The sequence below is a fragment of the Lampetra fluviatilis genome, chromosome 21 (assembly GCF_964198595.1).
Source record: "Lampetra fluviatilis chromosome 21, kcLamFluv1.1, whole genome shotgun sequence".
NCBI classification, from domain to species: Eukaryota; Metazoa; Chordata; class Hyperoartia; order Petromyzontiformes; family Petromyzontidae; genus Lampetra; species Lampetra fluviatilis.
In genome coordinates, this window is record NC_136295.1 from 11,580,932 (window position 1) to 11,698,476 (window position 117,545).

Sequence of the window (117,545 nt, forward strand, 5' to 3'; positions counted from 1 at the left end):
AAATGTAACGTACATTTTTGTACAAATCCCATCAGCCCCACTGGGCATTGGGGGGTCAATGCCAGCAAAACTCCCCACCGGTTTCGACATTCAGTGCCTCATCATCAGCAGTAGCAGAATGGAAGCCTGACCGCTGCTGATGAGACACTTGAATATGGAAACCGGTTCGCAGTTTTTCTTGCACTCCCCAAGGGGCTCCCTTACAAATATGGCGGCCGATTAGCATGCGGCTTCAGTGCGTTATCGTCAACAGCTGTGCGATTACACTATTGGAACCTCATTTGCCAGTAAAAATATGATAATTAGTTTTTTACCCTTCTATCTGGCAACAAAACTGACAACTTTTTTTTTTAAACATGACTCCTTGTTAAAAAAAAGGTGTCAGTTTTGTTGGCAGATAAAAGGGTAAAAAAACAATTCTCAGCTGTGCGATTCTCTTGACCAATGAGCGAGGGGATTTGGGACCACGTGGGCAGCCTGGGCTGTTTTGGTTTAAATGCCCCCTGGCCCATCTTAAGGTTCATTTTCAATGTTTTATGGTTTACAAATATTATTTATTTGTATTTTAAATGCATTATTTTACTTACATAATACGTTCATTTGAAATAAAACAGTTATGTTATTTAAGTCCCACATTTTCAGTCGAGGTCGGTGAAGTTGTCTACGATTTTGTAGTATAAATTGATTATATGATTTTAAATCAACTAACACATTAGGGGTATATATATGGTATCTGGATGAGCGATGTTTACCTGCGAAGCCCATCAGGCCTTTCGGGGTGGATAAAGTAGTTATCACTTTGTTGAACTATGGAATGACTCGGCCCCGTCATGTCAACGTGGATTTTCCACCACTAACCCAGGGCTAAAATCTGTAATATTTTCCCCCCTGCGTTGTTAACGCACAGATCAACACGCACTGCACAGTGGCGTGTACGTGGCGTTCATTTGAAATCACTTAACATGGACAACTATTGTGTCAATCCACTGCTGGACGAGGATTTATTATGAGATCATACCTGACCACGATGGTCAGTGCGGGTTGTTTGCGGCTGGGGGAGCATAGAAGTACAGCACAGCAATGTTGCAGAACTACTTCCCCCTGCTGACCAGCACGGAGTCCAGTAAAAGACCTATGACAAACTATTTGTGTTCAGAACAGTGGTCACCCACCCAAACACTACCCAGGCTCAACTCTGCTTAGCATCTGAGATCTGACCAAATCGGGCACATTCCTGGTGATTTGGTGGCAATTGGTCATTGTCCTTATGTGTAGTGTTTATGTAATAGCGTCATTATAACAGGATGTTAATATGTTCGTGTCATTTACTTAATCGGGAAAGCCTCACCGAGTCTCAAGATGCATTTTTGGGAGGTGCCTGCTACTTAGGAATGTTTGGCCGATATCTGTGAAAACGATGAGAGAGTTGCGCTCCACGTGTGATCAAACCGCGATGGTGTTTGTCAATGTGGACTTTCTACGGTCCGCACAGAACAGGTTCATGAACCCAGCTGCTGTGCTGCCATCTGGCCACCACGCCGCAGCAGCCTCGCTGGTTTGAGAATTTTACGAATTCCTCCGTGATCCACCAACACTTGCAGATATATAAGAGCTATATACAAAATAGAGATTAATTGATGAAGGCGAGAGTACAACATGAAAGCAAACGTGGTGGAGCCGTGTAATAGGGTGGCTCGTGCATTGCATTCTGAACTCAGACGTCGGAGTTTTATTTCCGACAACGGCTAGCATCAGTAGCGAGTGATACATCAACCGGTCCTGCCTCCCACCCCCCCTTTCACCAGCCCAGCGTGGTGAAGCTTTTTTTTCAGAAGGGTCTCGTCACCATGACCCACATTGCATGGGCAGGCCTTCTTCAAACCGTGGATAGATCATGGCTGTTGATTAGTTTAACACGTATCTCTATGTATCTCTTTGTGTCTTTATGTATCTCTATGGGTCATTATCATCCATAATACAGGTTTTTTTGGGGGGTTTGATCGGCCGTGTCGGGTGGTGGAGGGTTACGACACATTTATAAATAACGCGATCTAAACCCAAAAACGTTGATTATGAAAGAGGACATTGACCGTGGAGACTGAGAAGCGATGAAATGAGCTCACGCACCAGGACGCGGTCGACTGTGGCATCGCAGGGCCGAGGCTTTCATCCAGCAGTGGATATACCATATCTCATGATGATGATTATAATGATGAAAGTAAACCGGCAGTAACGTCAAACTTGTTTTGGGTAGTGTTTATTTAAATCGTTTCTTCATTGACCGATTTCTTAACCCCTGAAAATTGCCTGAAACATGATGAACCGATGGTGTATCATGTGCACGCAAAGATGATCTAATGTGTTTTTGTAACTATTGCAATGGCAAAGATTAAATATATTTCGACATGCATTACATTTATTCATGTCAACAATGCACAGTTTAAACGGTAAATCGGTAAGAGCTCAAGTAGCTGTCACGTGTCAGTGTTAATCCACTGCTGGATGAGTGAGTGCCACCCTCCTCATGACACGCTGCATGTGGGTCGTGTGGGTTATTCGGCCATACTTCACCATGCTGTGATCAGTGCGGGTCGGTGGTAGGGACAGCAGACGTGGGAGCATAGAAGTACAGCACAGATTTGTTTTGCACCGTCCTTCACGTCGCTCTGAAGCCTATAGCACCTGCTGAACACATGGCGAATGTACATCCAGGCACTATCCAAACTAAAACCTGCTTCGTGTCTGAGATCTGATTAAATCGGACACATTCCTATGATTATCCGTATAGGGTCGACAAGACTATCAACGTTATGTGGAAATGCAAGTTTGTCTAAAAATATATACAGTACTGAACCCTGCCATAAGAATGTGGAATGTCCACCACTGGCGCAGACCTTGTCAATAGGGGTGAGTGGTGGTGCCCGAGGTCCCACACCGCACGACGAACCAAGGTGCCTGAGATTTTGATTCCTAGATTTGAAGTTTTCGTGACTGCAGGGATCCATAATCTTTGGTTATTTCGGTAAAGTCACGTAGGTAATACCTACGTGACTTTACCGAAAGAACCAAATGGTATTTTGATTCCTCACTTCGCCCAATGTCAGTGGCGAGTGACATCTGAACCTGGCCTGCCTTTATTGACCACCCTGATGAAGTATAGTCACATAACCCCCAACCCACCCTAACCCATTGTCAATAAGGCAGGCTTTTATCCAGTAGTGGATCGACAAAGGATTGTGGCTATTGCGCCGTACATTTACATCCCTAAATGACCTGTGAATTATGTAAATATTAGCCTTGGTTGCCATGCCAGGTTATGCAATAATGGTTAACGGCAGACGCGTGTAATGCCAGTTTAACACGTGGTAAACTGTATACCAGCTGACATAGGCAGGTAGGATGGAAACATCACAGTCAGTTAAGACTTTACCTGGTTAATAACGTCCTTCCAATGATTGCTCAGTTTGTACCCATCATCTCGGTTGAAGGTGTATCTGTGTTTATATATCTGGATGGCTTCATGAACAAATCGCTGAAGTTAGCCGGTAGGTTTGCAGAGTACCTCCGTCTTGGAAAAATCAATTTCGTGTGAGACCACAGCGTTAAAACAATTGTTCTATTGAATATTTCGGATTTACTGCAATATGCACCCGTCCTTGGACGGGCAAAAAAGCTAGTTCATAATAAATGTTTTCTGGTAAGATCGCGTAAATATAAATGTGTCATAACCCTCCACCACCCAACACAGCCAGTAAGGCTTGTCACGTAAACAACACGTGCAATTTAGTCACTACTTCAGCCCGCCGGTGTGTTGGAGAGAGGGTTACGACACATTTATACGTAGGCAATCTAACCCAAAAACCTTTATGGACGTATGCCACTTATTTACCCAAGATAGCCTCACTGAGTCTCAATACTCTTTTTCAAGAGGGTGCTGCTACATTGGAATGCTTTGCCAACATCATTCAGAAAACCGGAGAACACTCAACCACGCAGATCGAGGAGGCAACACTCCACACAGATGGATTTTATATTGTCCTACGAGGTTGATTGAATCTTCATGACATTTTTTTAAAAATCAGACAAGGCCCTGACGTCACTGTGGTGTCCTTATAATGTTGAATAATGTAATGCGTCACAGCTGTGCATTATAAAGATACGTATACTGCAGTAAAATAATATGGAACAAAGGCTGATTAACAGGGAGAGATGCGCGTATGGTTAACTCATTTCTTTAGACACTGCTTTTTGTTATTACACGCTTTTATTTAACTCACTCTGTCTGTTGTCGTATCCTCTAATCTTGTAACTCAATTTTAACCCACTTCCCAAAGTGGTATCGACTGCAAACTTCGTATACTTGTCATACTGATGACAATACTATATTCTATCATTAAAAATAAAATACATATTAAACCATCTTTTGTATGTTATGTTTCGGCTTGGGTCGAATTGTCCACGCTCAACTAACGTTGGCTGTAAATCACCACGGTCACTAACGTTATGGCAAGCTTCGGGCCACTTCATAGGAGTCGTGGAGTTTTGCCATTACGAGTACGGTACATTTCATTAAAGCGTGTTTTAAAAAAAGTATTTTTAAATATTACTTATTGATGTTAAGTTTGTCGTCCCTCCCGCAGCGCGCTTGGCTACGTACGGTGCGAAAAAAGTTCAACAGACGTACAGAACACACACAACAGTTAGATCCATAAGAAACATGGGACACGTCACGGCGAGAATTTATGTTGGCCAGTGGTCAAGAATAAATGACGGGGGGCGACAACCACGGAATAGAACGCGCCCAAGATCCGGACGTACCCATCGAGGAGATGGAGCAGCAAAAAAGAAACAGCTGATGTCGCTACGTTTGGATTGTTGTGTCGCAGAACCGTGAGAGGTGGTGACGGCTTGTCAAGGAATGTCTTCCTCCAGCAGTTGATTGATCACGACACACAACAGGAAGAGAGAGGGTGGGGAGGTGTTCATAATTTCACACGAAATTTTTATTTTGGAAAAAAATAACCGAGAAAATCATTGGGGATGATGGGGGCGGGGTATTGGGCTCGAAATCGGCTGGCACAGACCACGGGACTGTGTAAACACTCTCACACACACACTACTCTCCCCATCATCTCCTTACACCTTGACACAAACACGCAGGACCCCCACCCCCCCGGACACATTTCAACGACTCACGTATGTACACGTGTAGCTTTAAGACTCCCCAAAATGCAACGTATGCCCTTGTATATATACACAACAACGCTGCCCCCCCCCCTCCCCACACTTCCACAAACCTACTCTGACAAGCGTGAAGTATGGTAAAAAAAACACATGCCCGTCATGCGGCGTAGCACTCATCCAGCAGTGAATTGATGACAATGGCTGGAATTTATTTTTGTTACAAGCCAAGCTCGACGTAGACCCGCTGCCGCAGGTGATATAGGCTGCTACGTTGTGGGCAGCAGAGGGCAGTGCATCGAATTCCACTGTTGGTTTGTACTCAGCTCCCATGGGCGATGCTCTCCCCATACGCCTTTAAACGAGCTCCCACTGACCAGCAAGCATTAAGTATGACCAATATAAGCACCCACCTCCCCTCCCACACGACCCATCCTTGCGTGGGGAGGCCTTCATCCAGCAGTGGATTGATTTTTTTTGTTTTAAAGGACTGTACAGTAATACGTTCTGCGCTAAAAGCTCGTAGAGAGAGAATAAGAAACGCAACATACTGCACACACAACAGTATACAGTACTGTAGTATCGCAAATACAGTACACGAATGTGTATAGTACACATATGGGTGGGCGACTCAAACCAATCAATCGACACTGGAGAGGGGGTCGATAAAATAAACACATTTTTATCATCGTAGTGGTTGTCCAAATGTGTCAGATTCCCGCCATTGGAATGTGGAATTTCCATACATTTAAGACCAACAAGAGATGCATTGGGTGCAGAGCGGTGGCGCAGTGATTAGCGTCACTCCCCGATGTACTCCGCAACACAAGTCCCGAACCATCAGTGTCGAAGTCGACATCTGAACTGGATCAGAGCCGTCAAACCACCTCGGCCCTTTAAACCAAATCAGCCCTTTATTGACCAGCCCGGCAAAGTATAAAGTCAATCCCCACGATCGACACGGCGTAAACATTTAACTCATCCAGCAGTGGATGGGCAAGGGGCTGTCGATATACAACACGTGTACGATACAAACTTGCCGGGGTAATCAAACATTGTAATCGACACCAGGCGTCACAAACACCCAACTTTTAACTCTCGCTCAACGCTACGTCAACAAATTACCGTATTCTCAGGATTATCGAACATCTCTAGGAATACAAATTTAAGATGCATCCCAAACGTTGTGTCCCCGTTCTCACGAGTGAAATTACAAATCGAATTAAACACAAGTGATGGTGGTGGATGAGTGGCAAGTACGTCTTATAATCGAGAGAAAACGGCAGAAGCCATCCACGTCTCTTGCTCAATTGGCACATGTTTTAAGATATTTTAACCCCCCGACCCCGAAGCGCGACCTCAAATGTTGTATTCAAACAAGCAAATGTATAAATGGTCATTCTCACGACTTTTTGACCACCCCCCCCCCACACCGCCGCCGCCAACTATCCGCACGCGTGCGTAACGAAAATAGAAAACATTACGACGAAACATTACGACGAAAACAAAGACACGCGTTCGTTTTAGGATTGCGACACTCCCGCCCCCAAATGTTCGTCCATCCCGTGGCTTCTGATCATCCATCCCGTGGCTTCTGATCACCTCCCCCCCCCACAGAATCCCCAGGTCACCCTCACCACAAGGGGCGGTCACACAATGACCCAATGCCCTCTTGACCCACTGCCTCCACGAGTCCAGTGACCTTTTTTTCTGGCAGAAACTTGATCGGTCCATCGTCTCGTGTCTCGTCGCTCAGCAGCTGCGGGATGGTGGTGTTCGTGTTGGTGGCATCAACGGTTTTGGCCACGATGACATCTCGATCTTGACCCATTGACCCATTGACCCCAACCCACGAACTACGCCATCTGGGCCTCTGTACCGAGTCCCGCCGTTGCCGTGAGCTGCACCAGCAACTCGTGTTGCCGGTTGAGTTTCGCGTTGTCGGCTCGCAGTCTCTGCAGTTCGTTCTCCAGCTGCACGATGCGATGGACTTCCGATGACCCCTGCTGGGTCCAGCAGGTGACGACCTGCCCATGGGGCAAGGTCGAGCCGCTGGTGCTGGGACCCCCGTGTCCACCACCATCGTCTCGTCCAGCGGCGAGGTCTGCACCGCCTCCAAGATGCTCTGCGTGGCCGTCACTTCTACGGACACCGCTTGCTTCTGCTCCACTGGCGACATCTCGCTGAAGACCACCACCTCCATCAACACCACCACCACCTCCATCAACACCACCACCACCACCTCCATCAACACCACCACCACCACCTCCATCAACACCACCACCTCCATCAACACCACCACCACCACCTCCATCAACACCACCTCCATCAACACCACCACCACCACCTCCATCAACACCACCACCACCACCTCCATCAACACCACCACCACCTCCATCAACACCACCACCACCACCTCCATCAACACCACCATCGCCTCCATCAACACCACCACCATCGCCACCATCACCACCACCAGGGGCCTCCTCTCCATTCCCAGCTCCTCTGCCATCACGATCGCCACCACTGCCGTGACCTCCTCCATCAATACCACCCTCCCCGCCTTCGTCTTCTTCCCCTCCCTCTCCACCACCACCTCCTCCCCCTCCAACCTGCACGCCCTCCATACGCAGCCTCAGCAGCGCGTTCTCCTCCTGCAGACGCGAGAGGCATTTCTCCAGCTCCAGGTACTCCTGCAGCAGCTCGCGTTTGCTCATCGCGTTCAGGCTCTCGGTGTGGTATCTCTCATACGTCTCGAAGAAATCCCTCAGCAAGAAGTCACCACCACCACCACCACCACCTCCTCCTCCTCCGTCCGAGGCTCCGCTGTGGGGAGCGTCGTCCCCACCTGCCCAGGTGCCTCCACCCTCGTCCCCAGAGCAGCCGTCGCCGTCACTGCTGCTGCTGCTGCCAAGGACAGCGGCGGGTGCCTCTCCCGAACTTTCATCTTCCGTCTTGCAAGACGACGAGTTGCGGCGGCGTCGACGGCGATGGTAGCCACCGTGGTGGTGGTGGTGGTGCCCGCGGCAGCTGGGCGGCGGCTTGAGGTCTGGCTCTCCGAGGTCGTGCTCCTCCATGAGGAACTGCGTGGTGTTGTAGGGGGCCACGGGGAAGCCCTTCGCCTCCATCTCGGCGCGGATGCGTGCGGCGCGACGCGCGTCTCTCTCCTCGAGTTGTCGCTTCTCGTCCCACGACAGCTTCGTGAAGGGCTTCCAGCGGCGTGCGCGCTTCTGCCTCGACGGTCTCCGGCGGTGTCGCTTGCCACCACCGCCTCCTCGACCCTGCTGCTGATGATGCTGCTGCTGATGATGCTTGGGTCCGGAATCCCGTCCAAAGTCTTGACCTTGGATTTCCAGCGGATTGGAGTCCACGGTGTGGGGATGCTGCTGCTGATGCTGCTGGTCATGTTCAAATTCCTGCTGCTCCTGCGTTTCGCTTTGCTTGTGGCGATGCTCAAGCCGCTGCTGCTGATGAGGATGTTGAAGTGCACGTCGTTTGATCTGCTGACCATCTTCCAACGGATGCTGCCGTTGCTGGGACCTGTTCTTTAAATTCCTGGCCTCCACGTGCCGTCCGTCAACAACGATCGCCTGCACGGCTTGCAGCCCAGACTCGCCCCCTGCTGCTGCCGCTGCTGCTGCTGTTACCGCTGTTACCGTCGCCGTTACGGTGGCGCCTACCGAGGCTCCCATTGCCCGGTGCCCCGAGGGCGCTTTGCCGCTGGGGCAATGCGCATCCTCCTCTCGCCACGGAGCCGCTCGGCCGGGCGAACAAGCGTCGCCCATGACGGGCGGTTTTTGCTCGGGTCCGAGGCGTTTGTTTACAAAATGTCAAATCGGGGGACGAGCAAAGCGGTGGGTGCGTGGGGGATTGTTGTTGTGAGGGAGCTTTGGGAACGAGCGCAGCCACGCTGAGCAACCCGAGGCGTGGCGGGTGGACACGCCTTCTGAGGGCGGCGCTGCGGACGGGGTCCTTTTATAGGCGAGCTCTGTATCCATCCGCTGCCTGCTCACTTTGGCGCAGTCCATTTGCACTCAATGCGCGGGGGGGGATTCTGCAAGATGGTTTCGGCGTTTGCAGCGGAGCGTTAACGGAAAAGTCGGCGCGTACCAACTGGCCTCAGTGATGTGGGGGGGGGTGTCAAAGTTGATTCACAGTGTGAATTGATGCTGCGTTGGTACCTTTCAACCGTCTAGTCGGGTAAACAAAGTTCACCAAATGTCTCATCACCCCAGCGCAGCGTGAGCGGAGTGTGGTCAGAAACATAAATATGGGATGACCGAAAAAAACATTCATCCAGCAGTTGATTTGGGAATTTTTAATGTAAAAAAAATATGACAGTACCATCTTCTTAGGCTTTTTCGGTAAAGTCACGTAGGTAAAAAATATAAATAAAATTAATAGAAGTAATAATATAAATAAAATAATAAATCACGACGTTTCGGAGACAACACAAGTCTCCGTCATCAGGTGGGACCGACACAGCTAAAATTACTGAATCAAGTGAGGAAAAATTCCAAAAGACCAGCCCTTAAATACAAGCTCAGTACCGTCGTTTGGCCTGGTCTACCCGCTGGTGGATGAGGGCCTTCTCACGCCGTTCTAAACCGGCCACGGTGCGGCGATGCCACAATCCGTCTGTAGGACCAGCACGTGATTTAGTTTGTGTTTCAGTAGCAGTCTTCCAAAGTTTATTTTGGTTTGACGAGATTATCTGAGTGCTTTCACATCCGCGGTGGGCGTCTCCCTCCTTGGCTGCCATTCCGTGGCTAGTCTCGTCCAGGGGCCCATCAATCCTCTACCCCATCAACACGTACCCCATCAACACGTACCCCATCAACACCCACCCCATCAACACCCACCCCATCAACACCCACCCCATCAACACCTACCCCATCAACACCTACCCCATCAACACCCACCCCATCAACACCCACCCCATCAACACCCACCCCATCAACACCTACCCCATCAACACCCACCCCATCAACACCTACCCCATCAACACCCTCCCCATCAACACCCACCCCATCAACACCTACCCCATCAATCCCCTTCCCCATCAACACCTACTCCATCAACACCCTCCCCATCAACACCCACCCCATCAACACCCACCCCATCAACACCCACCCCATCAACACCCACCCCATCAACACCCACCCCATCAATCCCCTTCCCCATCAACACCCACCCCAGCAACACCCACCCCATCAACACCTACCCCATCAACACCCACCCCATCAACACCCACCCCATCAACACCCACCCCATCAACACCCACCCCATCAACACCCACCCCATCAATCCCCTTCCCCATCAACACCCACCCCATCAACACCCACCCCATCAACACCTACCCCATCAACACCTACCTCATCAACACCAATCATCTCCCTCTCCCATGCTTCTTTGCGCACTCGTCACGTTCATTCTCTTATCAAGAGTCCACGTTTTCGACCCACGTGGCATAGCAGGTGTAGTGGTGGTATTGACGTGCGCCGACTGTGACAGTGATGGATCACGGGGCGGCGCGGGGTGCGGGGTTGGGCACGCGTTGTGGGCGTGGTGTGGACGCGCGCGCCGGGAGTGACAGATGACGAGGCGGCGCGGAGTGAGTGGTGGGGCACGATGAGATGTGGGAAAAGAGGATCGTAGCCGGCACCCGGTGATTGGTCGAATAAGTGGGTGCTCGCAGCGACGTCCGCAGGTGGGGTATAAAGGGGGACGCGCGAGAGCACTCGGGGAGAGTGACCCAGTTGAAGACCCGAAGACGGAGCTGAAGACCTAGTGAAGCCGAGTAGCTCAGTGGCGTTAGTCGCCGAGTAGCTAAGTGGATGTTGGTCATCCGAGTAGCTCAGTGGCGTTAGTCGCCGAGTAGCTAAGTGGATGTTGGTCATCCGAGTAGCTCAGTGGGCGTTAGTCGCCAAGTAGCTAAGTGGGTGTTTGTCACCCGAGTACTAAGTGGATGTTGGTCATCCGAGTAGCTCAGTGGCGTTAGTCGCCAAGTAGCTAAGAGGATGTTGGTCATCCGAGTAGCTCAGTGGGCGTTAGTCGCCAAGTAGCTAAGTGGGTGTTTGTCACCCGAGTATTAAGTGGATGTTGGTCATCCGAGTAACTCAGTGGGCGTTAGTCGCCAAGTAGCTAAGTGGGTGTTTGTCACCCGAGTACTAAGTGGATGTTGGTCATCCGAGTAACTCAGTGGCGTTAGTCGCCAAGTAGCGAAGTGGGTGTTTGTCACCCGAGATACAAAGTAGGTGTTAGTCACCTGTAACCAAGTTTGATAAAATAAAGAGTGTGTTACCCGTGAAGTCGTCTCCCGTGGAGTTACTACATTACAACTGGCGTCAGAAGTAAACCTGTCTTCAAGAAGTATGGACACAAGGAAGACTACCCGTACCCACGAGCGAGGTCGGGATGACGACTGCGTACCGGGGACACCGACCTCGGGAGTAGAGGACGAGGAGTTGCCGCCGATGCAGCACTTCGCGGTGATGGCCGACGCTCCGCTTGCCTCCGACACCGGCCTCCAGGACGCGCACGCCCGCTTGGCGGAGTTGCTACTCGCCGCCGCCGCTGTCTTGGCCGACATCTCCGTTCCGGCGAGCGGAAAAACGGCTGCGGGGGTCGTGGAGGAAGCGACGGTGGAGGATTCCCGCCAAAGGGCGCTTCGCGCCAAAAGCCTGGAAGTTGCCGCCGTTTTTGGGGGGCCGCCACCGATTGGCGGGAAAGACGGACGCCACGTGGCCGGAGACCTCCGCGCAGCGCAGCCCACGTCATCGGCGCGCGCCGGAGCCCTCCATTTTGCGCCTGACAACCGAGCCGACATTTTACACAACTCCAGCGGAGCGCGGGAAAATCTCTCCGACGTCGACGACGATCGGGTCCTCCAGCAAAGATTGCCCGCGCTGTCGGCGTTCAAGGCGGATGGGGGCGACTGGGGAGCCTTCCAACGAAGGTTCCTCGCTCATCAGGAGATGTCGGGGTGGTCCGACACCACTGCCCTGCGTGCGTTGCCAGCGATGCTTGACGACGACGCGCTTGCAGCCTTCACATCTGCTGCAAGGTCGTCCCGCTCTACGCTCCAGGCCGCACTACACCTGATGGCGAAGGTGTTCGGGCCGCCCTCCACGTGCCGCCACCAGTTCTACGATCGGCGGAAGGTGGCTGGGGAAACGACGCTAGCCTACCGCACGGCACTGCTCGCCTTGGCGGACGCGGCTTTTCCCCGCATGGATAAGGAGGGGAAGGACGCCATGGTGACGGAGCAGCTGCTGGTGTTGGCCCACGAGTTGGGGGTCCCCATCAACGTGGCAGACGAGATGGAGATCTGCTCCCTGGCGATCGCCACGAGCATTCACGCGTACGAGGTCCTCAAACGCAAGCCGGGGGTCGTCTGCAAATGGCCGGGGAATGCGGCACTGGCCGCCACGATCGCCGAACCTCAGCCAGCTGCGGTGCAGGAGCGGGCCTTCGCTGCACCGTGTCCGGGGGAGTGGAGAACGGGAGGTCGTTCGCCCACACGTTCGCCCCGCAAGCTGGAGCAACCGAAACCTACGACGTCCGTCGTCTGCTACAACTGCGGCCTTCGGGGTCACGTCGCAGCCGGGTGCCGGGCCCCGCGTCCGCGCATCGCAGGACCACGTCGGGACGACGACCAGGGCCACAAGTCGTCCCAACAAAACCCGGTGCCTCGGGCTTGACGGCTGCTGACCATCGAGAGCCTGAACCCCGGGGCACGCACGAGTCCTCGATGCCTGGCCGATGTCTTCCTGAACCGCCGGCACCACCGGACGTTCAACCGCGTCTGGTGCCGTACGACGGACCGGCAAGGCGGACTCGGGCTAGGTCTCAACAATTTTCATGAGGACGGGTTTTGGTTGTGCTCTACACCGAGCTCGCCCGGTGTTCCCCTCTGCCGGGATAATGTCCCGTTGTAGGGACGCTCGGAAGAAATGGGGACACTGCACGAGTCGAAAGAAAAAAAAAAAATTTCCATTTATTTTTTTTGTATACACATTGCTATTGTCACTCGCCGGTTTGTATATATTGTTCTGTTGTCGCGGTGGCATTGGTTGAGGGTTGCGGATGGTGGTGTTCGCGTCGTGTTGTGTTGTTAGCTTAGTTGTTGTTCTTGTTGTTGTGTTGTGTTACGGGGCACACAGGGAGGGTTTGTAATTTTTGTAGCAGCCGGGGCGGCTGCGAGCTATGTGGTAGGGGGTGATGTAGTGGTGGTATTGACGTGCGCCGACTGTGACAGTGATGGATCACGGGGCGGCGCGGGGTGCGGGGTTGGGCACGCGTTGTGGGCGTGGTGTGGACGCGCGCGCCGGGAGTGACAGATGACGAGGCGGCGCGGAGTGAGTGGTGGGGCACGATGAGATGTGGGAAAAGAGGATCGTAGCCGGCACCCGGTGATTGGTCGAATAAGTGGGTGCTCGCAGCGACGTCCGCAGGTGGGGTATAAAGGGGGACGCGCGAGAGCACTCGGGGAGAGTGACCCAGTTGAAGACCCGAAGACGGAGCTGAAGACCTAGTGAAGCCGAGTAGCTCAGTGGCGTTAGTCGCCGAGTAGCTAAGTGGATGTTGGTCATCCGAGTAGCTCAGTGGCGTTAGTCGCCGAGTAGCTAAGTGGATGTTGGTCATCCGAGTAGCTCAGTGGGCGTTAGTCGCCAAGTAGCTAAGTGGGTGTTTGTCACCCGAGTACTAAGTGGATGTTGGTCATCCGAGTAGCTCAGTGGCGTTAGTCGCCAAGTAGCTAAGAGGATGTTGGTCATCCGAGTAGCTCAGTGGGCGTTAGTCGCCAAGTAGCTAAGTGGGTGTTTGTCACCCGAGTACTAAGTGGATGTTGGTCATCCGAGTAACTCAGTGGGCGTTAGTCGCCAAGTAGCTAAGTGGGTGTTTGTCACCCGAGTACTAAGTGGATGTTGGTCATCCGAGTAACTCAGTGGCGTTAGTCGCCAAGTAGCGAAGTGGGTGTTTGTCACCCGAGATACAAAGTAGGTGTTAGTCACCTGTAACCAAGTTTGATAAAATAAAGAGTGTGTTACCCGTGAAGTCGTCTCCCGTGGAGTTACTACATTACACAGGCAATATATAATGCACGTACAGGGTGGTCCCGATGTCTTGTGACTCCCACAATTAATTAACGCCTACAATTATTTCACCCATTTTTAAATATACTTGAAATAAATGTTACGTTTGAGATAATTAAATGGGGGGGGGGGGGGGTCACAATACATCTGGACCACTCTGTACACTGATTGAAAACTTTCTGCCGATCGACAAAGCCAGTGCATCGCCCACCCATGTACACCCATGTGCATCATACACCGATGTACACCGCGATGTGGCACAGAGGCGGAATGATGTAATTAAGAACCTGGCCCATTGTGTCAACTACCGCGCCGGGAGGTCGAACGGAGGCGACTTCCTCTGGAATAGAAATTCTAAACGTTGCTACCCGCTCCAGCACGGCACTCCTCGAAGCCGCCCGTGATGATGATAAACACATTGTCCTGCGGAGGGAGCTGGTAGGAACGTTGGGTTGCTCGGTCAACGGCCAGGGTCAACGGCGGCGTGGTGTATTCCGCAAATATGCCCGACTGTGAGGGCGGGCACAAGCCGGCGTGAGTAGGTTAAACGTTGAGTTTTATAAGGGCACCACGGGGTGACCAGCCCCTCCCCACCCAACCCCCCCCCCACCCAGCCCCACCGTCCCCACCCCCACCCAGCCCCACCCCTCCCACCCCCCACCCAGCCCCACCCTCCCTACCCAGTCCCACCCTCCCCACCCAGCCGCTCCCCACCCAGCCCCACCCTCCCCACCCAGCCCCTCCCTGCACGACGGACGGACGGACGGACGGACACAATAATCCCCTGTGGGCTGGTGGAACCAGAGGTTCCTACCAGTATAAGAGAGTAGAAAGCTCTCTCCCTTTACCCAGAGAAGCCTCGCCGAGTCTTAAAGACTCCAATCATTCGAGAGTCGTGCTATTAAATCAACATGGTAAACACACACACAGATAAAGATGTCTGTTAAACTCTAAAGAACAATTACGTTCAACAGTTCCAGCGTCGACTTGTTAAAGCGAACGCTGGGCCGGTGCTAACACCCTTTTCACAGCCCCGAGACAATGGTGGAAACTCCACATTACCGTGACGGGGCCGAGTCCTGTGAACATACAGCTGCTTGACTTGGCACACACTGAAACCATAGTTTGTGTGTGAATAGTGATGGTTAATATGGGGTGGGGGCGGGGGGGGGTTGGAGGGGGGATGGGGGGGATGCACGTTAGCCCCCCCCCCTCCACGTCTTGGGAGCCATTCCCTGACCACTGGGGTCGCTCCAGGGACGTTGCCTCTCCACGCCGTCGCTGTTGTGAATAGTGGAACTACTTCTACACGCGGAAGGATTTGGGAGAGTCCATACAGCCTTAGGGTTGAGGCGGGGTGGTTGGGTGGTAGGGGGAGTTGAAGGAGGTGGTGGAGATTTGCTGTCTGTAAAAAAACAAACTAAAGTTGCAATTATACGAATGACAAATTTCACCGCTTAAAAGTAGAAATAGCGACAACATGGGTTCAGTTCTGCTAATTTGCTTAAATTGTGTTCACGCCCGAAAAGCAACCAAGAAATATTAAAAAAACCACAACTGTCAAGCAAAACACTTGCGCGTTGCCTCTGTCTCGCTTTCTTGGCGGGGGTCGCTGTTTTCACTTGGCCGCGTTGACCACGGCTTTGGATTTGGGTGGCGAGAACCTGCACCGTAATTCTCCGAGCAAACGCGCCACGAGCTCGCAAGTTGCAACCACCGAGTCGCAGCTGAGCTGTCAATCACGGGGCGACACGCACGCTGCTGCTGCTGCTGGCAAAATGTGAGTCGCCAAGTACCGTCTCTTCTCCGGATTCTAAGACTGAATCCCCCCCCCCTCTCCTGTGTGATGGGCTGACACGGTGGCTAGGAGATGTTGACTATCTCGCCTGGTATACAGGAGGCTGTGGGTTCGTTCCCGACCCTGACGCCTGCTGTATATTTGGAGTTTGCGTGTCTCTCTATCTCATCATCATTATCATCACGGTGGCTAGGAGATGTTGACTACCTCGCCTGGTGTACAGGAGGCTGTGGGTTCGATCCCTACCCTGACGCCTGCTGTATATTTGAAGTTTGCGTGTCTCTCTATCTCATCATCATCATCACGGTGGCTAGGAGATGTTGACTACCTCGCCTGGTATACAGGAGGTTGTGGGTTCGATCCCTTTCCCTGACGCCTGCTGCTGTGTATTTGGAGTTTGCGTGTCTCTCATCATCATCATCGTGGCTAAGAGATGTTAACTACCTCGCCTGGTATACAGGAGGTTGTGGGTTCGATCCCTACCCTGACGCCTGCTGCTGTGTATTTGGAGTTTGCGTGTCGCTCATCATCTTCACGGTGGCTAGGAGATGTTAACTACCTCGCCTGGTATGCAGGAGGTTGTGGGTTCGTTCCCTACCCTGACGCCTGCCGTATATTTGGAGTTTGCGTGTCTCTCATCATCATCACGGTGGCTAGGAGATGTTAACTACCTTGCCTGGTATACAGGAGGCCGTGGGTTCGTTCCCGAAACTGACGCCTGCTGCTGTATATTTGATAGTTTGCGTGTTTCTCTCCCCGTGGTCGCGTGGATTTTTTTCCGGGTCCTCCGGGTTTTCCGTCCACGTTTAAAGTCAACATCACGCGTTTAAAGTAATTTGGCTGATATAAATGTCCACGTGGCGATAAGCCACTAAGTTCAGCGATCATTTGTGTCCAAGTCGTTTCTGAAAAAGAGCGATATCGCTCAGTGGGCCTTAACCTGGGTAAAATATAAAATAGAAACCAGAATTTTTATAATTTATTGACACTGGTCGTCACTGCAAAGGCGCGAATTACTTTCCCAAGGGTCTTATAGAATACGGTCGCAGTGTAAACGCACTGATCAATCGTTGATCTATTCCCGTGCTAGGCTCACGCGTGCGTTGAAGCGCGTGGGTAGGAATCGATGCTTTTTAAAAAAATGGAATCATCTTCAGTAGCCTCTCCCCAAGCCACCACCACCACCTCTAGCGATCCACATTCCATCTCGTGTACATCATACAACTTGGAACAACGATGACGACCATTTATGTAAACAACTCATAGCAAGACACCACAACAATCATCACGACAATCACAAACCATGCCAACAAAGACAAAGATTCCCCTTGTAGCCTTAACAGACTGTTGGGGCAAGTGCTGTTAGCGAGCACCTATGAAGACCGGAACGGCACACGAGGGGGTGGGTGGTCAACACCACGCCCGAACGCCTTTGTCTCCCCAGTGGCGATGTTTACGCACCGCACCAGGTACTCATTTGAGGCTGAGTCGACGTAGGGGAGGCCCAGGACCGGTTCAGATCATCGTCACCGGTGTGGCCGTGAGCGGGAATACACCCAACGATCAGGCTCCAACAAAAATCAGTGCCACACAACCCTACCACTACCACCACCAACAACAACAGCACCCATCACAACAACTACCACTATAACTAAGTCCATCACAACCCCCATCATCAACAACACTCACCATCACAACCATCACCATAACAGTTGCAACTTTCGATTGTTTTGGCGTGGTGTCACGCCTTAACAATTACAACAACAGCCACTTCTACAACAATCAACTCCACTAACACAACATTGGGCCACTGTTGGCAACATCAAAGTATGAAGAGCATGTCTGTTCGCATGTTCACCACGTGTGGTTAATGCAGACATGATTCCTCGCAAAGGGTTTATCTTTTATTACCGGAAAGGGTACAATGCTCTTCTTATTTTGTTCATACCACAACACCCATTTATCACAACCGCCACAACAATCGCGACCACCACAGCAATTAAAACACCACCTCAACACAACCACTGCCAGCCCTCCTGGTTGACTGCCAACATACAAAGACAAAGATCCCCCGTGTAGCCTTAACAGACTGTTGGGGCAAGTGCTGTTAGCGAGTAGCACCTATGAAGGCCGGCACGGCACACGAGGGGGGTGGGTGGCCAGCACCACGCCCGGCCGCCTTTGTCTCCCCTAGTGGCTATGTTTACACATGGCGCCGGGTACTCATTTGAGGCTGAGTCGACCTATGGGAGGCCCAGGACCGGTTCAGATATACGTCAACCTGGTGTTGGTGGCCGTGAGCGGGAATCGAACTCGGATTTCCGGGTTCATAGCGCAGTGGTTTAGCCGCTCCCCACTACAATACAATAATTAAACATACAACACAAATAAAAATACTATATATACACGTTGCAAAAAAAATACAAAACACAATTAATCAATCGTTTTATCGATCAGATAGATGTCGGTTAGGACTCTAAAGTAAAACAAAAAAATAACCAATCCGATTAATCGATGGCTGTGTTTCGTGCCAGCTGCGTGCATTGCATCGTTGTCAGATCTCGGAAGCTAAGCATGGTCGAGCCTGGACATTGCTGGGATGGATTCATCAACGTGCACGCCACGTTGCTGTAGGCTGTGATAGGAGGTGGAGGGGGGCGAATCTTTATCTTTGGTGAATAATTAACCCCATTCCACCTCGGTCTGCCTTGTCACTTGCCAGCAGCGAGCCTCCCACCCTTCACGCAACGGCCTCAAAGTGCACCCAGCCTGGCACGAGCGTCGTAGTTGACGTGCACCGTCGCTCGGTAGAGAATGGCGACAGCTGTTGGGTTGTTGCTGGTTGTGTGTGTGTGGTGTGTTGCTGACTGTGTGTGTGTTGCTGTGTGTGTGTGGTGTGTTGCTGATTGTGTGTGTGTGTTGCTGTGTGTGGGGTGTGTTGCTGTGTGTGTGTGGTGTGTTGCTGATTGTGTGTGTGTGGTGTGTTGCTGTGTGTGTGTGTTGCTGACTGTGTGTGTGTGGTGTGTTGTGGCGAGTTAAATTCCGAACCGCGGCTAACGGCAGTGGCAATTCGCGTCCAGAACCTGCGTCGGGCCCCCTTCGAGGTTGACTCAGCCTTCAATGCGTGAACAGTTGCGATTGTTCAACATCACCGCTGGGGATACAAAGGCGACAGGGGCGTGCGCCATGCAGCACTTGCCCCCAGTCTAGACGCAGGGATTGTGTACTGCACATATATACTGCATGTGATGTATGTACTGCATGTTGTGTGGGTGACTTTTCCATAATCGATGCCAGAACGCGTTTTTTTTGTTGTCAACAGCCACGAGCTTCCTCCCGTAATTGCACGTTTTGGTAGCTCCGCACTCTCAACAGCACCGCAGCTAATTCAGGACAATCCTCATACCAGCGAGTGGACGGGTGGTTGGGTTTGTGTTTGGGTGGGTGGGTGTGTGGGTGGGTGGGTGTGTGGGTGGGTGGGTGGGTGTGTGGGTGGGTGGGTGGGTGGATGGGTGGGTGTTTGGGTGGGTGGTTGGGTTTGTGGGTGGGTGAATGGGTGTGTAGATGGGTGGGTGGGTGTGTGAATGGGTGGGTGGGTATGAGACATACGTGATGCTGGTGGTGGTTGTAATGGTGGGGATCTCCTATACGGCGTCGCGTCCCCTTGGGCAAGCGGCTGACGCTACCACCACATCACCACGTGAATGAGCCCCTTTATCAGGCTGATCTTAGAAAGCTAAACAGTCTTGTGAGCCTGCTGGAGTAGCCTACTTGGATGTGAGGAATGACTGTAATAGCTGGTGTTGTTATAGGCGTGTGGGTTTGAGAGGTGGTCAGGAGATGGCAAGCCCGGCAGTGGATTCTTGAATCTATCTGTGCGGAGACGTTGAGCGTTTCCACGTCCGTCCGTCTGCGTGATGGAGGTTTCCTCCTCCCACACGAAGTCAAACTCTCACGCATGCACGGTCAGACATCTCAATGCAGCAACACCATCTTTGAGAAAACCAAAGTCTTGAGACTCAGGCCTTCCTGGATAAACGACGGCCACCGTGAACGACCATCGTTATAATTGCGGTGCATCATAGCCAGGGACCGCGCTGAGATGGACAAAAGAGACACGTTTTCGTGTGAAATCGTGAGTCAGATGAGACGAGCCAGAGGACGTCCACCGTGGAGATGGAGTGACGCAATCAGTTCGCGTGCAGACGCTGCACGGATCATTGTATCGTTGCATCTCAAGGGCGGCTTCGGGTGGAAAAGGGCATTCATCCAGCAGCGGAGAGAGAAGGATCGTGCTCGCTGATCGTGAAGATCGCAGCTGCGACTCGCTGACGATGTAAACACGGGCGGAAGAATGGTGGCTGGGTAATGAATAGCAAAGCCACGGTCCGAAACCCAAGTGACACGTGCGTTTGGCATTGGCTTAAAATAAACAAATAAACGTCGGTGGTTTTCGTGTGCAGGAGGGAGAAATAAAGAAGCCCTCGGGGTGTTTCATGGAGCTTATCTGTCCGCCAGGATCGGGCGACTTTCATAATGCATTGCTCAAACAGTGGAGTGGCTCAACAGCCGTAGAATATATGGAGACAGACCCACATGTGTTTGCAGTGCTGGAAAGGAATGGATTCTCCAGACCAAACAACGCTGAGGGAGCAGCGATTGTTCAAGCAGGCGAAACTCTTAGACAAGAATTGGGGGTGCGAAAGAAGCTCTCCACCAGTGCCGGATTAAGCTCGTGCGGGCCTGCAGCATATGTTACAAAGGGGCCCTAAATAAATAAAAACGTAAATATTAAAACACATGTTTTAATTGCACAGTAAAGTCATTGTATTTTTTCATTTGCTATACAGCCAGATAATAGGACAAATCGCGAACCTTAAACACCCAGTCGTTCGTAAAAGTCGAAGGCGGTATAGTACTATAGTAAGAGCAAGTGCAGAATCACTGAACCGGAAGTGATAGCTTGAAAGCATTTAGCGCGGGGCTCTTGAAAGTGCGGGGCCCCTAGCATATGTAGTAGCTACTACATATGTAGCTACATTTGAAGCGTTCGTGACTGCAAGGATTCATACTCTTAGTTCTTTCGGTAAAGTCACGTAGGTAAAAAAAAATTAAAATTAATACAAAATAAAATAATAAAAATCACTATTATTATTTTATTTTCAATCAAATATATGTTTTTTTTATTAATTTCATTTTTTACCTACGTGACTTTACCGAAAGAACTAAGAGTATATATGTAGCTACTTTTGCTCCGACGCTAATCCGGCACTGCTGTCCACACGACGTGGCAGGCAGGCTCGCAGGCCTTCATCCAGCAGTGCATTGGCCGAGCGGGTGCACGGCCTCATTATTTGCGAAGCGTGCAATGGGCGATTCACTTACCAGCGATTCAAGGGACGTCGTTACGCCACGGTGGCTCGGAGATGTTGACTGCCTCACCTGGTATGCAGGAGGTCGTGGGTTCGATCCCAACACTAACGCCTGATGCTGTATATTTGGAGTCTGCGTGTCTCTCTCATCATCATCATCACGGTGGCTAGGAGATGTTGACTACCTCGCCGGGTATGCAGGAGGTCGTGGGTTCGATCTCGACCCTGACGCCTGCTGTATATTTGGAGTTTGTGTGTCTCTTTCTCCCCGTGGTCGCGTGGATTTTTCTGCGGGTCCTCCAGTCTTTCCCTCCACGTTTATAATCAACATCACGCGTTTAGAGTATTTGGCTGCTATATATTTCCCCACTATAAGCCATTTCATTTGAGCTATCATTTGTGATTGTCAGCTCAGTGGGCCTTACTTGGTAATTTTTTTTTAATGTTTGAAGCTTAGTTACTATTCGAACTAGACAACATTCGCCAACAACACGGTGACATGAATATAAAAAATCTCACCTAGGCTACGTTTAGGGCAATGGCTCTTCTTCATAGCACATACAAAAAATAACATTCGAATTAGCTACTCCGTTTCAGAAAGTTCATATCTTTTTTGCGATATAAAACTTGTAGAGCTTGGTCTGTTAGCATCACCCATGGTAAATCCACTGCTGGATGAAAGCCTCGGCAAGACAGTCGTCACACTCGCTACTAAACTGTTATTATCGTACCAGGTAAAGCCAATGAGCCCCTTTTTTACAGAGGCGACCTGGCCACACGTGACGGCTCGTCGAAGCGGGTTCATCATCACACGAAGTTATTTATAGTCGCAGCCAAATCACCTTGAGGCAGTGCCAGATTATTGTAGTAGCACAAGTAGCTACACATGTAGTAGCTACACATGTAGTAGCTACGGGCCCCGCACTTTCAAGGGCCCCGCGATAAATGCTTTCAAGCTATCAATTCCGGTTCGGTGATTCTGCACTTGCTCTATTACTCTAGTACTATACCGCCTTCAACTTTTACGAACGACTGGGTGTTTAAGGTTAGCGATTTGTCGTATTATCTGGGCTGTACAGCAAATGAAAAAAAATACAATTACTTTCCTATACAAGTTAAAACATTGTGTTTTAATGTTTTTTATTTCGGGCCCGTAGCATATGTAGCTACTCTTGCGACGAGGATAATCGGGCACTGAATGCAGTGCGGCTTGTAAAGTAAACGGCACTGCTGCTCGTGTTTGCCACACGATCGCCAGGCGGCGCTGAGTCAACGCCTGTTGGATGAGAGACGCGACACCGGCATGCACTCGTCAGCGCAATGCGGAGTGCCAAGTCACAATGCCATCGCATCTTAAAGACGCCGTGCAGACACAGTCGGGCATGCCGACGTTATGGAGACGGACTCACAAAGGCAGAGAGGAGGCGCTACGCCTGGACTTGAGGGGGGAGGGCACGAGTCGACAACGCGGGTGGCTGGGCGAAGCGAGTTCGAGTTGGGGCGACCTTCCGACCGCGTAGACATTTGACTGAGAGCTTGACTGGGAGCCTCAAAAGGAAGCGTTGGTTGCCAGAGTGTGCGTGTATGGATGTTGGCCTTCTTTCGCACCGTACGTAGCCAACCGTGTTCATCGGACGTGTGCGGGAGGAGTGTAGAGTGAGGGGGGTTGAGAGGCAGTAGCGTGTGTGGAGGGGAGTAGAGTGAGATGAGAGGTAGGAGAGTGAGTGGAGGAGAGTAGAGTGAGATGAGAGTGGAGGGGAGTAGAGTGAGATGAGAGGTAGGAGAGTGTGTGGAGGGGAGTAGAGTGAGATGAGAGGTAGGAGAGTGTGTGAAGGAGAGTAGAGTGAGATGAGAGGTAGGACAGTGAGTGGACGGGGAGTGGAGTGAGATGAGAGTGGAGGAGAGTAGAGTGAGATGAGAGGTAGGAGAGTGTATGGAGGGGAGTAGAGTGAGATGAGAGGTAGGATAGTGAGTGGAAGGGGAGTGAGAGGCAGGAGTTCGTGGAGGGGAGTAGTTAGAAGACTGACACCACACATTGAGAGGGCAAGCCATAGAAAGTGTGCAACTTGTAAACAAGACGTTTATTTTTCTTTATAATTTCACGGGGTATTTTTTTTGCAATGCCCGATATATCAGATGGCTGACATTTAGCCCATGCTAAATGATACTCGCATTGTATTACAACAGTGATTATAAGAATTAACACAGGTTTTATTTAGTACCTTCCAGACAGTAATCCTTAACACAAAAAAAAACAATAACACCAATACCAACAATCCATATGCTCAACTGTTCGTAGGTTCGACAAATGACTTAACGTCTGCACCAAATTGGCCAAAATATCATTTACTTACGGCACCAAGCGGACGTGAAGGCACTCAAATTATACGAGGGGAGGCTTAAAACGATTTGAGAACACGCTGCGAATTAACAGGAGGAATGGCTCTTCAATTTAAAATTCACCTTTGCGACCCAACACCGACTTGAACTCAACATCAATAATGGACCGCCGGGTTCTTTAGGATGAGACTCATGGTTGGGTTAGGCACTGTTAAAATGAAAACCGGCCAAACGTTGAACATGACCTACTTTATAATTGGGATGAGAGCACGCCAGTTTAGGGGGAGGGTGAGCATATTTAGTCAACACACGAGTGACCCAGCCACTAGTACTAAACATAACCAAGTAGCTCCTAGTCCTGGCCTTTCCCAATGAGCCTAACCCAATAGCCAAGCAGCAACGCCTGCTCGCCTTCCATTTGCCCCAATCCACTCGCCAATTAGGCACGAGTACTCGCTCACTCTCTAATCAACCAGCCACTATTACTAGCCCTCCCACTAACAAAACATCCACTAGCACCAGCTCGCTCTCCATCCCTAACTCCAACTAGCCACGAATGCCAGCCAGCTCTTCCACGAAACTCTAACCCACGAGACAACAAGCCAGGAGAACAAGCCCTCCCTTTGACCCGAACACAGCAGCCAATCAGTCACGAGTACGACCAGCACTCCCTTGAACCACAACTCTAACCAACCAGTCAGGATTACCAATATGACCACTGACAGTAAGTAACCAACCCACCTTCCCTTCCCACCCACCCTTAATCTCTGCTGCTGCTTTGTCAGGGGGGGGGGGCTCCGTGTTTACGTTGTTCACGTTTTTAAATCGTTGGCATTGACGGCGCCACTTAGAAACGGCGGCTCTCAAAAGCGCATTCTCAAACCTCCCCCCGGGTATACACGCGATTGGACAGATTATAGAGCATCCCAAAAAAAATTAAATGTGTCCACTGATTAAATAACAAACGATCATCATAATAACAATAAACGGGAGAAATTCATGACGCTAAATTGGCTTGCTGATAATTGGCTGTTGACCAGTGCAAAACACACACACAAAGTCGCACACACTGTCACATGTCAAAGGGTTTCCTTTTCAAACTGCTCCTCTCAAAAACGCTCTCTTTCCTAACGAACATATATACAGTATACGCGGAATTATGTACTTGGCAAATGCCAGCATTCACGCAACATTTTTTTTATCGCAAGTTATTGCTGCTCTTTAAAACAGACCGGGGGGGTGGGTCCTTACAAGTCGTGAAACAAGAGTCGGTTGTCTTTGAACAAACATCTCCACTGTTGGTCCTGAAGCCAGTGCTGTGAAATTCCACGTTCCTTTGACGGGGACCAGCCTCACATCGGACAGACCAGAGCTGAATTTCCGTGCACTAAACTGTATAGGTAGTCTCAACATGTGCCCTGCTGTATGACACACAATGGAATGGCAGTGACGACGGTGATAATGATGGTGATGATGAATGGAATTGAGATAAATGGTTTATTTCAATGACACTAAGAAGGTTCAGTGGACATGGCGATGATGATTGGGATGGTGGTGGTGGCGGCGGCGACTGAACAAAATCAACCTTGGCTAGGATTGTGCGAAGCTTTTCCGCTACTCTGATTGAATTTCAATATATAAACAAACACAAGAAGCCACCTAGTAATCATTCCTGGCCGAGCAGCATGCCCCTACGCGCTTTGGATAAAACATCAAGCGTCCGAATGAGGTAGCCCCGATTAAGAACTACCCTTGCACGTCTAGAATCCGTCACTTGCGACAAGGTCAACTCTCAGTTTTCTGTGAACCGACCGACCGAGTGTTGATGGGGTCAACCGCGCCTACCACGGTTCATTCGCCGGCTGCTCGCTCGCTCACTCGTCCGAGGGTGAGCGATTCAGTGGCAAACGCAATGATCGCAAACCGCGTGGGCAAAGTAAACCGATGGCTTCGAAAACAAACGACACTCACCTCTTGACATCTCCCCCCCCACCACCACTCAACTCACGCAGGTAAATAAAAACACATTTCCCATCGGGCCCCCCCCCTACCATTTTACACTTTACTTTGCATTATCTGGGTTGCTCGTTTCGTCGCCGTCTGCACGCTGGATTATCTAATCGAGAGTTGACTCAACCCCTAAAACCGTTGTGGAGTTTAAAAAACCATTGGTCCGGCTGCCTCCTGCCACGTGACGTGGCCTGCTATCCCCGGCAAAAAGGGGGGTGGAGGGGGGGGGTACAGCAAACCCTCCGGTCCCCTTCGAGAAAATAAAATTGCTCCTGTGCACAGCAATGACAGCACGCTCGCCCCCCACTACCCTGATTTTTAGGACAGGGTCTTGGAGACGGCGGGGTCACGTTCATTTCAAATTCTCGATACCTTAAAACAAACACAATGGGAATACTCAGAACATTTACTGGAGGGGAGGGGGCTGGTGCGAGTTGAGGTCTGTCCTTTGTGGGTCAACGTGTTCAACCACCCGATGCCCCGACCTCGACAAAACGGCAAGCGGCCTTATTACCAAAGTCGCGCACGCGGTCAGGGTCTGTGCGTGCGTCGTATAGCAGCAGCCACACGGGGTTTGTGTTGGCAGCGGGCTTTTTTGCCAGGGTCCCCCCCACCCACCCGCTACAGTTGTTTACAGCAGTCATAAAGCACGACGTCGTGGAAAGTGCGGGGGGGGGGAGGTCAGGTCTGGTCCATGCAAACTTCGAGTCTCGTTTTTTGTTGTTGTTGCTATAAATACAACAGCAGCAGCAGTGCAACGACGTCGCAGACCACGAACCGAGGGTTCACACTCGAAGGCTCCCCACCTCTCCCCTCGTGACACGGAGAGTTGAGTGATAAGCGAGCAAAAATATTGAAAAGAACCTGGTAGTGGTGGGGGGGAATGGGGAGGCGATAGCCGTGACTCTTGACAGCTAATCCACAGCCTGGCCCTACCGCCGAAACCTCAACTCTAACCAGCTAGCTAACCAAACACTCGTCCCTAACCATTCGCCTACTGACAACCAGCCCTATCCCTAACCACTAAGTCCTACCCCTGACAGTAGTCACATGTCGTCGTCAGACAAACACCGGCCCTAGCCATAAACCACGCTAGTCCACTAAACACTTTAACCCCCAGCCCTAACTACGCTAGCCTAGCAAACACAAGCCCTACTCCCCCTCACTCTAATACTAAACGCACTCGCCAACAGACCATTAAACCACATTAGCCAACCACACTCCAGACCCGTAACCCGAACCAAATAAACAAACCCGCCCTGAACACGATCTCGAACCATAATTCTAGTTTTAAACTACTTTGTGTTTCGTTGTTTGTCCTTCCGCCGCACCTCCGATGAGCACCGTTGGCTTTGTACGGTGCGAAAGAAATTCAATATACGTACATTGCTAGCCAATCAACTTGCACTGAACCTAACTAACCACACGAGCCAACCACCCGCTAGCAATAACCCCAACACCTGTGACCTCCCTATCTTCACGCAGCCCCTCCTGTAGCGATTCTCAACCCAACAGAAGAAGTGAGAAGGGGGGGCTTTGTCCGCTCTTCACCTTCTCGTCGTTACGGCAAGCCCTCGCCTCACGTGCCCTGTTAACACTATAACGCGTTTTCGCTACTACGCTGTCCTTCCACGAGGGAACGCTTTTGACACTACGCGGAACGCGCTCCCCGTTATAACGGGGACGTGTTACAACGCGCTCCCCGTTACAACGGCGCTCCGAGCGGTGGACGAGAAACTACTTTCTTGAGCTGCGCGGCTTTGCGGTAGTGATCCGGTACGCGGAATGACCGAGTAGCACTGCGGCGGACCCACTGTTGTTTCCCTCGCCAGCTGTGTGTGCGGAGCAGTAGCACATCGTATCTTGCCAAACGTTTACCGTTGCATTATTTACGGAGAAATGGTTTTGCCTTAAACGCGGCACCTTTTAGGAATGAGTCTAGCCGCTGAACGAGGACTTTCCGTCATTTTTTCCCCTCCACCCACCACCACCACACTCAGAGCTCAGCACTTACACGGTTCAAATCCAACCCCCTGGTTGTCGCAGGGGGGGCCACGTGAACTCGCGTCCATTCACCAATCACGCGGCGTTTCTCGCAACAAGTCAAGTAACCACCCCCCCCCACCCGGGTCTGGTTGAACGTTGGGGTCTGATCCGGTTTAGAGACGATCCGCACGAACTTGAGAACGGCTCTCACCTGACGATGTATCCGTCCGACAGGAGTTTGTAGCTCCGTAAATTTTAGTTTTTTTCATTAAGTTAGGATCAAGTAAGTCATTGCGGCACCGATGATGTCACTCCGGTACAGTCATTTACAAGAGAAGCAGCGATGTTTCAGAGACCTCTATGGACGCACACGGGAAAGTGAATTTGACGACTTTCTACATACTCATTACGGATGCTTCAAACTCGTGGCAGACAGCCCATGACACAGCCGGATTGCGTACATAGCCACGGCACGTGCGATCCTACCACGCCATGCCCGTCAGTGTGCGGGTTGGTGAATGAGAGGGATAGACGTGGGAGCATAGACAGTAGAGCACAACACCACCACCTAAGCCCGGCACAGCTATCACGCATGGCGGTCAAACATCCCAGCACGATCCAGGCTCAACCCTGCTGTAGCTGCCGAGAATCGATGAGATCTGGCGGATTCTGGGCGCGTTGCTCACAGGCCTAGTTACGTGTCCACAACGGGGCTGAGCAGTTGATCTTTTTGGGTTGTCCTTTAGTTAAAAAAAAAGTTAAAAAAAGTAAAAAAAGAAAAAAATGGCTCTCAAAAATGTCCGCGTGACATCCCGACCGTCGGCGCATCGACGCCACGCGACGGTTCTCTTACGACTCAAATCACTCCCCACCGCCCCCCCCCTCCCACGCCAACCGGTGTGCAAATGAGAGGCGTAAACAGGAGGCCGTTTCCGAAACGGTCTCCAACAGAAGCCGGGCTTTGAGAACTGAAGTGGGCTTTCACCGTGCGGATGTCACCGCGGCAACCCAGTGGGGAAAATGTATTCCTGCTCCGACTCGAGAGTGAGATGGAGCATCTTTTTCTGCGCGCCGTAAATAAAAGGAACGCATGATCGTGAGCGGGGATCTAAAGTGGGACGCGGCAGCTTACGAGGAGCATTTGCAAACAGTCGGCTTCAAGTTATTCCTTGCGGTACCAGTTACGTCAACACAAATTTTAAACCATCCCACACGCGCACACACACACACGTACAAAGTCAAAGAACCACCATATAGCCTTAACAGACTTTTGGGGGCAAGTGCCGTGAGCGGAGGTATCTTGCGTCTTCGAGGTTGCTCCCGTTCTGCTCCGGCGGCGAATCGTTTCAACCCTCGAGTCAGTCCTTGGCCTCGGAGGCGTCTACGTCAGACATCCATCGACAGCGGCGTTATCATCCGTGGGGGGGGGGGGGGGTAGGAGGGAGGTGGAGGGGGGCTCAGAGACGCAGCGCAAACCCGGGGCAGGGGGAAAGCAAGCGCACACACGGCAGCGGAACGCACAAAAAGACACTCGCCTCTCCGTAAACTTGAGACACGCAAACATTACTTCACGTACATGTCAACGAAGAGTAGAAATCCTACCGAAGTTTCATGCAGAAATCCTCATTACGGATCTCCGGTTAGACATTTACGAGATACGCTTAGAAGTAAAATTCTCAGGGTAAACCCCACTAAGAGGCTGTTTGGAAGCTGACGTTTAAGATGTCTTGGGCAAACAAAAACTAATTTTCATCTTTGCAAAGTCCTTTTTGCCCTGGGTTATTTCTTCAAGTTACGTGACCCCCCCCCCCACATACATTACGGCCAGAGAGACGGGACACACATCTCATGCAAACGCCTTCAACCGTAACAGCAAAGCAAGGACAATTCAGCACAAAGAAGACAAGACGCGGCATTTTATACTCATAAAAGTTGCCATGGGGGGTGGAAGGGAGGTGTGGGGGGGGGAGGATGTGGTGTAAGCGCAACCCTAATATGCATAACTAATAAGATACAAATTGCTGGGAGGATGCAATCTACGATAAGGTCGCTCGTACTACTGCAGGTAAAGATGAGGGAGGCGATCACAGAATACGGAGGATTCACAGAATACGGAAGTGCGGGGGAAAGACGACAAACTTAAACGCAAAAAGCAGTTCTCTAAGAAACACGTTTTTAAAATAAATGGTGGTAACACAAGTAGCAGCTCATTTCATTTTTTATTTTCTATCTCCCACGTGCCAATGATGATCTTTGTCCCTCAGTTTCCACCTTTGAATGTTTAGCCAATGCGCGGCTGCGGGATGCTGAAAAAAAACCCTATTTAGTTGTACGGCCCAACCTTTCGATCTGTTGCTGCTTTTTGCAAAATATGTTTTGTCGAGACCCCAGTGGTTCGGTTTCAAGAAGCCTTCATTGGCGGCGGACGGCCTTCACGTCACCACGAAAACACGTTAAACACGGCACGGGAAGTTTTGGCCACAAACGGAGTAGAGGCTACAGTTTCGTACGTACGCACCAGACCCTGTTTCACGTATTTTCATCAATAAATATCGACAACGCTGCAAAAAGTTCCGCTCCTTCATTTCCATATACAACGCAGTACCTTTCCTAACTTGTGCCCGAATTAATTAAATAGTGGTTTTTAAATCTACACTCTCTTTTTCCGTTTCGTATTTACACACGTATGGTACAATCGGCAATTTCGTTCCCAGAACTCCGTACGCACCCAAAACGGTTAAACATTTCCGGTAAAAAAGAAAATAATTAAGTCGACGGGAAGCACTGTCGGCCAGAAGCCGCGGCTCTTTGAACGTCGAGTGGAATGTCATCGCGACAACGCTGGCCTCACGGACGCAGCCGCTGTTTGCCGCCGTCACCGCCGCCGCCGCCGCCGGCGTCTTCGCCACTCGTCGATACCGTCGGATCGTGCCACGTCGCGACTTTGCCGACACGTGGCCCAAAGCAGCGGATTCGCTCCTGCCTGCCACCCAGAGCCAGGGGGCGGCGGGGGCAGGAGCGGTCGCAAACAGCGCGGCCATGGGAGGTGCGCCAAAAGGAATTGGGCGGAGGTCCCTAAACGCACGACGCTGCACGGAGCCGATCGCTTCACGCGGCGGCGGCGTCCGTGGGCAAAAGTCGGAGCGCCGTGACGATGACCCCCGGGGGGCAGCGGCGAAAGAACGGCGGAGGTTTAAGTCGAGTCCACGCGGGAGGAGGCGGCCGGGGTAAATCACAAAGCGCGAGGGGGTGGGTAAGTTGGGAGGCAGTAGGGGGGGCGGGTAGAGCAGAGGCAGCGAGCGTCGCGCTCAGTACGTCTCAGAGTCCGAGTCGACGATGTCATCGTAATCGTCGGTGGCACCGGCGTACGAGTCAACGCCACCGCCGCCACCACCGCCGCCGCCGCCGCAGGCTACGCTACCAACGGCACGCGCGTACGCGGCCACGCCGAGAATTCCCGCGCCGTTGTACGTCTCCTCGGCGGCGGAGTAGAGCGCGCTTTTCAGCGGGCCCAGGCTCCCCGAACGGCGGCACAGGGCGCCGAGGCCCAGGGCGGGGCTGCCCAGCCCCGGACACAGGGGCATCATCGTGGCCAGGATTAGGGCCAGGCAGTCGGCCACGTCTTTGTTAGGGGCGCATGCCAGGGCGGGCGTGTGACCTGTGGGAGTTCCGCCCGTACGCCATGCAAAGGCGGACACACGTTGATTGGGAAAGGGGGGGGGGGGTTGGCGGGAGGCATAGAGGGAGACAAACAGGGGCAGGGGGTGGGACAGGGAGAGGAACACACAGACACCAAAAGCAGGCGTTAGAGGAGTTAGACATGCAGAGGCCCAGGTGGTGTAAGAGACGCGTCGAGGCGCGGGGTTAAAACAATCAGAACGGCGCGTGTTCACCGTCGCGTCGTACGACTGAGAGAGCGTCGCACACCACGGGAAGCGAGAAGTGTTTGTAACCGAGATCACGCTAGGAGCCACAGGGGTGGGGAGGGAGGGAGGGGGGTGGAGAGGGACTTGCGGCGATACAGCACGCCCCGTGGTCTGGCGGCGGTTTTTAAATTGTGCCGAATGGTGACAGATTGCATGGTGGACGACGCAAGGGGGAGGGGGGCGCTGCTATTTACGGGGATCGCTCGTGTTAATGGTCGACGGTTTGATTCCAGACATGTAACATGAATCGGGGGTTTATTTTTTGTTTGAACAAGGTCCCCTTTAAAATTTGATATGGCACGTCGCTTTGGCTCCGCACCCTGTCAAACTAAAAGAGGACCAGATTGATTGAGGTAGAGTGCTGCGATAAACAGGGGGGGGTTTATCGTTCGCCGTAATGATTTGCGTTCCCATTGAACGGGACGTACAAGCCCCTCTTGTCAATCCACTTCCGGACGAGGGTCTTTCCGTGTCGCGTCGATCATGACAGTTGTTTGACTATAACTTCATTGCGCAAAACACACTGGACTGCCGAAGAGGGGGGCCAGCACGTGCCCAGGACCAGTTCGGATATTGCGTGCTGCTAATTTTAGCTACGGGCCTGGAATTCAAACACAGATGACCGGGTTCACAGCGCAGTAGGCTAACCACTGCGCCACGGCCCCACCTCGTTTAGACAATCGTAAACAACATAGTATTGCAACTTAACGCTTTCACAATCGGAGACATCCTCAAGTTGCAGGGTGGGTTCCGTACACCGCTGAATCTCGGAAAGCGCAAGCGGGTCGGCATTAATTTTTTTAAGGAGGCACAGCGCCGTTGTTACTCTTTGCAGAGATCCGTCGCGACACGACCACGGCACTCTATGATACCTGGCGCCAAACTTTGCCACACGCCCTCCCGGATGGCCTTGTAGGAGCCTCGGTGTGGATAAAGTAATTTTATTTTTTCTTTCGGTTCGTGTACGTCATCGGAACAGAATCGAAAGAAAAACTTACGACGTACACGTACGTCAATCGGATAGGGTTAAGCTCTCATCGAGAACAAGGCTTCGAATTTCACCGAGACCTCCCATGCACTCCCACCGCTTGGTGACAGTATGGGGCGGGAGAGGTGGACTGGGGCCCGAGTCTTTGCAAGGAAGAGGACAAGAAAATCTCAACCAATATTGAAAACCCAATTGAGTGGTGGGGGGGGGCGGCTCCAGCGTGGAATGGTTTTGAAAACGACGACATCAGGTCCGGGTGCTTGCGGGGTTCTGTTAGTGCAGGCTCCGGCACACAGGGGCATGCGTCTGCGCACAAGCACGGCACAAGCGAAGCGCGACGGAGAGCCCCCCAACCCCGCCGACGTGGAGGACGTTAGACCGGTGCGCCGTTTAACCCGCGGTGGCTGCGAGTGAAACGGCGCCGTGGTGGAGAATCGAACGGCACGTTCACGGTACCAGCGGCAGCTCGCGTGCGCGGCGCATGCGCACATTCGCAACGAAACGCCCTTCTCATATCCTCTCTTTCTATTTAGCCTTGCGCGCAAAACCTGCTACTAACTCGGCACGGCAAAAGCGGGTGCTAAACTGCTGGGCGTACGTATGCGGTTATAGGCAAAACACACACAAGCACACGCAAGTTAATCGTTGCTATGTAGCTCTTTTTCAGATAGCTCAACAAAGTGGCTTATCACGTTCAAATTACAGCAGCCAAAAACACTCTAAAACGCGTGTCGATTCTAAATGTGAAGGGAAAAACTGGAGGATCTGGAGAAAAATCCACACGACCACGGGGAGAGAGACACGCAAACTCCAAATACACAGCAGCAGGCGTCGGGCGTCGGGATGGAACCCACAACCTCCTGTGCACCAGGTGGGCGAGTTAACATCTCGCCACTGTGGCGCGCTTACCGTTTTCGTCGAGAGCCAACACGCTGGCCCCCTTGCTCAGAAGGTCCTGCACCACGGTAGAGAGGCCGTTGCGCGCAGCCAAGTGCAGTGGCCTAAGTGCGGAACGGCGGAGGGTTAATGCCGCACTCGATCGCCACAGCCTCCATCGCCGTGCCCAGCGAGGGAGCGTGAACGTTCGTCAAATCCCAAGCACGGAGACACGACCGCGGTCGCGAACATTCAACGACGACACAAAGTCTCTCAACGAGACACTCGAGCAGAGGCGATAATCACACACTCGACGGTGTATATATACACGGCCACAGGGTCACGCTCATCCACAATCACACGCTCGACGCACGAGGGGGTGGGTGGGCCAGCACCATGCCCGGCCGCCTTTGTCCCCCTTAGTGGCGATGTTTACTCCACGCGGCACCCGCTAGAGTCGATCTAGGAAAAGCCTAGCAGCGGTTCAGATAATCATGAGCGGGAATCGAACCCGAATCTCCGGGTTCGTCGTGCAGCGGCGCCAACGGCTACACTACCGGAATAACCACACTAAACCAGTTGCATAAATCCAACCACAGTTGCATAACTAAAAATACAAAGACAAAGATCCCCCCTGTATAGCTTTAACCGACTGTTAAGGCAAGTGCTGTTAGCGAGCACCTATGAAGGCTGGCACGGCACACGAGGGGGTGGGTGGCCAGCACAAAGCCCGGCCTCCTTTGGCCCCTCTAGTGGCGATGTTTACCACCCGTCGCACCAGGTACTCATTGAAGGCCGAGACTCCGGGCCTCCGGCTGCGTAGTGCAGCAGCGCTAACCGCGACACTACCGGCATAACCACACACTCAACCACAGGCATAACCACACACTCGAGCACACGACGGCTGTGCACGTGTGCGACTGCGCATTCTACCAGAGTCACGTGACCACACTCACGTCTGCTGGTTGCGGTTGGGACAGTCAATGAGGGCAACGACCTCCACCTTCTCCAGCAGGAGGAGAGCGCACGTCTCGTGACCCTGGCACATGTGAACAAAGACAAAGAGCCCCCGCTGAGCCTCGGACAGACTGTTTGAGCAAGTGGTGTTAGCGACCACCTATGAAGGCCGGAAGCGGACGAGGGGGTGGGTTGTAAGCACCATGCCCGGCTGCCTTCGTCTCCCCAGTGCTGATGTTCACACGGCAACAGCTACTAAATTAAAGCCGAGTCGACCGAGGTGTTCTTATATCCAGCCAAAACTGTATATAGGCTAGATTTGAAGCTTTCGTGACTGCAAGGATCCATACTCTTAGTTTTTTCGGTAAAGTCACGTAGGTAAAAAATTACATGGAAATTAATAAATTAATTATACATTTATTGTATTACTTTCTTTTTATTAATTTTAATTTCATTTTTTACCTACGTGACTTTACCGAAAAAACTAAGAGTATGTATATAGGCTAACTGAATGAACACATCTGGCTGTCGCCTGATGAAGCTAGTTGTAATTACTGGTGGCGGGTTTAACGGCACATTTATATATTTACGTGATCTAACCCAAAAAAAAAACGTGTATTATGGATGATTTTGGTCGCGAAAGCCTCCTACGTGTTAAACTAAATGAACAACACAGACAATACAAAGGAGATGTGAAGTATTAAGATCTCGTATATGAATCCGATTATTGCCATCTCTACATCTGAATCAGCTCAAGCCTCCCGTAAAATCACGTGACTTCCGTGTGGCAACCCCCACTCTGAACCCCTCCCCCCCTCTCGCCGCACGTGAAGCAGCAGCAGCAGCGTCGAGGTCCCTTGTGTAGCCTCTAGCTCCATCATCCACAGCTTTCCTGACCCTTTGCTCTCATTTTTCCATTCCCCTCCCATGCTTAAGAGAAATTGGCTGCTGTAAATTCCACACGATAAGCCACTTCTCATTGGGCTATCATTTGTGACAGCCAGGTCCGCTTCTGAAAGAGAGCAACATTGCTCAGTGGGCCTTAACCTGGTAAAATAAAAATTCAATATTTGAAGCTTTCGTGACTGCAAGGATCCATACTCTTTGGTTTTTTCGGTAAAGTCACGTAGGTTAAACAAGAAAAACGAAAACAAATAAATTAAATCACGACGTTTCGGAGGCAACACAAGCCCCCGTCTTCAGGTGGAACAGTCACAGCAAAATTACTGTATCAAGTGAAGAGAGCTCTAAGATACACGACCTTTACACCATTGGAACCTCATTTGCCAGTAAAAAATATGATAATTGTTTTTTTACCCTTCTATCTGGCAACAAAACTGACACCTTTTTTTACAAGGAGTCATGTTTGCATCGACCACAATACCGGCAGCCATAATGCAAACAAAAAACATAACTCTGATAATATATGTATTGTCCTTGAAGTTGATTGGTCCACACCCGAGACAGCTTTCCTTAGAGCCTAGTCTCACATGGGTTGGACCAGATGACGCCAAAAGGCGCACAACTCAAAGACAATGCACCATCAGAGTATGAGAGCTCGGGGTTCTAAGGAAAGCTGTCTCGGGTGTAGACCAATCAACTTCAAGGACAGTGCATACATTATCAGAGTTATGTTTTTTGTTTGCATTATGGCTGCAGGTATTGTGGTCTCTGCAAACATGACTCCTTGTAAAAAAGGTGTCAGTTTTGTTGCCAGATAGAAGGGTAAAAAACCAATTATCATACACGACCTTATATACTGGTTAAGGGGAGGGGGGAGGAGCCAGGATGGGTCGTGGGGGGGGTATAAGCTGGTGAGGTAAACGACCTGTGGAGCATCTTCTTGGTTCTTTCGGTAAAGTCACGTCGGACCTGTTCTTCACCTGAGGTCGGCTGCTTGTGTTGTGGCCGAAACGTCGTGAGAATTATTTTATTATGTTTTATTTTTATTATTTTATTATTTCCCTTCTACGTGACTTTACCGAAAGAGCCAAGAAGATGAATCCCTGCAGTCACGAAAGCTTTAAATCGAAATTTGACCTGTGGAGCAGTTACGGCTACGCCTGGAGCTTTGTGATGTCGATGGCGGAAGTGGATATGCAAGCTCGGATTAAGCAGACTTTTATTATGCTCGCCGGTGGGTTGCAGGCAAGCAGTGTGTGAAGCGCTAAACAACTACTATGGCTGGACAATTATAAGGCAGCAAGATTTCGATTTAAAGCTTTCGTGACTGCAGGGATTCATCTTCTTGGTTCTTTCGGTAAAGTCACGTAGAATTGAAATAATAAAATAATAGAAATAGCGAGAATTATTATATAATTTTATTATATTATTGTATTTTATTATATTATTTTACTATGTTTTATTTTTATTATTTTATTATTTCAATTCTACGTGACTTTACCGAAAGAACCAAGGCAGCTAGAGTTTGGCTTGGTTGAAAATAAAAATTGTTAGTTTTCCCTCTTATTTCCTCTTCACTCTCTTCTCTCTTCCGTGTCCCATTCCTTTAGCTTTGCATCACAGCAACAACCCGGTTATACAAAATCGGGGGATGCGTTCCTGAAAGTTGCGACGACGAATATCTAAAACGACGTCAAATCGAAGAGATTTACAGGGGGTAGGTAGGTGGAGGCGAAGGCCGAGAGGCGACGGATAACGAGAAAGGACAGACGATGCCGTCAGCGGCGTAGCTTCGGGGTTGTGAGGCGACGCTAATTGGGTAGCGGTGTTAACTATAAAGTGACGACGCATTTGCGAAAAGACGTAGAAAGGGGAGACGTAAAATCGGGGTACTTCTGTATATCCTTAACGCGATTCCCACTGCCATGGTATGAATGTGTATGTATGTTGGGCTTCTTTTGCACTATATGTAGCCAACCGTGCTAATCGGAAGTGCGCGGTAGAAAGTTGCGAGTGACTGTTAAAACACAACGTGGCCGCTGGACAGATGGGAAACTCACCTTCCCGCAGGCGAGGTGCAGCGCTGTGTTCTTTTTATCATCGGTGAGAGAGAGATCGCCCTTGGTGTTGTTCACCAGGTACTCTGCAGCGAGCACACGGGACGACACGCAACGCGTCACACGTGCGATACACACGGAGCTACTTCTACAGAAGTGTTCTTCACTGCAAGGCCCGCGGGCCACTGGCGGCCCCAGGTGGCCTTCAGAGCGGCCAAGACAATATACAAATGTGAAAACATCCCATGGTGCTGTCAAACCACAATGGTTTCAAATGTGTATCGGCTCCCGCGCTGATGTCTTCTCGGCGAAAGTAGCTATATAGCTCTTTTTCGGAAGTGACCTGGCTTCAAATAATAGCTCCTATAAGTGGCTTATCGTGTGGAAATTTATCGCAGCAAAATACTCTAAACGCGGGATGTCGATTCTAAACGTGGAAGGAAAAACTGGAGGACCCGGAGAAAAATGTACGCGACCAGGGAGAGAACATGCAAACTCCAAATATACAGCAGGCGTTAGGGTCGGGATCGAACCCACGAACTCCTGTATACCAGGCAAGGCAGTTAATATATCTTGTGACTGTGGCACTACCAAATTAAAAAAATGCATCTGCAATTCACCAAGATGGAATTTAACCAAAGTGAGCAAAAAAGCAAACAGTGAACAGGTGTTAAGCCATCAACTCTCGGACACTGGCGACCTGGTTTAATCGCTGGCGATTTGAAACCTGGATTGGAACTCGTTACTTGAGCGGTGATGGCTCTGTGCTCCGACCTCTGCTTCCCAATGCCTGGGACACACCGCCTAGGCGTGTAGCTACAAGACCGGAGCTGATCATTATTATTTCAGTTGACACCCGAATTTGAACCCAAAATCTCACGAGGTAGCTGGCTCAGCGCTCCGAAACTGCGAGTCACACGGGCCAGTCGCGCTTCAACCTCCTGTCAACAAACTCGGTTGCTAATTTTTTTTGCGTCGAATCGGCACCTGTGACCCCACCCCCCCCTCCCACACCCTCCTAGGGGCCTGTCCACCCAATCCCACGATTGGCGCTCACCCACGATGCCCGACTGCCCCTGTAGCGCGCCCGTCATGAGCGGCGTGCGGCCGTGCCGGTCCGTGGCGTCCACGCGCGCGCCGTGGCTCAGCAGCAGCTGCGCACACTCCACGTTGTCTGCGAAGGCGGCCGCGTGCAGCGGCGTCCTGCACACCCAACGTGAACACATACGCAAAGATTCCCCCCCCCTCACTCCTGTGTAGCCTTTGTACGCATGCATGTAGAACTTATTTCGCAACGTATGCTTTTGGCTGGCCATCGAACAAAGGCTGCCACCGCATCGCGCGCTTTCGGATGCGCTCCGGCGGCCATCTGGAATGCTTTTTCTTTTCCCTCCATTGTACGCTGCCGCCTTGTTTTAATGGTTGGCACACGGGACTTGCGATCCACACGTCGCCGGTTCGTTGTCCCAGCGTGGCAGTTGACAACGGTGCAAGTTTGCTCAAAATCCGCAACCTCCCCACCCTCTCCTCTGTCCACCCAGCAGTATCAACGGGTACAATATAGCCAGTCGATCAGCAGGCCGCACACACACGTTGGGGCACGTGGTGGGCAGCACTAGGCCTCTGCTGCCCAGCACTTTGCCCCAGGGCAGCCGATAACGAATGCTGACGCATGGTGGTTGGACATCCAAGACGTGGTGCATTCCTGGCGATTTGTCCATCGGCTGATTTTCACATAAATCGCAGTCTATTTGCTTCCGACATTCACCGACGTGAACGTGTTCGTGCAGTTGCCCTGCGGGCCGAGCGATCCCGCCGGGCAGGAGAAACAAAGTGCGCGTACCGCCCCTTGCTGTCCTGGCACATCACAATCTTGGCTCCCATGGTGTCAATGAGCATCTCCGCACAGCTCTCGTTATCGTTCATTCTGCGCAAGGAGACACAAAAACGCAAATCAAATTAAATCAACAACAGACCCAAGTCAATTCACTGCTGGATGAAGCCCTCCTCGCCAGTGTATGTATGTAGAACTTCTTTCGTACCGTAAGTAGCCAAATCATGCTAATCGGAGGTGCGGGGGACGGACAACAAACTAAATACAAAAAGGAGTTTTAAAGAAATTAGCTCTCAATTGAGATGATTTAAAAGTGCATAGCTCCAGTGGCTTCCTAATATCAGAAGAGCGCGTTCCAGACGGCCGCAGAAGCAGATCCGAAAGTGTGCGATGCAGTGACTGTCTTTGTTCAATGGCCAGCCAAAAGCAGTTGTTGCTGCGAGGATGGCCAGTGGTGTAAGTTGTGCTTGGTGTGGGCCCTCGTAAATTACATGGGATCCTGGGATCCTACCGACCCACCCCCCCCCCCAACAATGTCCCCCCCCCCCCTCTTCGTAGCCCAGCACCTGGGCCCCCCTCTCGTCGGTGGACCCCTGTACACGTGACAGCCAATCCACTGCTCCCGCTGAGCCTCTGTCAGTCATTGGGGGGTGTGTGACCATATTTAACCGTGCCGGTCGGTGTGGGTTGGTGGTTGGTGAAGATGGGGGGGGGGGGGGGAAAGGAGGGTGTGGCCAAGTCACCTCCTGTAAAAGAGCCAATAGCTCAGTGGGCGTTACCTGGTACAATAATACAAACTAATAATACGTTTGTGGCCAGGAATGGAAATCAGGCCACCACGATTGGTAAGCAAGGACCCACCGCACTCCCCTAAAAGATTAAGAACGCACACAAACACCAACCATGCAATCATAAACACGACCAGTGGTAATAACAAAACTGTAGGCGGCGCAAGATTACCGTGCACAGTAGAATACAAATTTATCTTACTCGATATCTAAATGCTACCGCAAGCTGAGACGCTTCACTGAACTTTGCTCGGAACTATAAATGAGAGTAACAGCAAAAATCAAAGGCGTAATTGGACAGATGAAGCGATGGGACAAAGTGGGAGCGAGCGAGGAGGACTCACACGGCACAGTGCAACGGAGTGAAGGGGTTCCCCTCGAACTTCTGGCACAGCTGCTCCAGCAGCAGCTCTACGCACGCCTCGTGGCCTGCACGACACGACACACAGCACCCCACTCACTCACCACGCAGCACGCCACGCTCACCACACAGCACCCAACTCACTCACCACACCAGCACACAGCAGCCCGCTCACTAACCACTCGCCAAACAGCACCCCACTCACTCCCTCACCACGCAGCACACCACACTCACCACACAGCACTGCCCTCCCCACTCACCACACAGCAGCCTGCTCACTAACCACTCGCCAAACAGCACCCCACTCACTCACTCACTCACCACGCAGCACGCCACACTCACCACACAGCACTGCCCTCCCCACTCACCACACAGCAGCCTGCTCACTAACCACTCGCCAAACAGCACCCCACTCACTCACTCACTCACCACGCAGCATGCCACACTCACCACACAGCACTGCCCTCCCCACTCACCACACAGCAGTCTGCTCACTAACCACTCACCAAACAGCACCCCACTCACCACACAGCACCACCCTGCCCACTCACCACACAGCACTCCCCTCCCACAATCACCACACAGCAAGCCCACCCCCCCCACAATCACCACACAGCAAGCCCGCCCCCACCCACCCCTACCCTGCCCGCGTACCGTGGTACGAGGCCCAGTGGAGCGGCGTGTAGCCCCACTTGTCGGCACTGCGCAGCGCGGCGGGGGAGGCGCGCGGCGCCTGCAGGAGCTGCGCCAGCACCCCGGCGTGGCCGCAGGCGCACGCCAGGTGCAGCGGCGTGCGGCCGTGCGCGTCGCGGAGGCTCACGCTCGCCTCGTGCTGCAGCACGGCCTCCACGCACTCCTCGTGGCCCGTCGCCGCCTGCCAGGGCCCACGCAGGAAGCCACTGGAGATGTGCACTTTCAAATGTAGATTGAAAAAAAATTTCTTTAAAACCGATTTTTGAGTTTAGTTTGGTGTCCTTCCCCCGCACCTCCGATTAGCGTGGTTGGCTACGTACGGTGCGAAAGAAGTTCAATATACATACACAGCGTGGAGTTGCCGCATTTATTATTGTTTGAGATTATTTTGCTATGAATGTCCAATATTTCAGATGTTTGTGGGGCACCGCTGTGCACCGATGACACAAAGAGTCCTTTAAGGCAGTGTTTTGCAACTGGGGGGGGCGATGTTTACTGCATTGAGTAATTAGCAGGTAATTTTTCAGCATTCAAATGTTTGGTCAATACCAGTTACAGCTATGGAAGCAAACTGGAGAACCAGGAGAGGAACCCATGCAGAACAGAGGAGAAAACAAACTCCACACTGAAAGGGGCCTGAGTCAGGAATCTGCAACCCAAGGCCCTTCTCGCTGTGAGGCACCAGCGTTACCACTGCGCCGCCACTGTCTGCACGTTGACCGTGAAGATAAGTTAGTGGGGGCTTGGGGGGGCAGGACAGGGTCGCGAGAGGGGTTGATGGCCAGTGATCGAGTGACGGGCAAAGTAGTAAACATGACCCGAGAAAAAATGTCTCCGCCAAGATGGAGCGATGAAATCGATTCGCCAGCAGGCGCTAGGTGGATTGCTGCATCACGTGACTGTGAGAGATTGGTAAAAGCATTCCATCCAGCGGCGGATAGGTCATGCCTGACGATGATACTGACACAGACGGCACCCCCCCCTGGTCTGAGTCGTCTGACGATGGAGATTTGAACCAACTTCATAATCGGATCTTGGGGGCCCAACCTCCTTCAAAACACGCTGACCAGCGCGATGAAGTATGGTCAAACAACCTCCAAGACCCACACGGCATGGGGATAAATTATTCATGAACCAGTGGAAAGCGTCCGATCGACGGTGGTCATGACGACGACAAAGGCGACGGTTACGAAGGTGACGATGACGACGAGCACAGAGCAAGGGACGAGAGAGCCGCGACACCCCCCCCCCCACCAGGGCTGCCGTTAGAGGTCGCAATCGGGTACCCGATACTCGTACCCTACCCGATACCCGGCTACCCGTACCCGGCCGGGTACGGGTACCCGTTTGTGACCCTGGTGCGGCCGGGTACGGGTAAGGAATCAAAACCCGTTTGCGACCTCTGGCTGCCGTGCCTCACCCCGCGGTGCAGAGTGGTGCGTTTCTGGAGGTCGACGGCGTCAGGGTTGGCGCCCTTGTCCATCAGCAGCAGCACGCAGTCCGTGTGCCCGTTGGTGACGGCTAGCATAAGCGGCGTCCTGTCGGTACGCACAAACAAAAAAACATTTTACGTAGCTTTTTTCAGAAGTGACCTGGCCACAATTTATAGCTCAACGAAGTGGCTCATCACGTGGACATTTAGAGCAGCTAAATACTCTAAACGCATGATGTTGATTCTAAACATGGAGGGAACAAAAAAATGGAGGACGTGGAGAAAAATCCACGCGACTACGGGGAGAGAGACGCATGCAAACTCCAAATATACAGCAGGCGTCAGGGACCGGGATCAAACCCACAACCTCCTCCATCTCGCCACCGGGGACAACCCACAACCATCTATGAGATACCGGACATCTGTGAAAGAGAGCTTCATAGCGCATCGGATTCCTCCAGGATAAATAAAGATTATGATTCTGACAATCGGTGAACGCCATGCAATTGCTTGTTGACAGGAGGTGCCTCCAACAGAGGGAGCGCGAGCAGAAGGAGAGGCCGTTCCGCCCGAGCCAGACGTCTTGGAAGAGGCGAGAGTACCCCACATTTGACTGCACCACACGTGACCCGACAAACCGCGCTGTACCCAATGATACTGCCGAGTGAACAAAAGCGGGAGGTGTGACTTAAGAAAATCTCACCATCGTTTCAAGTCCCGCGCCGGGAGATGGAGCGGCAAAATTATTGACATTAATATTACACTGTGACATTTTGGTGTCTGCACCATGGCAATGTCTATGCTGTGTGTTGGTGCCGTGGTGGTGTTGGTGCCGTGGTGGTGTTGGTGCCGGTGCCATGGTGGTGTTGGTGCCGTGGAGGAGTTGGCGCTGGGAACGTACTGCCCCTCGGAGTCCTGCGAGTCCACCGCCGCGATCCCCTCCTTACACTCGAGCAGAACTCGGAGGCTCTCGGCGTGGCCGTTACACGCTACGCATACGTGACACCACAATGGGGGGGGGGGGGGGGACACACACAGGGTTAGTTCCGTGAGTCTTAACGTGTTCCAGCCGAGGTTGACACTGTAGACCACGTGATGCATGACGCCACTTCGTTGCGAAGCTCAGAAGGCAATGAGATTCCCGGAGCTAAACGAGCGTCGCAGCAGTGCTCAGCTCCTGTTCACGACCCCGAGCCAGTGGAAATTTCCACATCCCTATGGCAGGAGCGAGTCTATCCATAGCACAACCACTGTTGACTTCCTCACAAAGCGATACTTTTTTTATCGACCCCAGAAGCGATGATGGGGGCGAACCAACCAACTCCCAACCAGGATTTGAATTCGCGACCTTCCGATCGTGCCGAGCCACCTGCCCAGTAATCTCAGATCATCATCTTGCTGACCGCTTAATCAAGCGTCACAGAATACAAACGCGCAGTGAGAAGCATCACAGAATCCGCGCGCGAGTGTATATAGCGTGTATTGACGCGTGTTGCTCCTGCGACGGCATCGGCGCTCACCGGCGGAGTGCAGCGGGCAGCGCTTGGCGGCGGTGCCGCTGCTGGCTCCGGCGCAGGCCCCGTTCGCCAGCAGCGTCTCGACGCATTCCGTGTGGCCCCGTGCCGCCGCCAGCTCGAGGGGCGCGCGGCCGTGCCCGTCGCGCATGTCCGCCTCGCCCACGAAGCGCAGCAGCACCTCCAGCGCCTGGTGGTGCCCGTGGTAGGCCTGCCGGGAGCCAGCCGGCGGGTACGAGTGTCGGTCGGGTGGGGTGGGCGGTGGGGGGTGGGGGGGGGGCAGTGGTCGCGCAGCGATTGGCGCGCTGCGCTACGAAGCCGGCAGCTCGAGTTCGAATCCCGATCATGGCCAACACCGGTGACGATTATCTGAACCGGTCCTGGTCGACTCGGCCTCAAACGAGTACCTGGTGCGGTTGTGTAAACATCGCCACTAGGGAGACAAAGGCAGCCGGGCGTGGTGCTGGTCACTCACCTCCTCGTGTGCCGTGCTGGCCTTCACAGGGTGCTCGCTCACAGCACTTGTCCCAAAAGTCAGTGAAGGCTATATAGGAGGGTGGATCTTTGTCGTTTGTGGGGGTGGAAGCAGTTTTTTTTTTTCATAGTTTCTTGGTTTAGTAATTATTTCCCCCAATGTTAGCCCGATTGTGTTAAGTGTGTCAGGTCACAAGAAGAAGGACTACCCCTTCGGAAACTCTCGCAGAGCAGAGGAATATTTATTTGAAGTAGGTTAAGCCCCCACGCGCTCCCCCATACAATTCAACTCAATATTCTACGGTGCTTGTGGGCTAACGAGGGGGCAAAGACTCACGGCCAGGTGCAGGGGGCTGACGAGCGAGTGGCTGTCGGGATCGCGAAGCAACTCAGCTCCAGCCATGTCCAGCAACTAGTCACGGGCACGGACACCGCACGGGTCGGCACACCGAGGGCAGGGGTGGGGGGGAGAGGGTCGACAGACAGAAGGTGAAGAAGCGGAGTGATAAACGGCGGAGTTCATAGAGTGGTTTAACACATAGGCTTTCGCGACCAATATTATTCATAATCAACGTTTTTGGGTTTAGATCGCGTTATTTATAAATGTGTCGTAACCACAACATTTACAATTTTGTAAATGTTGTGGTTTCACGCTTCAACACACCGGTGGGCTAAAGCAGTGAACTATTTGTCTTTTGTCAACGTGACACTTTTTTACTGATTGGCCGTGTCGGGTGGTGGAGGGTTACGACACATTTATAAATAACGCGATTCATAGAGTGGTGTTAGTGGTAGAAGGGTAGAGGGTGGTGGTGTTGGTGATAAGAGAGTAGAGGGTAGTAGTGTCCGTGGTATTGCGTACAGTGATAAGAGGGTGGTGTTAGTGATAGAGCAGTATAGGATGGTGGTATTCGTGGTAGAGAGGGTGGAGATATAGATGGCGACGGTGATGGAGATTTGGTGTGGTGGAGGGTAGAGTGTTAGAGGCGCGGTGGTGTTGGTGGTAGAGGGGAGAGTCGTAGTCTGTTGTAGTAGCAGTGTTGGCGTTTCGTGAGTACGGTGCTGTGGGTTAGTGGCAGGGATGAGTGTGCGTTGTTGTTGTTGTTGCTGGGGCTGGTGCTGGGCTCACAAGCTCAAGGCACAGCCGGTGCCCAAAGGCTGCGGCGTAATGCGCCGCCGTGTAGCCCTGTTTGTCGCGCAGCGCCGGCTCCGCTCCGTTCTGCAGGAGGTGCTCCAGGCACCTGTGCAGCCGATATGGAACACGTCAACTCCTGGCGGGGCCCACACCAACACAATACCACACCGCCGCGCTGCCACACACACAGCAAAACTCACGTAACACACACCATGCACCGCCGCTGCTAACTAAGCCCACCACACACAGCATAACATTGCCTTGCCAAACCAAGCCGTCACACCACCCCAAGCGCAGCAGACACTGGCAAACAGAGCAAAACATTTGCGTGCAACACACCAAGCACAAACAGCCACATCATGTCTCGCACCGCCACGCTACGCCACACCATGAACAACGACACACCACGTGACCACACCGAGAAGCGCCGCCCAAGAAACTGGCCACACTACACCACGTACAGCGACACCATTCCACCCCAAGCACTACTGCACAAGTATGTCTACGCCACCCAACACGTACCTTGCTACAGGACAGACAGCCACACTAACCAATCCCGTATGGTGCACCACCACACAACACCAGAACTACAGTCGCACACCAACAAACACCGTCATACCACTCCACGCACACATTCACACCACGGCACACCCACAAAGATAGCCACAGCGAGAGCCGTATATAACCACACAGAAACGCAAAGAGAAACGCGTAGCTATGCCATGACATCGCACCCAGCCACCCAATGCCATACACAGCCAATGTCACCACACATAGCCATACTCCATGACACACATAATACGCACGACCACACCATGCACCGCCACTCCACGCCACACAACACTCAAACCAAGCTCCACAGCACGCCATGCGACACCGCACCACAGGTAACGCAGGTAACGCGGCGCAAAATGCAATGCACGCGATAATCCGGTGCACATTTAACAGAGCGCAGTGTGTGTGCACAACACCGGTCCACAACACACAAAGCCGACTGTGCAAGGAAGCAACACGGACGTCGCTGTTTGGAACGCTTATCCCCCAAAGCACGCCATGCAGGTAAAATTTAATTTATAAAATAATAAAACCAACGAAAATCGGACCCAGGTTCGACTTTTAAGGACGGACGCACGCGGTGTTTCGACGATGCGGGACAACTGCAGGCTGGATCGTGTGTTTGGGCGAGAGGCACCTTCACAGATTTTCCGATGTGATAATAATGGCTCAACTGGCAGCAATTTAAACACTTCCCCCCCTACCACCGGCTCTCCAAATACCTGTGAAGAGCGAAAATCAGCTAACACGCGAATTGGGCTCCAGGTGTTGAGAGCTAGCATCTTGAGGCACCGTGATGGACTGCAGTTTTCCCTCACTTTACGCGGCAGCGGACGCGTTCCAAATGGATGGCTCACAAAGCGAAATGAGAAGCGCACACTGTACACTACACATTGCTCTCCCACGTCCAACCGCATAGCCACGTGTGTGAATTAAAACCGTATAATGTACCGAACTTTGGGTAGAAATAGGTCGTCGGCATATCGAGCGCCAAATCGTGCAAACCGAACCCGTGTAGAGCGGGGGGAAACCTGTATTAAGATGCTGTTAAAATCCCACTTGTGCCCTGCCCATCTGAGAGACGTGGGCGCCTTGGATGACCGCGAGCAGTCCCTCTGTCGTGTCTGGAGCTGCCGTGGTTGGGGACAGGAACTCGGAGTCCACCGATGTTTGAAATCGGTCTCAAGCTCACGTCTAAATATGAAGAGTACGAATAATCATTTAGAGCCCTTTGTCGATCCACCGCTAAAAGGACACTGTGATGGTCATGAGGGTTGTTTGACCGTACTTCGCCACGCTGGTCAGTGCTGGTCGGTGAAGGAAGGAAGCCCAGGGAGAGGTTCAGATATCACTCGCCACTGGCAAGGAATCGAACTCAGGTCGCTGGGTTCACGACGGCGTGCACGAAGCTTTTTCTCGGAAACTAAACTTTGTGAAGACACATCCTAAGTGTGTAGCTGCAAGATGAGAGCCGCTTGCTCGTTTTTTCCCACTTTGCGTCTCGATTTAAATCCCATCACCCAGGCAGAGGACAGAGGAGTCAGAAGCCGCCCTCCAAATCCTCGCAGGAGCAAAAGGGCACCGAATCCCAGAGCAGCTACGGCAAGGAAGCAGTGCAAAGGATTATGGGACAGGATGGAGGAAGCCCGCAAAGCCAGCACCGGCACAGAGACAAGCAGCGCGGGATGGGGGAGGCAGAGGCGGTGCCTCCTACAGCGACGACCACTTACATCAGCGCATCCTTCTGCAATTTGTCAAGCGAACTACCGGCTTCCTCCACGTCACAACTTTCCAACAAATTGTTCTTCCTTCACGGGGGAACGATATACAGAGGGTGACACACACACTCGACGGCACACACAGGGCACGCGGCACAGCGCCGAGGTACATTTTTACCGCGCCAGTGGGGTGGCGCGCTCACGCACAGGCGGCGAGCACGAGATGCAAATGCAGCGAGGGAGTTGACGCGAGCACCTGTGAAATTCTGCGCGAACGTTTAAAACGGAGCGGCGTGCGAGTTCTGGCCGAGCGCCATTACAAGAGAGTTATAAGAGTTGCAAAAGTATATGCGGGGGCGTTACGAGGGTGTCGCTTTAAGCGCCATGCCACCGTTGCCTGCGATTTGAAAGAAAGCTGCGCGAGTGTTGCATGCAACTGTTGAACGAGTGCTGATAAAGGCGCGCGAGAGTAGTGTGCGACTGTTGCTGTTGCATTGGTCTTGCTACAGAGTTGCGCGGGTGTTATGCGATTATTTTACGGCTGTTGATAGAGAGGCACCTGAACTTTACAGCAGCGTTCATTGCACAAACATCGCATAAATGTCGCATGGCTATTGTACGAACGTTGCACGAATGCTACGCTGGCGTTTAAAAAGCGAGTTACCCAATCTGGCAGTACTACGCAAGTACTGCCAGATTGCCGCAAACCTCTAACGGTGCTTTATTCATTTGCCCGAGCGTCGTGCAATTGTCGCTCGCAGCAGCTACGCAGCTGCCGCAGGAGAGCCACGCGCTCGCTCCCCACCCCCCCCCCCCACCGCCCCACCGCCGTCTCACCCCACCTGGCGTCTCGGTCGGCGCCGGCGGTGTAGTGCAGCGGGCTGCACCCCCGCGCGTCCAGCTCGTTGGGCGCCGCCCCCGACAGCACCAGCTTCACCAGCGACAGGTAGTGGCAGCTGGCGGCCGCGTAGTGCAGCGCCGTCCTGCGGCGAAACGACGGGCGCGGGAGGGCGCCGGCCGATCAGGGGCGAGCGAGCGGGCGACGCGACACGAATAGCAACGTCGCGACGATATACTTCAGAAGGCGGGTCCAGCCACTTGGCGCGCACAACTTATTTTGCTTTGCAGATTTTGTTAAGTGCTCTCCTCCACCTACCCGTTTCCCCTCCCCCAACTCCCGTCCCTTCTGTCCCTTTACCTTTGTTCTTCTTCCCTCATCTTCTCTTCCCCATATAAAAGAAATCCATGCTCCCACCTCGGTCCCAACTTGAGTGGGGCGGTGAGCCCAATCAACGTTTTTCCCTCCCCTAAACCCAGGAGCGCTGAGTTCAGGACTTTTGTCCTCGGAGTTTCTGTGCCCCCCCTCCCTTTGTTACGGTTCACGCTCTGTCCGGGGCTCTTGTTGAATTACAAAAAATCTAAAGCCCCCGCGCGCCAGGCGACGCGGCCTTTCGTTCAGACGTCCCTGCAGCCAAGTACTGACGACGCTCGACGTGGTTGAGCAAAGAACGCCGCCTTTATCGTCGCTAGATTTAGTTTTAGAAGTTGTCCTTCAGCTTGCCGGCGATCCGAGGCAATAACAGTTTACCGCGGAAAAACGCTCGTACGCGTGACAATGACATTGTTTGGGCTATGTTGGGTGGTGGAGGGGTTTTATGGTACAGATTTGGCAGGATCATTAGGCGACGCAACCCATAATAAATAATTAATCTTAAGATTGCCTGCAAATTGCAAGGTGTTAAATAAATAAAAGGTGTAACGAAAATTACAAAACTCGGGGCACTTGCAAAGACTTCGATGAAAAATGTAAAAAAATATATATATCTAGCCTTCCGTCATTCCACTGCTGAATGAAAGCTTCCCGACATGTTGTTTCGCCATACTTCACCAAATTGGTCAGTTCAGGTAGGTGAAGCCAGAGGAACCAGGGCCGGTTCAGATATCGCCGGCCACCGATGTCACTTTTAGTGACCACGACTCCCCCACAGATGCCTGTTATAGGTGCATTAAAAAAACATCTGGAGCAGGACTCTACGAAACACGGAGTCTTGAGACTCAATCGAGGCTCACTAACACAGAACAGCGGGCAGTGTCTGCACGCGAGCCTGCGACCCGTGACCCATCGCTTTGGCGGCAGGGGTTGGTAGATCCCGCAGGGATGCGCAAAACCCCCTGGGGCTTATATTCATATTCTTAGGTTTTTTAGGTAAAGTCACGTAGGTAAAAATTAAAATTAATAAAAGTAAAATAAAAATCACGACGTTTCGGAGGCAACACAAGCTTCCGTCTTCAGGTGGAACCGTCACAGCACGACTGCTGTATCAAGTTGCAAAGTGGCCAGGAGAAGGCAGTACAGCAAGCCGTTGGGTTGTCAACTCCCTCCCTACGATTCTCCTCCTGCACGCCCTCCCCCATCGTGCAACCAATCTAACCGCTCACGGCCGTGGCCGTTCCTCCACTTCTCGGTTGTCGTACTCTACCGTTCACTTGTAAACCATATTCATATTTACAGGGAGAGAGAGGTAGAACTGGCTCTTGAACACTCGAATCCCGGGCGTGACCCGGCACACACCAGTACCGACGTACCTGCCATAGCGGTCCTTCTTGCCCAGGTCGGCGCCACTGGACAACAGGAGGTTGATGCACTCGGCGTTTCTGCACATGCGCACGAAGGTACGCAGGAGAGAGAGAGAGGGGACCAAAATATAAACCTGGGTTGTTGGAACGGAGTGCATGGAGGGGAACAGAGTAGGATGAGAGGTAGGAGAGTGCGTGGAGGGGAGTAGAGTGAGATGAGAGAGGAGAGGTAGGAGAGTGCGTGGAGGGGAGTAGAGTGAGATGAGAGGGGAGAGGCAGGAGAGTGTGTGGAGGGGAGTAGAGTGAGATGAGAGGGGAGAGGTAAGAGAGTGCGTGGAGGGGAGTAGAGTGAGATGAGAGGGGAGAGGCAGGAGAGTGTGTGGAGGGGAGTAGAGTGAGATGAGAGGTGAGAGGTAGGAAAGTGCGTGGAGGGTAGTAGAGTAAGATGAGAGGGGAGAGGCAGGAGAATGCGTGGAGGGTAGTAGAGTGAGATGAGAGGGGAGAGGTAGGAAAGTGCGTGGAGGGGAGTAAAGCGAGATGAGAAGAGAGGTAGGAGAGTGCGTGGAGGGGAGTAGAGTGAGATGAGAGTGGAGAGCCAGGAGAGTGCGTGGTGGGGAGTAGAGTGAGATGAGAGGGGAGAGGTAGGAGAGTGCGTGGAGGGGAGTAGAGTAAGATGAGAGTGGAGAGCCAGGAGAGTGCGTGGTGGGGAGTAGCGCGAGGTGAGAGGTAGGTAGAGGCGAGTCCGTGGAAGATCTTGCGGATGGAGTGCAATCGTGAAATCGATCACAGATTGCCGTTTGGCGTTGCGTGCTTTACCCTCCGGCTGCGGCAGCGTGAAGACAGGTTCGCCCAAACTCATCCACAGCGTCCACGTCAAAGCCTGGGCCGGGTTTGGGACAGAAAAACGGATTAGCGGCGACTCAAGGACGCATACGTTCATGTCGAGGTTGCCGAGTAAGCCAGTGGGGACGCATTCAGCAGTCACCGAATGAATTTCCAAAATGCTGGCGGCAAATGAAGCGGGCAGTTGCGTTAGCATGCTGTCCGTGGTTTGAGAAGACTCGCGTGTTAACTGAAGTGCGGACCCACTAAAAAGGTAGTTACTGAAACGGCCGGCAGGCTCCACAAGCTAATAGTTTTGCTCCAACAGAACGGCGCGAATACGAAATGTATCAAACTACTATCACTATCATTAGAAATCTGGCAGAGTGCAGACAATGCCATGGTGTAGACACCGCCGTGGTGCGGACACCAATATGTTGGGGCGTGAAATTCACGTTAAATGAATCTGTTGCTTGACCTCTGCAATCCACCCCCACCACACACCTCTGTTCACCCACCAAGATCAATGGGCACATCACACCATTACACCCCGCTGCTGTACTTAATTTTATTTATTTTGCCTCGTGTCTTTGGTGGCCTGGGTCCCTCTTGCAAATTGTTTTACTATCCTGGCCTCTTGAGTCCTCATCTTGTTCAACAAATTAAACTCAAACCCTCTAACGATGCTCTATGCAACTCCCTCTCCACTGGAGGCCCTGCCATCAGCAGCAGCACCACCAACCAGCGCTCGACAAGGAAACGTTCCCCCACCCTCGCGTTATAATGAGGAGCCCCCCGCTTCCCATCCCTCCCCTGCCACGAGTGAGTGGAGAGCACTCACCCGGCGTGAGGAGCTTGCGGCAGCAGTCGGAGAAACCGCTCAGCGCCGCCAGGTGCAGCGGAAACATCCCGTGGCTGCCCCTCCTGCGCTCCGGCACGGGGGGAGGGAATATCAACATTGGCAAGATGAGAAGAAATATATATTCGCAGAGGTTTTACCCTTTCTGGCAATAAACCGGTGTTCAGATATTCAAACACCAAATATGACGTCTTCATTATAAACCACCCGTACTTGTGGCAAAAAGTGCTCCGATGATATATGCATTGGCTTTGATTGGCCTACACCAGAGACGGCCTTCTTTGTGGCATTGTCTCACCACCGGTGTTAGACCAGAGAACAACTAACAGCACGAAGGCGATGGCAAACATTGGCAGCGACGTCCAGTTGTGATGCCCAATGGGACGATCCCAGCGACGCGAGCGATTATTCAAGCCGACGCCACAATCGCCCGTCGCGTGTCGCGCGTCGCCCACACGAGTTTGGAGGCAAGGGTTGGTGGATCACGTAGAGATTCGTAAAATTCGCGAATCCCGTCAGCTAGAATGCAAGGCGGTCATCAGGAGGTGGCCGGGCAGTAACTGGGCTCAAAATAACCCATCTGTGCGGAGCGTTAGCCCCTTCAACCTGCAGCCATCTTGTGGGGGGGACAACCAACTGAGATGACGTTACGCCACCGCGTTACTGCACCGCTCAGCTGCGGCAGCTCAAGAAAGTAATTCGTCGTCGACCGCTCAGAGACCACGTGATAACGGTGTGCGCATTCCCCGTCGTGCGAAAAGCATTCACAAGCAGAAGAACAGTATAACAGGGAAAAGGCGTTCGATGAACATGATTAAAAATCGCTGATCCACAAGCACCGTTACACGCTGACAAAACTGCTTGAAATAGTCTATTGGGCCAAACATGCCAATGCTGGAACCCTCCTGAAAAATCCTTGTGACTGCATAAATAACAAATGACACTATTATATTGAATTTTGCACGGGATGGCAAAAACAACCAACGTGCTCGTGGTTGTCCTTTGTGAGTGGAACAGAATGTTCCTTACTCGTTCGTAAAAGATAGACTAAAAAACATTGTTTTATCAACTTCGTCAAAAAACCCAACCCCGGGGAAGGAAAACATCACTCGGCATCCAATCATCATTCTCCAAAGTAAACGAGTCAGATTCCCTGCACGATTATCTCTTTTGCAAGGAAGTTCTGGATATCCTGCTATTTTGTTCAAAAATAACTCTTCACTTGAACGAAAGGTAAAAAGACACAGCGCCCTGCAAAATTTCCTGCTCACGCCACTACTGCTGCTGGTAGAAGGTCCTCAACGCGAGGTCGTAGCTCTCGAGAGCCCGTCCAGAGGCGATGCTTCCACACGGATCAATCTACGGCACAACACGCGACCGGCCATGGTGCGACCCCCCCCCCCCGCCCCCATTTAAACTGCCGGGTGGACAGAGACCTCCGGGGGGATTTGAATCGGAGACAGGCACACAGCGACGCCCCAGCTTGCCGACATGAAACCATCGGTCACGAGAACATCCGAGCCGAGTCAGCGCGGGACATTCGCTGTACGCGTGGTTCTCCGCTAGCCGTTTGGCGAGCCGGAAAGCAAAACCGTGCTGCGCTGCTGGCCTCGCGTAGACGTCTGAAGCCGACTCGGGGCCACGCAGGGCCAGGCACAGTGCTAATGGCCACCTTCATTACGTGTGACGTCATCTTATTTAAATTCATATCACGCCTTGACAATGGCGCTGAACAAAGAATGATCTATTTGTACAGCAGACGTGTGAAATAAACGATGGTGAAAGCAACAAAAAGTGATTAATGATGAGTGAGTGTGGTGAATGGGTAGGAAAGTTGGGAAAGGGGACAGTGTTAAGGATGGGGGAGGGAAGGGAAAGAGGAGTTTGCTTAAGCGAGGGAAAACAAGCGAGTTTTAAAGGAAGAACGAAAAATGGACAGTGAAGCTGGTTGTTTGATATGTTTGGGGCAGTTTGTCCCTCCACACTTCTCGACTCGTTCATGCCGCGTGATGTCCTTGGCACGGCTCTGCTTCTAAAATGGAAAAACAATGCTGGTGGCCTACCGAGCCACACCAGGCTTGCTCAGCACGGCCCCGGTGCGGCTCGGTTGTGCAAGTGGAAAGTTAAAAGTGGCACTGGCCTGGCAGCATCGGCGCCGTTGGAGATGAGGGTGTTGATGAGCAGCTCGTGGCCATAGCGTGCGGCGATGTGCAGCGGCGTGTTCCCCTCCTTGTCCCCGCAGTCGATCTCACCACCTGGGTCGCACGGGCAGACCAGCGGACGCACAGACGCGAAAAGCAGCGTTACTCCAACGCGCGAGGGTAGCATCGCTTCACAAGCACCAGAACCCATACGGAAGCCTCTCGCAAAGCAGTGTGACCCGTGCGTCAAGAGAACGGCCGCAGAAGAGATTTTTCACAGGACCTCTCTTTAAAAATGCCTCAAGCGGACTCTTTTAGCCTTTCTTTGATGATGCTGCGTTGGCAGCAGTGCACAAGTACAATTAACAAACAAATTAATAAGTGTGCTTTGATGAAGGGCCCTTTGCTCAGAACGTCGTGTATTTATTTTATTTTAAGGCCACAGTGTTATTGACGAATGCGTCGACTTTATTTACCTTTTACGCAGCACAGGGTGCATTTTCCCATAAACCCAACAGTGAAACCGCTTGTCGCACGACAATCAACAAACAAGTTTTGAATCTTCACCGCCGGAATTCATGTACAAGTGTGAACAAAGAGCCATATATAAAAAAAAACGTGGTCGTTTGTTTTTGCAGTCATTGGCGAGCAGCCTGAGACCATAGACTGGCTGCCGTTAAGAACCCGGCGCAAAATCGGGAGCAACCGCAACCCAGACTCGAACCCAGGTGTACCGCAGTGTTTGGCTCAGTGCTCGGACCCATGAGCCACCCAGCCACCTCGAGTGACACGCGATGTAAACACGAGAGAAATCGCTGTGGATTTACATGCCGTGAAATTGTAATACAGTACACGGTCTATATATAAACACACCGTTCTGAATGAGAGTCTGTGATCTTGTGAATCGTCCATGAATTGCGGTCATGTGCAGTGGGCTCTTCCCATCGTAGCTCTGAAAGAACAAAGCACACACACACACAGTGATAACACACATCACACACACACGCACATACAACAGTGACCACACACACATCGCATACACAAAACAGACAAAACAGTGACCACACAGACCATAAAGACTGCTCACATCACATACAAAACACGCAATTACAGGACACATGCACAGGAAGCAAATACAAAGGTTGCCCGTATAGCCTTAACAGACTGCTGGGGCAAGTGCTGTTGGCGAGCACCTATGAAGGCCGGCACAGTACACGAGGGGATGGGTGGCCAACACCACGCCCGACCGCCTTTGTCTCCCCAGTGGCAATGATTTTACAGGCTGCGCGAGGTACTCATTTGAGGCCGAGTCGACCTCGCGGAAGCCCAGGACCGGTTCAGATAATCGTCACTGGTGTTGGCCGTGTGTGGGAATTGAACTCGGGTGGCCAGGTTCGTAGTGCAGCGCGGCAACCCGCTACGCCACCGCTCCTCAAAAAACGAGTGCGCCGACCACGTGCCACGCACACGCGCGGCAAGTGCGCGTACTCGTACGTTCACCGCACTCCACGGGACCCAAGACCGATTCCACACGACGATGAGCCGCTTCGTCGAGCGATCATTTGCGATAGCCAGGTCGCTTCTGAAAAAGAGCTACGTAGCTCAGTAGTAGGCCTTACCTGGAAAAATAAAAAATTGTTCAATTTTGGACCGATTCAAGGCAACGGGCCGACATCGCAGGCAAGGGTGTCGCGATCGGTGGCGTGGAGCTGCGCCGGCGCCTTGCCTGCGCGTTCACGTCCGCGTGGTGGTTGACCAGCAGCTCCAGGCAGATGGCACCGTGCGTGGATGCGGCGGCGAAGTGAAGGGCGGTGAAGCCCCGCTCGTTGTGGTGGCCGGCGTCGGCGCCGGCGCCCAGCAGCTCGCTCACGACGGCGTCCTGCCCGTTGTGGCACGCCACGTGCAGCGCCGTGTTGCCGAAGCCGTTGAACTCGTTCATCTGCAAGCGCGCAGATGAACAGGTTAAAAACACGTCGTTATCCGCGCCTTAAAGAACCCACAGGCGCGCGTGCGGCGGAGGGATACGCACTTCCGCTTTGAGACTCAGCAGCAGCCTCACGACGGTGACGTGTCCGCTGGCAGCGGCGGCGTGCAGTGGGGTGTAGCCCTTCTTGTCCTTCCAGTTCACGTCTGCGCCGTTGCTCAGCAGCATCTTCACCACCTCCGTGTGGCCTGGAACGAGTAAAAAAACAAACACCACCCAGCGGTCGGCATTGGTGCCGGTCGACGCCAAACGCGGGGAAAAAAAAAATACCTCTGCGCGGCACGACTGAGGCGGGATGATTTTTGTGGAGCGCGCGAGGCCGCCGTCGATTTAGTCGGCCAGCTCTTATTTTAGCCGTAGTCGTAGTCCGGTCGACGACTACCTGTGGAATTTAGTCTCAGCCACTGGATTTCATTGGAGTCATTCTCTTAGTCCGGTCAATTAAATCAGTCAAACGTTTCGTTTCTGCGATGCAAAAACGTTTAGCAGCCAACCGTGCCAATCGCACCTCCGGTTAGCACGGTTGGCCAAGTACGGTGCAAAAGAAGTTCAACATACATACACACATAGAAGGGGAAATATGATAGACGGGTCTCGGTGTAGACTTTCTAGAGGCAAGGTTAGTGGAGCACGGAGGGGTTTGTGATACCCACTGGGCTGCTGCCAGGTAGTCCGGAGGGGGTAGCACAGCAAGTTTGTTCTTTAATTCATCCTTGTCCAGAGTTTGCATGAGTTTCCTCCAGGTACCTATCTCCGACTACCTCAGTAAGACTTTCACAAATAGTTATAATTGCATTGCGAGATGACCAAGAAGATTAATGCAATGGGGATAGTTATCCTTTCATCCGAAAGACCAAGTTGACATAATTTACAAAGGCATGAGATTCAGGCCTGTAATCTCAGGAATAAAATACTTATTTAACAGCCCGATGTCGATCCTATGTTGGATGAGGCGATTCCCCATGCTGCGTCAAATATGGAGGGGGGAGATGTTAGACCATACTTCACCGTATTTGGTCTGTGTGACTTGGTCAAGCGAGGTGGGCACCCATTATCAGTTCAGCTGTCACTCACCTCTGATGTCAGCCGTGGTCTGGGTTCAAACTAAGGTCGCCGGGATGACGGAGCAGTGTGCAAACCGGTGCCGCCACCCATAAAATCGATAAATTCAGCGCACTCAAAACATCACCGAGATCGCTCTGCCCCCCCCATGTTTCAATGGCCACAAAAACTTTTGCAGCTCAGATAAAAAAAAGCTCATTTTGAAACCCACATCAGTGTATATTTTATGTGCACTGACGTAAGGAATGAGGTCATGCTGTCACGGGGTAAGCGCAGCAGATTCCAAAATAAAGGCACGAGAAAGAGCTTTCTAGCGGCGTCCGCCAGGGTTTTCTTTTCACGACTGAGGGTCAAAGCGCTCTAACCAGACACCGACGGGAGAAATGAAGACCTCAATGTTCAGCCAAGCGTTCGTGCAGATTGTGCAACAGCGAACCACTCAATGTCCAAAACAACACGCTCATTGCAACACTGTAATCTAGAAGCCATGAAAAGACAAAGCTCCCCAGTATAGCCTACAGACTGCTGGGGCAAGTGCTGTTAGTGGAGTGCCTATGAAGGCCGGCACGGTGGTGTGGACAACACTAGGCCCGACTGCCTTTCGTCTCACCAATGGCTGTTGTTTACACACTGCACCAGGTACTCATTTAAGGCCGAGTAGACCTAAGGGAGGGCTACGACGGGTTCAGCAGATATTCGTCACCGATGTTTGCCATGAGTGGGAATCGAACTCGGGTTGCCGGGTTCGCAGCGCAGCGAGTCAACCACGGCGCCACCGATCCACACGGCGCAAACTCCGGTCATCCTTGCAGCACTTTCAAGTGCGCTTCTGCGGCCGTCTGGAATGCTCTTCCTTCCCATACTAAGAAGCCACTAGAGCTATGCAATTCTAAATATAGATTTAAAACGAATTTCTTTAGACCTGCCTTTTTGTGTTAGTTTGTTTTCCTTCCTCCGCAACTCCGATAAGCACGGTTGGCTACGTACGGTGTGGAAGAAGTTCACCATGCATACGTGCAAAAGAACACTAACCTCGAATGCTTCACACCCGCTCGCACGCATTGTACTCCGTCCACCGTGTATACGTACCATGTACGCCAAGACGCACGCGCAATGTGAGAAACAGCACAGGCCAAAAGCAGTCGCAGCTGTCTTTCCAAAATAGTGCTGCCCCCCTCTCACAGTCGAACAATGCAACCTTTGTCGCGTGTTCCAAAGAAGCTTGTCTGTTAATTAAAAATTAAATTAAAATTTTTGGTTGCGGATCACAGACCCAAAGACCCAGCATGCCAAGCTGCCAGCTACAAAAAGCGCCGCTGAAAGTGTAATAGAAAAAACTCAAGAGTGGTTGTCCTATGGATAGACTCGCCCCTGCCATAGGAATGTGGATTTTCCACCACTGGCTCATGGTTGTTATCAGAAGATGAGCACTACACATAAATGCGCCCAATCACTTTTACACTTTTTAATAGATAAGAGTTAAGATTGTTTTAATTGCGCATACTCGTGAGAATGCGGTGAAAGAGAAGTTGGGAGGGAATTCCTAAGACGAGTAGGGAAAGAAACAGAGAGAGTAAAGTTGCAACCAGTGGTGTACCGAGTTGGGGAGTGTATGAACAAGCGAGTTAGTGGGCGATTGAGTGGGTGGGCGAGTGTGTTGTTGTGACCTGGCGGTTGAACAGAGTGGTGGATGAGATGCACAACAGCAAGTCCCGGTCTACTGAATCCTCCGCATGGGTGGAGGAATCAACGAGTGAAGTTACATGGGACCAGCAACCGTGGCAGTCGCAATACAAGAGTGATATGGAGGCGACCAACTGGGCGGTAGTACCGTCCAGTTCAGGGAGGAGGGGGAACGCAACCCGAACGGCACAGCCGCACGGGCGACCGCTCACCCATGTAGCCGGCCCAGTGCACGGCTCTCCGCTCCCTCTTGTCCATCGCATTCACGTTGGCGCCCTTGGAGATCAGCAAGTTCACCATCTTGGGGACAGACGCGTCGGCAAACATAGTACGGGACACACAGGGCAGCACGACAAAGCATCAGGACACAGATGCAAGTGCAGTACACGGGGATACAGGGAGGAACAACAGGCAATATATTAAGTATATGAGATACAAGGCAGTACAGGATGTTTACAGAGATGCAGGGCAGTACAGAATGTTTACATGAGATAAAGATACCGGATAGTACAAGGCAGCACAGGGTAATCAGAGATACATGGCCGTAGAGGATGCTTACGGAGATGCAGGGAAATACAAGGAGATACAACAGGGGAGTAAACAAGGCAGTACAGGGCAGGACAGGGAGGTGCAAAGAAACGACGGTATGAAAAAGACGAGCACAACATGTACGGGCCGAGTCAAAGTAAGGAATGAAAAATAAGACGCAAGAGTCTGTTAAGAAAATGGGAAACACTTGATATTTTTGTTGGCCGACCTCCAAATGGCTAAAAATACCAGACAACTTTTATATTCAGCCTCTCCTTCTACGCGGATGCCAACACAGTCTCCAAGGATTTTGCATTCAAAGATGACCTTCTTAAGGCGGTCGCTGTAACTCCGGCGAGAATAGGAACCGATGATGTTGCAAAAAATGGACTCGACTTTGAGCCCATCAACAGCTGGGCCGTGCAAAGCCAGTTTGCGGTGTTTGAGATGACTTGTGGTGGTTGATGGCTCGATAATAGCAGCTTGTGTAAAAGGAGCTTGATGGATCGTTGTTTTGCGAGACCACTACCCACGCAAGAGCATTAGAGATGGTGAGAGAGTGGGAAGGCCTTCATCCAGCAGTTGATAGATGATTGCTTGTGGGTAATGGAGGTCGAGACGGCATGCGGTGGTTTACGAAGCGATCAAATCACCACGTGTGCAGAAGAAGATGAATCGTTGCTTTTACAATGAAAGCAAACCCCACGCCAGACCGCGAGAGATGGCGATGCTTTGGGGAGTTCTTAATGCAGCAGTGGACAGATCACGGCCGAATGTGACAGCTGCAAAAGCAGCTTCTGCCGACACATGAAACAGGCCCTCAATGTTTCTAGCGCCCATGGGTTTGGAAGCAGCGCCGTCCATCCGGCGGCAGTGGATGCCATGATTGCGTGGTGGAGCGCTTGCTGCTCGTTTGAGGTTCGAGCCCAGCAGCCACCCTGGTTAACACCGCGGGGTGTATTAACCACTAACACTACGGTTCCATCTGCTTCAAAGTGATGAACGACACAGATTCCGTGACGCGATTCAAAAAGAGGGGGTCAACGCGAGCATGGTGTAACGCTCCAAAATCTGCTACATTTGAGAAATTACGTTGAAAATTAGATGGGTAAAGCCTTCGTAACAATGGCGCTCCCTACTAGCGAACTAGATTTGTCTGTGAAAATTGGTGCCTCCGTGACTTGCCTTGCACTATAAGAACGGAGCGAATAGCCATCGCGCAACTAATTAATTATCGAGGCTGTCCCTACATTCACAGGCAGGCATCTACCTGGCCAGCTAACCTGGTGGGCCCCCTGGGGGGGGGGGGGGTTAGACAGCGGCAGTAACCAGCAACTACATTTCCATGGCGACCGATCGCGGAAGGAGTCCACAAGAGCGGGCCATGGAAAATTTGCATCTTAATTGAAAACCCGCTGCGTAATGAAGCGCGCATGTCAAAAGGCACCTACAGGAGGGAAAGACACCAACCGGTCAATTACAATCAATTTACGCCACAACGCTGTCACAACTGCGGCGTGAAGTGTCGCGAGCGTTGACGTATAAACTAAACTCGAATCCGCGAGGAAAAAGCAGCCGCCGCTGCGCAACACGGTCACGTTGACGGCGGACACCCGAGCCAGATCGATATCCTAACAGCCACGCGCATTGATTGCATTTTTTTCAGTTTTTATCATTTCTCTCTTTCTCGCTCTCTCCTAATTTATCTGTCAGTGCTGTTAGTGCACGCCTCGGTAAGCCCCGCTTGTGTGTGCGCACACACTCGCACACAGGCACGCACACACGCACACCGCTGTCCTGCGCGACCTGGGAGCTACGTCGGGAGGTACAAATATGAGCTGTAAAGTGCAGAGAGGTGCTAGGCGGTGAGGAAAGGTGCAGAAATGTACTTAAGGGATGCTGGGAGTCACTTGGTGGTACAACACGGTGCTGTGTGGTGTAGAGAGGCAAAGGGTTGCTTTGCATACGTGGTTGAACAAGACTGCACAGAATTCGACAGGGATGAAGAGAGGGTGGTGCAGGGGAATGGAGAGAGAAAGGATATGCATGACATTAGCGGGCAAATACACACAGGTGCAAAGTGGTGAAAAAAGGAATAATCGTGAAAAAAAGCTTCACATGGCTCATTGGATTCTTCCAGGATAAATAATGACTCCGAAAGATTCCAAGTATGACACACAACAGCACACGGCAAGGCAGAAATGTAACGGAAGTTACAATTAGTACAGAGAAACGCAAGCTGGCGATGGGGAAAATCGGCGGTACAGAAAGCAAAGAGGGGTAACAGAGGGCACAAGAAAAGGCATGGCTTTGGCAAAGCAACACAAAATGGGCACGATGGTGAACATCACGGGGGCAGCGGGGAGTTGGGAGGTGGTGGCATACCCCTCATCATTGCCTACTTTATTACAGACCAATTCAGACCTTATTTCGTCACCCCGTGCACTTATAAATCTCAACCTTCATCCTACAAAGGCCCATCACAAGGGAGAAACACAAACAAATTAGACAAAAAATAATTTAAAAAATGTGTCGGTATTGAAACGGCTGTACGCCGTACGGACCTGCAAACTAAATTTCCCTGCACAAGGAAACGGGGAAACCGTATGGTTTGACAAGTATGAGGTGGTGGTGTTGCGTGCGAGCGCACGCGAGGCCGACCTCCAGGTTCCCGTTGAACGCCGCATGGTGCAGCGCGGTGCGGCCGGCTCTATCCGACACGTTGACGTTGCTCAGCAGCGGGATGAGCGCGTCGGCGCACTTGATGGCGCGGTTGGCGGAGGCGACGTGCAGCGGCGTCTGCCAGTTCTTGTCGCGCGCGTTCACGTCCGCCGCGTGCCGCAGCAGCATCTGGACGGCCGCCTGCGACCGAGCGTCCGTTAGTTGGCCGAGCGGATTTTTCGGCCGGAACATTTTCCTCCCGCTTATCGACGCACTATTTTGTTGTCCTTCCCCTACACCCCGGAATGGCACGGTTGGCTACGTACTGTGCGAAAGAGGTTCAACACACATACATATACATACTATCCGTTATGAGAACCCATATCGAACAGAGGTCTGGCAGCTCTCACCAGCATTGGTTCGATCGATCTCCGACTCTGCTGATGAGACAGTGAATCTTCACCTGAGGACGGCTGCTTGCGTTGTGGCCAAAACGTCGTGAGAATTATTTTATTATTATTTTATTATTTCCATTCTACGTGACTTTACCGAAAGAACCAAGAAGATGAATCCGTGCAGTCACGAAAGCTTTAAATCGAGACAGTGAATGTCGAAACTGGTTCAGAGTTTTTGCTTGTGTTGAGGCAAAGCACGTCCAGAATGCCGTGCAGCTGATGGGATATGTAAAAAAAACATGTATTGTTTTATGTGGAGGGACAGATAAGTGAAGGAGGCGTATTATCTGCTTGGTATTTTCGTTATCCGGATTGCCCGGTTTCCTTCCACGTGTAGCCACTCATTGACAGTGTGGCTAAATTTTGCGAGGCTCCCAAACCCATTGGGGCTGCGAGGTGCGTAGGATATGACAGTTCAGTACGGCGACTTCTCAAATGTCTCCGTGCAGAGTTTGCATGGGTTCTCTCCGGGCACTTGGCAATGAAAAATGCTGCATTGGGATACTTGGCCAAACACCCCAATGCAGTGGGTAAACGGCAAAGGTGCAGAAATGCAACTGCTTGCTCACGCCACCGTTGGCGGAAGGGCTTCCACTCGAGGCCCCCCTGGAGAATCTCTCTAGAACGCCAAGTCCAGTTTTGCGAAACAAAAAAAGAAACCCTTTTATTTTATCAGGCAAGGCCTGACTGAAGTGGCTTATCAAGTGGAAATTTTATAGCAGCCAAAGACTTCATGCGCATGTTTTGACACGTGGGAGGGAAACACCGGAGGACCTGGAAAAAAAAATCCACCACGACCACGGGGAGAACTTGCAAACTCCAAATATACAGCAGCAGGCGTCGTCAGGGTCAGGATCAAACCCACGACCTCCTGTATACCAGGCGTGCTGGATAACATCTGGCCACGGCGGCGCCCCACGACACCCGGACAGCTTCCCCGCGAGACGGCATCAGCGAATGAAATACCGCGCTTGAGCACGCGGCGCATGCCGCCCCGGTTCGCTGCCCCGTGACGGCGTCCGTTCCGAGTGCTTCTCACTCGCCCGCTTGCTCGCTCGGTCGCGTCCTATTTTACATTTTAATCTATCTCTGCGTTTGCTTCCCCGGAGGCGTCCAGGCAAAAGAGCGGGCGGTGTTTGCGTCCGTCTGTTTGGAGTGGGTCAATGTTGATATTGACACGGCCCCTGGATTTTAAAAAGACGCCAAACCTTAACTCCAAGCTCACTCGCCTCCGGGCGCGAGAGTTTAATGACGGAAGCCCGATTCTCATCGGAACCGCTGAGAGAGTGGCTCTAATGTGGCGCTCGTCATGCACAGCACCCCTGCTCAAGAATAAGCCAACTCAAATAAACGTGACTTTAATATTGAATTTAAAACACTTTTGAGTGTGCCAGCAGCATTCCTGATATGACCCGAGACAGACCGAGTTCTAGAGGCAGGGGAACCAAGCAACCGAAGGCTCACGGCCCCTCCTTATTTTGTATGTATGTATTTTGAACTTCTTTTGCACTGTACATAAGTACCCATGCTTATCTGGTGCCGGAGAAGGACAACATTTTAGGCAACTGTTAGGACCCGTATGCAGTCAAGGTTCCATGCAGGCGGGTTAAAGTGTGGGTCACTCTCAACCTCATTTGAGATGTCTGGCCAGGGCGGAAGAGTAGGCCAAATACCCAGATAACAGTCACTGGGATTGGCCATGAGCGGAAATCGTACTCGGGTTGCTGGTTTCGTAGCGCCGTGCGCTAACCACCACACCATGCTTGCATGCACGCACATTCACACCCACGCAAGCAACACCAACACACACACACACACGCAAGCTCACCTCGCTGCGGGAGGCACAGGCCCGGTGCAGGGGGTTGAGCCATTTGTTGTCCTTCGCATTGACTCGAGCACCTGCGAATGATCGGCATGACAAGACGTCAACGTCACGTTTGATCGGTCGGGCAGCTGCGAACGATCAAAAAAGCGACACATTGCGTCGCGTTCACGTTCAACGGGAACGGGCGCCTGCGAATCATTAAAGCGGCAAAAACACGTCACGTCACTTTCAATTGCTCGGGCATCTGAGATTCATCAACAGGGCAAACCCATCACGTCAAATGCTTGGGTAGCTGCCACTGATCGACACCGTCGCGTCACATTCACCGAGGAGGTCACTTCACGAGTGACACATCTTCACCCGTGACACATCTTCACCGTGTAGCCGACACAAGATTGTTGGACCAGGTGCGGTCAGTGACCATCTATTAAGGCCAGAGGACAGTGCACGAGGCGATGGTGCAGACAACACCACTCTCGGCCAATTCACTGTATTTTTTTTTAAAACAGTGTCCACATGCTTTGCGTTTTTGGTCCTACATGTTTCACGTAGCGGTGTTCTGATGTCAGTAGTGAGGTTGGCAGAAGCATCAAGGAGTCTTAGACGTTTCAACACCGCCACCCACACAGAGATTCTTAGAATGTCCACGACATTCTTGAGATGTTGCGTGCGGAAAGCACGACGCCGGTTAGGTCATGCGTGACAAACTATTACTTCTACCATGTGGTATGTTGACAGAACAGATATGTTGTCTTTTAAAACACGCCAAACACTCAAGCAATATCACAAGTCACTCCTGTGCCGATTCTAGGAATATTCGCGAACCATGGTCATAATCTAATTTGAAAAGTTTTTTTTTATATTCTTGGTTCTTTCAGTAAAGTCACGTAGGTAAAGATTTTTTTTTTTTAAATCACGACGTTTCGATTGCAACACAAGCAATCATCATCAGGTGTGACAACCACAGCAAGAAATTTTGAGGAAGGTTAGCGTTTCGATTAGCTGCGATTTCGTCCCGTTGTCTGTTCAAAGCTCTAACAGATAAGTGGAATCCCTCCCCGTAGAGGTGGTTCATTCTAGATATTTTCTTTTTTATTTTCTTTACCTACATGACTTTACCGAAAGAACCAAGAGTATGGATCCTTGCCGTCACGAAAACTTCAAATCTAGAACGAGTTTTTTTATGTCTCATTTGTACAGCCCTATGCCAATCCACTGCTGGATGAAGGCCTCCTCATTCCATGTCAACACTGAGGGTTGTTTGACCATATCAGCTTGCTAGTCCATGTGGGTCGGTGATTATGGATGAGTCCAGGACTGGTCAAATGTTACTCGCTACGGATGTTAGCCGATGGTTGGTAAACAAATACAGGCCGCCTGGTCCATTGCACAGAGCACCAATACCTGGGCCACCACTCGTTTACACTGTCTGGCATGTTCTGTCTCATTAGTTCTGCCTCGTTTGTTCCATTAGCCCGTAAATCCTAAACGATCCATTCCTACATGCACGCACAAGTGCACGTATCACGTGCGTAAATGTTAATGTTGATCGATTCTTCGCCGCATGCAGAAATGGTTGCAAGGTCGTGCGTAGGGTCAGGATGAGGTCGTGATCCATTTCAACAATCGATTCCTTGCGTGAACCCAGCGACCACGAGTGGCTGTAGGGGTTGAGTGCACCGCATCGTGTGCAAATCAAAATAGATTGATTCTTACGCATGACACTGGATACACATATTGTAAATCTATGAACTGCTGCAACATTACTCGCCTACTCCTGCCCACCTCCCCCGTTCTGAGCAGCACCCCTCCTGACAAACGAGTCGTGAGACTCCGTGAGAATTCCCTCGGTAAATAAAGAAGCATACTTCGTGTCACCCCACTATTTTGAGATGCGGTTGCATTTATACATTTTTATTAGTTAGGAAGAGTTATGCGTACACGCATGGATTATGTAACGCTTCCTAACACGTAAAGTACTGCATGAGCAGCGTGGATGCCGCTGGGAAGCTACGGGAAAAAAATAATTCATTGACACAAGTTGTCCTTTTCAGCGCTCTGATCAGTGTGGTCGGTTTCCTCTTGGCTGCATCCAGAATAACACCACAACTTTGGGGCGCCACGGTGGCTAGGAGATGTAAACAACCCCGCCTGGTATGCAGGAGGTCGCGGGTTCGATCCCGACCCTGACGCCTGTTGTACATTTGGAGTTTGCATTTTCTCCCCTCCACATTTCGAGTATTTCGTTGATAGAAATTTCCACATTATAAGCCACTTGATCGAGCTATCATTTGAGGTCAGGTCTCTTCTGAAAGAGAGCTACATTAGCTGAGTGGGCCTTACCTGGTAAAATAAAAAATAGTTTATAGCTTAGTTTAGTTTTAAGATTAAAGTTGGGCTCTAGTGCATCATCTTTACCAGAGTTACTGTGCCCCATTGTTTTACGTATGGCCCAGACAGACGGAGTAGGTGGATAAACGCTGTCATACTGGTAGGAACCTCCTGGTTACACCAGCCCACAGGGGATTATAGTGTCTGTCCGTCCGTCGTGCAGGGAGGGGAGGGTGGGGAGGGGCTGGGTGGGGAGGGTGGGGAGGGGCCGGTCACCCCGTGGTGCCCTTATAAAACTCAACGTTTAACCTACTCACGCCGGCTTGTGCCCGCCCTCACAGTCGGGCATATTTGCGGAAAACACCACGCCGCCGTTGACCCTGGCCATTGACCGAGCAACGCAACGTTCCTACCAGCTCCCTCCGCAGGAATGTGTTGCTTAGTTGGAAAGAGTTACAAATGAAGGAACGTGATTATCAACGAGTAACTGACAACACAAGACAACAGATGTTGACGAATGTTGTTGATCTTCTCCAACACTCCACGGTGTCTTCAGGGGTCGCCCCACTCACCGGAGAGGATAAGGAGCTCGATGATGTCGGGGTCACCGAGGAAGGCCGCGGCATGTAGGGGGGTCCTTTTCTCCGAGTCCTGAAATAAATTACACCATCATAGTTACATAATATAAAAATTACATGATCAAGCCACATCAATCAACACGTGGCTTCCCACACACGTGTGTGTATATATAGTGAGAATATCGTGGGGAGCGGTAGTGTAATGGCTAGTGCGCTTCGCTATGAACCCGGCGGCCGAGTTCGATTCCCGCACAAGGCTAACCACCAGTGATGATCATCTGGACCAGTCGTGGGCCTCCCCAAGGTGGACTTAGGCGTCAATGAGTACGAGTCAGTGTGTGTAAACATCGCCACTGGAGAGAAAAAGGCGGCTGAGAATTGTACTGGCCACCCACCCCCCCGTGTGCCATTGCCGACTTTCAGAGGTGCTTGTGAACAGCACTTGCCCAAACAGTCTGTTAAGGCTATACAGGGGATCTTAGTCCTTGTATATATATATACACAGGAACGGTGCATCGCCGGCTATTTTATAGTGTTTGTTCACAAATCCCCATTCTCAAAACTCAAGATAATACAACTGTCCGCTGCCAGACCATCCACCCGCACCTGTGCTGTAGACCACGTCACCCAAAATAACCCCGATCACTCCCGCTGGCTCCCAAATTAATTCCGGACAAATATCAAGATCACACCATCTTGAGGATCCTCCACAGATCCTGCCTGCCTCTGCCCTCCTGTCTCACTCGACTCCCCTCCACACGCTCTGTATGTATATTAAACGTCTTTCGGACCGTATGTAGCCGATAATGCTAATCGGAAGTGTTCTCCCAGCCTTTTCCCTCACTCTAATCCCCCTCCACACGCTCTCCCGGCCTCTGTCCTCTCATTCTACTCTCCTCCACGCACTCTCTGCTCCAGCAAGCCAGGTATTCGCGCATTCTGCTCTGCTGTCCAAATTGTCTGGAACTCCCCACCCCCCCTGCAGCCATCTGGAGTGTCGACTCAATGCTCCTTTTCAAGTCGAGGATCAAGACCTTCCTCTTTCACCGAGACTCCCTACAAGTGAATGCCTTTCTCTTTAAAATAAACATGCCCAGTCTCGGTTGCAGCTTCCTGAGATGCGGTTGCATTTGGACACTGTCTAAACACACATTGCACCATGGTTGCTTTTACCATGGAGTTTATTTTTTTCTCAACTGTATTTCCGACTGTGCTCTTATTGCTCAATTCAGTTCACGAAGAAGCTCCCAGAAGGGGAGGCGAAACGCAGAACATCGTGGCGAGCAACACGCGGTACAACCCGAATACGCGTCGGAGAGCAGAGGTTGAACACAATAGGAGGAACTGTGGGTAATAGGCACCTGTTGACCGATGCGGTCCTGTGTTCAGACACAAGATCTGAGGTCTCAACCACCCCCCCCACCACCCGGCCCCCAGATACGGCTGGGGGCTCAGATTAACTGCACCCACGCCGGCTCAGTAGGGCTAGAGGGCTAGTCTGGAATTTCTGGTTTGGCAAGAAAAGCCAGGTGGACAAGTGAAATCGAGCGAGAAAATAAATATTGACAATTGTAAACCAAAGTCTATGGATCAAATCACCAATATTGCGCTGGATCTCATATCAGATCTCGAAAGCCGAGCAGGGCAGAGCCTGGACGGTGCTTGGACGGGTAACCATCACGTATGAGACAGGCCATCTGTCACAGGCTGTTCCGGGAGCTCCATAGCAGTGTGCAGAGGGCGGCGAAAATAATCAATGGTTGTAACGCGTTGCCGGGCGTGAGAATTTGGGACACTCACCAAGGCGTTGACGTCCTCCTTCTTGTAGATGAGAGCCCGCACCTCATCGGGGTCCCCATTGAATATCGCTTGTATCAGAGGCGGCTGCCAGGAGACAAAAGGTGGCGAAAGCATTAGAGGTTAGGGTTCGAGTCGGGGCTAAGGTCAGGGGTTAAGTTTCGGGGGATGGAATGAGGGTTGTGGTTTTGGTAGGGCTGGAAGATTAAGAGGCGAGAATGAGGGTTATGGTTTGGGTTGGAACTCGGGCTTGATTTTGAGTGAGTATTGAGGAGGAAGTTACGAGTGGGGTTAATGTTATGGTTAGAATTAGTTGGGGTACTAGGTCGCAGACTCAAACTCGCAGTTCCGCTTTATTCGCATAAATCACACAAACACACTGGGACGGCTTGGTTACAAGTGAACAAACAAGATCAAATGGCATTTCAAACACGACTGTAATGTAAATCGAAACGCAAAAAACAAATACGTAGTATTTTTAGAAAGGCTCCAATAAAAATGTACAACAGCAAGCGGGCACGGTGCAGCAATGCGAGCCAGAGAGTTGTTGCAGCTGGCTGGACAGCAAAGTTCTGACCCGCCCCATCTGTGAAAAAGCGCTTTATAGCTCATCGGATTCCTCCAGTATAAATACACATTTAGATTCTAATCCTGACTGGCAGGATCGCGTGCGGGTGCTGGGCGAAGTCGCCACTCCCCCCAACCAGCCCAAATCGCTTTCACCCACAGGGCTCTCAGCGGCTTTCGAATCGGCAAAAAACAACCTCGTGCCCTCCCAGCCGTCGTTAGCATAACCGTGGCCCGGACAGAAGATACGTTGGCGGCAGCGGCGTCGCTTGGGTCCACAACGCGCATTGTCAGTTCGTGTTTTAGCTATCGCAACAGCAGCAGCAGCTGTGTGGGCGTTGTGATTTCACCGTCCGGTGCTCCTCCTCAGCCACGCGGTGAACATTATTTGGATTGCTTGAGTGCTCTACATTTTCACATCATGATAAGCCACTTCGTTGAGCTATCATTTGTGGCCAGGTCGAGTCTCAACAAAAATTGCCAACAGCTCAGTGGGCTTTACTTGGTCAAATGTAAAGTTTAGTTTCAGTTTTATTTATGCATTTCTAGAGATTAAGCTTCCCTTTCCTATACTTTGCACTCCTATCGCGTTTTTGTATTGTCTGTTGTTGTAACGTTCTGACCCGCCCCAACTGGATATCTGCTAAAAAGAGATTTATAGCTCATCGGATTCCTCCAGGATAAAGGTTTCCGATTCTAAAGCACCGGTGGTCCAGCACTTGGGAAGGCAAGGTCTGGTGGTTCGTGTAGATTTGCACGTGTGTGCGCGCATGTACAGCTCTGGGCTGCTGCCGCATGGCCAGAAGGCAGCTGTACACCACAAGTGGGTTAGCAAACCTGTCTGTGCGGACCATCGAGTGTTATGCCCTCGAACGTGTGGTGGCTTTTCTATGCTTCCTTCCCACATGCAAACTTCCAATAAATAAATTACATTGTTATACTGTATAGGTACGTTACAATTCAGCAATTGGGGATCTCCATTCAAGAATCAATTCTATTTTGCTATCTCACACGGATTGTTTCCCACTCACATCGTATTGTCTGCTCTTTTCGTCATGTTATCATCAGCTATGATCTAGCCACTGCTGTATTCAAGCTTCCCAAAACCATCATGTCCCTTGCAATCGCGCACACGTAACAATTCATCTCGCACCTGCAGATTTCGTTTACGCAACAATCTTCGTAAATCGTAATTAACCGACACACGCACGCACGTGGTTCAATGCAAGTATGACGGAGCGGAAGAATTGCCTTTAATCAATTCACCGACGTCTCGTTATGTACCTATGTGTGAAAACCAAGGGAAAGGCCTGTCGTTTCCCGATGTGAGCTTGACACAAAACCCTCCGGGGGGAACACCTGGCAATAGCTCGGGAGAGCGCGCAGCTTCTTGCGAGTTGAAGTTCCGGTCACATGTTTGGGATTTGCGTGCAATCTCGCCGCTAAAGTGTTCCATATAAACGCCGGGCGCAGCTCGGCGGCCCTGCGCTTGACTTAAGAAATAACTTCCTCTCGATCGGACAACGCAGAGCCGATTCCCCGCCTTTGTTCGGGCTCGTTCCCGATCGTTGTGGCAATTGTGTAACGTTGGCGTTAACTCGGTAACGATGTACAGATTCGTCAATTCGTACCGACAAGTACGCTCGCGGTACAACGCGTCAGATTGTGCGCGTGAGAATTGACGTGTTTTGTAAGTCTGTTGTATGCAATCGGGTCAAATATGGCCACACATTCAGTCCATTTGGGCTGGTAGTCTGAACAAGGCAGAGCCCTTTGTTCATGCATTGCTGGAAACTGTTCCTTGTTTTTCTGACAGGCAATTTTTTGTTGTTGCAGCGCATGGGGTTTGTCATTATTTAACAGATCTGAGTTGCAATAAGTTTGTGCGAGCAACACGCGTATCAACGCCGCATCATCATCATCATGTGACCTGGTGGCACCGAGGACCGAGGAGGAAGCTCGAGGCTTCACCACACCGGAATCGCCTCGCCGGTGCTGCCGGCAGCACCGGCAGGAAGGGAAGTACATGTTATCAGCCGCTCTCGGACGTTCGCACCACCCACCCAGCCACCGCTAACCCCCAGCCCCCCTCTCCCCCACCAGCTAGAGCGTTAAAACGGCACACTATGAGGATACATCTTCTTGGTTCTTTCGGTAAAGTCACGTAGAATGGAAATAATACAATAATAAAAATAAAACATAATAAAATAATATAATATTATAAAATCATATAATAATATCATATATTATTTCCATTCTACGTGACTTTACCGAAAGAACCAAGAAGATGAATCCCTGCAGTCACGAAGGCTTTAAATCAAAATTTATGAGGATACAATTAAGTACAGAACTATAACTTTAATTTTGAAAAGTATTTTATTAGCACATGGGTTCAAAACGGTTGGTTTAACCAGTGCCCTCAGGGTAGTTGTCCTACTATTCAATACTCGCCAGACGTCTTTGAAGAGGTCGGGAGTTCTCACACGTTACTGTGAAGGGTGCTCCATTTCCAACCTAAAATATTTCCCTCTCGTGCAGTCCACCAATACCAATACCCGCCATTCGCCACTAAGTGACGGTGGCATCACCACGGCGCCTGTGCCAGGCCAGGTGCACTTTGAGGCCATAACGGCTCTTGCAAGCAACGGCCACCTCCGACACAAACTCGAAACGCGCCAATAACAGAGTTGAGAGCATCGGCAAAACCCGGCGTGTCTCGTTCCAAGTGGTTCAGAAAGGACGTCGAATTTTCAATTCAAAAGTCCCTCCAAACCTCAGATCCACCATTCAGCCCGGACCCAAAGAGGTCTACAGGATTCAGGTAGTTTGTCCAAAACCAGCAGGTGCCCCCCGCCCCCTCTCCCACAGGGCTCCAGATGTCTTCAAGGGTTTGAAACGAAAAGAGCTGCTGCTGGAAGGGCATCTCGCGGACTCTCCCGGCGGCCTATAGGCCAGTGGCGTGGCCTCCGAAAGTCGATGGGTTTCTCGAGTGCTGCTTCGGAGAGACTCTCGGCGTCTCTCGACAGTGGGCGCTTGCCTCAGCCGACACGGAACATGGCGGGCAGTGTCAAGGTGACTGCGCCGTCAAACTATGTAGGTATGTATGTAAGCATGAACTTATTTTGCACCGTACGTAGCCAACTGTGCGAATCGGTTCACTGTAGAGACGAACTGCAAACTCCAGAATAGGTGAAGTACTGCATAATAGGGGAGTCATCCTGTCTCCTCACACCTTTCAAACCGGTTGCACCTTTCTCTTCTTTATTTAAGTAGGTCCTAGATTTTTATTTAAAGCTTTCGTGACTGCAGGGATTCATATTCTTGGTTCTTTCGGTAAAGTCACGTAGAAGGGAAATAATAAAATAATATATAAAAAATCTTGTTTTATATTTCTTTTATTTTATTATTTCCCTTCTATGTGACTTTACCGAAAGAACCAAGAATATAGGTCCTAGATGGCGTACGCTTAAAGAAAAGCTTGATTTCGTACACATTAAAGACTCGTTTTGCAATGCAATCTTCAACAGTTGTTATGGCTTGCAGCTCCTCCGAAAATGGAGCAGCAGCTCCACGATTTGCACTTGCAGATTCCCCAGTGGCCTTGCAAATTGTGCAAATTTTGACGATTACTAAAATTGTAGAACCAGCCCTTACCAGCCACGAAGGACTCTTCAGAGCCACCTCTCTTGCTGCAGGCGTTCGTACAGCTTCGTAGCTTTGGCTCAGATTGCGGAAGAGGAGAGATCCATTTCTACTGCTTCTGGTCTTCCATCCATCGCCCCGACATCAACTCCATCTTCTCGAACGACAGACGCCTCACTTTTGTTGTCGCCTCTTGGCAGACAGCGGCGTAGAATGCATCGCAGAACTCCAGATTTTGCCCGTGTTGTTTTTGCCGGCGCGTACCGTCGACTCGCCAAGGTTAATACGCAATATCGGGCGCAGCCGGCCCCTCGTCACTTCCTGCACGCTCTACTACAATCTCCAACTTTACTTCAAGCGTGAGGCAGTCCTTTTCTGCCTCATCGATGGTCTAGGGAGAGGGCTAATAGGACGTTTAAGCAGCCATAACAAGCACGGTTAAATGGCAGATTATATGCGCCACAACAACGACAGCAAGTAGCGTGTATGCAGGCAGCACGAGAGAAAATGCATGACTGAGTGGTAGCAGCATAGTACATAGCACAGTCACCCAAACCACAATGCATAACGAGACAGCTGTCTGCCGAGTAGCGCATAGAGTAGACACAATGGTGTCCCATATCCGACCATATAGCCGCATACAAGTTAATTCAACTACGTGCATGCGAAATTGCACAAACGGAACTGCCGTAAAGCGAGGGAAACCTGTAGAGTATAGCAAAAAACTCAGGATGACCGTGAATAGTTGTACAATTTGCACAGTCACTACCTGTAATAATTTAGCTGGTGACTTAGTTTTATATGAACTAGCCAGAGTTCCTGTAAACTACACTCCGCGGCAGGGCAGATCGCTGCCGGAAACCGATAGGGAAATACTGTACGTGCTAACTTTCCTCCGAGTTGAAATATTTCCCCCGCGGTGATTATCGCCGCAATGCGCGAATCGTTTTAAGCGCCGATTCTCAGAATTCGCCCTTCACGAAGCGACCCATTGCTGCTGCCATGCAATTGGCCGCGCTTCCCAAACCGAATTTACAGGAAGGCCGTGTTTGTACGCGCGTGGCCAGGACGGTGCCGCCCGTTCTGGTTTTGGGTCAAACGTTTGGCGAGCACCACGTTTACCAAAAAGGTGACCAGAACTCACACAGGAGATGCGTGCACAGCGTCGCTATGACGATAATTACAAGACCAATTCAAGAAAAGACAAACACCGTGAGACCTCAATGTTACTTTTTTCATGAGGCCAGCCACAGTGAATGTTAGATGCAGGGAAAATGTTAAGAGGCAACATTAACTGTAATTTTCCCAGAGGGAATTTATTTGAAACTTATCTGCAAGCTATGGCACGTCCTGCCAAAACCGGTCTTGCTTTTCTTAGTAATCAATGTGTAGTGTTCAACTTCCGACACGTGTTCCTCTTTCTGTCCCTCAGTGTAATTCCAAGCATGCCCACTATTCTTTGGGCACTTAAGAGCTGTTGTTACACATTCCTTACCAGTATCCACCCTTCTGATCACTGATTGACAGCGGTCTGCTTTGAAACACGTTGGTATGTTGTGTGTTTTTGGAGCAATCATTCATAATCATTGTCATCATCGGCAGCTATGCACAATCTGATGCCGGATTAAGGCCTCTCAAAGCCACCACCATCTCCTGTGATACAGCGATCGAGCACACCCAGTACCTGCTGCACACGAGTTGATTAAGGACTAAAATCCAACCAAACAATGTTAACTAGACCCAAAACAAACCCCACACATTGATCTGTTCAAGTACCCTTATCATCACCAGCCATGATCAAGCAACTGCTGGATGAAAGCCATTACCCACCACCAAACCACCACGATCCTACGCCATAATCCTACACCTGCATGTGGACGGATCACATCATTCCATCTCTTCCGTGGATGACCTCTCAGATGTGATCCATCCCTTTAAAAGACGCTACGAGGCACACGCAGACAGAGATGCATGGTGAGAATTCTCGCAGTCACACACTCGTGCAAGTTTTATGTCTGTGAATTATCCACAAGTCAACACCCCTTGTTTTTAGAAAATGTTCTAAAAACGCATGGTCACGCGGTAGCTTGATTAAACGATTCAATAAAAAGGCAAGTGCTCAACTTGCGTTTTAAAGAAAAATGGGCTCGTATTTTATTTGTATATATCTCATCTTTTGATCCCGCTTGCACGATCAGCAGCATGGCATGGAGACAAAGTATCCGCTCGGATCTCTTGCAGAGCTATGCATCTCTCGGTGTCAAGAAAACGCTCCATGGAAGTGGATATTAAAGAGCTACCCCCGAGATCTCTTTAAGAAAACTTCTGGTTTACACAGCAGTCGAATCCATATTCCCACTCCCTCTGCTTCAAATGACAGCGAAACAAATACTTTAATCTCAGGAGCTGTAATGTAGCCATCTTAAGCGCAGAACCAGATTTGCCGCGATACTTTTTTTCGCGCGAGCAGGCATTGGTGACCGAGCTCAGCCCATCCACTCGCCATACTTGAGAACCAGATGTAATCATCGGCAAATTAAAACCCGGAACTGGAGCCACGGACCTCTGCGGTGGCAGCTCAGCACTCCGATCTTCCATCCACCCGGACGCCTCTTGGGTTATTTTACTTCTTTTTATAAGCGCACTTTCCATGAGCAGCGTGCACAGCTTCGGGGAGGCGAGCCATCAGCTGCTCGCATTAAACAGTCCCCACATCACAGGCGCGGCACGGCGCTCGCAAAAAGCAGATTATCATCCACAGACGAGGAATTCAATTAATTTGGCTCTCGGCAGACTCACCACAATAGACGTTGCCACTCCCCCTCCTTTCCGCTCTGCACGAACAATAGGGCCACCGGCCAACGCTGCCATGCACCCTCGGCAAAACTGCACCATCAGTTATTTCACGTGCAAAGCGCAAGCGCAGGCTTTCAGCTGCCAAGCGCGCAGGGAAACGTTTCACCGCTGAGCAGATATAAAAAAAAATATCTGTAAACGCGCGGTTTAAATGGACCGCTCTACCTCTCAATGTCAGCGATAGTGACCCATCGTCCGACAGTGGGAGCAATTCGATTTGAACGCGACGGTTTGCGAAAAGCAACACCACGGCGTGTGGACAAGTGACCACCCGATACGCACTCCGCTGCAGTGGAGAATAACAATAACATCCAGTTTTTTTAATTGACTACTGGACGAAGACCTCCCTCATGATGTGTCAGATGTTGGGGCCATTTGACCATACCTCACCATGCTACTCAGTGCTGAATTCATAAAAAGGAAGCGTGCCCCAGGACCGGTTCAGGTTATATCACTTGCCGCTGATAGCCGTGGCCGAGAATTAAACTCCGGTCAACAGATTCGTAGTTAGTGTGCTAACCATCTGGCACCACCTCTCCACCACAATATACAACATCTACTGAGGCCTCCTTATACAACACCATCATCAGCCATGATCTATCCACTGCTGAATGAAGGTCTCCGGAAATCGTCACCATTCCTCACTGTCATGCGTCCCTATGCACATCATCCACTGTTAAGCCGCCCGATACATCATCATAATCATCAGCCATGATGTATCCACTGCTGGATCAAGGCCTCTTCCAAGCCATCCCATTTGGTTGCACATCCCAAAGCACATCACCTGCTGATAAACCTCCCCATAACAACATCAAAACGCATCACTCGTTAAACTTCTCAATTTCATGCCAATGTTGGCACGGTCCACTGAAGATGTGAGATTGCACAGATTTAAGCTGTCGCTGTTCAAAAAAGACGACGATGTTTTACTCGGGAATCGTGCGGTGACTTTTAAGCTATTGCATATGCACCATGAATCCTGCACGTGTATATATGTACCGAAGTAAATTACAGTGTGCCTGTACTGCGGCCAAATTTGGAGCGCGTCACATGTAATTGCTGAAATTACGGGACTGCCCCTTTGCTGAATTCCTTCCAAGGGTGAGCACCCATCTGATGAGTGTGGGCGAAGACTGTTGCAATGCAACGCCTGACACACACTGGCATGAGATCAGCGATTGAATACAGTGCTTGGGCAACTTAACAATACAACTTAATGTGAATCTATAAAGCATTCAAATGTGACCACATCTCAGGATTTCGTACATAACCAGTGGACAAACTGATTTTTTCATATAGACAGTCATAGGCAGATGAAAAAGAAGAAGAGCATAGCTATAGGGAAAACGAGGAAGTTCTTGAGCCTGGACCTCAACAGGGGCAGGGAGCTGAAGGCACAGATGGCAGGAGGAAAAGAGGTCCAGGCCATGGGTGCAGTACAAGAGAGTTAAGTGATTGCCTACTGGAGCCAAGGTTGGGGGGGGGGGGACTTCGATAGAATGTTTCGGTGACTGGAGCAGAGTGCGTCAAGGGGAATGGAGATGCGGACAAGAGGTAGGACAGTACATGGAGTGAGATGAGAGAGAGGAGAGGCAGGCAGGCAGGGAGGATGTGGAAGACAGTGAAAAATGTACATGACCTCTCATCCGGGCTTCGTGTGGAAGATATGCAAAGGGTGTACATTACTGAACAATGTTGTAAACACCAGAAACCAAAACAGGACAAAAAACAAAACAAATCACAAGTTTCAAGAGGGCAAATACATTTTAGGGCCGAGTAAATAGGCCCCCTAAACATTACCCTGTCCCAATGACCCTAACCAACTGGCCAATCAGCCACTACTTTAACTCCCACTGACCATAACCTGCCCGAACTAACAAGCAAGTTACGACTAATACCAGCCCTTCCCACTGACCATAAACAAACCCCTAACCCCACCTCCAATGCTTTTACTGGTAGGTTTGCGTCTCAATCTGGATGTCCACAAATATTTTGTGAATAGCTTTCTGATTAAAAGCACAATATCTGATGGGGTATTTTCATAATTATTATTAATGTCAAATATGTGTACATGAGTCCAAGTGAACTTGTGAGTGTGCGGTGCTCGAATTCAGTGGAACACTTGCATAATTTTGGAATGACAAGCAGCACTTCAGACTCGAAAATCGAAGGGGCAAGCGATCAATACTCGCTACTCTGATGCGTGGACAGCACAATCATACCCATACTTCGCTAATCTAAAGCAAACACACACACACAAACCACTCTTCGGGTATTTAAATTATATTTTTCTACAATTTGATCCCAATGTTGCTATCAGCATCACGTCATCAGACATAACTACCTACAAAATCCCTTGTATGTACTATATGTTGAACTTCTATCGCACCGTAAGGTGCCAACCGTGCTTCAAGTGACCTCTGTTCCACACAGGATGCAGCACTTTCCCACCCGTGCTGCCACAGTAATGTCCGTCGCATGACATTTAAAGTTACATTATAAATCTCAGAGCTGGAATTTAGCCAATTCACGTGAGAACACCATTTAACGTTGTGGTTTGTGTGTGTGCGTTCAGTCATTGGTGACCCGGGTGAGACCAGGAAACTCACTCTCACTACAATTGAGAACCCAGTTCAATCATAGGTGGCTGAAACGTAAGATTCAAAACCAGAATCTCAGCAGTTCCAGCTCAGTGTTCTGACCTCCAAGCCATCAGGCCACCTCACAAACCCACTTAAGGTTTAAACAACATTCTACACAACAAAGCCATTTTCTCAATTTCCGTGCCACTACAAAGGCGAAACCCACAGAACAGCAGCAGGAATTTGGTGGTGCCTTCAGGGCTCATAGTCACTCCTCATTTGACCCAGTTTCTTTTTTTGTACATACAGGAGCCAAAAGCGTCGTCGGTGCTGTGTTGTGGATTGCCAAGCGGCTAATGTGAACTATGCTTGTGACAACAGATGGGTTACCATTCTACTCAAAGATCATCATTGTGATCACGAGCCATGGCCTATCCACAGCTGGATGAGGGCCACCCCATGCCACCGCCAGCCTTCGCAGTACAGTAGTACTACGATCGCACAATTCTTCTCACTCCTGCAAATGAACTGATGTTCACATGGATGGTTGTCTTATCGGGTATGCGCTATACTTTGGCTGCCATTCCGTCGTCAGTCTAAAATCACCCATCGGCTATCACCACTAACCGCGACAGCCCCACTTACTTTTCCTTAACAGTCCGAATGATCTCCATAGCTTGCGTTTGTTTCGCTAATCATGTGTTCCTCTTTGTATTCTCTCACTGTAATACCAAGTGACCCGGTGAGATGGATGCAGAGTGCCTGGTGTATTTGTAAACAGACACTAAACGAGTCACCAACTTCATAAATCAGGCTACCTTGTAAAACACATTCCTGCGGAGGGAGCTGGTAGGAACGTTGGGTTGCTCGGTCAATGGCCAGGGTCAACGGCGGCGTGGTGTATTCCGCAAATATGCCCGACTGAGGGCGGGCACAAGCCGGCGTGAGTAGGTTAAACGTTGAGTTTTATAAGGGCACCACGGGGTGACCAGCCCCGACCAGCCCCTCCCCACCCAGCCCCTCCCTGCATGACGGACACAATAATCCCCTGTGGGCTGGTGTAACCAGGAGGTTCCTACCATTATAACGACAGCATAGCTTCCACTTCTGGCCAGTCAACATCAGTGGAACATCTTCGGCACCCGCCCTTCACGACCGGCACTAACCAACGTGTTCAAGTGTGATAAAAAAAAAGCACCGTGAACGACACGGTGTAGGAGAGGCCTTCATCAAGCAGTGGACTAACAAAGGCATGTAAACTATCATCAGCATAACGAACTACTGCAATTAAGTAAAAACAAAATCGGAATGGTTTTTCAAAAGCCTTGTAAAAGATAAGAGGGGCACAATGTGAAGAGCACGTTCATTTTTACCGTGAAAACTACATGCAACTATTTAACTCTTTGATTTGAATTTGAAGCTTTCGTGACTGCAGGAATTCACTCTTTAGTTATTTCAACCAAACAAAGTTAAATATAACTATTTCACCATTTGTATTTTACCAGGCAAGACTCACGGAGCTATATAGATATTTTCAGAAGCGACCTGGCCACAAATGATAGCCCAGTTGAAGCGGCTTATAATGTGAACATGTACAGTAGCCAAATCCTGTGCTCGAAGCAACATGTTTTCAAAATGTGGAGGGGGGAAAACTGGAGTTTGCACGTTCTCCTGGATAAAAATCCACGCGACCACGGGGGAGAACGTGCAACCTCCACATATACAGCAGGCGTGAGAGGCAGGATAGAACCCACGACCTCCTGTATACCAGCCGATGTAGTTAACAGCATCACTGATCATTGGTTTTTTACCCTTTTATCTGGCAACAAAACTGACACCTTTTTTACAAGGAGTCATGTTTGCATTGACCACAATACCTGCGGTCGGAATGCAAACAAAAAACACAACTCTGATAATGTATGCACTGTCCTTGAAATTGATTGGTCCACACCCGAGACAGCTTTTCTTAGAGCCTAGTCTCACATGGTGTTGGACCAGATGACGCCAAAAGGCGCACAACTCAAAGACAATGCACCATCAGAGTATGAGAGCTCGGGGTAAACATTTACACCATTGGAACCTCCTTTGCCAGTAGCAAAATATGATAATTGGTTTTTTACCCTTTTATCTGGCAACAAAACTGACACCTTTATCAGAGTTGTGTTTTTTGTTTGCATTCCGACCGCAGGTATTGTGGTCAATGTAAACATGACTCCTTGTAAAAAAAGGTGTCAGTTTTGTTGCCAGATAAAAGGGTAAAAAACCAATTATCATATTTTGCTACTGGCAAAGGAGGTTCCAATGGTGTAACAGCATCACTGTAACCCTCGACGCCTATAAACAAATCACCCGGGTTTGGGAATGCGCCCGATCTGGTCGGACCTAGAAAGCCAAGCAGGTCTGAGCTTGGACAGTGCCTGGATGTGCGGCCCACCATCCACAAACAGCTTGTGTTCATATCCAGCTGCATAATACTACACACGGCAATGCTGCCCGCCGTTATCGATCCGTACTGACCAGCCGGGGTGAAGTATGGCCAAACGGCCTCCGCAATCAGCAAGGCGTGTGAGAAGGCCCTCATCCAGCAGTGGATAGACAAAGGGTGGAAATTCCACATTCCCGTGGCAGGGACCAGCTTCGACATCCATTGACGAGTTCGCACAAAGTGGTACCGATTTTATTACCATGTAGAGATTGCAATGATGGCTTGCCTATGTCAACCCTTAGACCCTACGATAATTTAAAGCACGCGCATTGCTTATACAACGGTCTACGTAACGAACAGGATTGATAGCACGCAGCACGCCTATTACAATCATAACAATGGCCCCGATTGCAGAGGAGTGAAATAACATTTAGAACAACACGATACGTAGCAAGGCGTTTAAATGTCGTATTTGCCATCATTAGTTACTGTAGAAACACACAGACACACAATACCACAACAACACGCGCGCATATGCACAAAGCGACACCGTTATTCCAGATTCAGCACTTTCCTATCAACAGCATTCACATCGACAACAATAACAGCAATTCGCACGTTTCCTCGGACGATTTTAAATGTAAGCGACAGCATCTGAGGGACATCTCATTCAAAACAAATCTCGATTCGCGCTTCTCTCACCTGCTCGCTCAACTTCAACATAACCATGTTTGCTCCTCGCGACGTTTAAAAATGAAACTGACGACGCTATTGATGACGATTAAAACCGCGTGACTAATTTTGTTTGCCAATCGCGACGCTGGTAATTGTTATTATTTACAATTTGTTATCGATTGTCGCGCTTAAGGAGCAGAAAATACGATCAGCCGCTCTCCGGCGCCATGATGAACGCCGATATAAACGCGCCCCTCTCATTGGTCGGTGGCTGCCCCCCCTACAACAGCCGCTCTGATTGGACGAGACGTCACCCCCCCCCCCTCCTCTGGCGACTGGGCGAGACCATTCGTGATTTAATATAGGGGGGGGGGAAGTACTCTTAGGTTTTTACAGGAAAGAACATGTTCTTGGTTCTTTCGGTAAAGTCACGTAGAAGGGAAATAATAAATTAATAAAAATAAAACATAATAAAATACAATTCTCACGACGTTTCGGCCACAACGCAAGCAGCCGTCCTCAGGTGAAGAACAGGTCTGTCGGCATTAAATGTAAGGAACAATATGTTCCACACTGCCCACCAGGGATGTTTTGTCTGTCTGTCGTGCATAAATAAATATATAATATATACAGCTCTTTGATTGGTGGAGACCTACTGCCGGGTACGGAGAGGGGAGGTGCCTAAGGGAGGAGGGTCAGGGGAGGGGCCTACGGAAGGGGGGAGTCAGGAGAGGGGCCTGAGGGGGGGGGGGTCAGAGGAGGGGCCTAAGGGGGGGGGGGTAAGGGGAGGGGCCTAAGGAAGGGGGGGGTAAGGGGAGGGGCCTGAGGGGAGGTCAGGGGAGGGGCCTAAACAAGGGGGAGGGGCCGATAGTTAAGGGGGCTGGCTATCTGGCTGGCTGCCTGGCTACCTCAAGTCAAGTGATCTTGTACACAGGTAGGAACAACAGGTTCCACACTCCCCACCAGGGATTATTTGTCTGTCCTGCACGAATGCGCTGTCCAACCAAGTTCCTACCTGCCCACTCCGAAGGAACGTGTTTTGGTAAAGTCACGTAGGTAAAAAATAATAAAATAAAATAAAAATAAATGAAAATAAATCAATTAAATCACGACGTTTCGGAGGCAACACAAGTCTCCGTCTTCAGGTGGGACCGTCACAGCTAAATTTACTGTATCAAGGTGGAAGGTTCCAGTTAACGAGTCACTGAAATGAATCTTGATGACGGACGCTTGTGTTGCGTCCGAAACGTCGTATTTTATTTTATACCTACGTGACTTTACCGAAAGAACCAAAGAGTATGACTTAAATTACTTGATGCACTGGTAAAGAAGACAGGCTTGCCAGAAGATATTCCAAAACTAGCCGACCGTTGTCTAAATAACACTTATTTCGTGTGGAGAGGTGACTTCTTTAAACAAATAGAAGGAGCAGCAATGGGCTCTCCTTTGTCTCCTGCTATAGCAAATCTGTAATATGGAAAACTTTGAAACAAGAGCCCTTGCCTCGAGTACATTAATACCATCTTTTTGGTTTAGATATGTCGATGACACTTTGGTTGTCTGGCCACATGGTAAAGATACACTTAATGCATTTTTAAATGATCTCAATGCGCAAAACCCGGCCATTCAGTTCACCATGGAAATGGAGGTAAACAACACACTCCTCTTCCTGGATATTTTGCTCGGACGCGGTCAAAATGGCAAAATAACACACAGCGTCTACAGAGAGGGAACGCACACAGATGCCTATCTGAATGCAGATTCGCATCATCCCCCAGCACAGAAATCGTGCATACATCGGGAAAGACAGTGCCAGATGGTGGAAGTTTAAGTAAAGAGATTAAACAAGTTAAAGAAGCACTAAGACTGAATGGCTACAATAATGCTCAAATTAACAGAGCATTGAATGCCAAATCAAGATCGAACAACAATTCTGCTGAAAGTGATCAGATCAAAACAATTAAAATACCATATATCTCGGGAGTTACTGACAAATTATCCCGTGTTTTGCAAAAGCAAAACATTAAAGTGAGATTTGGTCCGGTAAACAAAATAAAAAAACGAGTGTCTTGTACTAAAGATGAATTACGGAAGTTATCAACAGAAGGTGTATATCGGATCAATTGTTTATGCGGTAAGTGTTTTCCCTTTGCACATTAATTTGTTTTAAATAAACCTTATTTTAAAAATATGAAGTTTTGGATAACTACAAGACATCGGGTACACCCTGTGTACAGTACAGTAATCTATAAAACCAAGGTTTCCGTAGCCGATGCAGTGATCCGAATTTGCCACTGGGTTAGCCTACGGAGTGGTTAGGGGCCGTCCATAAATGACGTCACGCACCTAGGGGCGGGGGGGGTTAGACATTTGTGACGATCTGTGACGAGGGGGGGTGATAAATGTGACGTCACATCAAAATGCGTAACTTTAAATAAATATAGACAACACGTTTTATTTCATTAAATATACTTTTTTAATGTTTTCTCCTACATCAGTGCAACGCCACATTAACTACGCACTACAATGACAATACTGTAGTTTAAAGCAATTTGAAGCATGTTTTATTTTTGGGGGGGGGTCAGAGCTTTGTGACGTCATTTGAGGGGGGGTCTGACTTTTTGTGACGCCGTGTGACGAGAAGGGGGGGGGTCAAAAATCGTCCAAAATCGCGTGACGTCATTTATGGACGGCCCCTTAGTACCAAACTTATCCTGCACCTTCCACCACCCGACAAAATTGCCACGTTTACAAATATACGTGGCCAATGCATTCATCAAACTCTGACCAGTAAGGCTTTATTTTAATTACACGTAGGCTCTTACGATCAATGTTCATTTTTGGTTAGGTCGTGTACAAATCTGTTGTCGTAAACCCTCCGCCACCCGACAGCCAAAACAAATGTCGCGCGGTCCAAACGTGGTGTTATTAACGTGCTAAACGTGGTGTTATTAAAGTGCCAAACGTGGTGTTATTAACGTTCCAAACGTGGTGTTATTCCACCGGGGTGGTGGAGTAGTGGTCCCTCGTTGCAAGGCGCGTGGGCCACTGGTGACCACCGACAATACACAAATGGTGAAAACACCCCCCCCCCCCATCATCCATAAGAGGTTGTTTTTTGGGTTGGATCACGTAAATGTCGTTTAAACCCGCCACCACCCGACACAGCCAACTAGCAAGGGTTGTCACGTAAACAGAACGTGGCCAATTCGTCACTAGCACAGCACTAACCGGTGTGTTGGAGAGCCAAGCCGCAACATTTACAGTCCGAGATCGACGTTTCGCCAGTAATGACCTGTTTCGTTCCTTAGAGGTGTAGATGTGATGACCACGCTTCTGCGCTCTTGTGCAAAGTGGGGGGTGGGCGGGGGGTTAATGAGTCAAGGTGCATGCGCATTATGCGAGCCCTTTGTACTTCTCGTTTCTGTCTATTAAAATATCGTGCTGCTTTCAAACCCAAAAATGGCTTCAAATGTGTGTCGGCCCTGACACTGATGATGTCTTATCGGCGAAAGTGACCGCCCCCCCCCCCCGAGAACCCACTCTGAAAACTGGTGAAGAAAACTGCTGTAATGTAATTTCACAACATTTAAATGGACACGGCGTTTAGCTGGAGAGTACATCCAGCAAGTCACGACACTTTATCATAACACTGGTCAATAAAAAAACACAAATCATGTTCTAGATTTGAAGCTTTCGTGACTGCAAGGATTCATACTCTTAGTTTTTTCGGTAAAGTCACGTAGGTAAAAAATGAAATACATTTTTCATTTTTATTAATTTTAATTTCATTGTTTACCTACGTGACTTTACCGATAAAACCAAGAGTACAAATCATGTTAACTTGTTGCATCATTGACGGTGCTGCGTGCATGCTGGTCGCTTGACGTTTTGAGTCTTTGGTTAGAAACTGGTTACAACAAAAATTCACTGCCTTTGACCGTCTCACCGCGCCACTGGGCATCTCACGCCACCCGCAGGCCAATCCCCGTATCTGCCTATAGAAGATGAAATCCTCAAGTTCTGAATTCCCATTGCTTATTCCTGACCTTCATTCCCAACGAACTTGCATGCGAACTGAACCAAAACAACGTTGCCCGAAGAGATGATTGGGGAGGATTTGAAACTAATGGTGAAGTGTCAGGCAAAGGAAGGAACGCTCCCGGGAAGAAGTCATCCACCCAGAGATGGGAGCGATGACATCGGCTCGTGTGCAGGTGAGCGAAGATAGGAATTGTTGGTTTGCAAGACTGCGACACTTGGCTAACCTTTGCGAAGACCTCCAGTCACGAGAGTGGATTGGCAAAAGGTCAAAGCAGCGATATTTGGTGGTGCAGGGCCTATCCCAGCAGGTAAATTTTATTATTATTTATTTTACCTGCTAAGGTACCCACTGAACCACGTAGCTCTCTTTCAGAAGTGACCTACCCGGAAATGATAGCTCATCGAGGTGGTCTATCACGTGGAAATCTATAGCAGCCAAATACTCTAAACGCACGATTGCAAATGTGGACCCCACCCCCCTAGTGCCAGCCCTGATCTGTTCATCAGCTTTCATTCTTGCACACATTTCTGCCTTTTATTAAACTTAAGAAACGTTGGATTCATCTACGTTCCCTCTTATTGAGATATTTCTGTAATATCCATTGGTTTTCATCCCTGGTCTTCCTTGCAAAGATAATGTTGTCTCTCACGTGGTTATAAAGGCACACATTTTCTCTCTCTCACATTATGGGATTATTATTTATTGTGATTTGCAGCCATCGCTTTGATAATCAAGACACAGCTGTATCTCTCATACAAAGCACGTATTTTCGACTCTTACTCTTGCACGCAGCCATCAGCCCCCCCCAAAGAACTAGCCACCTCCATAAAACACTCACCACCCCCAGACGGCCGTCCATTTCAGAGTGACATTTCTCAGTCTCACTAAAACACTATCAACATTTTAAAACACAACTGCCTCCATTCTCAATCACAACCGCCACCACGCCTCCCCTGCCGACACACAACCACCATCCCCTTGAAACGCGTTACACTCAAACACAGCAAACGCACAGCCACCGCTTCTCCTCCCATCAGACGCACTCAGGAGGGGGGCGATGCTGCTGCACCAGCCGCGAACAGGAATCGGACCCACGCTCCCTTGGGCCGCCGCCGCCGCCGTCGCCACCGCCGCCCCCCTCCATGTGCGCGATGCGAGAGCCGAACTGCAGGGCGCGCTTGGGCCGAGCGGAGGCCTCGGCCAGGCCGAGGTGCACGAGCGCCGCCTGGCGCAGCAGCAGCTTGTCACCCGTGCCGCGCGCCGCGCCGGGATCGGCCTTCACGTGCGCCGGCAACGCCGAGAGCTGGGACACCACGGCCTCGTCCAGGTACGGGAACCTGGCGGCACAGCCACAACGCGCGCGCACCGTCGCACCACACGACAGACCCGGCAGTCAGCGCCGCGCTCCGCAACGCACGGCCTGTGATCGTGTTGTACGTACGTACAGTATGTATGTTGAATTTCTTTTGCACAGTACGTACCCAACCGTGCTAATCGGAGTTGCGAGAAGTGTTGAAAGATTTATATAAATAAAGCTAAGCGGAATCGAACCTGTTCAGCAATTGGATGGATGGGGGAGACTGTCAGGGCTAGGTAATGAAGCCGGAAGATAACACCAGACGTGCACCGCCACCCCCCAACAGTCGACAAATCGACAACACGGCCCGTGGCCATATCTGAATTCAGAAGCTTAAGCAGAGTTTTTAACCTGGTTATAATTTGGATGAGAGATTGTTTTAGAATGCCAGGTGCTGTAGAGATGCACAATTCTTACAGTCTGCTGCTGTAAGAATTGTGTGACATCCAAATTAACTCATTTTTATTATCGAACATGAAATTGGCCACGAGATGTCAGGACAGAAATGGGTTCAGTCCACAGAATATCTGATGGATTGGATCTATCTATCGATTGAATCTCTATGTGCGGAGCATTGTATGTAATGCCCGAGCATGTGTCGGGTTTTTTTTCACGAGTTCTCCAGTTTCCTCCCATACGAAGCAAAACTAAATTTGCCAAACATCTCACTGCTGACCCAGGGAAGCTTTCTTGGATAAGCAGGTAACAAAGACTAATGTCGAAGCGGCAGCCAAAGCAGGGTTTGGGGTAGGCCTACATCCAGCAGTGGAAAGATCACGGCTGACGATGACGGATGCCGGTGGTGCCACTACTCACCGGGCCTCCTTGCCGTGATCGGCCGTGACACGGTCGTCTCGCCCGAGGTTCCGGCGCCCGATGCGGCCCAACTCGGCGCGCAGTTCGGCGGCCAGGGCGCCCCAGCCTCCCTGCCGGAAGCGTGCTGCGTGCCGCGAGTATCCGGCGAGTTGCTCGTCCGCGCCGAGACCGCTCAGCAAAACCTGACGGGGGGCGGGGGGTGAGGAAGAAGAGAGAAGCACCAAAAAGTGAGGCTCGTGGATTGGTACACATCACGTTAAACTATTTAAACTATTTTTAATTTTACCAGGTAAGGCCCACACTGAGCGAGATAGCTATTATTCACAAGCGACCTGGATATCACAAATGATTGCTCAACGAAGCGGCTTATCACGTGGAAATGTATAGCAGCCAAATACTTTAAAACGCACGTTTATTCTAAATGTGGAGGGAAAAACCGGAAGACCCGGAGATAAATTCACGCGCCACGGGGAGAACAAGCAATCTCCAAATATACAAGTGTCGGGGTCGGGATCGAACCCATGACCTCCTGCATACCAGGCGAGGGAGATAACATCTCGCTACCGTGGTGCCCCATCTCTGTGCCATCGAATGGCACAGAGATGGGGCACAACGCAAGCCCGGCATGGTGGTGGCAGTGCATGCCTGTGATCCGCTGCTTTGGAGGAAAGGGTTGGTGAACCGCCAACCAGCCCGATCCCTCTACTGGCTCCCAATCCAATTTCAAAAGAACCTCACTATTTTCTTCCGCCATTATTTGTGGGATCGGAGGCTCTGGTAGCCATTGGGCGAATGACTAGCTTGTTGGTGGGTGGGGGGGGCGGAGTGGTTAATAAACTTGCCAATTGTTTCAACTGCCACTCCGGGAGATTGAACCAAACCGGCGACATGCGGATCACCAGTACAGTGTGCCAAACATCACACCACGGCAGCGTCAACAACCAAGGTAGCACAATCTACTGCAAGAACGTTTAGACGCGAAACGAGATTATTTTTACTCAGCAACTGGACTTCAATTTCGATTTAAAGCTTTCGTGACTGCAGGGATTCATCTTCTTGGTTCTTTCGGTAAAGTCACGTAGAAGGGAAATTATAAAATAATAAAAATAAAACATAATAAAATACAATTCTCACGACGTTTCGGCCACAACGCAGCGTCTGAATGAGACATTCAGCGTCAGATGCTGAGACATTCAGACGCTGTCTTTCTGACAGACCTGTTCTTCACCTGAGGACGACTGCTTGCGTTGTGGCCGAAACGTCGTGAGAATTGTATTTTATTATGTTGTATTTTTATTATTTTATTATTTCCCTTCTACGTGACTTTACCGAAAGCACCAAGAAGACAACTGGACTTCACCTTGGCTCGACTCACAAACAGCTCCGGTCCAGCGGGCACCGTGATGGCGGCGGTGGTGGACCCTGGCGGCGGTGACCCCGGTTCACTCGCAGGGGTTCCTCCCCGATCCCCCTCGTCAAGGAGGAGTTGTCCGCGGCCGCGTGCGGCGAACCACAGGGCGCATCCCAGCGCGTCGTCCAGCACGGAGCACGCCGGGTGGACGAGGTGGGCGATGCGGCGAGCGCGGGCGGAGGCCAGCTCGTCCCCGCGCACGTCCACCCCGAGCAGGCGCCAGCGGCGGTGGGGGAACAGCGTCCGCAGCTCCTCCAGCCCCGCTCGTGCACTTAGCCTGGCACGGGCACCCCCGACGGAGGGCGAGAACGAGTGACGCTTTGTTGTTGTTCAATGCCGAGCAGGTGAAAACGCACCACCTCTACCTGCGACTTAATATTTTTTAGTATTTTCGCGAAAATGTAAGTTATATATTTCTCTCTATGCTAGCGTAGTGCCTAACGTACCACGCTGTGTACCCGGCCAACTGAGTTCGAATGTTGGCACCAGCTAACATCAGCAGTGAGTGACATCGAGCAAATCCCATTGAGCTAAGTAGTTCTGTTTCAAGGGCGACTTGGTTGGCAGACAACATAAAAGTATTCCACAATTACAGATTTAGTCTCACTTGGTTTTAAATTAAAGATATTGATCGACTGATTGAGCAGTCTCACCTGTCGGGAACATCAAACGGTCCTCCGTCCCGCCCTCCAATCTCCATCTTCTCTTCACCAGCCCCACTCTCCGCCGGCGGTGCTGCACTCCCGTCCCCATTGCTGCGCTCACCCTTCTCCACCCGAGCAGCTGGCGCCCCCCTCTTTGGAGGGTCGCCTTTCCGTGCCCCCGCCGACTTATGCGAGTTCTTCCCGCGGTCTCGATGGCGCCTGCCGATACCGGAAGCCACCGCACCGCCCGGCGGGCGTCGCCGGCACTCGAAGGCGACATTCAGGAGGTCGATGGGCTCATGGGCCGGGACGTGGCGGTGAGCCAGCGCCGCTAGCACCATACAGTCGAGCCCGCCCGAGAAGAGCACGGCCACCGAAGCCTCACCGGCAACGCTACCACCATGACCGCTGGTGCTACCACCGGCGTTAACTGCGCCCCCGCCATCGTCAGTGCTGCCATCACCAACACCGCCTCCTGCTGCTCCGCTGGTGCCGCTACCGCCGCCACAATTCTCCGGGATGCATCGCACACGCACGGCCTCATCCAGAGCCTCCACCAACTGCCGAGCGGCCACCATGCGCTCCGAGATCACGTCGGGGCCTAGCGGGACGTGACCATGAGGATGGGGGCCCTGAGGGTGGGGGCCCTGAGGGTGGGGGCCCTGAGGGTGGGGGTCCTGAGGGTGGGGGCTCGGAGACTGCGGCACGCTCATGTTCATGGGTGGCACAAATGAGCGAAGTCCCGGGTAAGCTTTGCTCGGCGTCACACAGAAGAACGGCGGCAACTCCTCCGCTCGTCCATCCTCTTCAGTCGGAGTCTCTCCTCCTCTAGACCCTCCCAATGGACGGGGGGTCGTGCCTAGAGGGGATCCCGAGTGGCAGTGGCAGGAGTCGTCCTGCGTGTCGGGTGTCCTTCTGGCAGCTCCATCCACGCCAGATGGTGGCGCCAACTCCGGTGGGCTCCAGCGCCAGGGAAACCACTCAACCTGGAGGCCACTACCACCGCTACCACCACTCCCCAGATGCACCTTGTAGACTCCATCGGCTGGAACTTCTGACCACCGTGCACCGGCAGGCGCCTGCTGTGATGCCACGGAGCTGATGGCAAACCAGCGAGGATCCACCGTGCCACCACCGCCACCACCACAAGCACCACCGCCATCACCAGCATCACCAGCCTCCGGGAACAGCCACAAGAGGCTGCGGCGACCCAAGCAGTCTCTGCCGAACCAGAGGCATCGGCTGGCGCGCTGGTAGTAGAGCAGCGCCCAGGGGCCCCGCACGAGGCTCAGCGTGGAGAGGATGGCACTGTCGGCACCATCGCCACCGCTGTCGTCACCGTCACCAGCCAGCGCTCGCAGCACCACGCTCGTGTCGCTCTCTCCGGGGGGCACCTCAAGCCCCCCAAACACCTCGCCGTTCCACAGCAGCACGTTTCCCCGAGCGTCCACCGCCGGCTGGGGCTCGGGCGAGTCACCCCGCAGGTGCAGTACTCGTGCCAGAAACCGCAGCTCGAAGCCGGCGCTCGTCCCGGCACCGGCATCTTCAGGCGTCGTCAGCACCGTCAGCTGCCCGCCAAGGTCGGGCCCCCGCCCCTCCAAAAGGTCCTGGGTCAATCGGTCGGGCAGGGGATCGGGTCGAGGGATCGCGGGGTCGTGCGGCACCACCGCGCAGAAGATCCCGCACATGGCTGGCGCCTGGGTCTGCTCCTCCGCCCGCGCACAGACGTCAGTGGAAGGAGCGCCGCTTGTGAGAATCTTCGGCGGTGCTGCTCGCCAACGCTGCCTCCTGCTTCTTCTCCTGCTGCTTGAGGTCGTCGAGCGTTTCTGGGTGGACAGAGTTGATGACGCAGGGATTGGGTTGAAACGGCGACCAGAGGCCAGAGGATACAGCGCATAGGATATCTACACCGTTTCACAGCAGACCGAGCTGAACGTGGAAGCGCACGCACGCCTGCGATCAGATGCTTTGCAGGCAAAGGTCAGTGGATTATACGGAGATTTCACGGAACTTCTAAACTCACTGCAAGGTCACTGGTGTGTTAATTCAATGCACGAACCATTACGCCAGTATTCGGGGTTAGCGTTATGGGTGGATGTAAGGTCAGGGGTTACAGCTACGATTATAAGTCAGGAGTATGGTTAGGGTTTTGGTGTAAGATTAGGGGTCGGCGAAAGGTAAACCGGGCTACGGCGAACCCTGCCACTCACTTCTGCACTTGCTCAGCATCTGGGGTTTCTCCGCCAGGAAATAGACGTCGCTGTTTGGCTGCTGCGTGTAGACACGCTGTGAAGACAACAACAGGCCAGGGCATGGGTGCCTCGCGCCCCTGCCCCTCACGTGCTTCACACCAATCCTCTGCTTGTCTCTTACGTGTCTCTTGATGATACGGTCCTTCTAAACACATTCCTGCGGAGGGAGCTGGTAGGAACGTTGGGTTGCTCGGTCAATGGCCAGGGTCAACGGCGGCGTGGTGTATTCCGCAAATATGACCGACTGTGAGGGCGGGCACAAGCCGGCGTGAGTAGGTTAAACGTTGAGTTTTATAAGGGCACCACGGGGTGACCAGCCCCTCCCCACCCTCCCCTCCCCACCCAGCCCCTCCCCACCCAGCCCCTCCCTACCCCACCCAGCCCCTCCCTCCCCACCCAGCCCCTCCCTGCACGACGGACGGACACAATAATCCCCTGTGGGCTGGTGTAACCAGGAGGTTCCTACCAGTATAAACTATCCCTTGCATGCCCATGAACTATCTTCCTGCATGCCCACTGGCTGCCACCTGCATTCCCAATCAACTTTTCCAAGCCTGTCCCTTAATTATCCCACGCCTCAGGGTCACAGCCACGTATGTCTGTGAAACATCGTGCGAGTTACAAATGGACATTATTATTTCCTTACCTGCCTCTGTGCCTGCCCAATAAGAGCTTCCTATTCTCGGTTCTTTCCGTAAAGTCACGGAGAAGGGAAAAAATTTAAAAAAATTAAAACATAATAAAATACAATTCTCACGACGTTTCGGCCACAACGCAAGCAGCCGAAACGTCGTGAGAATTGTATTTTATTATGTTTAATTTTATTATTTCCCTTCTACGTGACTTTACCAAAAGAACCAAAAAGATGAATCCCTGCAGTCACGAAAGCTTTAAATCGAAAAAGAGCTTCATAGCTCATCGGATTCCTCCACTCTAAATACAGATTTTGATTCAATAACCATCGCTTACCTAACCCTTGCATGCCCATTGCCAGTCGACCCTGTGTACTGGGCCCAATACCCAGGTCACCCCAATGCCACATTCACCACCGTCACCCCTAAGGCCACATTCAGCATCACCAGCAGCCAATGTGTGGCAGCCACGATGCTGATGATGATGGGCCCGTCTGTGGTTCACTCACCCTGCCAGCGGCCAGCCCGGCAAGCTCCTCGCAAAGTACCGTCTGTTCCCGCACCTGCGAAACACGTGTCACGGTTAGAGTCCAGGACCGGGTCCGGTATCGCCTGGCAGAAGACACACAGTCTCATAGACGGTTAGAGCGGTTTGATAAATATAAGTCAAAATCAGAACATTTATTTATACTGGAAGAATTCGGTGAGCTATGAAGCTATTTTTTGCACAGATGTCCAGTATGGGTAGGTCAGAACGTGGCAAGACTCTGACTTTGTTGTCAGGCTACAAGCTTAACCCTACTGATGAACCGCTAAACGTCGAAACCGGTCCAGAGTTTTCGCGTGTGAAATCAATGATTGCTCGCAAATTTTACTTTCGAAAGCCCGCGTGGCCGATGGAATGTGTAACAAAAATACTTAAAACATTTTACGCTAAGAGACAAATATGGGAAATGCGACGTGGTCTGGCTTAGTTATCGCTGTACATTGGTGAAGAGCGGTGAATGAACGATGTATAATTGTAGATGGCACCAATATAAATGAACACGTTGAGAGTGAATCTAGTGCAGGAGTGAACTGTGACTCGGTGTGAACCAGCTGGAATTGTTGAAAGTGTAACCACGTGCGAATAAGCGAACCGCAGCGAATAAGTGAACGACAGTCACGCGGATGAATGAATTGACCGCGGTGAATTAATTGTGACCACTCAAACCGCGGCAAAGGAAACGCTGTCGAATGAGCTGCTTGGTGGATGAGCGAACCGCAGCGAATAAGTGAACGACAGTGACGCGGATGAATGAGTGGACCGCGGCAAAGGAACCACGGTGGGACGAGTCACGGCTCAGTCACCTTCTTGCTCAGCTCCTTCAGGTCTGACGCCATCGCGGGTGCCCTCCCAACCACCCCGACCAAGAGGAGCGACGAGACCCGTGGGGTCCCGTGGGGTCCCGCACCTCCCACAGGATGAGTTGGGCTCAGGGACAAGGTGAGGGGGGGGGGAAAGACACGTGCGGCACGGGCGTTAACACGTGTACTTGACGAATGACGTCACGCACACTTCCTGGTGTGAGCGCCGACGTCACGCGCGAAGTACCTTGGTGACGTCACTTGCGTTTCGCACGGTTGGGTGACGTCATGCGTTCCGCCTGCCGCGTGGGTGACGTCACGTCATGCCGAGTGACGTCGCGCGCAGGATCGCGTGGGTTACATGACGTCACAGCAAGCGCCCCTGCGAGGCTGTTCGCTCTTGCCGAGATCACAAGGGATTGTTGAATCCTTCCGTGCGGAGTACATTTTTTTCTCTCTCCAGGTACTGACAAAGAATGGGCCAAACCTTCCCAATGTAGCAGCAGCGCCCTCCCCTCCTCAAAGTGTCGAGACCTCCGTGCGGATTTCCACTGTGAAATACGTTGAATTGTGGGAAGGTGGGGAGCGGTGGCGCAGTGGTTAGCGCACTGCGTTTTTCAACCAAGGCGACCCGAGTTCGATTAGGGGTCGTCCATAAATGACGTCACGCGATTTTGGACGATTTTTTACTCCCCCCCCCCCTTCGTCACAAATGTCTGAACCCCCCTCCACCCCCCTAGGTGCGTGACGTCATTTATGGACGGCCCTTTACCCGTCGACGGCTAACATGGAGTGGCGAGCGAACCAGTCTTGTGGGCCCGCAAACTCCATGCACCAATCTGCAATGACTGGTGTGGTGAAGTATGGTCAAACCCATGACCCGGAAGCGTGAAGGAGGCGCTTCAACAGCGGATTGACAAAGGGCTGCCGGACACTTGAGGCTGCCAGGGGGGCTCAAGTTGGAGATTGTTCCATAATATCGGTTTGGTTGGGTTAGATCGCGTAAATATAAATGTGTTGTCAAACCCGCCACCACCCGCCACAGCCAACAAGTTTGTCATGTCAACATAACATGCCAATTCGTTACTCTCCAACACACAGGCGTGCTGTACGAGACACGAATTGGCATGTTGTGTTTACGTGACAAACCTTACTAATTGGATGTCGGATGTTGGTGGGTTTAAAGACACAGTCACGCGATCTAACAACAAAAAAACCCTGTATTATGGATATTGTTCACGAAAGCCTACGTGTTAAACTGGCCCAACTAGTATTTGAATAAATATAACTCGAGTAACTTATTTGGTTCAAAGACTGACCCGCTTTTTGTATATTTTACATTTAGTATTTTTCCCCAATTTTACTCCTATTGTGCAAACATCACGCAATTCGAGTAAAAATCCACTCGGTTTTCTCAAAGAGCAGAACAACGCGTTGTGCTTGAGAACGGCCCACGGAAGCGGATATCACAGGGCTACCTCGGAGATCCATTCGAGAGACATCTGGTCTCGCATAACAGTCAAATTGATATTGTGAATTCTCAGAGCTGGAATTGAACAAACTTAAATGCACGACCAAATTGAATGTCATGTTTTGTTGTGTGTGTGCAATCATTGGCGACGTGGCTGAAACCGTGAACTCACTACCAGTGGCGGCACCTGCAAAATCTCTTAGGGGGGGCAAATGTCTGGATGATTTATAAGGATAAGGTCCACCCATGCAAAGGATAAATTAACAGCTTAAGCATGTAAAGGCAACTTCACTTCTTTAATATTAATGAAAAATAAAGTGACTCTTACAATACATCTTGTTTGTTTCTATACTCACTATTAATACAATCCACTCAAGTTTATTTTATTAAAGATTCCACTAGGTGGCGACAAATAAAATTGTTGACTGAAACGTGCTTACGTATGATGACGTAAGCACGTTAGTGCGAGCCCTCCCGGAAGCCATAGAGAATGCATTGTAGCGCCCCCCGTTCGAAAAAAAACATCTTTGAATGTAAGTCTATGGGACCACTCGGGGCGATTCTCAGCCGGAGTGAAATCGCCCAAAAAGAGGCGGTACTCCACAGAACGGGACATGACGCTGATTGGACTATATCCAGAGGCACAGTGACGGCTAGCGTGACTCTGTGGTTGAATGACATTGGTGGTGCGTCGCCCAATCGCCCTAATGAAGAAACCGCCCCTGCTCACTACAATTGAGAACCCAGTTTAACCCCAGGCAGCTCAGTGCTCTAACCTCTTGAGCCACCCGACCACCGCACTCAGAGCTTGCCCGGTCAAGTGTCCTTCACACGTGATGTGCGACTCCCTGCAGTGGGACTCGGCAGTCACAAGTTTCAACACGAAGATTTATTTTTGTTTAAATAAATATTTCACAGTACTCGACTTCGGTACAATTGTGGCAGTACATCTTCCGACGCTTCTCTCCAGCAGTTGGCGTAGCACGGTTGGCATGGGCCCTGGTGCAATGAATTAAACGGGGCCTTAACCTCTACCCTCTATCCCAATTTCCTCCCCCTCTTTGTGGCCCCGGTGCCTGGGCCACTCTGGCCCGTCGTTGGCACTTGGTGCAGTTGCAACGCCTGCGCGCACTTTGGAATGCTGCGCCGTTCCTCTCCCGCTGTCCTAAGCACAGTGGGGAAGGAGGTGACAGCAGCAGCAGCAGCAACACTACCAAACGAGCTAAGCCAACGCCTTTTCGACACCGGGACTTCACGGTGCAGTGTGTGCAGCGCGGGCCGCGCTTGCAGGCAGTGAAGCACTTTAAAACCGGGGCGCGTGTCACGCAGTCATTCTGTACGACGGAGAGAAGAATATCGCATAATACCAGAAGGTGAACTACATGTAAATGCATTTTCTTGAGTGGTGTGTCAAGCAGGTGATAAAAACTGGGACTTTTAATGTCCTGGGGTGATAGATTTCCTAGGACAGCAAGCCTCCCCAGGGCAGGTGGCAACCCTGATTTCACTGCATGCACCAAGGAAGCTGGGAAGATTCCCACTGTGGATGACTGGGCAGTTACTTATCCACGATGATTGAGACACTTTCTTTTTGTAAGCGTTCACTGTGCATTCCATATAATAAGATATGGGCTCTTTGGGCAAAGGAACCACCACTTAGGGCAGGGGTGGGAAACGTCCGGCCCGCGAAATCATTTGGTTTTGCCCTGCCAAGGTAACTGCAGGCGGGACTCGAAATTCTATAAATCTAGGAGAAAACCAGGAAAAGCAGTTGCGAGTAGCAACACCATCATCAATACCAGCTAACATCACACACCTCACCAAAGAGAAGCAGTTCCAGCCATCACATTAGGGGCGAGTTAATTAAATGTTTGACCAAATATAACAAGCTAATTTTTAAGTTGATAATTTTGTATGGCCCGCGAATGATGTTATAAATATCCAAATGGCCCTTGGCAGAAAGAATGTTACCCACCCCTGACTTAGGGGAATGATGCTCTTCACGACGTGGTGACGGTCAGCATCGCTGAGCGAACGATTACGCTCAGGCGTTTCAGGAACGGTTTACTATGTCTCGTGCTCTCCGTTGTTAACTTGAGTTTATTTTCGATCTTTGCACTCTCTCGGTCTACTTGTGACGATGGAACAGCCAGTGGCGGCTGGTTGCGTCACAGCGATCAAAATGTCTAGACAGTAGCTGTGACCATTCCTCTCATGCCCTGCGTTTCTCACCGCAGTCAGCGGAATGAACTACCACCCCCAGTATTCGGTCACGTTGAGTAAACCTCCGTATTGACACTCCGTCTCGTCAATGCATGACGGAGTCAGCTACCCCACTTGTAGAATTCGGTCAACGGCTCTGACCTCCATTCCTCACTGCATTTCCCACGGCAGTTAGTGGCGTGGGCCATCACCCTCTCAGTATTCAGTCGGTAACGTTATATATGACTTCCAACTGCTTTGACAACGGTCCCATCTATTACTGCAGTGTGGAGTAAGCTACCACTCCAGGAGTCGGCCAGTCGTCACGTGGAAGAAACCTCCAACTTTGCGCATTGAGATCTACAGATGAGATGCGCCTTGCAAATGTAAATAATTACATTAACTATTTTGACACCGTCTTGTTTAGTACAAAACAAAGTCATTTAAATAAGCAGTATTTATAAATAACGGAAATACATTCCCACTTCATACCGTGGCTGGATATTCTTTTGTTTAAAGAGGACGTGTATAAATTAGCATACACGTACTTATTGCGACAGCTGGTTTAAATACGCATAGCAACGTGCCCCGGCCGGGCTACCACGTGGCGAGCGGCGAATGTTTGCCGGCCTTCGTTTTTGACGACACCGACTGGGCAAGGAACGATTCCTCAATCGTACGCGGTTCCTACACTCGCGATAACACATGCATCAACTCACGCGTGTGAGAAGCAAATGTTTACGGGTTATGCAAATTGCATGTAAATGATAGGCAAATGTAACACTTTGGCAAACGGACAACACACACGAGACTGAATAAATAATAGATTCTTGAAGTGAACGGTGGTAATGAATCTTGACAATTTGATTTGTTACAAGCCTAATGTTACTGCTTCATCACCTGCAGCTCCACCACACTTGCAGTGAGAATTTGTGACGATGCCTTTTTCACATTCGCAAACACAAACCAGTTTTGGTGCAACCAAATTTGACGGAACCGTACCGTTCATGTAAAACCAGTTTTAAACTATTTCAATCTAAATTTTTTTTGTCTTATTAACAAAAAACGTGCTCGGTAAAAATGGTTGCGTCAATACAATTTATATTCTCTCGTCAATAAGGGCTTGTTTGAAAACATCCTATAGCGAAAGCGAGCGTGTATCATCAGTGCGTTCTACTAATTATATCACAGCGCGGTGCAGTGTGCGCATCTAGCCCAGCGGTGCGCTCTACTGTGGAAGCATGCCGTCTGTCTTCCCTGGAGGCTTTTGACAGAAGCGTTTCCTGCTACCGGCAGCGATTCTATGGAGAACTTGGGGGGGGGGGGGGAGTTCCGTATCCCTCTTAAACCCACTTATTGAGTTTCACAATGAGGGTGTAGGCGGTCTGCCCTTATTGGGTTGTTACCCCCCCCCCCCTTATTACTGCTTCCTCCGCACCACCCCCCTCTCCTCTTTGGATCACCAGTCTCCCCCACCGCAGCGCCCTTCTCCCCACCGCAGCGCCCCTCTCCCGACAAGACTCCTGACTACAGGCGCACACACACACAGATCAGTGGGGCCCATCCGTAGAGGCAGAGCCCCGACGCGACTCGGCCTCCCTGCAGGTCAAACCTCGGCTTCGACTTGGGAGCGCCGCCAACAACAAACGGGCGTTCCTGGAAAACGACGTCACGTGGGAAACTCCTGTCGGTGGTTGGGGGTCGGGGGCCGGTGGCCGGCAACGCTCTCATGCATTCATCAGCTCCTGGTCCTCGCTGGTGCGGCCGATGGCGTCCGGATTCTGCAGCGGGTCGAGGTCGGCGAAAAGGTTGAACCACGCCGACATGTCCTTTCCGGGCTTGCCAGCACCGTCCACAACCGCTGCCGGATGGAGAGGGGGGGGACAGCAAAAGTCACCGCACGGGCGACTCGTGCCGATGAGCCGGCGCTCGAGAGGCAGGCCGATGCAGTGGAGTCGGCTGTACCACGAGTCACTAGAACGTCACCAGCACCACGAGTCAGGCAAATATTAACATTATTTAAAATATATTCGACACATTTGGGGGGTTCCTCTGACAGCTAAAATCTGACGGCTGATGACTGACTGCTGATGAGTGACCTGGAGTGAATCGGCGTGTGTTGGATCACCAACCGACATGTGCTTACGTTTGGCTGTGGCATGACCCTGTCCTGTGTGGGCATCGGCCTGGGATGTGGCTGCAAACTGCTTTCTGTTACTTGGAAGGGACCAACCTGGGATACAACGAACACGAGAAACATAATTTTCAGAACAGGAAAGCGGTGGTGCGGTTTTCTAGCATGCTGCACTTTGAACCCGTTGAACGCGAGTTTGAGTCCCGACCACCGCTAACATTGGTGGCAAGTGATCATCTGAACTGGTCCTGGCTATCGCACCACGCCGCCCCCCTCCCCATTTCACTAACCCACATTGACCAGCACGGTGAAATGTGGTCAAAGAGCTGACATGACTGATTTGGCATGGGGAGGCTTTCATCCAGCAGTGAATTAACAAAGGTCTGAAAATTATCAATGACTTTTTAAAGCAATATGGTGTGGGGATGCAACAACGATGCACCGGCCCAAGTAGCTACCCTGGGAGATTTGCCTACGGGTGTTGGTAATAAATGTCCAGGTTGCCTCCACGTGCACTGCTCCCATCGTGGCTAGACGCCTGACAAGAGCCTCAGTTGAGGGACAGATCTGTTATGCGTGCCTAAACACAGCACATGAGGCATACGAGTCAATTTTATGTGCACTCGTATGTAAAACGGCTCGAGCAAGACGGCAAGGGAGGGAAGGTAAAGGTGCAACCCCGCAATTACTTATGCCACCGCAGGCCCAAGGGCACTCTCACTCGAGGAAGCGATGGAGGACACTTCCGAGAGGGAGTTTTCACCTCTTCCATGCCGACGTTTCGGAAGGGGTGGGAGCATCCACACTCTACACCACCACATGCTGCCTACCGATTGACTGTGGTGATCCCATTGGTAACGTTCTGACCCACCCCCACTGGACATCTTTGAAAAAGAGCTTCATTGCTCATCTGATTCCTCCAGTACAAATAAATATCCTAATTATGATTCTGACTGCTGGGTTGACAGAGGCGGCAGGGTGGAGGGGGGATTAGATAAAACTCGCACCATTGTTTCAGCTGCTGCTGCCCCTGAAGCATCGAACTAACCGGCGACCTCTGGATTACAAGTTCAGTGCGATACCATCACGTCCACGCAGGGCCGCCTTATTGTGGGGGGGTGCAGGTCCCCGGACAAATCCCACCGTGTGGGGCACCCCCACCCAAACCCCTGACGCCTTCAAACTAAACCAGAAGCATTACGTCTGACACTGTGACATCGAAGCGCAGGGGGCCCACTCCATAAGCGTGGGGCAGAGGTCGCAACCGGGTACCCGATACCCGTACCCTACCCGATACCCGGTTACCCGTACCCGGCCGGGTACGGGTAGCCGTTTGCGACGCTGGTGTGGCCGGGTGCGGGTACGGGTAGGCCGTGAGTCACTGGTGAGTAGCCGTTTGTCACTCATTTCGGGTAGGGTACGGGTACGGGTAGGGAACGGATACCCGTACCCGGCCGGGTACGGGTACGGGTACCCATATGCGACCCTGGTGCGGCCGGGTACGGGTACGGGTAAGGAATCAAAACCCGTTTGCGACCTCTGGCATGGGGGACCCCGGGCAGCCGTCCCGATTCGCCGTACACCCTAGGGACGGCTCTGCGTCCGCGGCAGCATCCCATCCCCCGAGCGTACCACGTCCCTTTCACGAATAGGCCGGTGGGTTCAAGTGTGGAGGCTTACCCGGCCGGGCGGAGCCCTCGTTCCGCGAGCTCATGTCCAGCAGCTGCGACGGGAGGAACCCGCCCACCGTGGGTCCCGGGGCGGGAGGCCCGTCAGGGTTCGAACCTGGGCCTCCGGGCGCCGTCGCAGACAGAGCCGTGGCTCCCGGCCGCTGCTGCTGCTTGGACTGCTGCGGGCAGGTCTCCCCTACTGCACCGTCATCGCCGAACACGTCGTACCACTGCCGGCTGAAGCCCCCTCTCTCCCCCTCCTCGCCCGACGCCCCCGCGTTGAGGATGTCGTTGAGCAGCGACATCACATCCCGTTCGCCGTCTGCCGAGTGACACAGCACGTCGCGGGCCCCTATAGTGACGAACCTCCGATTAGCACGGTCGGCTACATACGGTGCACGAAAGAAGTTCGATACTGTATACTGAAACAAATACAATCAAAGCACTTTCCCGAAAAGTTAGTAAATTCATCGGCTTAAATACTTTCGTTCGCAAGTATTTAAGCCGATGAATTTACATTTGCATATAAGTCCTTTTTGCTCTGGCTTTGGCCTCCAAGCTCTGGGAAATAACCAGACGGTTTACAGTTGGCTAAGTGAGCAATAGCAGCACAACTTTATGTTAAAGTTTGGTTCGTATCAGATCATCTTACGAGAGTTCTATTGCCACCCCCAGTTACGGACTGGCAGACAGAGGGACAGGGCTCGTGTTGGTGGTGCTGCTCTCTCCTCCTGTATTTCCCTGCCATTAACTGCGTCTGAATGAAACACCACCGACAGATCTGTTCTTCACCTGAGGACGGCTGCTTGCGTTGTGGCCGAAACGTCGTGAGAATTATTTTATTATGTTTTATTTTTATTATTTAATTTTTTCCCTTCTACGTGACTTTACCGAAAGGACCAAGAAGACTTCTGCCCTAATATAGTTGTTTGTTGTTGTTGAATGATAATCAAGTGCATTGGTAGCTTGCAGCCCAAGTCTACAACACCTGGAACTGTGAGTCACCGACACGAGCGCTAAGCGGGCTTGGCGCTGCTTAGCTTCCGAGATGCAACGAACGAGCGCCGTGCTCCAGACTCACCGGCGGGAGTGCCAGCCAGAGCGTGGCCCAGGTCGGTGAGATCCAGCGCACCGCCCGAGCCGGTGCCATCGGCCCCTTTGAGAAACGACACGCGGCCCTCAGCACTGGCGCCCATCCTCGACACTCAAGCGCCAGACAGAACCATCAGCTGTCACGGTTAGCTCAGCACATTTAGCACAGCTGTAAACTGCCACACTTTTGGTGTTTAGTTTACTTTCCTTCCCCCCCCCGCACCTCCGATTAGCACGGTTGGCTACATAGGGTGAGAAATAAGTTCAACATGCTTACGTCCACATTGTGATCACCCATCACACTCCAGGTCAAAACACTTATCTGTCGGCTTCTTCTCTCACAACATGGCTACGTCGTCGTTTTTTTCTGCCTTAATTTTCCCAATCCCGTCCCCTACTGGACACCTGTGAAAAAGAGCCTCGCAGCTCATCGGATTTCCCCGGGATAAATAAATATTCTGATTCAATCCAATTTTCAGAACAATTTAATTATTCAAACGCCGCTGTGAATGACTTTGGTGACAGCGTCCCCTTCTCTGACTCGCGCGAGTCAGCTCAAGAAGGGAACACAGCCAAGAGGACATCGGTCACAAAGACGGAGCTAGTAAGCAGGAGCAAGATGGATTGGTGCATCAGAACTGCGAGATATGTATGCTGCACTTCTTTCGCACCATACGTAGGCAACCATGCTAATCATAGGTGCGAGGCAGTTTGGAAGATGTGCATTTTAATGTGCGATAGTGAGTGGTGGTGACGGTTTGGAGAGGCCATACCTGGTAAAATAAAAATAGATGTTTAGCCTTCAGCAGCGGATATATCGGAGCAGTTTTTATTCTAACAACTTATTTTTGCGAGATGTATAAGGTTTTGTATCAGTGTGTTTGTATGTTTTTCCAGCACACCGCTCACACATTCTGTTTGTAGGTAGGACAATGACGCCCGGCGCTTCCCTTACCGTCGGCAGCTGCCTTGCTCATTGAACCGTCTTCTCCCAAACAGATCAACCTGAAACGGCACAAACGTTGGCCTCACCAAACAGTGCAGGATGCAACGTGATTCGAATGTAGTCCCAACCTGGGCCTAACCACCTGAACAAGGTGATTCCGTGTGTAAGAATCTGCATTCACAGGACACCTCTTTGAAATCCTCAGAAACTCAGAGCGCCTTTACATCGCATCTAACCTCAATTATTTCAATGCCCAGCTGTGTGTGCGCGAAAGTTAAATGAGTGTGGAAGTTGGCACAGCTGTGCGCCCAAGGGTAAAATATAACCATAACAGAATTATGGGGCAAGGTGCTGTTAGCGAGCACTGGCACGGCACACGAAGGGGTGGGTGGCCAGCAGCACACCCAGTGGCCAAGTTTACACACCCAACCAGGTGCTCATTTGAGGCTGAGTCGACCTACAAGGAGGCCCAGCGCCCATTCAGATAATCGTCACTGGTGTTGGCCATGAGCAGGAATCGAACCTCGGGTCGCCGGGTTCGTAGCGTAACCGCTGAACCACTTCACTAAGTGGCACTCACTCATCGTCATCCCCGGTGGCGTCTCGTTGCTCCTCGCCGTCCACTTTCTCCCCCGCTCCCACCGTCTCCTTTGCAGAGTTCTTTCCATGGCCTGGCGCGCCGGGCTGACACGCACACGTGGTGCGGGTTAAAAAGCATTGACGGGGCAATAGCCGGACGCCTCAAGAGGTCAGTGCGCTGAGCTGGCACCGCTGTGATTCTGGGTTTCAATCTTGGCAGCTGCCTGAGGGTTAAACCTTGATCGCAAGTGCAGTCAGCTGATGTTCCCTGCCCCGTCTACAATTACTACACAAAATAATAATTTGGCTACAATTCAGCTCTGGGAATTACGAATATATCAACCCGTTGTGCGTGAAACATCACTCTGTGTGGTAGGGTTGGTGGGAAAGTGCTGCTTCATGCTGTACAGGACCTCAGAGGTAGCTCTGTATTATCCGCTTCTACGGGCTGTTATTTTACTCAAAAAGTTGCACTACTCTATGAGAAATCTGAGTGGATTCTTTGACTCATGACCTGATGCCAAGGGCACAATCGGGATAATCGCGTCTCCGATTAGCGCGGTTGGCTACGTACGCTGCGAAAGAAGTTCAACATATACTCTTAGGTTTTTTCGGTAAAGTCACGTAGGGAAAATAAAAAAATAAAAAAATATACAATTAAATGTATAGAAATAATAATAGAAATAAAATTATAAATCACGACGTTTCGGAGGCAACACAAATCTCCGTCATCATTTTTACCTACGTGACTTTACCGAAAAAACCTAAGAGTATGAATTATTGCAGTCACGAAAGCTTCAAATCTAGAATTAAAGTTCAACACATACATAACATCGGGGTAAAAACACGAGAACATTTTGAAGGGAAAAGTAAAAAAAAGGATAGTTGCCGGGATACCTGCCAAGTGGGGCCAGGCAGCGCTACTCGCCCGGCTGGCGGGGGCGCACGCACGTCGAAGGGGACACTGGCGGTGCAGCGGATACCTTGTCCGTAGCCTTGTACATCGGCTGGTAGTCTTTGTAGCTCTCGTAGATGGCGGCCATTGTTCTGGACGTCTTCTCCCAGAAGTGCAGCAAGGAGGTCTGTCGAGGCCGCAGGAAGACGAGCGTTGAGGGAGACGAAATCAGAATCAGAAAGGGTTTTATTCGCCATGAAAGTTTGCACAGACAAGGAATTTACTATGGCAGGAAGGTGCATACATTCAACACGTAGGAATCTTAAAACTTAAATAAGTGGTATACAGTCTAACTATATTAAAATTACAAAGTCTAACTAATACTAAGGGGCTAAAGTATGTAAAATTGTGAATAAGTGTCCAATATAAAATGTAAACTAGCCGTAATATACAATCTTAAAATACAAATAGGGTAACATGTTGTAAAGATTGCAGTGTAATTTTGTAGATAAAATGTTAAAGTTAGTGTAAAAGTAAACTGATCTCACAGCGCCGCCCGCACCACGGGTGGCTCGACGAAACACTCCCACAACACTCACCTGACCCCCCGTCAGACATTTACCACTCAGCTGACACTCGCCAATCAGTTGGCAACAACTAATCCGACCTTCCTCACCACTCACCAGGTTAAACAATGGAGTGGGAAACCCGCTGAGATTCAACGGGTTCCCATCCCTAGCCAACAGTACACGTCTATCCAATGTACGATTTTGAAACAGGGCTCATGTCACGCACCAAGGCATTGTAAATGATCGGGTTGATAAGCAAGTGCCATGACAGATAAACCGAACTATAGGGATAAAGAGAAAAACGTTCTCGTAGCGTCAACCTTGTTTGCATTAACTACATATCACACGCTTTGAATGAACTCCTCGTTCCAGATACAAACAAGTATACTAGATTTGAAGCTTTCGTGACTGCAAGGATTCATACTCTTAGGTTTTTTCGGTAAAGTCACGTAGGTAAAAAAAAAGTACAGATAATTTCGTTTTATTATGATTTAAAATTGTATTTCTATTATTAGTTCTATAATTGCAACTTTTATTATTTATTAATTTGCCTACGTGACTTTACCGAAAAAACCTAAGAGTATAAACAAGTATACATACATACATATTAGCAACCTATAAATTATATATGCACATGGACTGTGAATGTGTTTATTATTATCGCCTGCTTACGGGATTGCTCTTAAAAGCGTAAATGCCGACTCGGTGCTTTGGCATGGTAACAGTGCCGAGCCACACAGCCACCTCACCACTCTGCGGTCAAACGCCATTATCCCCGTGACATGAGGGCTGATACATTATGAATGCCCCAACCCTAAGTGCCTCCGACCTAATCACCCGGCACGAGCCCGATCTCATCGAAGCCGGAGCGATGCTTGAATGAGCACCCACCACGCACATGACAGGTGTTATAGGCTCTGGACTGTTGTTGGCTTGGCGGATGCCAGAGGGTTTGCATTCAACTACTTTGCTGTACTGCACCTGTACGCTCCGGTCTCTTATCCTCCCCACCTTCACCAACCTGCAGCGACCGGCGTAGTGACGTGGTGTCAGATCACCCCTCTAACACGAAGGATTGCACCGCTCTGCGAGAGATCCAACTTCGTCCGCGTCTCACGACGCGGCACCGATAGCGCAATCGGGGTAAAATTGCGTCAAAAGACGAGAGATTATTTGTGTGCCGCCCCACCCACCTGGTACGTGGCCAGCGTGTGGGACAGCAGGTTGCAGCGGCTGGCGCCCAGCAGGTCAACCTTCTGGCACACGTCATTCTTCAGCTTGTCGAAGCGGCCCTTCGACACCCGCACCTGTGTCTGCACCTGCCTCGCGACACACAAAGACAAACATCTCCCGTATGGCCTGTAACAGGCTGTTGGGTTAAGCGCTGTTAGCGAGCACCTACGAAGGCCGGCACGGCACACGAGGGGGTGGGTGGCCAACACCACGCCTGGCCGCCTTTGTCTCCCCAGTGGCGATGTTTACACACCGCACCAGGTACTCATTTGAGGCCGAGTCGACCTAGGGGAGGCCCAGGACCGGTTAAGATAATCGTCACTGGTGTTGGCCGTGAGCAGAAATCGAACTCGGGTCGCCGGGTTTGTAGCGCAGCGCGCTAACCGCAATACTATCGCCCCCACTGACACACACAATCACAATTGTCATCGTTCCACGGCATCATCAATCGCCACCACTCATCACCCTTTCATCTCATTGTGGAGTGACATTATTTATTAACCATTCCATTGCCAAATCATCACCATGTATCTTCCCCAAATCTGGCGGTGAATGGTCTTGGGCTTCCATCCGTTTCTGTCGCTTGTTTCTTCGAACAAATTATTGATCTCGATGCCCAACACTCGTCTCATCTCGTCACAAAAATTGTTTCCTTCTTTATCACAATATGGTGGCGAGATGTTATCTGCCTCGCCTGGTATGGAGGAGGTTGTGGGTTCGATCCCAAGCCTGACGCCTTTATATGTGGAGTTTGCATGTTCTCCCTGTGGTGGCGTGGATTTCTCTACGGGTCCTCCGTTTTTCCCTCCACATTTAGAAACATCCATTTAGAGTGTTTGGTTGCTATAGACTTCCACACAATTGGCCACTTCGTTATGATTTGCGGCCTGGTCGCTTCTGAAAAAGAGCTACATAGCACAGCGGGTCTTACCTGGTAAAAAAAAAAAATAACAAATCGTTTGTGAAAAATTTCCCTCCAGCACAACCATCACATCTTGCACCACCACAACTGCGTCCCTCACCTTGCGGAACTTCTCCAGCTGCTTGTAGGTGTCTGGGTCGAGCTCCTGCGACACGTCCTTCATCCAGAGCAGCGCCCCGCGGTACTCGGTGCGCTGCTGCTCCATGCGGTTGATGGTGATGAGCGTGTCGGAGATGGCGCGGTAGCGGAACGTCTCCACCTCCTGGTGCAGTCGCATCAGGGGGTGGTGCAACCCCAGCCTGGGTTCACAACGGGGGGGGGGGAGGGAAACAAAAACAACGGCCAGTGGAGGAAACCGCCGACGGAACGTGATGGACGCGGAGAGGCCCACAGCTTGCTGACCTGCCCAGACTGGACATATGTGAAAACACATTCCTGCGGAGGGAGCTGGTAGGAACGTTGGGTTGCTCGGTCAATGGCCAGGGTCAACGGCGGCGTGGTGTATTCCGCAAATATGGCCGACTGTGAGGGCGGGCACAAGCCGGCGTGAGTAGGTTAAACGTTGAATTTTATAAGGGCACCAAAGGGTGACCAGCCCCTCCCCACCCAGCCCCACGCCACCCACCCCCCACCCAGCCCCACCCTCCCCACCCAGCCCCTCCCCACCCTCCCCACCCAGCCTCTCCCCACAATAGGAGTGCAAAGTAAAGAAAATCATCTCCTTAGTTCTTTCGGTAAAGTCACGTAGAAGGGAAATAATAAAATAATAAAAATTCAACATAATAAAATACAATTCTCACGACGTTTCGGCCACAACGCAAGCAGCCGTCCTCGGGTGAAGAACAGGTCTGTCAGAAAGACAGCGTCTCATTCAATATGAATCCCTGCAGTCACGAAAGCTTTCAATCGAAATCTCAACACGTTTCAAAATTTGGGAGGGAAAAACCAGACGACTCGGAGCATGGGACTTTCAAAGTATTATTATGGCGGGCAACCAGCCGTTAGCACAATGGCTTCCTGTCACCACAAAGGGACCCCCCTTGCCATGAGACGAGGTGCCCCCACTCTGCGGGGGAGCGTTGGGGGAGCGTCGGGGGAGCGTCGGGGGAGCGTCGGGGGAGCGTCGGGGGAGCGTCGGGGGAGCGTCGGGGGAGCGTGCGAGGCACTCGCGGTGCCCACCTCTGCTGGGAGGAGAAGCACAGAGCCTTCCCCGTGGCCAGCATCATTTTTCCAGCCCTCGTCTGCTCCTGCGATCCCTGGTGCTTCAGAAAGTGTCCCATGTCGTTCTCCTCTTCCGACAGCACTGGAAGAAAACAATTACAAACGCGTCGTCATCAATCCACTGCTGGATGAAGGCCACCCCCCCAAGCCGTTGCCATCTCTCATGGCCCTGCGATGTGCTAATGATGTTCTTTCTTTACCCAGGAAGGCCTCACTGGCTGTCCCCCTTCCCCTTGGTATGTATGTTGAACTTCTTTCACACCGTACATAGCCAAATTTTTACCCTAATATATATGCTTAACATTTTGTAAAGCACTTTGGAATACAATTTAAATTATATACTATATTTATACAATTTTTGTTGTTGTTGTTCATACTTTTTCAGATGGGTCCTACTACAATGTACATCGGCCAATTTTATTAAAGGAGTGTTTGTCACATGGCACCATCCAGGAAGACCCAGAGAAAACGAAAACCCACCATGCATACTCGGGGATAATACCCACAGCTCCGAACACATAGATTCAAAAATCCATAGCTGGACAGTCAGCTCCATACCCCCTCACACCCCAAACCAACACCACCTGATATCCCCCAGCAGTCTCGCATCCCAAGTACTAACCAGGTCCAATGCTGCTTAGCTTATGAGACCTGTCCACAACGTAATCTTGCATGATGTCACGGATGGTACAGAGTGGCACAGGGTCAACAATGGGACAATCGATCAATCAATCTTCATTTGTTTATAAAGTGTACCCGACATCAAAAAAGGCGTTTCATATAGCACTTTACATAAAATACAATTTACATGAATGGCCAAAAACACTGAATATATAAAATATACAAAACAGTGTCAACAACCTAACAACACCAAAACCAGTGGCGTGACCAACAGGGACAGTGAGATATACAACTCGGAGTACCTCCAAGCCGTCTCTGATACAGCTCTATGACTTTGAGAAGCTCCACACACGACCTCTGGACATCCTGGAAGACCTGCAAGAAGAGACGAGCCGATGACCACATTCTAGCGGAGTTGGGGAAAAAAACATCACGGCCAGTCTGGGTGATGCAGTAGTAACAACAACTGCCATTCACCACGAAATGGCGGTGACATCACCACTTTAAGGCCACGTGAAGTGTTGAACGCCTTTTGGCAGGAGGTCACGGGACAACCCCAGGTGCCATGGGATGACTGAGATGACACTCCGATGCACCATCTGTGCCCCCTACTATGCCAACTTGGCAATGTAATAATCCACTCAGCACCTGCACATGATCCAATTTTATCGCTCAATCTCCTTGGTAGATGTTCTGTCGGATGCGTACCGTTTTATTTTTAAATCGAGAAAAAGATTTGTGTCCGTTTAATTTCATCACCCTCCACTCTGCCAGGTACCACGTGTCTTGATGTCACTTTGATCAATTTTTATGAAGCCACCTCGATAATCCACTGTTCGCCGCATGCAAAACAAATTGACGTTGCCATTACGCTGCCAGTATTTTAATGATCGTTACGGCTGGACTAATGCCGAAATTCACGTCCATTGGGATGTTTGCCAAGGAATGGTCCGGTTCTGGTATCCATTCAGATTTCTCACGGAGGAGCGCGACCATTCATGTTGGAGAACAGGCCACAGAAGAGGAAGTCACGGAGGGATTCCTCAGAGCCCTTTAAGTCCACACAATAGAGGGCGGCGCTTTCCCACCCATCGTCACGTGACAAAGCGATCACATTAATTCCCAGAATCAAATGTCACGCGACGGATTATTTTGCGTGGTTATTGGTGACTGGGCTGAAGACCATCGACTGACTTCACTTGACAAGGCGGTTTAATCACAGGTGGCTGCCTGGATTCCGACCTCGTGTCTCAGCGGTGCGAGCTCAGCACTCTTCACCTCTGAGCCACACGGCCACCTCAATGCCATCAACACTGCACGCAGCGGTGAGGAGGGCGGCACAAATCAGCAGGTCAGGCCCTCCCATGAGGGATACATTTAAAAGACTGAAAGGAGATAGGAAGGAGAGGGAGGAGGTGGCCGTAACTAGGGCAAAATTTCAGCCACGTCTGTTCAAGTTGCCGACCTTGAAAATGTTTCCTCGTCCGGCACATGACACGCAGTATATTTCTCGCAATGGCGGCGGCTATTCTTAGTCGCATATAACTTCCAGTTTCCCTGTAACCTGGCAAAGTGAGGAATTAATACTTGGGCGTACCTCGAGTTTCCTGTCAAGGTCGGAGTCGGATGCCACCACGAACTCATCCTCCTTTTTGCCTGTGACCCGGATGAGCGTCTGCTTGGTCTTCCAGTATTTCTGTTGCACCTTGTTCATCACTGACCTCTCCTCCCAGCGAGGGTCGTACGTCTCCGGAGAATAGCCGCTGTTCCCCAACACGGCAGGGCACCACCACGCACGCACGCCACCACACACACACACACACCTTGCGTCACAACTTCGTATTGTCGAACAACTTTGCATTGCCGAATGCAAAACACATTCCAGAGCCTTACAGCACAACCGCCAAAAGCTACGGAGTTCTTAGGATAAACCATCCATTTTCAAGGATCATTTAAAAACTTTCCAACACGATTTTGTCCTTGTATGTTTTTCATTATCTGTACATAGCCAATGTGTACCGTATGAGCAAAATGTGTTGGCAGATTTGCAAATTGTATTTTTTTCTCTAGTTTGTGTCTCCAAAGGTTGGGGCAAACCCTTTGATCAAAGTGGCCAAATTTCCATGGGGTCCACAGTCCATGTCAACAGTCAGCCACGGGAGATGTTGGCGCACTCGGGGTGCGTCAACAATCGGCAGCAACAGTAGGCATGTGCCATAAAATGATCAAATGCAGAAGTGCTCGTCCACACACAAACGTACAGCCCACACTGAATCTAACACGTAGGCCTTTCGCGACAAATATTGCTCACGACGACGTTTTTTGGGGTAGATTGCGTAAATGTAAACATGCCGTAAACTCCAACTCCCACAATTCTGGCAAATTGTCTGATGAAAGTGGTTGTACTGACAAGCGAAATGAAGTCCTCAAATTGTAAATGTTGTGGGTTTGCTCTCCAACACACTGGCGTTCTGAAGTAGAAAACGAATTGGCACGTTTTGTTCACGTGACAAATCTTACTAACTTGCTGTGTCGGGTGGAGATGGGCTTACGACGCATTCACATGTAGGCGATCTAACCATGAAAAGCGATATTATGAAGCCCACACTAATGTGCTGTGCCTCAGCCTATCTGGTTTGCTCCTGCTTGCTTGCGATATAAAACGATTCACAATGTTACATTGTTCCGTTCCGAGAGTTAATAAGGGCTTTGACCAATCCTCCTTCGAATCTATCGCATTATAATCCTCCAGGAATATCTTTGTATCCCAATTGTGCCTTGAAGCCATTTTCTCTTCGCCAATTTTGATTATAACGTATCCTACATTGAAGGCAACTGCTTTAAAAAAAAATGAATTCCACATTGTTTTTCTACTTATGATTTAACATTTTATTGGATACTTCGTTATTTATAAAAAAAAAAATTATAAGGATAATAATACTGTAAACGTTGTCGTTCTTATCGGTCGCTTAAATGCCCCAGCAACTTAAATCACAACCCGTCTCAACCATTCCCCCCGCTGCAGTCGAACCAAGGGGACCCCGAGCGGCAGCTGTCCCTCTGCAACACAACATCTATGCTGCACTGGCTGCGATTTCAGGTCTCTGCTGTTTGTTGTTGTGATCTTGATGCTCTCGTTAACCTGCAAGGATCGTGAAACCAAAGGGAGGACACCCGTATGAGGGTGTCCTCCGTGAGTTACGTTGTCTTACTGGTAGGAACCTCCTGGTTACACCAGCCCACAGGGGATTATTGTGTCCGTCGTGCAGGGAGGGGCTGGGTGGGGAGGAGCTGGGTGGGGAGGGGCTGGGTTGGGAGGGTGGGGCTGGGTGGGGAGGGGCTGGTCACCCCGTGGTGCCCTTATAAAACTCAACGTTTAACCTACTCACGCCGGCTTGTGCCCGCCCTCACAGTCGGGCATATTTGCGGAATACACCACGCCGCCGTTGACCCTGGCCATTGACCAAGCAACCCAACGTTCCTACCAGCTCCCTCCGCATGAATGTGTTTAATGGATCGTTTTCCATTCTCCTGGTGAAATCCGAGTGTTGCTACGAAGCACGCGATAAATCCGACACAATTAACAGGTTCAAACAGAAGCCGGCACTCACTAGTAAGACATCGTTTTCACGAATACGGCAGAGGATCCACCTGGAATTCACAGTTGAACAGGAACACAGCGATAATTCAGAATCAGAATCTTGATTCGGACCGGAGGAAACCGAGAAAGCTATTAAGCTCTTTGTCGCAAATGTCCAGTTATGGGCGGTTCAGCAAAGTTACAACAGCAAACAATACGAAATAAAACTACGATAACAGTACAAGATAGAGGGGGAAAAAATAAGCACGCCACTGACTTTCAATAAAAACGTAAATTTTGAATTATATAATTTAAAGCGTTTATTGGTCAATGTCAGCTCCTTCGCACGAATTGCTTTCACGGCCTACAGCTGTGTACACACTGTGGTTTTGTACCTCTGGGTCTCGGCCTCAATATGTCATCTATGTCTCTGCATGCATCTCCGTCCCATTAACTCAAGGAGCCCTACACAATGTACATAATCGCACACACAATGGACACAACATAGCATAACGTGCACACGACGGTACACAACGCACAATTGTTGTTTTATATGGCATGCACAAATACATCCACAATATACCACAACTACATACACAATATGCAATGACACAGCATAGCTCACCTAATGATCTACATACGATATACACAACGCGCAAAACGACACAATCGTATACACAATCGATATGACCCAAGCCGAAATCTGAAAAAAAACATCACGATAGAAATATGCACACCACAATAAACTACAGTAACACTATACACAGTTATATACAGAATACACAATCAACTAAATATATACAATATAACACAACACTGTATTCGATATGCAATTGCTATATAACCGTTACAGACACAATACGCTTTAAAACGCGATAAACAATTACTACGAAGTATACACAATCAACAATACATAATATCCACAATACAATAGGACAGTACACACTGTTACTGTACAAAGACAAAGACCCCCCGTGTAGCCTCAACAGACTGTAGGGGCAAGCGCTGTTAGCGAGCACCTATGAAGGCCGGCACGGCGCACGAGAGGGTGGGTGGCCAGTACCACTCCCGGCCGCCTTTGTCTCCCCCAGTGGCGATGTTTACACACCGCACCAGGTAAGCATTTGAGGCTGAGTCGACCTAGGGGAGGCTCAGGACCGGTTCAGATAATCGTCACTGATGTTGGCCATGAGCCTGAATCGAACTCGGGTGGTCGGGTTCGTATCGCAGCGTAGCGCTAACCACTGCACCACCGCTCCGCGTACTGTACCGCATCCACAACACGTCCAATGGGATAGACACCCAACACAATTTACGCAGCCCAATGAAAGCACATTGTGCAATACGTACACACAAATAGACACAATGCAATAGAACTGCATTTCTGCATAGACTCACAATACACAGCACGCTTCAGTGCACCGTATTAGCACACACACACAAACACACAAAACGTGACAGTCCTAATACACCTAACAAACACAATTAGCCGAAGACGTGAGACACAAAAAAACCCACCACGACAGAAGCGGCAATGAATGTCGATGCCGACACGGGATTGTCTACGGATTGAGCACGAAGGGAGCGCCGTGTTACCGCACGGCGGCGCCTCCCCCCACCCGCTCACCCCTCCTCCCCCTAGCGCATCGCGGCGGCAGCTCCTGATGGTGGCAGCGGACTAAGAGCGGCGAGTCGGCGAGTGAAGGCGTGGATGGTGGTGGTCGTGGTGGTGGTCGTGGTGAGGGTGACGACGTTGAGTGGTTACCATGGAAACGGGCGCGCGCCGCTTCCGCCCGTCAACCCCACAGCCCCCACCTCGCATCCCCCCTCCAACCCCCCACCTCGCATCCCCCCCACAGCCCCCACCCCGCATCCCCCCACAGCCCCCACCCCGCATCCCCCCACAGCCCCCACCTCGCATCCCCCCACAGCCCCCACCTCGCATCCCCCCACCTCGCATCCCCCCTCCAACCCCCCACCTCGCATCCCCCCACAGCCCCCACCTCGCATCTCCCCACAGCCCCCACCCCGCATCCCCCCACAGCCCCCACCTCGCATCCCCCCACAGCCCCCACCTCGCATCCCCCCACCTCGCATCCCCCCTCCAACCCCCCACCTCGCATCCCCCCACAGCCCCCACCTCGCATCCCCCCACCTCGCATCCCCCCTCCAACCCCCCACCTCGCATCCCCCCACAGCCCCCACCTCGCATCTCCCCACAGCCCAAACCTCGCATCCCCCCACAGCCCCCACCCCGCATCCTCCCACAGCCCCCACCTCGCATCCCTGCCCCTCGCATTTCCCCTCCAGCCCCCACCTCGCATCCCCCCACAGCCCCCACCTCGCACCCCCCGAAAGCCCCCACCTCGCATCCCCCCACAGCCCCCAGCTCGCACCCCCCGAAAGCCCCCACCCCGCATCCCCCTCAAAGCCCCCCCGCACCACAGTCCCCCCCCCTACCGCGAAATTGCGCATGCGCAGTAAGGCTTAGCGGGGTGCGCGTTTCTTAAGATCCTTGTATCGAGATTCTTAGGATTCGTTTTTTTAGGGTACAAAAGTAAAACACAAAATAAAAATACTTACATAATAGGCGACGTTTCGGGCAATGGCCCTGCTTCATAGCACTACCATCACGTGCACATAATTGGCCAGTGTGATCGAGGAGTGTCTTAGGTTCTTTGTTATGCCAATAAACGCAGCAGCATCACCAAGTGAACGTGTGTGGGGATACGAAGTGTCGTCAGTCGCATGCAGGAAATAAATCCTTGTCTACAAAATTATCTTATATATTGCTCCTTAAATCAGGGTCAGTTACGGGAGAGGCACACTTAAAGCCTTGCGGCGTTTTTTTTTGCAGCTGGCCGGTTTCCAAGGCCCCCTGTCCTTGCTCAGCCCAGGGTTGGGTTTCTTATTGGGCCCTGTTTGTGGGGTTAAGTTAGGGGGTCAAGTGAGGGGGTCAAGTTAGAGGGTCAAGTTAGAGGGTCAAGTTAGGGGGTCAAGTTAGGGGGTCAAGTTAGAGGGTCAAGTTAGAGGATCAAGTTAGGGGGTCAAGTTAGGGGGTCAAGTCAGGGGGTCAAGTTAGGGGGTCAAGTTAGAGGGTCAAGTCAGGGGGTCAAGTTAGAGGGTCAAGTTAGAGGATCAAGTTAGGGGGTCAAGTTAGGGGGTCAAGTCAGGGGGTCAAGTTAGGGGGTCAAGTTAGGGGGTCAAGTTAGAGGGTCAAGTCAGGGGGTCAAGTTAATTGATCAGATTCCTTCGGGTTCAAACGCTTTATTTATTTTCTTGTGTTTTAATAAAGAAATGTGTTGTTTTGACTAACAACTTTCGTGACTGCAGGAATTCATATTCTTCGGTTATTCTGGTAAAGTCACGTAGATAGAAAAATAATGAAAAATAAATTGAAAACAACTAATTAAAATAATAAAAAAAACACAAAACCACTAATGTAGACTGTAGCGTGGTTCTTAATCGAAGTGAGTGTACTGGCAGGCTATAATGTAGACTGCAGCCTGGTGCTTTTTCATTGCAGTTTCATGACGAGACCAGCGAGCCTAAATATCTGTATACACACACGTGACATAAGTTACTTGGAGTATGGAAGGCGAGGACATGAAATGGAGGGTTCTACAAACATAACATTGGTGACATACTGAGATGGTAACAGGCACGCGCTCATTGCCCGCGCTCCATCCAGTTACTGAGAGGTTGCGCAATCAGAGGGGAGGCAGAGCTCGTCGCTGCCTCACCTCTCGTTTGTTCCTGCATTCGCAGCGGAGCTCCGCAAATTTGACGAGTTTGACTATAAAAATGATTGGAATCGTACAGAAATGACATTTATAACATAGATCAGTGGGGGAAAAAAAATC

The 117,545-nt window shown here is 51.0% G+C and overlaps 5 protein-coding genes across 12 annotated transcripts; all 5 read right to left on the reverse strand.

The window, feature by feature from the left end:
- Positions 1-4,990: 4,990 nt before the first annotated feature.
- LOC144938238 (uncharacterized) lies at positions 4,991-9,123 on the reverse strand. The gene is made up of 2 exons (XM_078866072.1): positions 7,778-9,123; positions 4,991-7,171 (listed from the first exon to the last, which is right to left on the reverse strand). The coding sequence occupies exons 1-2, from the start codon at positions 8,964-8,966 to the stop codon at positions 7,038-7,040; spliced, it is 1,323 nt and encodes a 440-aa protein (XP_078722198.1). The 5' UTR covers positions 8,967-9,123; the 3' UTR covers positions 4,991-7,037.
- Positions 9,124-23,501: 14,378 nt separating this feature from the next.
- On the reverse strand, positions 23,502-82,266 carry LOC144938239 (uncharacterized). 3 transcript variants are annotated; one of them, XM_078866076.1, is made up of 28 exons: positions 82,071-82,266; positions 69,300-69,383; positions 67,494-67,572; positions 64,594-64,664; positions 62,311-62,511; positions 59,334-59,421; positions 56,422-56,564; positions 56,119-56,331; positions 55,266-55,344; positions 54,392-54,506; positions 52,234-52,316; positions 51,387-51,450; positions 50,580-50,648; positions 48,836-48,976; positions 48,006-48,083; positions 45,715-45,826; positions 44,923-44,997; positions 44,118-44,322; positions 43,499-43,586; positions 42,586-42,703; positions 41,127-41,346; positions 40,456-40,540; positions 39,333-39,416; positions 38,547-38,692; positions 37,493-37,575; positions 34,529-34,611; positions 33,606-33,697; positions 23,502-29,163 (listed from the first exon to the last, which is right to left on the reverse strand). In XM_078866076.1, exons 1-28 carry the CDS (start codon positions 82,095-82,097, stop codon positions 29,141-29,143), a joined length of 2,949 nt encoding a protein of 982 aa, XP_078722202.1. In that variant the 5' UTR covers positions 82,098-82,266; the 3' UTR covers positions 23,502-29,140. The 3 variants fall into 3 exon arrangements, with proteins under 3 accessions (XP_078722202.1, XP_078722199.1, XP_078722201.1); XM_078866073.1 differs by having other exon boundaries at positions 23,502-31,440; XM_078866075.1 differs by lacking the exons at positions 48,006-48,083; positions 82,071-82,266 and having other exon boundaries at positions 23,502-31,440; positions 69,300-69,413.
- Positions 82,267-85,730: 3,464 nt separating this feature from the next.
- ASNSD1 (asparagine synthetase domain containing 1) lies at positions 85,731-92,004 on the reverse strand. 2 transcript variants are annotated; one of them, XM_078866078.1, is made up of 4 exons: positions 90,326-92,004; positions 89,637-89,949; positions 88,262-88,443; positions 85,731-87,425 (listed from the first exon to the last, which is right to left on the reverse strand). In XM_078866078.1, exons 1-4 carry the CDS (start codon positions 92,002-92,004, stop codon positions 87,122-87,124), a joined length of 2,478 nt encoding a protein of 825 aa, XP_078722204.1. In that variant the 3' UTR covers positions 85,731-87,121. The 2 variants fall into 2 exon arrangements, with proteins under 2 accessions (XP_078722204.1, XP_078722203.1); XM_078866077.1 differs by having other exon boundaries at positions 89,622-89,949.
- A 31-nt stretch (positions 92,005-92,035) lies between these two features.
- ASDURF (ASNSD1 upstream open reading frame) lies at positions 92,036-94,756 on the reverse strand. Its single transcript, XM_078866079.1, has 4 exons — positions 94,551-94,756; positions 93,710-93,763; positions 92,527-92,602; positions 92,036-92,142 (listed from the first exon to the last, which is right to left on the reverse strand). The coding sequence occupies exons 1-4, from the start codon at positions 94,581-94,583 to the stop codon at positions 92,045-92,047; spliced, it is 261 nt and encodes an 86-aa protein (XP_078722205.1). The 5' UTR covers positions 94,584-94,756; the 3' UTR covers positions 92,036-92,044.
- A 4,780-nt stretch (positions 94,757-99,536) lies between these two features.
- Positions 99,537-115,460, reverse strand: LOC144938242 (islet cell autoantigen 1-like). Of its 5 annotated transcripts, none has more exons than XM_078866080.1 (15): positions 115,201-115,460; positions 114,078-114,147; positions 113,714-113,753; positions 111,700-111,865; positions 110,405-110,477; positions 109,440-109,563; positions 108,361-108,559; positions 107,299-107,424; positions 105,625-105,723; positions 104,643-104,746; positions 104,072-104,121; positions 103,106-103,180; positions 102,035-102,376; positions 100,367-100,453; positions 99,537-100,081 (listed from the first exon to the last, which is right to left on the reverse strand). In XM_078866080.1, exons 3-15 carry the CDS (start codon positions 113,722-113,724, stop codon positions 99,948-99,950), a joined length of 1,590 nt encoding a protein of 529 aa, XP_078722206.1. In that variant the 5' UTR covers positions 113,725-113,753; positions 114,078-114,147; positions 115,201-115,460; the 3' UTR covers positions 99,537-99,947. The 5 variants fall into 5 exon arrangements, with proteins under 5 accessions (XP_078722206.1, XP_078722208.1, XP_078722207.1 ...); XM_078866082.1 differs by having other exon boundaries at positions 102,035-102,346; positions 115,201-115,459; XM_078866081.1 differs by lacking the exon at positions 114,078-114,147.
- Positions 115,461-117,545: the final 2,085 nt, after the last annotated feature.

Bases quoted from the DNA above. Each gene is read 5' to 3' on its own strand.
- LOC144938238 (XM_078866072.1), bottom strand. From the start codon at position 8,966: ATGGGCGACGCTTGTTCGCCCGGCCGAGCGGCTCCGTGGCGAGAGGAG. The intron at 7,172-7,777 runs GTGGTGGTGGAG...GGTCATCGGAAG, and splicing joins GCAGGTTGGAGGGGGAGGAG to TCCATCGCATCGTGCAGCTG.
- LOC144938239 (XM_078866073.1), bottom strand. From the start codon at position 82,097: ATGGTTATGTTGAAGTTGAGCGAGCAG. The intron at 56,565-59,333 runs GTGAGCGGTCGC...TACTCGTTCCAG, and splicing joins GCACTGGGCCGGCTACATGG to GCCACACGGAGGTGGTGAAG. The intron at 51,451-52,233 runs GTGAGTGCTCTC...AACCCGGCCCAG, and splicing joins CCGCAAGCTCCTCACGCCGG to GCTTTGACGTGGACGCTGTG.
- ASNSD1 (XM_078866077.1), bottom strand. From the start codon at position 92,004: ATGTGCGGGATCTTCTGCGCGGTGGTGCCGCACGACCCCGCGATCCCT. The intron at 88,444-89,621 runs GTGAAGTCCAGT...GCCCCCCGTCAG, and splicing joins TGTTTGTGAGTCGAGCCAAG to GTTTTGCTGAGCGGTCTCGG. The intron at 87,426-88,261 runs GTGAGTAGTGGC...CTGTGCCGCCAG, and splicing joins GATCACGGCAAGGAGGCCCG to GTTCCCGTACCTGGACGAGG.
- ASDURF (XM_078866079.1), bottom strand. From the start codon at position 94,583: ATGGCGTCAGACCTGAAGGAGCTGAGCAAGAAG. The intron at 92,603-93,709 runs GTGAGTGAACCA...TTGTCTTCACAG, and splicing joins CCGGGCTGGCCGCTGGCAGG to CGTGTCTACACGCAGCAGCC. The intron at 92,143-92,526 runs GTGAGTGGCAGG...CTGTCCACCCAG, and splicing joins GATGCTGAGCAAGTGCAGAA to AAACGCTCGACGACCTCAAG.
- LOC144938242 (XM_078866081.1), bottom strand. The intron at 109,564-110,404 runs GTACTCCGAGTT...GTTTTCTTCCAG, and splicing joins GTATCAGAGACGGCTTGGAG to TGCTGTCGGAAGAGGAGAAC. The intron at 105,724-107,298 runs GTGGGTGGGGCG...CGGCCTCGACAG, and splicing joins ACACGCTGGCCACGTACCAG to ACCTCCTTGCTGCACTTCTG.